A 137,057-nucleotide genomic window follows, 5' to 3' on the forward strand; every position below is an offset into this window, starting at 1 on the left:
GGACCAGGGTGTCCCTGGTGCCCACCTCTGTGCCTGCGTTGGCCCTCGGCCAGGCCCTGCCCTCAGCCCCTGGCACCCCATGTCTCCAAGGCCTGGCCTCCTGTCCCCCAGTGTGTTGGCTGAGCACGGCTGGAGCCAGATGAAGACAGGATAGCCCAGCATCAGAGCTCAGAGCTGTGGGACTCTGGGACCTTGGACGTGGCTGAGGTTTGAGTCAATATTAGAACTGCTGACTGGTGTGTGGAGGGTATATAGAGATGCCTGTCATCTTGTTGAATACTCACCACGGTCCTTTCCGGTTGGTACTTCATTATGCCCATTTGACAGATAAGGAAACTGAGGTCGAGGGAAGTTGTTTGTTCAAGATGAAGAGCTGGGAAGCGGCAGCTGGTGGTCCCTGTCATTGACTGCCCCATGGAGAGCAGAGGTCCTGGGCACGTCCTCTTGGGCAGGGGGACATGTAAGCTGAGCCTTGAAGGATGAACAGACATGGGACGATGGAAAGTCCTGGAAAAGGCCTCGGGCCTCGGTTTCCTCATCTGTCAAGTGGACATAATAACAGTACCCTCTCACAGGGCCGTGTGAAGATTAAATGAGTTGATGGAGACATAGGGGACTGTAGTAAGTGTTGAGTGAAAACTAATCCTTACTGGCTCTGAATGGGAACAGCGTGAGCGAGCGGTTGGGTGTGGTCCTGGCTGGAGGTCTGAACAGGTTCTGGAGGCAAACTTCCAGCTCAGCTCCCAGCACTCAGGCCCCGAGGGGAGGGAGCTGGAGAAGCCAGAGGAAGTTAAATTAGTCTGGAGCCCCTGAATTTGGATTTTTAGTCAGGCAGCCTGGTATATTCCTCTTTTAAAGAATTCCACCACCTCTGCCACCCAGTCCCCGGATCTCCCATCCCCGACAACACGGAAGTCCTCCCTGCCATCTAACCTCCTTTCCTCCTGCTGTGCATTTTGTCTTTTGGGACCAAGGGAGAGCTAATGAATCATGGTGGTTGGCGCCGGAGTCTGCTGGAATCAGGGCAGGTGCAGCCCGCGTGTGGCCCACGGATTGTGGCACCCAGAGAGAAGCCGTCCTGGGTGCAGAGGCCCACCTGGCTCAGGGTGGAGGGAGCTCCTCCCAGCCACCACCGAGGAGGAGTTCGGGGTAGGGTCTGTGAGGGCAAAGGGACAGCCCTCTACCAGGCATAATTCCTGAGTGACCCAGGTTCCCCTCCCAGATTCCCGGTCTGGGACCCTCCTGCAGAGTGAAGACTAAGCCAGCAGGTTCTGAGGTCAGGCACGTCTTAGTTTGAGTCCCACCTCTGTCGCTTGTTAGCTGTGTGACGTTGACCAGGACCCTGCACCTCCCTGAGCTTTCCTCATCTGCAAAATGGGGACACCTTCCTCGCCGTACAACCTCCACCAGCCCGTTAGAGAGCTGAGTTTCCGTTCCCTATCTGTGGAATGGGAATGATCCACTAGCCGTTTGATGCCCTCAAGTCCCCTCAGCTGCTCTGTGAGCCTCAGTTTCCTCATCTGTAAAATGGGAACAGGGCTGAGGCCAGACTAAGCGCACTAATGCAGCCACAGCGCCACCTAGGGGTGGACAACAGGTGTTGGCAGTGATGGTTGCTGTCAGCTTCCCCTTTCTGGCTCCCACCCCAAGACACTTGCCTCTGGGCGCCTTCCTCCCTGCTCCCCTTCCTCCCTGCTGTCCCTGATCAACCCTGGACAAACGCTGAGGGCTGGCTGAGGAGGGGGGGCCGCTCCTGGGAGTGGCTACATTTAGGAAGGGGGCGTAGAATGACAGCATGCCAACAAAAGGAAGGAGTCGCTGAGGTTCAGCTTGGCCCAACCTATGTCTGTCAGAGGCCCGCTGGGGTCAGGGGCTGGGCAGGGGACGGGCCACAGCCACCAGGTGCCCAGGCCAGCAGGGAGCCCTCCCCCTCCCACCCTGGAGAGTGCCAGGCACACAGCACAGACTCTCTATTTGTCAAGGGACTGGATGCAGCTCCCCTCACCAGACTGCGTGCCCCAAAGGTCCGGGGCTGGGCTTGCTCATGGCAGACCAGGAGCACCCCTTCCAGAGGAAAGCCCGCCCAGCCTTGAAGGTCCAGACCCAGACGGGCTCCGCAGCATCTGGGCCTCAGGAAAGCAGCACCTTGGGGTGCTTCTGAGCATCCCAGGGCTGCTTCCAGAAGCTCTGCTGTCTGGGTGGGAGGGGGGCTGCGCTGCCCCAGGCCTCAGAGAGGCTCCTCTCTTCCTCCCAGCTGGCCCAGGAGCTTGGTGGGGGTGTGGGAGGAAGAGGCTGCGCTCAGCCCAGGAATCCCCCCCCTTTCTCCATCTGGCCAGCAGCCTCCCCCGCTGCCCCAAGACAAGGGCCCCAGTGTCTGCTCAGCTCCTGGGCAAACAGCAGGCCTTTCTCTCCCTCTCCCCTCCAGAGCGCCTCAGCTGTGACCCCTCCCTGCCCCCTCGGAAGGGCATGCACACCCCTCACTGCACAACCTCTTCCTTCTGAATGATCCAGAAGCAGAGGCTGGCAAACCTGGCAGAGGAGCAGGCCCTGTTTGGCAGGTGGACCCCTATATTTCAGCCATTCCCAGCTTTGGCCGGGCAGCCCAGGCAAGGGCCAGTTCGCGGGGCCTCCGTCCTGCCAAGGTGGGTGTGGGGCGTGGCTGGAGGCCAGGGCCCAGCCCAGGTGGACTTGACGTCATCCTGTTGGTCTCCTGCCAGACAAAGGCTGCTCCTGCCTGGCCCTGGCCCTGGCCCCGGGGAGGTTTTTCCTGCTAGTCCCCTTTCCCAACAGGATCACAGGGCCGATGTCCCCCCTGCTCCTAACCTGCCTCCCTTGTTGGCAGGTGAGGTGTGGAGGTCTGGGCACACTCACAGAGGCCCGTGCGGCCTCCCCTTTCTGAGTGTGGTAGAGACAGGATCCCCAGAGGCCTCCCTTCTTCTTGGTGGCTCCTGCCAAGGTCCTGACCTAGACATCAGGATGGGGTGACCTCACAGGGTGTCCTGGAACTGTAATCAGACAGCCTCCACTGTAACCTCCACTCCCCCAATCTGACTCAGAACTCAGTGTGGGGGGATCACAGCCCAGCCTAGCCCCCTGTACTTCCTCCTCCGGGCCCGTGGGTGTGACAGGCACTCAGTACCTGATGACTGGGGAGGGGATTCCGAAGCCTCATTGGGGGAGATCTCAATAAAATCTGCCTCATCAACGTCCCCTCCTTGGTCATCCTCTAAAACAAAATTCCACCATTAGATTGTCCTTTCTTTAAATCTACAAGCACTTCTCGTTGTTGAGAACTCTGAGGACTATGCAAACAGAGACAATCACAGAGAACATGTGCTGACTGGGCTAAGTGCTTTACAAAGTAGTCACTTATGTTAGACAGTCTCCATTCACCGCCCCCAGATCCGCCGTCCACTCTTCTGTGCTTGCTCTGTGTCCCGGGAGGCCGGCCTCTACGGCCTGGCTGACCCAGGCTGCCTTGCCCTCTGAGCCAATGGCAGGCACGGGTGAGGGACTGCAGGGCAGGAAGGGAGAGAGGTCGGGGTGTTTGTTCCAGCGGCTCCTTTCTGAGGCCTAGGGTGGTAACAGCTCTCTGCAGTGGCTGGCTCCAGGGTGCTGCGCCATCCCTCGTTGGGTCCCTTACGCCTGTCCACCCGTCTGCAAGTCGATCTATTCACTAACCTCCCTTTAATCACCCACTGGGGACGTGTTGCCAGTTTCCTGCCAGGATCTTACTAACACGGCTCTGTATTCTCATTTTACACATGAGAACACTGAGGCCCAGAGAACCTGGGACAGAGAGCTTCTCTGTACAGCTGGTGAGCGGTCAGAGCCAGGCCGCAGGGGTCCTGCTCCCGGATTCTGCTTTTCACTGTCCGTAAAGGTGCCTGGGGAGGGGTCACACCTCACCTGCTGGCCAGCGCTCGGGGGAGAGGAGGAGGAAGGACCTGGAATAATTGGGCCCTTCGGTTTCAGGACCCCACAACCAGGGGGCTGCTCGCTCAAGAGGCCAAAATTAGAAGTGGTGGGGGGGCCCTCAGTCTTTCTACTGTGACCCGGGGGGAATCCTAGCAGCAGACTTTTTTATCTCTTTCTTCATGAAAGCAGGACCACGTGTGGGGTTTGCTGGCCGTGGCTGGGCAGGCTGTTTCCTCTCTGGTCCCTTGCATGTGCTAAGTGGTCAGCAATGTCTGAAATCAATAGATAGGGCACTGGGGCCGGGGGCGGGGGGCGGTGTGGAGCTGGGAAGGCCAACAGAACAAGTTGTGTCTCCTCTCAGGCTTCCGGGAGGGTGAGTGGGTGTGAGTGTGAGGATGAGAGTGTATGAGGGAGAGTGTGTGTGCACGCGAGAGTGTTGTGAGTGTGAGAGTGTTTGTGTGTGACTGTGCATGAGGGCTCCTGGGACGGGCAGCCCTGGCTGTGGCTAAGTGGTTGCTGTGGGCTGGGGTGCCCGCCCAGGGCAGCTTATGGCATGGGGAAGGAATTCTCTGGGAACCCCAGCGGGCCTGGGCTGGCACCCCACCCACGGCGGGTGACCAGGCTGGGTGGCTGCTGCACTGAGTCAGCCCTTCTGGCCCGGCTCTGCCCCGCCCCTCCTGGCCCCGCTGCCTATCAGGAGCGAGGGGCAGAGGAAGCCCTTGGGAACTCCCTGTTATCGGCCCCACACCCTGAGAAGGCACAGAAAGCACGGGCAGGGGATTGCTCCTACCCCTCCCCATCACAGTCGGGGAGGGCCAGAAAGAGCTTGAAGAACAGTCAGAGCCAAGGATGAAGTCTGGCAAGGTGATGTCAACGTTGTTTAGAAGAAGGAAGGTGAGACCCAGAGAGGTCTGTACCCTGTGCCAAGTCACACAGCAGAGCTGGGAGAAAGTCTCCAGAAGGCAGTTGTAGTGGTGCGGAGGGGGGGCATACGGGTGGAGGAGGCTTAGGGTTCAGAGCTGTGGCCCCTCCCTATGCTACAATTCAGTCTTATTCCCTGCCATGCACACACACACACACACACACACACACGCACACACGCATACATGCAGCATTCCCTTCTGTGCCCAGGGGAACGGTCTGAGCATCACCACCCTTCTTTCCTCATCTCCTCAGGCCTGGGTTGGATAGAGAGCGGAGGAGGCGGGTTTCCAGGAGGTCTTCCTGCTGGAGCTTGGAGCTTGGGGGTGAGCCTTGGAACATCTTTTTTTAAATCTATTTTTGGTTATAGGTTATATATCTGGATAGTCCAAAATTCAAAAGTTTTAAAAAGAGGTATGGTGAAAAGTAATTTCCCCCATCCAGCCCCTGCCACTCAGTTCCCCCTCCTAGAGGCCCCTGCAGTCACTGGCTTCCTGTGAACCCAGAGTTTGGGATTTCTGAGCAGAGCTTCCCATTCCGTTTTCCCTCTGGGAAAGGCTCCTTGGGAGGTGGGGCTGGTGGGTGCGGGGAAACACCCAGCCACTGAGGTTGGGGCCTGGACCAGGCAGACCAGTGGCCATGGGGACGGTGGTGGCCTCCTTCCTGGGCCTGAATTTGGCTCCAGCTTAACAGTGTCCCACTCAGGAGGGGTGGGGCCCATCGCTTCTCCTTTCCAACTGCTTAGAGCATCCCCGGAAGCTCCCCACCTCCCACCTGGGGGACCCAGACACCTGGCACCCTGAGCTGGGGCTCCCACAGTCTCCCTTTATCTCCCAGTATAATTTATGTACTTTCCCCACTCTCTTTCTCCTTGACAGTTGAATTCCACGCAGATTTATTAAGCACTTACTATGTGCCTGGCCTGGGCTGGAGACCCAAAGAGAAGTGCACACAGCCTCCTCCGTCCAGGAGCTCACAGTCTGCTGGGGGAGGCCGAAAAGGAGAGAGAGGGTTACAATTCAACATGGCCCACGATATGTTCTCCGGTGGTGGGGGGATCAAGACATTCCATGTGAAAAAGCCTGACAGTGCCCAGCGTTGGTGAGGGCGTGGTTCAGCAGGCACACTCCTCGTGGCTGGCGAGAGGGTGAGTTAGAACAGCCACTTTGGAGAGTAATTTGGCAGTTCTAGGAAGTTGACCAAGCATCTTCCCTATGATGCAGCAATTCCACTTTTTGAGTTCTCGCTCTAGAGTTTTTCAGACTTTTTGACATGTATCCTCAATAAGCATGCTCTGGGATCCAGAATACACACACTCCACACCCATGATGGACAACTTCCACCCTAATAGTCACCCTGATGACTGGTGATGCACGATGATATTTTCTAAGCAATTTTGAGTTTTAAAAATGCTGATCTTCGGGGCTGGCCCCGTTGCCGAGTGGTTAAGTTCGCGTGCTCCACTTCAGTGGCCCAGGGTTTCGCCGGTTTGGATCCTGGGCGTGGACATACCATTCATCAGGCCATGCTGAGGTGGTGTCCCACATGGCACAACCAGAGGCACTCACAGCTGGAATACACAACTATCTACGTATTGGGGGGCTTTGGGGAGGAGGAGGAGCGGACAAGGGAAGAGGAGGAGGAGGAGGAGAAGAAGAAGAAAAAGATTGCCAACAGATTTTAGCTCAGATGCCAATCTTTAAAAAAAAAAATGCTGATTTTCACCCACTAAATTGATTTCCTGACCCATTCATAGGTCTCAATGCATAGTTTGAACAACGCTGCCCTAGAGACACTCATGCATGTGCACAAGGAGACGAGAATGTTTACCTCAATGTTGTTGTAACAGCAAAAACTTAGGGCTTTAATGGTCGTCAGCAAAATGCGTAAACAAATTGTGATGTGGTCAGGAAGTGGACTGTCACCCTGCCGCTCCGTGCATCAAAGAACACACACAGGGCGGCACCATTTCTATAAAATGTAAAACCCTGCAGGATGCGATCATCCATTGTGTGTGGAGACATCTGTCTGTGGGACAAGCATCAAAATGGCGTGCAGTGATTCCCACCCAAATCAGGAGCGTGTTTACCTGTGCGGGGGGCGGGGGGGGGGGAATGGAGGGGAATGGAGGGGGGAAGGAGGGCATAAGGAACTTCAATTGAATTTTTAATTTAAAAAAATACATTGGAACCAAATTTTGCAAAATATTAAGATTTGAGAAAGCTGGAAGAAAGGTAAAGGGCACTCACTATAATTTTAATCTATGTATTTTTATTTAATATTATTATTTCTTAAAGTATTTCATGAAAATACTTCCAAGATTGGTGTTCCAGTACATCAGGGAAGGACACTTTACTCTGCCCAAGGGAAATGGAAAGGGGGCAGTGTGGAGGGCAACCGCATGAGCCCAGGGATAGGGACAGGAGTGGATGAGGTCCTGGGGAAACGAGAATGAAGGCGCCCAGTCCTGCCTCACTGGGGCTGCTGTGCTGATGGCTTTATCCCGCTTCCCACACGTGTTGGTACTATACTCTCCCCATTTAACAGATGAAGAAACAGAGGCCTCCTTATGTAACAGATGGGAACAGAGGCTGAGAGAGCTGCCACTGGACAGTGGCAGGGCTGGGACTGGAACCCAGGCCTGCGAGAGCCAGAGCCCACGCTCTCACGCAGTCCACGGCGTGGCTCCTCCTTGAGGACCAACCTTTGCGCCTGCCCAGGGTGCAGGGGTGGGGAGGGGAGGGACAGAGGGTTCTGGTGCGCCGAGCTAAGGTGTGTAGACTTCATGCTGTGGTGATGAAGAGATACAGGGCAGTTTCAAGAGGGGAGCAGCGGAGCGGACTTGCTGGAGCTGTAGCATCTGTTTCTTAAATTTTTTTAACCAACTGAACCTTTCTTCGAACAAACTCTAACTCAGAACCCATGTGTACAAAAGAGCTTACGGTGGAGTTGATTTAGCAGAAGCAGATGAGGAGGGCCCAGGGCCCAGGAGTGGCTCCTCTGGGAACACAACATGGGCATCAGGTTCCATAAAAATACCTAGAAGCAGTGCGTGTGGCAGGAGGCTGGCCATGGCATCCCTGCCAGGACTTCTCCCGTGGATGGGAGTTGTGCTCCCCACTCTGAATCCTCCCGGTTGGTGGAGGGACAGGGGCTCAGAGCATTCCCAGGCTGGGGGTGGAGGGAGAACCAGCGGCAAATGCTTTGGGTGAGATAGGCCTGCCCCCCACATCCTGGCTGTGAGACCTGGGCTGAGCTATGGAACCATCTATTTGAATCTCAGGCTGAAGGACATGGCCCCTTGGATGTGGCTGGGGCAAGGAAGGCACAAGGCCTGAGTGCCTCCACCGGAGAGCATGTTTCCAGCACATCCCCCTTCCTCCTTGCTTTCTGGGGTAGGGGAAAAGGCAAATGGGCTGAGGCTGGCGGCTTAATCAGAGCCTGGTGCCCAGCCGAGGCCAGGCACGTAGTAGGCTGTCAACTGCTTATGGAACGAATGCATATATTTCCCTTGTACGGGGAAGTCAGCGGAGGCCTGACTTCTGGGAGCAAATGAGCTGTTCCAGGGGCTGGCCCTTCCCAGCGGGGCACCAGGGATGGGCAGCTGCAGCTCCAGCGCAGTATGGGGCAGTGGGGAGAGCACCCAGCTGGGAGTCAAAGGCTGGGCTCCCTGCTGCAGTTGCCATGAACCTGCTGTGTGACCTTGAGGTTTGATGCTCCCTTTCTGGGCTTTGGTCATCTCTTTTTGGCAGAGCGGTCTGGATGAGGTGTTTCAAACTGCACTTTGCAATCCGTCTGGTACATTAAAAAAAAAAAGTAATTTAGTGGGTCACAATCAGTATTAAAAGAACAAAACAAACACTGAAATAGAACAGAAAGCAGAAGAGTGCATCACAGGTCATAAGGGTAAGTATTGTTTTCTGAAACTATTGTTTCCTTAAATATAGATAAGGGGTGGACTGGTCTGATGTGAAATGTATTTGTTATTGTGGGTCTGGTGAAAAAACTGTGAAACCCTGAACTCAGCAATCCTGGAGCTGTGTTCCCTTGCCCCGTTCTGGGGGTCTTGCGGGAAAAACCACACACCCAGGGGCTCTTCTTTCCCTCCGCCGGTGGGTCAGCCGCTGTCTGTTCGTTCTTAGCTGCCTCCCTGGGTCTCTTCCTCCTGCTTCAGACGAGTCCCCTCCTCCCTTTCTCCCAGGGACAAGCCTCCCCAGGAAGTCAGGGCGGGGGTGGGGGTTGGGGGGTTGGGGGGGGGGTTGGGCAGGGAGTAAACGTGAACGAATGGGGTGGCATGGGCACTGGATCTCAGGAGTTCAAATAAAAGCACTAGGAAGAAAACACCCGAGGGCCCGGGGACAGAACAGAAAGTAGGCGAGCTGGGGACGTGAGTCTGAGGGCAGGACTTCGTGAGCAAGAGCTTGGCGGCGACACTGCAGCGGGTCCCTCCCAGAGGGCCGGCACCAGCCTTGTCATTGTTGGCGCTCGGGTGCGCTATTAACTAGAGAAGGTGGCTTTCTCCCCCGCCCCCCTCCTCCCTTTTTAAAAAGAAAGACAGAAGGAGCCAAGAGTTCTGGAGCCAACTCCTGGAGAGGAGCGGCTGAACTGATTCGGAAGTTGGATCTCTTTGTACACAGGAATGCGGAGAGAAAAAAACAAAACCCACCCCATTGCTTCATTTCCCCTCCAAGCCCGAACACTTTCTATTGTGCAATGAAAAGGCTTTTTCACGTAGAGAAAAATGAATCCCGATTTGCGCCGCAGGAATGAGACGGCTCTCAGCTGGGCGCAGAGACGGCGCGGTGGCCGCAGGGCGGCCGCACCAGGGCGCTCCGGGTCCTCCGCGCGCGGCTTCAGGTAGCGCCTGCGGGGGCGCTGGGCTCCCCCTTCCGCGGGCGCCGCCCCGGCTCTCGGCGACCCGGGGGCCTAGGAGCAGACAGTCCGGGGAACCCCGAGGGCTGGGCCTCCCAGAGATGGTGGTTGCACGGTCTGTTTGAGGACTCGCTGGAGCTGGAACTCCTTCCCGGGGAGCCCGCCGGAGCCCCGAGACTCCTTGGAGTCGTGCAGGGCAGGCGGCTCGCTGGGTGTCCGGGAGGCCCGGCCCAGGACGCGCGAGGGGCGCAGGGCGCGGGGGGCGGGCCGGCGCACATGGGTGCCGGCGGGCGGGCCGCGGATGGGGTGCGGGGGACGGGGTGTGGCTTCCCCGCCTCCCGGGCGGGATTTGCATGTGTGTGTGGCGGCCCCAGACTTCCTGCTCCTTCTACGCTGCAGGTACGCGCGGGCCGGGCGGGCGGGCGGGCGGCGGGCGCGCGGAGCCGCGGGCACCTCCTCACTCGGACGCCACCACCGGCTGCCGGGCCACGCCGCGCCGCCTTCCGCTCGGGTGGCCGCTAGCCCGTCCCGGCCGCGCCGAGCGCTCTGCTCGGAGGAGGGGACGCGCCCCTTCCTGCCCCCTGGGTCATCTCCGTTCTCCGCACCGAGCCTGGCCGCGCGCCCCTGGGCGCCCCCACCGCCCCGGCTCCCCGGAGGGCCGTAGCCATGAGCGAGATGTCTAGCTTTCTCCACATCGGGGACATCGTCTCCCTATACGCCGAGGGCTCCGTCAATGGCTTCATCAGCACTTTGGGGTGAGTGAGCCGAGTTCAAGTGGGGCGCAGGCGGGGAGGGGGCGCTGTGGGCCTTGGTGCCACTTGCGTGCGTCCTGCCGTCGCCTCCCTCAACAGAGAACCTGGATGTCCCCAGCCTCAAAGAGCGGGGGAACGGCTAACCTCCTTCTTTTAGAGAAAGGAAGTGAAATGTTTGCCCAGGTAGGAGTCGGGCGCCCTGCCGCAGTTGGCAGGAGGCGCCGGGCTCCGCGTAGCCTCCAGCCTTGCGCGCTCGCCTTTCTTCAGAGGGGGCGGAGAGGCCGAGACTTCCTCCGCAGGTGGTCCCGGGGCGGGGGCAGGTGGGTGGCTGGGGCCTGAGTTGGGGAACGGCATCTGGGTCTGGACGTGACCGGCTCTGGGGGTGGGACGGAGCCGTGGGTGGTGGGTCCTCTAGTTGCGGCTGTCGCACCTTTGAGGGGTCGCACTTTTTCCTCTTAGCTCTCTCTTGTCCTGCCGCCCTCTGGTAGGAGTGTCTTCTCAGCCCTCCCCTTCCAGGGGTCCCAGGTTCTGGTGCGCTGCCTCCCTTCTCCCCGCCTCTCTCTGTCAATTTCCTGCGCAACTCATCTGGCGCCCCTGGGTCCCTGGTCCCAGGATCTCTCGGGCACTTTACAAACATTAATTAATTCTGGCTGCCACCCCCCAGGGTCTGGGCTGGATAAGCAGGGAATCAATTCAAGTCCCTGGGGAGGGCCAGGCCTGAAGCAGGCATAGGGCACGAAAGGAATTAGGCAGAGAGAATAGGTTTGTCTTTAGAGGAGCAGTTGGGTGAGTCTCGAGGCTGGGGAGGTGGGTAAGGGGGAAGGGAGTAGAGTGGTTTCTCCACCTCTGCAGCCTGGCCGGAGGGCATGTCCTGCTACCTTTGTCCCATTTCAGTCTGAGGACCTGTGTTGTCTCATCTTCCCACCACACCCAGCTGCCCTTTAGGAGAAACCCACCCTCCTCTGCTGACCCTGCTCATCTGGACACCAGCCAGCTACAAGGTGCCCCCTCTCTGGGGGCTTCGGAGGACAGCCCTGGCCGCTTCAGCTGGGGTCTGGCTCTGGATTTGCCTGGGAAGTGGGGTCACTTGGCTCCTGGCGTCTCGCTGGGTTGTTGGGAGTTTAGCTGTGGGAAAGGGAATCCAGCAGGGGGTTGGAGGGCGGGTGGGCGGGCCCTGCCAGCAGGGGAGCCTGACGGCAATTCCACATACCCTGCTCTCCTTATCTCAGCGCCCTCCAGGCCGCTCCTTCCCCTCCCCAGACAGACGTGGAACCCCGCGCCTGTCCTCTCCCCCATTAGATTTGACTTTACTTGCTCAGTTCCCCAGAGGATGGGGGTGGAGCCACATCTGGGCCATCTGTGCAGGTCTGCCCCAGAGAGCAGTGACCAGAGCCCTGGCTGTCCCTCTGGCCAGGCTGCTGCTTGAGGCCAGGGCCCGCACATAGTAGGTCCACAGTAAACACCTCTGATAATGCTGAGGGGAGAAGGAGAGAGTGTGGGGGACCTGGGGGCAGTTGGTGGAAGCTCCCTCCTAGTGTCTGAACAGCAAGGGGGCTTTTGGGAAATGACCATCTTCTCTGTTGCTTAGTGCCTGGCTCAGGGCTGAGCACACAGTGGGTGGTTTTGAAGCTCCTGTGAGATCTATCAGAATCAGGGAAACATCTTATTCCGCTCTCCACACAGGCCTCATCCGTCACAGAGAAGGGATTCCCTCTGTTGCTTCGCGATGTAGCTCCCTCCCGCCTTGGCCCTTCCTTCCCCAGGAGGCGGCTTCTTCCAGTCCACTCTGATCCTGGGGCAGGACCTAGTGACCTCTGAGAGCCCTTCCACTCCAGGGCTTTTACTCCCAGGTGCCCGTTCCCCATGCAGACGCCTCCGACAGTTCCCCACTTCCCACCAGTGGACGCCCGCCCTCCCAACCTGGCATTCTAGCACTGGCCTGTGCTGGCCCAAACTTCACTTTCCGGTTTTTTTCACATCCCCCTTCACACCCTCCGAAGCTCCAGGTGCACCACACTCCTCCCAGTTCCTGGAACGTACCTACCCCCACGCCCACCATCTCTTTACCTTTGCCCCTTCAGCCAGTTTCCACCTGGGTAAATCTGACCTGGTGCCAAGTGGCTTCTTTTGAGACCCCCCCCAACCCCGCCCTGCAACCTGGCAAAATTAACCCTTTTTCCTCTGTGGTTTGCACTGCTTTGTACAAACTCCCCTCTGGTGTTAATTGTGTTGTCTTACAATTAGTTGGAGGTTTCTCTGTAGGTCCATCTAACACTGGCACTTTGCCAGGATTAGCTAATTAATTACACCATTCATCTACTCGGCAGGTCCACAGGCACTGTACTGGGCATGGGGCACGAGGTGGTGGATGAGGGAGCTGTGCGTCCTATCTTCTGGGAACTTAGAGTCAATGGAAGAATGATTTCTGGGCACTGTAAGCCTAGATGGCTACTCAGAGTGTGGTCCTCAGTCCGGCAGCACCAGCATCAGCCAGAAGCTTGTTAGAAATATAGAGTCTCAGACCCCTGATGGTCCTACTGAATCAGTCTGCAGGCTGATCCCCAGGGATTTGGTGCCTTAAAGTGTGAGAAGCATTGCTCTAAGTGATTCTTTCTCTGCTCCCTTGTCCCCTCTGGTCCCCTTTTGCCTTCACCCTGGCTTTTGGTGTCCCTGTCTGTGAACTCTGGAGGCCAATTTGACTAAGTTCCCAGGTTAGCCCAATGCTTGGTGACTAAGAGGTGCCCAGTGAGGGCTGGATGAAATGAATTTGGTGAAGACAGGGCAGCCCTGGTGGGCAGAGGGTTGTTCAGCTGGGAGGTGGGAAGGGGGCACTGGGGGAGGAGGGAGTCTGGGGCAGCCTTCAGATTCCGGCCAGGCTCTGCAGGGCAGTGTGGAGGAGGCCAATTAGAGCCGCCTGGATAATTAGAGCTCCTGGTGAAGATTGTACATTAACTCTGGATTGGGAGGGCGGGAGGGGTCTGAGAGGTGGATCCTGGAGGAGGTCGAGACCTCAGCTGGGAAGGGAAAGCAGGCCCACGCCCATTCTTGGCAGGAGAGCATAGTCAGGGCCGCTGCCTCAGCCCTCGCCCTAAGTGGGAGGCTGGAGAGGCCAGGGCTGGAGCGACTGATCAGGGCCAGCGAAAGGTGGAGGATCTAATGTGGCTCCCGGCCAGTGGCTGCGGGGAACTGGCCGTGAACGTGCAGGGTGGACCCCTCAGAGTCTCACATCCAGTCCCTTGGAGATCTCTTGAGTGGCCAGAGGGGTGGCACCAGGCCACAGGGAGTAAGTTGGGGAGTGCAGGTGAATGGGTCTTGAAGCTGAGCTCCTAGCATTTGTCCAAGTGGCTCTGCCCACCCCCATGGCCTCTGGGGGCTCCCATGGCCCCTGGACCTGTATCCCCCAGGGCTGGGTGATCATGGGAAGTAGGGTTCCCTTGGGGTTCCCTGTCCTCCTTCTAGCCTGATCTGCTTTCCTGAGGAGGGTGGGCACTGGAGGTCGGGACCCAGGAAATGTGACAGGGAACATGGAGGAAGCCTGGTCCCCAGCGACCTGGCTCTCCTGCTCTATCACTAACTTGCTGGGTGATTCTGGCGAGGCCTTGCCTTCTCAGAATGTTTATTTCAGCCTGGGTGTCCTCTAAGGTGCTCTCTTTGTACCTGAGGATCCCTCTGGAGTCTTTAAAAAAAAATTCCAGCTCTGGAGTCGCAGGTGAGACCAACCTAGAAATGTCAACATTCTAGGGCTGGGTTTGAGGGCTGGATTTTTTTAAAGCTCCCAGTGATTTTAATGTGTACCTGGGGTGGGGATCCCTGATCTGAGAGCCCTCCCAGGCTGACAGGCTCTGAAGGAGCCTACCTGTTGGGTCTGCCTGCCTCTTGCTCCAGAAAGCTAATCTCTTAGCTTTCATCAGACTTCATTAAGTCATTCAACAAACACTTATTGGGCACTTGCTTTGTGCCAGGACTCTTCTAGTCACTGGGGAATCAGTAGTAACCAAGACAGGGTGCCAGCCTGTTCTAGTCTGTACAGTGGGGAGCTGGGAGGGATGGTCTGTAAGGGCCTTTGAGCCCTGAGTCTCTGAGACACGTGTCATTTCAGGAGCAGGGGGCACAGGCCCTCCATTGCAGACTGCATTCCCGGGTAGACTTCAGACCTGCCCTTGGCTTTCATTTGACTGTGATTTCACTGGAACGAGATGTTGAACTCACCCCTGACCTGTGCCCCAAGGCAGGGTCCTGGCCTCAGGTAGGCTAATCCATGCAACTCCTTTTTTGAAAATACATATTTTTTTTAATTAAAAAATAATATATGCCCCATGGAGAAAACGTGAAAAACTCAAATAAAGAATTATCTGGAATACCACTGTGACTTATATTCATATTCTGGATACGGACCTTCTAGCCTTTTATGTACACAAATAGACATTTACAAGACGATAGCAAACTGCAGAAAGGACTTTGTATCCTGTCCTTTTCGGGAGATACATTAAACTGTATTTTCCATGCCAGCACGCCACTGTGACGGCTGCGTAGCATCCCATGGTGTAATGTTCCGTAATTTATTTAAGCAACTCTAGTATATTTAAGCAACTCTAATATGGGATATTTAGATTGTTTCTAAATTTTTGCTGTTCTAAACAGTCCACTCTGAGCATCCTAGTCCATACATGCCCGAACACTTGTCCGCTTATTCTCTCAGGATAAATTCCCAGAAGTGGAGTTCTGAGATCAAAGGGGAGGCATGGCTATTTTTGTTTTTGGTGAAGACGATTGTCCCCAAGCTAACGTCTGTGCCAGTCTTCCTCTATTTTGTATGTGGGACACTGCCACAGTGTGGCTTACCTCGTGGTGCTAGGTCTGGGCCGGAGCCGAACCTGGGAACCCTGGGCCTCCAACGCGGAGCACACAAACTTAACCCCTCCGCCACCAGGCTGGCCCCACAGCTTTTTAACTCACAGTCTGTACCTCTGCATGTCTCCCTGGGGGTGGAGGCTGCAGAAACGGGGACCCTAGGCCCGGCAGGTCTGGCCCACTTCATGTCATAAGTTTGAGAGTGTCGTCCTAGGAGGTGGGGGGAGTAAGACCAGCCTACACCCCCAAGGTTGGGCATGGTGGCTGTCATCCGAGGGGTGAAGTGGGGAGAGGGGCTGTGTGGGGGTTGCCTGAGGACAGAATCAACCCCAGTGTCCCACCGTGGGACTCCAGGGACCCAGGCTGCCTCCAACTCCTCGGCCTTAAAGAATCTTGCAGTGGCCACTTGCTCACACTCTGCCCTGCCCTACATTCCTGACCCCATGTCCCCTCCCCTCCCCGACTTGGCCCAGTGGGGCTGTGGGGTGGGTGGGGCCATGCCCTGGATTTTAGGGTGGGGCTACACCAGCCTTCTGCTCTCAGCTCAGGGGGAGGTTTCTGGGTTTCGATTACCCTGGGAGCCTCTGGAATCCCTGTGGTGCACCCCCAGGCCTGCTCTCCAGACTTTACCATGTGGAGCTGGGGGCGCTCTTCCCGCTAGGTGGAGACTGTGAGAGGGGAGGGAAGGAGGCATGGGGGGAGGGGAGGAGAGCCGAGCCCAAATCTCCAGTAAGTTCATCACAGGCCTCTGAATGGGAGCTCTGAGCCCCCTGAGGGTGTCACACTGGTCATCCAGGAGTGGCAGTGGTACCCAGCATTTGCACCTGCAGGCACAGTTTCCTGGAGTGAGGACCCTTGGCTTAGGGAGGCTAACTGACTTGCCTGGTGGTCACATAGGGGGTCCTCAGAGAGGAGGCTGCAGAGTGTTTCACACCAGGGACCGTGGGGGCAGAAATGAGGCTGGGCGTGGACTACACGGTGAGCCCAGGGTGTGGGCTGCAGAGGGGTTTCCACCAGGGGAGACGGGCAGGAGGGACTCATTGCAGGGGACTGAGTGGGTGAGTAAAATGATCATAGTGGTGTGTAAAGCTGGTATGTTTTGGCTGGCAGGTGGGCAGAGCCAGAAGAGGCCGCAAACACAAATCTCAGCCCGGGCAGCTGCAGGTGCTCCGGGCAGACACCTGTGCGTCATTTGGTTCGCAAATCCCTCTCCCATCACTCACTCGGCCCTCCAGCCGTGAGCTGGCCTCTCCAGGGTGAGATCAAGAAATGGGTGATGGGTGATAGAGGTCAGGGGAGGGAGCATGGAGTCGGTGCCCTGGAGCTGCTGTCGCTGCGGGAGGTGGACTCTGCAGAGCTTCCATAGCCTGCTTGGCTGTGGCCTCTACCTCTGCTGTCACTCTGGCCCCTCAGCACCAGCCTGAGGCATAAATATAATGCAGGAAAAGTAGAGAGAACCTTCTAGAACACCCATATACCCACTCCTTAGACTTAATAATTGTTCACATTTTGCCATATTTGTTGCATCTATTTTTTGCTGAAGTATTTTCTGGTAAGTTACATCCATTGCGTGGTTTCACCTCTCAGTACTTCATTGTACGTCTCTGAGAAATAAGGGTACGTTCCTGTGGAACCACAGTACTGTTATCACGCCAATTAGTAATTTCCTGATAGCACCCAGTGCCCCATCCGTAGTCACATGTGCCCCGTAGTCACATGTGCCCCGTTGTCCTCAGTCTGTCTCCAAACACTGGTTACTTTAATTCAGGATCCAGTCAAGGTCCACGTGTTACATTTGATTCTTATGCCTCTTAAGTCGCCTTTGATCTAAAACAGTGCCAACAGTGCCCTGCCCCCACCTCTTTCTTTCCCCTGCCCCGTGATGCTGAGCTCCAGACGAGACGAGACGGGGCTGGTTATGGAGGAGACCGTCTCACTTTCTGGATTCGTCAGGGCTGTTGCTGCCGTTTCCCAGAGAGCTCTGCAGGCCTGGGGCCAGGCGGGCTGGACCTCAGGGCCTGCTGTGCTGACGCTCCGAGAGCCTCAGTTACTACGTCAAGTAGGACAGGCTGGGTCCAGCCGGCAGCTATGGAGAGCTGGAGAGGCCCGGGTCCAGCGAGGCCAAAGTGTGAGGCGGGGGCTGGCTGGGTGGCCCCTGGCTGTACCACTTCTCTGTCTCTTCCCAGCATTCCTTCCTGTCTCTCCTGCTCCCCATCCTTCTTCTCCTTGGCCTAACAGCTCAGTCTTCCCCTGCCCCCAGCAGCACTGTGGAGACCCCAGGACTCACTGGAGCCCCCAATCCTGAGAGCCAGAAACCCAGGCCCATGGTCAGAGGGAGCACCCTGCAGGCTCGTACACTAGCCAGGGACCTTTATTTCTGTTGGTCCAAATTCCATCCTTTTTCTACCTCCATTCATCACTGGAGAGACTCTGGGGTTCTCTGAGTGTGCGGCTTCCTGTCCTTTCTAGATTTAAGCTCCCTGAAGGGCTGAGCCATGCTTGTTTGAAATTCCATACACTGGCCCCTCGGGTGGCACAGGGTGGGTCCACGGTAAAGGGAGAGAAGTAGAGGTAACGTAAGTGGAGGTTTCTACAGGGATGCACAAGTGAATTGCTTTTCTCTGATGAGCCAGGCGACCCTGGGTTCCTCTCCCAGCATTCCTCCCCACTCCCACCTGGTGGGTCTGACTTTGGGTGTCTGGAGGGACTACCGTCCACCTCCAGCCAGTCCCAGCGTCTGACAGAGCCTGCATTGGGAGTGGCCTTCCTTGGGTCTGGCCTGGATCTGTGGGGTGGTGGCCAGTGCCCTGGGCTGGGAGTCAGGAGACCTGGGGTCTGGAACTGGGTGTTCCTTTAACTTGTTGTGTGACCTGAGCTAGTCAGTTTCCCCTCCACACCTCGGGTCCACAGCCGGATGGCGGAGGGGCTGTTAGGGTCCGTGGGGCATCTCCCCAGTGTGTGATTCCTCCTCCCATGGCTGTGAAGCTGGCCAAGCTGGTAGGTGCAGGCTTTGATTCAGGCTCCTCTGATAGTCCCCTGTCCCACTTCTGGCTCCCTTCTTCCTCCTCCTTATCTAATCTTTCCAGACAGCACTGATGCACCCCACTGCCTTTTCCGTGGCTCCCACCTGCATCTCAAAGTCCACCCTAGGCAGGGCCCTGGATGCATCTGCCTTCTCGTCTTCCCTCAGACCAAGGTCCTGGGGTGCAGACCCCAAGGGCATTTCAGGGACAGCGCCCTTCTCCACTCCCTTCTAGAGCAGAGTTGTCAACCAGCTCCTCTCCAGAGTCCAGGGCAGCCCCACCCACAGGGCTCATCCCCTTACCCCCATCCCTGCCCACTCTGCTGATGCCCTCCTGGGCCGGAACAGTGCAGCCTCAAACTGGTCCCGTGCCTCCCAGTGGATGGCAGGCTCACCGCAGGGACTGTCCTCAGCTCTGTGGGGGTAGGGAGGATGGGAGTATCGGGGGATGCAGTGGTAGAGGGCATGGCTTCTGTCCTCAGGGCACTCAGCATGGTGGGCATCAGCTTCCTGAGGGTGGGGACCACACCCAGTGCATTATCGGCTGCATAGTAGACTGGGAGTAAGGTTTCGTTGAACGGCTGGAGGCCTGGGTTGCGTAAGTGGCCCCTTCTGGTCAGTGAACCTCACACTGGACTGTGGTAAGAAAGGAATGAGGTATTGGATGTAAAAACGATTCATAAATTAAAACGTGTTCTGCACATTGGAGGGTCGGTTTTTCTAATGTGATCTTGGCTGGGGTGCAGCCAGCCTTTAGAGGGGCGATGCCCCTGGGGGAATGGGCAGTGAACTCTGCGGGAGCTTAAGCGCGGCCTTGGAGCCGGCGGGACTCTGAGAGGGCTGCTGCGCGTGCAAAGGTGCGGAGGGCGACGGTGAGATCAGCGGCCTGGCGGAGGGTGGGAGCAGGCCCGCCCCCGGACCTCGGGCGGAGATGCAGGAGCTCCGGAGGGGGGTGAAACCACGGGGTCACTTCTCCCTGGAGAGCTCGGCTCTGGTTACAGCGCCAGGTGCGCACTCGAAGCCGGGCACCTGTGCGCGGCGTTTAATAAACACAGATGTTCCCCGCCACGAGGGAGGGTGGGGGGCTGCGGCCCGGGACATGGGTGCAACAGGTGGGGAGGGGTCCTCGGGGCCGCCCTCTGCGGGCAGCCGGGGAGGAGAGGGAAGCGCGGGTGCAGGCGGCCGGACGCCGCCCCGCCCTCCCGCCGCCCCCGGCGCGCCTGGCCAGGGCCCAGCGTCCTGGCAGCGGCGCGCAGTCGGAGGCAGGCAGGGGCGAGGCCTCTGTAGGCGGCGACGGCTGCACGTGGGTCAGCCAGTTTCGCTCGGTGGCGGCGGGGGCGGGGCAGGGGGCGGGGTATAGGGGGCGGGGCCGGGAAGCCGAGCGTGCACTTCAGCCTCCGCGCGGGGCGGGGTCTCGGGGGCGGGGCCGGGACGCTCGGTCAGCCCTGCTCTGCCGCCCCCTCCCCCGTCCTCCTCCGCCCCCTCCCCCGTCCTCCCCCACCCCCTGGTAGGCCCGAAACGGAAGTGCCGGCCTCGACCTGTGACGCTCCCCTCCGTGAAAACTTACCTGTCTAGTGGCCCTGCCTTCGGGCCTCCCTCTGGGCTCAGGTGTCCCCGTAGCCCATCTGATAAGGGCTTTCCTGCTAATCTGTTAATGGCTTCACGCGACACCCCTGCCACGCCCTCCCGCCCGCTGGCACCTTTGTGGGATGCCTCAGTCCTAATGAGTATACACAGGAGGAATGGAGGGGAGGCGTGTGCGGGGGCGTTTGGGGGCATTTGGGACTCTAAACATCCTGCCGAGGGCCGCCCTCTTTGCCTACAGGCGAGGTGGGGAGCTGCCGTAAGCACCAGACGGGAAATACAAAGATGAGGAGGGCAAGGCGCCACCCCTTAGAGGTTCTTGGGGAGGGGTACGGAATGTAGCCCAGTGTTCCCAGGTGACGTTGATTCTGCTAGCTGGGTACCCACACTTGGAGCTCGGAGGGTGTGGAATGCCGGAGCCAGGAGGAACCAGAGAGCCGCATCTACTGACCGTGTGTTCCTGATACCTCCGGGGAGCCCCCCAGCTGTTCCCACCCGCAAAATGCCTTGCTTCTCCGTTCTGGTGCCTCATGCAGACCATTCCTGTCCCCTCTGGGCTGCAAGCCTGGGATGTTTTCTTTCCTCACCTTATTTGAAATTCTCCTCCTGGTGGCCATGCTCCCCTCCTGACCAATCCCTCCCCTTCTCTAAGTGGCTTCGGCTTGCGTTCCCAAAATGTGGCTGCTTTGTAGACCCATGGGCACTGGGGAGGGGCTGAGTTGGAGACATCAGGGCTTCAGAAGCTGTGGCAGAGTGGGTGGGGACAGAGGGACATCCACATCGTGACCAGGCATATTTGTGCCGGGGGGATTAGGAAAAACATGCCAGGCATCTGAATTTGCGTGTCTTTTTCCTGCACATGTGACCCAGACAAGGAGGGTCTTCCCAGGGGAGGTGAGGAGGGGTCAGGGGTGAGGATGGGTTTTCCCTCAGACAGGGAGTCTCTGAGGAGGGGGCTTCCACAAGGCCTTGTGTACTGGTCAAGATGGGGGCTGTGGGGGCCACCCCCGCCTCTCCTCAGCGGCACCGACTTCCGGGATGCCCTATGGCTGCCCAGCACCCCCGGCAGTGCCAGGTCCCAGGCCTGACCCACGCTTTCTCCCTCCTCTCCCAAGACTTACCCGTCCTGTGTCCCCTCCCCTTGAGCTTTGGGAAGAGACAACCAGCTCATCTGATTCACTGGAGTCTTACAGGAAATTCTATGAATTATTCACGACTCTGCAGGGCTCCTGCCTCTTCTTTCACACCTGCCCTGATTGGCCCAGCTCTGACCTCTCCCTACCCTGAATTCGGACAAAATCCGCAGCGGTACCACCAGTTGGCAGCAATGCATATTCCTTATATCATTAACTCCTCTGAGTGTGTGACTTGTCTTCCCAATGAGGTTTTAAACTCCCTGAAGCAGAGACCTTATCTTTTGCTTTTCGTATATTTTTCTCAGCAGCTAGGAAAATGAATTAATTTGCTCAATGTGTATTTCTTCTGTGCCCGCTGTGCACCAGGCAGTGGTCTAGATGCTGGGGATACAGCAGGAAGCAAAACAGATACATCCCTGGCCTCGTGGGTCTTCCATCCCAGGTGGGGGGAGATTAACCAAAATAAGTAAGTAAAACGTCTAGCAGGCCAGGTGGTGATATGTGCTGTGGAGAACAGTGAGGCGGGGGGAGGACAAGGAATGTGGGAAAGAGCAGTTTACTGTTTTAAAAGGGATGGGAAGGAGGGTGTCCAGGGAATGGGTCATATGAGCCAAGATCTGAGGGAGGTGATGGAGGGAGCCGAGAGGGTGTCTGGGGACAGAGGGTTCCAGGCAGAGGGAAGAGCCAGTGCCAAAGGGCCGGGAAGGTTTGAAGAGCCTGGAGGAGGGCTGTGGCTGGAGCAGAGTGGGCAGGAGCCCCTGGAGGAGATGAGGTCAGAGAGGTGAGGGGGCGGATCATGTGGGGTCTTTTAGGCCATTGAGAGTTCCTGGCTTTTACTCTGAGATGGGTGGTTCTGAGCAGAAGATTGCGGTGATTTGCTGCTGTGTGAGGAACAGGCTGTGGGGATGAGGGGGGACATTGGGAGACCAAAGAGGAAGCCGTTCCTCACATCCAGGTGAGTGCTGGAGGGACCTGGACAGGGTCGGGGGGTGGTGTCAGTGATGAGAAGAGGTCACGTTCCACACTTATCTTGAAGGTAGGTCTCACAGATTAGGTGCGAGAGGCGAGTAGAAGAGAAGCCCAGGATTGGTCCAAGGTTTTTGGCCCAGGCACTTGGAAGGATGGAGTTGCCATTGACTGATGCTGGGAGGACCTCAAGAGAAGGCCATTCAGGGGGCTGGCCCTGTGGCGCAGAGGTTAAGTGCGCACGTTCCGCTTCTCGGTGGCCCGGGGTTCGCCGGTTTGGATCCTGGGTGTGGACATGGCACCGCTTGGCAAAAGCCATGCTGTGGTAGGTGTCCCACGTATAAAGTGGAGGAAGATGGGCATGCATGTTAGCTCAGGGCCAGTCTTCCTCAGCAAAAAGAGGAGGATTGGCAGCAGATGTTAGCTCAGGGCTAATCTTCCTCAAGAAAAAAAAAAAAAAGGCCATTCAGGTGGAAGAGCAGGAGCACAGTTTTGAAGATGCTGAGTTGGAGGTGGAGGACATCCGAGTGGAGATGTGGAGTAGGCAGTTCGACGCGCAAGCCTGGAGTCAGGCGAGGAGGAAGGGCAGAGGTGGATGTGGGAGTCATCCTGAGGGTACAAGTGGTGCTTTGAGCCCACGAGTGTGGCCGAGGTGCCCATGGGCCTGAGTGCAGATGGAGAGGGGAAGGGGGCCAAGGACTAGGCCAGTGCTGGAGGTGGGCGAGAGGGGAGACCGAGAGGGTCCCTGCAGGGCAGGCCACCGTCTCCCTGCGCCATCACTGCAGGGTCCCACTCAGCACCCGCTCTGACGCTGCACGGCCTGGCTTCCAAGCCCAACTCTGCTGCCTGCTGGCCGTGTGTGCCTGGCCAGACTCTTTAACCTCTCTGTTCTCGGCTTTCCCTGCCTGCGAAAAGGAAATAATAGCAAAGTAGGTTTAGAGAATTAGGTAACAATATATGAAGACGTTAGAAAAAAAATCCTGCTTGCTATTGTTATTACTATGGACCGCACTGTGCAAAGTGCTGGTGATTCCAAAGGGAGAAGCACTGGGTCCTATCCTCAAGGAACTCACAGTGTAGACACTACGGGTGTTCGAGGTAGAAAGAGGCCTGGCAGCGGGAGAGGCCAGGACCACGTGCTTCGGGGCCATGGGGGAGGGAGGCCGAGAGGGAGGGAGGGCACTGGCCAAGGAAGGCTCCACAGAGTAGGAGAGAGGGGCTGAGAGTGGAATGGAGGTCTACTGGGCCTGGGGCTTGGAGGGGAGCCAGGGTGGGCTGGGCATGAAGGGCCTTGTAGGCTGCCAGCACCACCTCTGTAGAGATGAGAGCTCCGGGGACCTTGGGATCAACTGGAGGTTTAGCGTGGCTAGGGCAAGGAACTTGTGAGGTTAGCGAAGGAGTGGGTGGAGGTCACATCACAAAAGACCTTGTTAGCCAATCCAAGGAGGGGAGGAGCAAAAGAAGGCTTTAGAATCAGCTCTGTAACTTCAGACAAAGTATTTAACCTTCAAACTCAGTTTCTTCCCCTATAAAATGGCGCTGTGACTGGCCCCTTGTGGAGAAGTTGGTGAGAATTCAGAGGCAACAGTTGTGAAGTGCTGAGACAGAGTTGGTGAGAATTCAGAGGCAACAGTTGTGAAGTGCTGAGACAGAGTTGGCCTCTGAAGTGGTGGATCCTCATCATTATTTTTCCTAGAGGCTGGGGTGGTACCGAAGGATTTTAAGTGCAGGAATGAATGGATGGCTGATGGGTGGTGGGAGGATGCGTGCGTGGGTGGATGTCCTCTAGAGATTTGGGGTTAACCCCAGCCATGGCTGTAAGCGGGGGAACTTCAGGCCCAGGATGGGCTGGAGAGGAGGGTGTGCAGTGGGGCCTCACTGAGGCTGGGAAGGCACAGAGTTCATTGTCCTGTCTTTGAGACCCAAAGGCCTGTCCTCCTGGTTTGGTGTCTCACAGCTTCTCTCATCGGTCTGTCTGTGTCCGGCCTCTCTACCTCTGTTTCTTATCCTGTTTATCCCTCTGACTCTGTCCTGCCTCTCGCTGTCTCTCTCGCTCGCTCTAACTTGCTCTCCCTCCCTCTCTGTGTCTCTCTGACTGTGTCTCTGTGTCTCTTGCTCCCTTTCTCTCTCCCTCCTCCATCGCCCACTGTCCTCTCAGGTCTGGGCAGCCAGGTCTCAGGGCCGTGACACGAGTTGCACCCCTGCGTGTGACAGCCCAGACTGGCAGCAGACCCCACAGGACAGCTCCAGCTCTGGCTTGGGGGTTGGGGGGGGGGCTGGGTGTGTCTGTGCTCTTGCTGGGGGCTCCCCTACCCCAACCCCGAGAGACCTTGCCTTGCAGTGGTGCCAGGAAAGGGAAAGCCTTGATGGTGGGGTGTGACGGTGGCGGAGTGCTTTCTCTGGAGGCCTTCCTGGTGTTCTGGAATCCCCTGCCCAGGGGAGGGATGCTGTGGGGAGAGGGGTCTCTGCTCTCCCGCTGACCGGGCTGCCTTGTTCCCAGGCTGGTGGATGACCGCTGTGTGGTGGAGCCTGCGGCTGGGGACCTGGACAACCCCCCTAAGAAGTTCCGAGGTAAGACCTTCCCCCCCCCCCCCCCCGCCCCCGCCAATTCCCCTCCCGGGCTGCTGCATCCTGGGCCTGGGGCTGTTGGACGAGGAGCCCGTGCACGCTCACACTGCTGTCTGCGAACCCCCAGCTGCTGCTATCATGGCACTGATGGCCTCTCCCTGGGTGTTCCAGGGGCCACACCCCACTTCTCAGGGGCACACCCACTTCTGGCGGGGGGCCTGATCTCCCCCGAACTCCCCACCAGCCACAAGACTTTCTTTGTCTGAGTGACTGGGCGTTTTCTGTGGGAACAGGGGTGGAAAGAGAATTTCCCCAGGCGTTAGGAGGCCCAGGATGGGCGCCCTTCTCTGCCTCACATCTCATCGGTGGTGAGGGAATTGGAGCCCCTTCTCCTGAACCAGGCTGTGTCCTCAGCCCCACGTGGTGTGGACGACTCCTGCCCTGGGGGAGCCTGTGTAGCTCAGACCTGGCTCTGCTGTGTGACCCTGGGCAAGTGCCTTCCCTCTCGGGGCCTCTGTGTGCTCCGTGGTCAGTGGGCTTCTCGGCCCAGCCTCACAGCCCTGCAGGCCCTTGTGAGAATTCGATGATACTCTGCTGTCGCTGTGCCCAGCATGGGCATGGTGTTATTATTGTCATCACCTGTGAGGCTGAGGCCGACAGTCAGACAGACGGATCCTGGGTGTGGTGGGCAGGGTGGGAGCAGGCAGGAACACGCCGGCCGCCGCCGCCCCGTCTGCCCACGTGGCTGCTGCTCTCGGGGAGAGTAGCTGGGATTGTTCTGGAGAGGGATGCTGAGAGGGGAGAGGGATTTAAGATAATCTTGCGGCATCCTTGGCTGGCTGGCTGCCGGGACCTTGCCCATCCACTGGAGCGCGGAGGAGACAGAGAGGGGGTCCTCCCAGCCCACAGAGGGGCCCCGCGTCTACTGTTCTGCCCCTGCTTCCATCACGGCCTCTGAGTGGGGCTTTACCTCGGGGTCTTAGGTCAGGACATGCCTGGTTATGTGGGAGCCACCTCAGGCGCTGGACTTTCCTCACTGCCGTGGACCCCTCTGCCCGACACCGTCTGGCCCCGCTGCCTCTCTCTCATTCCTTCCAGCCACGCTGACCTCCCTGTTGTTCCTCCTATTTATCTCCCATGCTCCTGTCTCTGCACCTTTGCACTTGCTGTTCCCTCTGCCTGGAAGGTTCTTGCTCCAGTATCCACGTGGCTCGCGCACTCAGTGGCTTCAGGTCTCGTATCCTCAGTGGGGCGTTTCCTGACCACTCAGTCGAAAATGCGCCCCCACCTCCCCTCCCTGCGTTCTTCTTCTCCGTAGCGTGAATCTGACATACTCCACGTGTTTTAATTATTTGTTTATCATCTGTCTCCCCTGACAGAATGTCAGCTCCCCTGGGACAGGGATTTCTGGCAGTTTTATCTGGCTGTTTTGTCTGTCCCATAGTGGTGCCCATCTGAGGAGTAATGCATGCCTTGGGCCCCCCTCGGGCTTTGTCCTACCCCTGCCCCAGGCCTGGCAGCTCCAGGTCCCATTGACGGTGCCCACCCAGAGTCCCCGGTTAAGCCCAGCCTCGAAGGCACTGGGCCCAGGCGCTGGGGGTTCCAGGGCGCTCATGTGGGCCGCCTGCTTGGAGGCACAGCTCTGACCACGCCTGCCCCTGGGTCCTGAGGTTGGGAGTGGGTAGTGAGCCTGGAGCCGGAAATCAGAGAGCTGCGGGCTGATGGTGGGGGCAGGGTTCCGCTGTAGCTGTGATGATTTAGGTGGATTCTGGGGGAGAACTCAGTAAGGGAGGCAGTGGTGAGGGTCCTGAGGGTAGGCTCTGCCAGGGCAGGGAGGGGACTGGGGCTGAAAGGAGAAGGTGTGTGCGTGTGTCGAGATATATGCAGTCTGCTTTGTGGTGCGACAGCTGGGGGCAGATGGGCGTGGCTGAGGAAGATTTGCCCTAGAGTTCCCGTGGGCAGAGTTTGGGGCCAATTTTTGACAATAAAAAGCCACTTAGCAGAACAAATGCTCCTCTGACTTCTTGCTCTCCTCCTCCATCGCTCCTTCCTACTCCCTCCTTCCTCTTCCTCTCTATTTTCCCCAAGCCCGTGAGCAGGGCCCACCCCAGGATCCGGGGGCTGCCCCGTGGTCCCCATGGCCTCACCGGGCCCAGCCAGCTCAGGGAGACGGAAGAGCAGACTCAGCCTCCAGCCTTCTCCGGCCCGCTCGCCCCAGGTCCTGGCCTGTGGTGTCTTGGTGAGGCAGGTAGAGGCCCCTCCAGACTCCCTCTGGCCCTGTCTGGACCTGAGAATAGCCCATCTTCTGGGGCAGACCCGGGTCTCTGTGTGGCCCATGGCTGGCGGGTACCAGTTAGAGCGCTAGGACTTCAGACAGAGACACAGACTCCACCTCTTCAGTTTTGAGGCTGACGTCCAGAGAAGAGAAAGGCGGAGCTTGGCCTCAAACCCGGGATCCTGGCTCTCATTGTTCCTTGTCTCTCCTGCAAACACCTGGCCCTGGAGGGGGCTCCCAGCAAGCGTGTGGGGGTCATGGCAGGCATTATAGAAGGTGCCTAGAGGTCATCAGAGATGGCCATGTCCTGAGGCCCCCACAAATGCTGCCCCTCCATCCTGTGGGGGCCCCAGCTATTGCTGGGGGCTGTGGTCTCTCCCTGTCTCCCCCCACAGCCCACTACTAGTTCCCTGCTGACAGCCCTTCACCTGCTGACCCTGGAGGCCCCCAGGCTGGGCTGCCCAAGCCCAGTGAAGCCCCCGCCTGCCTTGTCAGCCTCTGACTGGCTCCTTGTTTGTGGTTTCAGCTCCTGCCATCTTCAGAGGCCATCCCAAGCCCTGACATGCTCAGGACATTCTTTCCAGAGTCTGCAGGGCCCTGGAGGCCCAGGCTGCCGGTGCCCCAATGTATAGGGCACCCCATGCCAGCCCAGCCTCCCTCACCTCTGCTTTGCTGTAGGGGTCTTGGGTTATGGCTGCTCTGAGACCTGCTTATTGACTGGCCTGGGGTCTAGGCATGTTCCCTCCCACATGCCCTTTCTCTTTCTCGGCCCCTGTGCTGGGCACAGGGAGACCCCATTCAGGACTCGGGCAGCTCTGGCCTCCCAGTCTCCCTCAGGGAAGCACAGAGCTCACACCCCAACTATGGCGACCCCAGGAAAATGTGTGGGGTCACTTACCCACCTAGACTGGTTGGGGACAGGTGCCGGGGAGGGGGCTGATGATGTGTCCTCCCCGTGCTTGCATGACTTGGTGCCCGCCCCCCTGAGCCTTACGCCTCTGCTCTTCCTGTCCATCTTCCAAGGCCAGTTGATTGTTATTTTTATTATTATTAAGACACACTTCAACTCTACACAAAAGTATAGAGAAAAATAACACACACCCGTGTACTCACTACGGAACTCTGTCAAATCCTTTTTGTTGTGTTTATTTCAGAGCTTTCCGTTTTTAAAGAGATACCATCTTATGCCTGGAGCTGAAGCCCCCTGCATCACCCCCGTCCCCCCATCCCTTTCCCCTCCCTCGGTCTCCAGAGGTAAACACTTATCAGAAATTGGTGTGCATCATTCAGGGGCCCGTTTTTATATTTTTGCTGTTAATACTTAGGGATATATCCATATAGGGTGTTATTTCCCATTTCTACAACCCCGTGTATTATCGATAGCCTTTCATGTAAATCTTTCTGCACTTCTTTTATTCTGCACTGTTTTTGAGATTTATCCATGTGGACACGTGTGGCTCTCGTTCATCTGTTTAATTGCTTGTGATATTCCACTGGGTGAATAAACTGCCATCCATTGTCGCCTCTCCTGGTGAGGGACACGTAGCTCATTTCCAGTTTTTCGCACTTGCCAGCGATGCCACGATGAGCATTCGTGTACACATCTCCTTGGGTGCATGTGCACGGGCTTCTTGGGTGCGTTCCGAGGAGGGGGAGCCCTGGTGGGAGGACGCTAGCTCTTCTGTGCCTGCCTGGAGGGCTGTGTGTGCTCACCCCCGACAGACTGTGGCTGCGCGCCCCCTCGCTCCACTGCTGTCCTTGCCGCCCTTGGTTGTGTCCCACTTAAGTGTCTTCCAGCCCGCTGGGTGTGAAATGGCATCTCACTGTGGTTTTAATTTGCATTCTTCTGGCTCCTAGTGGAGGGGGCGTTTTTCCTATGTTATCGGCCACTTAAAATTTTGTTCTTACTCCTTTTTTTTTTGTTCTTTTTATAAACGTAATACAAGTATGTGCTCCGGGATCAAGATGACAGCAATGGTGCCCCCACCTCATCCTCACTCACCTCCTGTCCCCATCTCCGGGGGCAAGCATATAGAAAATCTGACTAGGAAATTTATTCATACGGTTAAAACATCAAAACATTGTAGAAATAGATACTGAGAGTCTGCTCCCACGAGCTGCCCTATCTGTTATCCATTCAGGTAATCACTTTCTTTAGTTTCTTACGCATCCTCCAAATTCCTTAATGCAAATACAAACATATATTCAGATTTCCCTCTCCTTACACAAAGGTAGCATTCTATATACACCATTCTGTTCTTTGCTGTTTTTACTTTATATATCTTACGATGGCTAGATCCTCTTACTGATCTTTTCACATTAGTATAGAGAACTCTTGGACTCTTTTTCTCTTTTTTTTCATTTAAAAACTCATTTTTGTTCCATATCTTGAACTATGTGAAAATAGTGTTCCTACAAATTACAGTTTTAAGCATTTAAAATATGTTTATTTTTAGGGGCCGGCCTGGTGGCACAGCGGTTAAGCACGCACATTCTGCTTTGACGGCCCAGGGTTCGCCGGTTCAAATCCCGGGTGTGGACATGGCACTGCTTGGCGCAAGCCATGCTGTGGCAGGTGTCCCACATATAAAGTAGAGGAAGATGGGCACAGATGTGAGCTCAGGGCCAGTCTTCCTCAGCAAAAAGAGGAGGATTGGTGGCAGATGTTAGCTCAGGGCTAATCTTCCTCAAAAAAAAAGTTTATTTTTAAATTGTAGTAAATATCCATAACATAGAGTTTACATCTTAACTGTTTTTGTGTGTGTATTTGAGGAAGATTGTTGCTGAGCTAACATCTGTGCCAGTCTTCCTCTATTTTGTATGTGGGATGCTGCCACAGCATGGCTTCATGAGCCGTGCTGGGTCCCTGCCCGGGATCCAAACCTGCAAACCCTGGGCCACCAAAGCGGAGCACGTGAACTTGACCGCTATGCCACCGGACCGGTCCCTCACCTTAACCATTTTCAAGTGTACGGTTCAGTAGCATTAAACACATTCTCTTTGTGCAGCCATCGCCACCATCCACCCACAGAACGTTTTTCTTCTTGTAAAACCGAAACTCTCCACCCGTTACACAGTGACTCCTCATCCCGCCTCCCCGACCCCTGGCAGCCTCCACTCTACTTTCCATTTCTATGAATTTGACTGTTCTTAGCCCCTCATAGGAGTGGAATCATACCGTATTTATTCTTGTATGACTAGCTTAGTTCGCTTCACGTAATGTCCTCAAGGTTGGCCTGCCTAGTAGCGTGTGTCAGAATTGCTGACCCCTCCCTCTCCTACAGCCTCAGAGCATTCCACTGTGTGGCTCTGTTGTAATTATTTATCCTGTCCCCTCGGATGGACACTTGGGCTCTTTCTAGTCTTTATCATTCCTGACATGCTGCAGCGAAGACCCTGTCCCGCTTCATTTTGTACGAATGCGCGTCTGCTTAGAATGAGTGACCAGTGGTGAGATCATGGAGTCCAAGGGCAGAGCATCTGTGATTCTGATCAGGACTGCCAGATGCTCCCCACTGGGGTGGCACCACTTTGCATATCCTCTGGCAGTGTAATAAGAGAAGGCAATCCTAATGCACTCCTTTCATTGTTTCTTCTGCCAGCGACCCCCATGTCTCCATAGGTTTTGCTTATTCCATGAGAATTTAGCTCCCTCGGCCCACTCCTCTGCTTTCTCTCCTCCCACCCTCCTGACAGCATCCTGTCGCTCTTGCAGATGCTCCATTATCCCCTTTAGAAACCCAAGAATCCTAGCTACCCCTTTATTTCTCCTTCCATCAGCCCCTCGGGCCCCTGCCCCCGTCTCCCTTCCACCGCTGCCACGTGCACTCTTAGTTTTACGTCATTGGGACTGAATAAGCCTTACATCCTCTTCTGGAACCACAATGGGGTCTTTGGTGTTTTGTTGGTCTAAATGTTGAAAGAAAGTAAAAACAGATGTTCGCATTATTTATACAGCACTTATGCATTGTTGCAAGGGTATAACTTTATCCGTTGTGTTCTGTTCTCATCTCCAGTCCTCCGCACTGGTGCTTTTCAACCTTGGTTGAGCAACAGAACCATTTAGGGTCTCAGGGTGTATATGTGGGGTGGGGTGGGGGGTGGGGGCCTTTACAAATGCATATTCCCGGGCATCACCCTAGACCTGCCAAGATCTATGGGGGACCTGGGAGATTGTTTTATTTATTTTTTTTTAAGGAAGATTAGCCCTGAGCTAACATCTGCTGCCAATCCTCCTCTTTTTCTGAGGAAGACTGGCCCTGAGCTAACACCCATGCCCATCTTCCTCTACTTTATATGTGGGATGCCAGCCACAGCATGGCTTGATAAGCAGTGGGTAGGTCTGTGCCTGGGATCCGAACTGGTGAACCCCTGGGCTGCCGAAGCGGAGAGTGCGAACTTAACCGCTGTGCCATGAGGCCGGCCCCTGGGAGTTTGTATTTTTTAAAGCTCCCGCCACCCACGATGATTCTGTGCAGTGGCAGTAGCCTTTGGGGTGTTACGCACCTTAGTCAGTTTCAGGGAATGTCACTTGCCTTTATTTAATAAATGAGTGTCTTCTTTCTGCAGCCTCACAAGCCCCATGCCCCCTCACCGACAGGCCCAGACCCCCAGAACACACAGGCCTAACTGTCGGAAACCCCCCGGACTCACAGTTTTCTCTTAGCCTTTGCTGCTGCTGCTGTCACGTGGGCCCAGTCTCCCTTCCTCCTGTCTGCCCTCTGCCCTGCTTGTTTGATGAGAAGGAAGGTTGTGACCCCTTCTGGGGTTCTGCAGGGCTGCCTTTGGGCAAAGAGCACGGCACAGTAACAGCATGGAGATGTGCACAGAGGTGGCCCACAAACATTTAAGAGAGCTCAAATCATTTATTCATTCAACAAGCATTTTCTGACATGTATTGTGGGCAAGGCTCTAAGGGAGGATCTATGTGAGAGAAAAAGGTGAATTTTGACACGTTCCAGGTAGTAAGTTTCCAAGAAAGATATAGAGGAGTCGAGAGCAGGGAGGGATCGCTTCCGGCTTCATCCCTCTCCGGGGACGCCCCAGGGCGGCACGATTCATTCAGACACAGGTTCTCACCCATTAGTGGGTTGTAAAGTCCCTGTAATGGGGCTCAGCCATCCATTAAAAAGTTGAGTAGAGGGGCTGGCCCGGTGGCGCAGCAGTTAAGTTCGTACGTTCCACTTCGGTGTCCTGGGGTTCAGTAGTTCGGATCCCGGGTGTGGACTTCCGCACTGCTTGGCAGGCCATGCTGTGGTAAGCGTCCCACATATAAAGTAGAGGAAGATAGGTACGGATGTTAGCTCAGGGCCAGTCTTCCTCAGCAAAAAAGAGGAGGATTGGCGGCAGATGTTAGCTCAGGGCTAATCTTCCTCCCCCCCAGCCCCCTGCCCCCCAAAAAAGTTGAGTAGACTAGAATTAGAATGCCTCAACCACAGTCAGGTTTGTTACTGTTTTACAAATTCTTTCTTCAGCTCTGTCTGTTCTCTTAAGTATGTTCAGTGAGTTTTAAATTTGGTTATTGAAGCTTTTTGATTTCTAGAAATCCCGCTTGGCTCTTTTTCAGTCTGCGGTGTCAGTTTTTCTGGTTTGCTGTTCTCTGCAGGGGTCCTCGAGCTTTCCTCTTGTGGATGTAAGCAGAGTGGGCGCAGCCGCGTTACAGATGATGTCTGTGTCTGCGGTCTCTTCTCTTCTGCTTCTAGCTTCTGTTTTGTGGTTCGTTCTGTCTCGTGGCGTCGAGCTCCCAAGAGTTCCTGGTTGTCTTTGACTGTATACTGGTTCTTGCATTTGAAAAGTTTGGTGTGCGTGGTCGTGGACTAGGAGCAAGCCACCTTCTTGCCGGGAGGGTGTGCGTATCCTGTCACCAGACTCCTGGGGCCGCCGCCTGGCCACAACCACCTGAAGCTCAAGTTTGGGGTTTCTTGCACCATGCAGGGGATTCCAGGGGGCTCTAGTTCCTGGGAGGAGCTGTTTTACTCTGGGTCAGCCCTCACCTGGGGGTGGTGCTCTTTGGGGTCTCAGCTCATTGAGGGACGTTCTCCTACACCCTTCCTGGGCCTGGGCTCGGATTTCCGCCCCCGTCACCTGGTAAAGCTGTCCGAATAAAAGTTCATGTTTTCTGGAATCAGCAGATACCCTCAGGGCGAAAGTCGCTGGGGTGTTTCTGTATCTCCCAGGTTTTCCTTTTGTTCTTCTGTTCTCGCGGGGTGATTCCTCATTCTCTCGTCCGTTCTTTAAGTCTTAAAATAAGACGCATTTGAAAAATCCGGTTTTCTAGTTGGGTTGGCCCAGAATGGATTACAACCGTGGTTCTCAGCCCTGTCAGAGGCACAGCCTGCCCACCCTCCCAGGAACAGGAAGTCCCCGTATTGTTTTCTGGAATGGTGATCCAAAAATGTATTTCCTAGGGCTTGAGAACCTCGGCTCTAGGCGACCTGCGGTAGCATCTCTCTTTCCTCCTGTCCTCGTCTCTGGATCGGGGTGGAGTGGAGGGGTGGGCTGTGGAGAGACCAAGGGGTTCACGATCCATCGCCAAGGCCTATGGGCTCCCGGTCACGCTGCCCTCCCCTGGCTTCAGTCTCACTCAGACTCAGCCCCGACTGTCCCCTCAGCTCCCTCCCGTCTCGGCTCACCAGACCAGCTGGTGGCTCCCTGCCTCCTCCTCCTCTCTCTTCCCTTCCCTCCGCTCGCAATGCCTCATCCCTTTCCTCCCTTCAAGGCTAAATTCAAGCCCCGTGTCCTCACACACGAGGGAGTCGTTTCTAGATTCATGCGTTCGTCTAGCAGACATTGACTGAGCCCCGGGCTGGGGGCTGGGGACACAGTGACGAGCTCTACTCGGCCCTGCCTCCCTGCCCCTCAGAGTCTGGTGAGGGCGGCGAAAAAGGAGCAGATCCACTCTCAGACTCAGAGCCCCCTTTAATATTAGGAAGTGGAATTCAAAAAGGCTATAGTCTTCATGTAACAGGAAAGGGCCCAGGGTCTGAGGAGCCCGGAGACGGGGGGAGGGAGCGAGGCCAGTATAAATGCCCTAAGCGTGACAAAACAGAGAACTAAAAGGAAAGCGTTTATAGTAAAGGAATATATATGGTGGAAGTAAGTGTGGGGCGAATAAAGGAGGCAGTCAGGTTAGCTGCTGAGTCATGAATGCCGCAGCCACAAGTGCAGGCATTCGGCGTGGCTGTGAGCGATGCATTTTCTAAAAGAGCAAAAATCTCGTGGTAGAGTTTGAACAACACAAATTCCCTGAGTTTATGTCAGAGTTGCATTCCTGGGAAATTCAGTGTTTGCTAAAACCATGCAAAAAATGCTTTGTGTGTCTGTGCCCCCTCGGGTCAAGAGCACCGCCTGCAGTGTCCACCTGTCAGCAGGCGTCACATGGGCAGTGTTTATGGTGCTGGCGTCCGGCCTCCCTGTCCTGCCCACTAAATGTCGGCTGTGACCTCAAGCCTCGGGACAATCAAAATTTCACCCCTACTTCCTAAACACCCCCTGGTGTGGCCCCACTTCCCCTGCTCCTGCTGGGAACCAGAGGCCTCTAACAAGGCAGTGAGATCGATGTGGTGACCAGGGGACCTGGGGGAGTCCTGAGAGCTCCAGCCCGGCCTGAAGAAGCAGGAGGACTTCCTGGAGGGGGTGACACCGCAGCTTCTTCTTGAGCGCTGAGCAGAACCCCTTGAAGACATACTCTCTCCAACACACTGAGCGCTTGTTTCCAGAAGTGATGCCCACTTGCGCTGGTGGTGCCAAGGTGGGCTAGGCAGGGCAGCCCTGGGCCGCGGACGTGTGAAAGGGGGCTCCCGGGCTCTGTGACCTGCTCCCCCAGCGGCCCCCCTCCCGGTGCCCCAGCACAGCCATCTTTCTCCTGCGTTCCGTGCTGCTGGAGCACCGTGCAGTCACGGAGGCACAGCCCTGCTGCATTAGAGGGTCTTAGGCGCCATGAGCCCAACCCCTTGCCCAGGGTGGGATTCCCTCCTGTGACGGGGAACTCACTGCCTCACAGCACAGCCCATGCTCTTGTCAGACAGGCCCAGCATTTCCCCGTGACCCGGAATCCTCAGTCCCCTCCTACCACACTTTAGGATTTTTCAACTCGTGCCCCCTTTCGATAAGGAGAAAAATCTGATGCCCTTTCAGGAGTTTGGGCTTATGAAAATCGTAGGTATTTTGTCTGATTTCCAAAATAAAAATTGTAAGAGTGAACCTGTTTATGGAATTTTGGTTGGCTCTGTCTTAGGTCAAGTCCCCTAGAAGCAGAGCCGACAGGGGGAGAATTACTGAGGCGAGCTCTCCGGAGAAGAGGGTGAGGGAGCCTCGCTCACAGAGGGCCAGGGAAGAGCTGAGCAAGGATGTGGTTTCGGGGGAGAGAAGCGTCACCCTGACCCCACAGGGAGCCGGGCCATGCCTGGCACCGCAGACAGTCTCTCCGAGGCTGGGCTGTTACGGGCCTGCGTCAGCTGCTGGATGCGGCTGCCCCTCGGGAGGGGGCGAGGGGGTTGTAACTTCCCAGGCATCTGTGGGCAAGATGGCAGTCGGCCAGCGAAGGATGCAGGTGTGAGCTGTCAGCCGCTAATGTCCGCAGAGGCTGGGCACAGACAGGGTGTAGGGGTGGGGCCAGGAGCCTCTGATAGCTCTCCTGTGGGGGCACGTGTCTGCCTCCCAGGTGCCATCCTGCTCTTAAACCTGCCTCTGGGACTCTCCATCCTACTTAATCCAGGATGCGCCAAGTTCTCCGGGGTTTTTCCAACTGCTGCCTCTCTACCCTCCATGGGGCAGGAGGAGGGGGAGGGATGGGGAGAGTGGAGGTGGGATCTGGGGGCGGGGCTGCTGGCTGGGTTTTCCCACATGAACCCATCTCCCTCTCTTTGCCGCCCTGCTACAGACTGCCTCTTCAAAGTGTGTCCCATGAACCGATACTCGGCCCAGAAGCAGTACTGGAAGGCCAAGCAGACCAAGCAGGACAAGGAGAAGATCGCTGACGTCGTGCTGCTGCAGAAGCTGCAGGTGTGTGCGCACGTGTGCACCTGTGTGTGCGTCAGGAACCTGGGCGCGCATGCAGGGCTGCTGCTAGTCAGGGCCAACAGGGGCCCTGTGGCTGAGCCCAGTGGTTTTTTTTTTTTTTTTTTTTTTTTAAAGATTTTATTTTTTCCTTTTTCTCCCCAAAGCCCCCGGGTACATAGTTGTGTATTCTTCGTTGTGGGTTCCTCTAGTTGTGGCATGTGGGACGCTGCCTCAGCGTGGTCTGACGAGCAGTGCCATGTCCGCGCCCAGGATTCGAACCGACGAAACACTGGGCCGCCTGCAGCGGAGCGCGCGAACTTAACCACTCGGCCACGGGGCCAGCCCCCTGAGCCCAGTGGTTTTTAAGACCCTAGTACGCTAGAGATTGGTGTGTGTTGCTGTGAATGAGGTGAGGTGGGGGAGAATAGTACCCTCCCAGTGACCCACTCGTCTGCATGACCCTTTTGTGCCAGTTAGAAGAAGTTGCCCCTTCCTGCAGGCTGGCATAGCCCTGTACCAGGGCACATGCTCAGTGAGTGGAATGTGGACTGGATTTCAGCTCCCACACAGCCCTTCAGCTGAACACCATGGTGCAGTGAACAACTTGTACAACTGTACATGGAGTTACCAGTGGCTCCCGGAGACAGTGGCTCCAGGGAACCCGATTTGAGAATTAGTCTTAACTTCTCCCCTCATTTTACAGAGCTGGAGTCTGGGGCCCTCAGAGGGCACTGGGCTGTCCCTGGTCATCCTGTGAGTTTGCAGTAGGGCCTAGATGGCCCCCGGATCTCTGACTCACTTTGGGTTCCTTGGACACGTGGTGCTAGGGCCCAGTGGGTGCTCACAGGCCTCAGGGGCCATGGTTCACATCCTGGGCAGTCCTCTCTGGAAAGAGCTCAGGGCCCCAAGCCCAGTCACCATGGAAAAGAGAGTGGGAAGATTCGGCTGTGGTCAGCGGCTTTGCAGCCTGCTTCTGAGACCCTCCCTCGGGCCCGGTGCCCCGTGCCCCGTCATGCAGGCCTTGCTGCCCTGTGTCCCCTTCCCCTGGCTCCCGGCCCTGAGGAGGATGTAAAATTGGGGAAGGGTGGGCCACCCCATGGCTGTGAACCGGGCTGGAAAGAGGGGCTTGGGTGGGCTGCCAGAGCTCTGTTATAAATAATCCCATCTTTCTTCCTGGGCTGGGGGCCGTCACAGGCTTCCTTCCTGTTGCCGGCGAAGGCCGAGGCTGAACTGGGCATTGGGCCTGGGGGTAGGGCGTTCACATGTGCACAGACACATCCTCAGAACCACACGAGGTCACACAGCCAGACACGATAGGTCCGTGGAAATCCACATGGTACGTGGCAACACTCCCCAGCGGCCACCCTCACCCGGGCCTCAGTCCTGGGTCCTGAGACTGAGGAGAAGGAAGGGGCAGAGGGGCCAGTGGTCCCAGGGAGTGCCAGTCTGATGGAGGAGACAGAGCCCCTGCCTGCAGGGACCCCTAATCTGATGGAGGAGATGGAGCCTGTCCTCAGGCAGCTTCCAGTCTAATGGGACAGAAGTACCTTAAAAGGTGCCCTTAATAGGATGCAAATCAAATTTCTGGGGCCACCAGAATTCGATCCATCAGAGTTGGACCTGGCCCGTCAGGGAGGGCTCCCAGGAGGCAGTGGGCTGGGAGCACACACAGTTTTGGGAGGGAGGGTCACAGAGGAGTGGGGGTAGAGGAGGAGGAGGAAATGGCAGCAAGCACACCTGCCAGCGTTTGGGCTGGGGCAGGGCTCCCGTGTTGGGGGCATCAGGGGTCTGATGAGGTGGGGGTAGTGAGGCATAGCTTTAGGTGCCTGGGGTGTCAGGGGGCATAGGGGCCCGGGGGCCTGCGGGCATGCCCCCTCCAGAGGGAGGTGGGGGCAGGGGCTAGGGGTTTGGTTCCCTGGGCTGCATGCTGTACAACGTCGGGCTGCCTCTCCACCCTCGGATCCTCAGTCCCTCATCAATAGTGGGAAGGGACAGGCTAGATGGCCTCTGAGGATCACTGTGGGTGCAGTGCCAGGAGCCGTGTGTGTGTGTGTGTGTACCCACACGTGCATGTTCAGGGGTGGGGCTGCCCCCCTCCAGGAGGAGGCCTCTAACCTGCCCTCACCCCTGTGTGTGTCCGCGTAGCACGCGGCCCAGATGGAGCAGAAGCAGAACGACACGGAGAACAAGAAGGTGCACGGGGACGTGGTCAAGTATGGCAGTGTGATCCAGGTGAGGCCCGCCTCCTCCCCCTGCAGAGGCCAGGCTGGTGTTGGGGGTGAGGGGTGCTCGCTGACATGCCCTCTGGGGTGTGTGTCCCCGGGGGGTGGCTCCAGCACCATCTCTGTGACTGCATATCTGCTTCTGTGTGTGCCACTTGCTGTGTAGCCTGAGCCCAGGGGTGCCCAGGGGTGTACTGCCAGCACGGTGGTCACCAACACAGATTCTGGAGCCACTTGATCTGGGTTCACATCTTGGCTCTGTGACGTGGACAAGTTATTTGACTTCCCTGTGCCTCTGTTTCCCTGTCTGTAAGATCAGGCCGGTGATAATACTTCCGTCTCGGTTATTGTAAGAGTGCATGAGCTAATACACGTAGGTATTTAGAACAGTGCAGGCTTCTTTTTTTTGTGTCACTGGGGTGCCCAACTGGGTGTGGGTGTTTGTGTATGATTGTGTGTGTGACTGCGTGTGTCTGTCTGCGTGTTTGTGTCTGTGTGTCTGACACTGTATGTGAGTCCAGCTGTGACCAGGGGTCCAGTGGGCCCCCCAGTGTCCACCTCCCTGGTGGGCTGGCCTCCTGGGGCCGGGTGACCTGACCTGTGCCCCGCCCGACCCCCAGCTCCTGCACATGAAGAGCAACAAGTACCTGACAGTGAACAAGCGGCTGCCGGCCCTGCTGGAGAAGAACGCCATGCGGGTGACGCTGGATGCCACGGGCAACGAGGGCTCCTGGCTCTTCATCCAGCCCTTCTGGAAGCTGCGAAGCAATGGGGACAATGTGAGGACAGGGCCGGGCTGGAGGGCCCTGGTGGAAGGTGCAGGCCACAGCTCCAGAGGGGCTGCTGTGGGATCTTTGATGTGGGGACTGCATGAGGTCTTGCCCATTTCTTAGAGGGGCAGACTGAGACCAGAGAGAGGGCCTGGAGGCCTGGCCCTCCTCTCCTCACCCTGCTCTGCCTGTCCCCATAGGTGGTTGTGGGGGACAAGGTGATCCTGAATCCCGTCAACGCAGGGCAGCCTCTGCATGCCAGCAATTATGAGCTCAGTGACAACGCCGGCTGCAAGGAGGTGAGTGGGGTGGTGGGGCCAGCCGTGCAGAGGAGGGGCGTCCACACACCCCTGAGAGTAGAGACACCCCCCTCCCCACCAGGGTCTCTTCCTCCGTCCCATGTGGCCCTCTGGACGAGCTGGGCTTCACTGCTCCCCCACTTGTCTCCCACCATCTGCCCCCTTTCTCTACCCGACAGGTTGGCAGCCCGAGGGCAGCTGGGCTGGGGTTGGGGGCCCTGGCTGGGAGAAGTCACCCCTCCTTGTGCTCTAACGTGGCTGGGCTTGCCCTCCCCTCACCCCCTCTCCGGGCCTTCAGCACTGCCCCTCTCCCCAGCGGCCGGGGGCTGCTGGCATCATGGGTCTCTGCCCTTCCCCAGGTCAACTCTGTGAACTGCAACACCAGCTGGAAGATCAACCTGTTTATGCAGTTCCGAGACCACCTGGAGGAAGTGTTGAAAGGGGTAAGAACTGGGAGCTCCCCCCAGCACCCCACTGCCCTCTGCCTGCTGGCTGCCCAGCCCCGCCCCCACAGGTCCCCCTTCCTGCCTTCTCCCACCTACCACGTACCCAGCTCTGCTTCCTGTCTGACCCTCCCCTCCATGCGCCCCTGTCTCTGGCTCTGCACCCCACTCAAGCCTCCCTCCACAAGTACAGGGCCCCACCCACAGGCCCCAACTGGCTGGGGTCTCCATCCCCCCACCTTGAGGTGGGCCCAGATCCCTTGAACACCCCATCCCCTCCCAGATGCCTGCTCCGTGGATCCCGGCCAGGCCCCTACCCTTTGCCCTGTGCCCTTGTAGACAAGGGTGTGAGGTTGCTAGGTCAGGGCCTGTGGCCTGGTCCAGACCTGCTGGCATGGGCACTAGGACATAAAGGATTGGCAGGTGGGGAGGGGACGAGCCTGCCGAGGACAGGACTGCTGGGAAATACCGCAGTAAAGACTTTGGGAGGGACCAGAGCAGAGGGTGGCAGGAGGGCTGGAGAGAGCATTAGAGAAACCCCGAGACGCGGGAGAAGAGAGGAGAGGTCAGAGGTCACTCAAGCGGGGCTGCAGTGGATGGAACCAGCCTGTTGGGGAGCAGGCGGCACGTGGAGGGGCAGACTTGGGGTAGCGAAGAAGGTGGGGGTCCTCAGCTGGGGGACTCGGCAGGTTCACTTGACCATGATACCTGTTAGAGGGACAGGTGACAGGCCCCTGAGCAGCCACCTCAGGAGCACCCTGTGCGCTGCGCCCTCCCCTGCTCAGACACCTGCGGTGGCTCCATTTACCCTCCTCTCCCAGCCGGGCTACTCTCTCAGACTTTCCTGCCCCCTCGGGCTGCCTCAGCCCTTCGCCCCCCGCCTCCCTGCCACCTCCCAGTCTGTTTCCCATCCGCTCATGCTGTGTGCACATGCCTTTCCCTCTCTCCCTTAAGGCTGCATATCATCCACACATGCATCAAGGCCCAGCCCATGTGCCACCTCCCCCCAGAAGCCTCCCCCGATTACACATTACATTCCCAACTCTGTGCAGCACTCAGAAAATGAAGCATCACTGGCCAAACCCCGTGGTGCCGTCCGGAGTGGTTTCGGTGACTCTGTCGTGGCTCTGCGGTTAGACTCCAGGCACCTCAGGAATGAGATTTGAGTGTACACAGCCCCTTTTTCGCTCTCACCCAGCACTGCCTGGCTACAAAAGTCAGTAGGTTCTGCCATCGTCACCGGCCCAGCCTGTGTACATTCATTCGTTCCCTTGGTCACTCTCTCATGCCTTAGTGCACAGATGTCGACTGAGTCCTTTGTGTCCAGCAAGTGTAGGGAAGACAGAAGATGTTATTAGTGATGATGCTGGAAGTGCAGCCTACACTGAGGGCCTGCTGGGTGGCAGGCCCACTGCAGGAGGAAGGGAGGTGGAGAGATGAGGATGTGGGCACTGGAGCTGCGCCTGGATTCTTGTCCCGTTTGTCACTAGGTGCATGACCCTTGGCAGGACACTTACCTTCTCTGTGCCTGAGTTTCTCCACCTGTCAAATGGGGATAATGGTGTCTGTCCCCAGAGGGTTAGTGCGAGGGTTAAGGAGAAAATTCATGTAAGGTGCTCGCACTGTGGCTGGCATGTGAGACGTGTCCAGTGTTAACTTCATTATACAAATTATGATCCTCACAATTTCTGCCAGGAGGTGCTAGTATTTTACAGGGGAGGAAACTGAGGCTCAGAGATGTTAAGGGACTGGCCCACGGTCACACAGCTTGTAAGAGCAGAGCCAGCATTGAAAGTTGATCTGTGTCCAAAGCTATGGAGATCAACAGGCCACAGTCCCGGCACTCCAGCTGCTCCAGGCCGGTAGGGAGCCAAAGAAATGGGTGTGGTCTCCTGGTACTCAGACAGCAAGGGCCTAGGAGAGGTGCAGCCATGGGCCTGGGGAGACCCCAGGAGGAGCGAGCTCTCCTGCCTGCCTGGAGGGGTGACTTCGATTGGCCTTTAGAGGTCAGGTGGGGTTTCTAGAGGTACAGATCAGGGAGGGAGGTGATCAAGGGCAGGTTCAAACAGGAGAAGGCCAGAGAAAGCTCTGGGTAAGAGCACGTCCCATGCCAGCTGTCCGTCCCGAGGTTGTGGCCTTGGGTCTGGGCTGAGGGCTGTGGGTGGTGTGCCCGGTCCTGGCCTCCCTCAGGTGGGGCTCAGTGCGCATCTCACCCTCTGCTTGCCGGCTCTGGAAGAAGCAAGAGGGGCCCAGCCGGCTGTGCCTGCGTCTCAGGCGGGTGAGGTTGGTCCTTGTCCATCCTGAGCACCCACCCGCTGCCTGCAGGGAGACGTGGTGCGGCTGTTCCACGCAGAGCAGGAGAAGTTCCTGACATGTGACGAGTACAAGGGCAAGCTGCAGGTGTTCCTGCGTACCACGCTGCGCCAGTCCGCCACCTCGGCCACCAGCTCCAACGCCCTCTGGGAGGTGGAGGTTAGAGCCCTGCTTCCGCTGCCGAGGACTCGGCCCTTCTCTCTGGCCCTGGGCTCCACCCCTCCCTCTTCCCCGTCATCCCGCAGGGTGGGAGGTCAACCCTGTCTCTCCTCTGAGCCCCTCCACAGTCAAGGGGCCAGGGAGGGTTCAGGCGCTACCCACCCAGAGCTCTCCAGGCCTCCTAGTGCCCTCCCTCCAGGTCTCCCCAGGGTCGGAGCTCCCCCTCCTGGTCAGTCTCTTCTTCCTGCCTCACCCCTGCACCCCCCAGGTGGTGCACCACGACCCCTGCCGTGGAGGAGCTGGCCACTGGAACGGCCTGTACCGCTTCAAGCATCTGGCCACCGGCAACTACCTGGCTGCCGAGGTGAGCGGGAGGCACGGGCATCCTGGGAGCTCAGGCTGCGCGTGCGTGTGCATGTGCACGAGCATGTGGGCCTGGTGCACGTCTGCACACATAGACACGTGTGTGTCTCATGCATTTATTTAACAAATAGTATCCAATAAGTACATGACTGTCAATGAGCCTAATCAATGTTACTGCGCCCCCACCCTGTGCCAGGAGCAATTCTAGGCACTGGGGGTGCAGCAGTGAGCAAAATTCCCAGCCCTTGTGGGACTTACATTTGACCTCCATGTCTGTCCATGCTGCACAGGCTTGTGTGTATTGGGGTATTTGTGTGTGTGTGTGTGTGTTCATCTGTGGGCCTAGGGAGGGGGCCATGAAGGGTAGGGCTGGGGGCTCTCATGGGGTTTTGGGGCTGGGGTGGGCACCTTGGGAGGGTGGGGGCTGCCTGACCTGACCCTGGGCCACGTGTGGACCTTGTTTTGTGGTGGGGCTCATGTGGGCACAGCTTGGTGTCCAGTAGCTCCCCCATCTTGTATTTCTGTCCAGGAGAACCCCAGCTACAAGGGTGACGTGTCTGATCCCAAGGCAGCAGGAACGGTGAGGCCCGAAGCAGGGCTCTGGGGCCGGGAGAGGGGTGACTGTGAGCGACTCTGGGTGTGGGCGGGGCAGGGGGCCCCCGAAACCCTGGGAGGTGGGCTGGAGGGAGACGGCCTCTCAGGTGGGATCCCCGGTGGTTTCAGGGCCTCTGAGGGGAGGGAGGGGCTCCTGCCTGAATTGGGGTCCTCACCCCAGGGTGCCCAGAGCCGCACAGGTCGCCGGAACGCTGGGGAGAAGATCAAGTACCGCCTGGTGGCTGTGCCCCACGGCAACGACATCGCCTCCCTCTTTGAACTGGACCCAACCACGCTGCAGAAAACTGACTCCTTCGTGCCCCGGTGGGTGTGCGCTGCGTGCCTTGGGGCTGGCTGGGGGTGCCCAGGCTGGGCCATCCTGTCCTTGGACTCCCCGCATCCCCAACTCCTCTGTCCTCCTGAGGTCCTTTGGCCTCGGGATCTGCACGACCCGTCCCTCTGGGGCTCCAGCTCTGAGACCTGGAGGGAGCTGACCACCATGGGACGCCCGCCATGGGCCAGGCCCTGGGTTCTGTGCGCGGGGTGCTGCCTTGTGCTGGTTGCTCTGTCAGAGGCCTTCTTGCCAGTGTTCTTTAGCAGCCGCTCGTCCCAGCCGGTCTGGGTGTCCCGGCACAGGCTGCATGACAGTTTGTCCAGGGTACACTGGGCAGGGGAGCTGGGCCCTGACTTTTAAAGCCCCCCAGCCCTGAGATTCTAGGACGAAACATCAAGAAACTTCTGAGTGTCACTCAGGCTTTAGCATTTACTAGGGTGTGACCTCGGGCAGCTTACTTTGCCCTGACTTCCCCCCACCTGTAACATGGGAATAGCAAGTCTGCCCATCAACAGGGCTGATGGGAGAATTAATTGAGTCACTGTAGGTCCGTGACCCCTTACCTGAAATTCTTGGGCCTGATGCATTTGGAGATTCATAGTCTTTTTCATTTCGGAAAGGTAATTCTATTTCATAATCACAGACATGAGTATTTCTGCTGTGAAATGGATGCACGTTGACACTAAATGGGATAAATAGTGTAAATAGCCTCATTTGTCCAAATGAATTTTGGTCCCACGTTTATGAGCAAGCCTTGGCTTAGGAAGCGCTCTGGGTCTGGGGAGTGGGGAAGGCCTGTGGGCCCTGGAAGGGTAGCTGTTAGCACACGGCTGGTGAGTTTCTCTGGCTCAGGCTCCTCACCTGGAGCGGACAGTGCCCCTGCCCCGTGGCTGCTGGTGAGGAGTCAGGTGGAAGGTGAAGCTGTTGGGGGTACGGTGGGTGGACAGCAGGGATGCGCTCCGGGGCGCCGTCTGCAGCCCTGCCCCCACCCTACCTGCAGGAACTCGTACGTCCGGCTGCGGCACCTCTGCACCAACACGTGGATCCAGAGCACCAACGTGCCCATTGACGTGGAGGAGGAGCGGCCCATCCGGCTCATGGTGCGGGCCGCCGGGGCGGGGGCCAGGGCTGGGGCCAGGCTTGTTCCTGGGTGGCCTGCTGACCTCTGTCCTTGCAGCTGGGCACCTGCCCCACCAAGGAGGACAAGGAGGCCTTTGCCATTGTGTCGGTGCCCGTGTCCGAGATCCGAGACCTGGACTTTGCCAACGATGCCAGCTCCATGCTGGCCAGCGCCGTGGAGAAACTTAACGAGGGCTTCATCAGCCAGAACGACCGCAGGTGGGCCGGGGGCAGGGTTACTGAGGTGTCCCGAGAGGCCTTGTCCTCCAGGGGTCTGTAGTTCATGAACAAAGGAGCCACAAAGCCGAGCCGGGCAGGCTGGCTGGGGCGGGAGAGACAGGTGGGGACTGGCCCCTGCCTCACTGCTCACATACTCCCAGAATGAACGGTGTGACGGAGCCATCATTACCCCTGTGTTACTGATGATGGGACTCAGGCTCAGAGAAGTTAAGAGACTTGTCCAGGGTCACACAGCCAGTAAGTGGCAGAGTCAGGATGGAAACACAGAGCCCTTCACACCAAAAATCGCCCCCCCTCCTTGTGCCCTATTCCTTTCCAGATTGGAGTACCCTGAGATTCTTTGTCTTGGGGGCACTTCGGAATGCAGGGTGGGTGGGGGAAGGGGTGTGTTTTGAGAGCAGATCGGGGTGAAGCTGGGAGAGAAGCTGCAGGTGGATGATGGGCTCTGTGCTTTGGACAGCAGGGCCTGAGAGCCATGTTTGGGGAAGGGCTGGTGTCCCACGGCGGGGGCACGTGATGGGGGAGTCCTGGGGGGGTTTCCAGGGTCGGTGCCTCACACTCATCATCCCCGTGTCCCTTTGTGAAGGTTTGTCATCCAGCTGCTGGAGGACCTGGTGTTCTTCGTCAGCGACGTCCCCAATAATGGGCAGAACGTGCTGGACATCACGGTCACCAAGCCCAACCGGGAGCGGCAGAAGCTGATGAGGGAACAGAACATCCTCAAACAGGTGCGTGTGCACGGGTGTGGGGGTGCGGCCGGCGGCATCTGGACCTGCAGCGGCAGGCCTGTGGGAGGGGGAACAGCATGCCTTTTTCACGAGTTCGCCCGCCCGTCTCGGGTTGAGCTGCAGTCTCCCTGCCCTTTCTCATCGCTCCCTTTCAAAAAACCAATATTTATTGAGCACTTACTGTGTGCCAGGCTGTGCTCTCAGTGCCCTCCATGTATTAACTCATCCGATCCCCTCACCCCGTGAGGAAACTGAGGTACACAGAGGTTGGCGCAGCCGGACCGAGAGCACACAGCCAGGAAGCAGCAGGGCTGGGATTTGAACTTAGGATGTGGCGTCCAGAAGTGTGCTCTTTGAAACTTTTTTTTTCCTAAGTTTTTATTATGAAAATGTTCGAATACTTGGAAAGTCTTGAAAGAATAGTGCTGTGAACACTGTGCGTCCCACGCCTGAGTTCAGTTGTTACCATGTGGCCAGTTTGGCTTCATGGACCCACATCTACACACGCATCCTTCCATCCGCGCATCTCACACAGGGTGCGCCTCGCCCTCAAGTGCTCAGTGTGCACCTCCCGAGAATAAGGGCGCTGCCCCATATGACCTCGGCACCTTCATCACACCTCAGAAAATGAGCAGTTACACCCAATCCGTATGACGTTTCTCAACATGTCTTTTTGAAGCTTGTTTTTAGGTTTTCTCCTTCCATTCGATTCTCTTTGGCCTGTTCTAGAACAGTTTTTCACCCCCATCCCACCCCCCGCCTTTCTGAGTTTTGTAATTACATTTTTTGTGATGCGACTGGCCTGGGTCTCGTCTCTTAAGCTCTGGCCACGCCGGCCTGGCCTGCCTTTTCCCTTAGCCTCAGCCCCCTGAGCATTGGTGACCCTCTGCTCTTCCCCCAGAGGCTGAGCCGGGCCCAGGATCTGAGCTGGGATTAGAGTTCATGTCGGGGAGTGAGGGCTGAGGCCGGCCTCGGGATCCCGGCCAGGAGTAGGGCATGAGGGCTGGACCTGGGGCCGATGGGGTGGGCTGGGGTAGCAGTCCAGCTTAGAATCAGCCGGGGGTTAATGTCGGGGTGGCTTTGGGACAGGGCCAGTTGGGGCTTAGGGTTCCTGGGATAATTAGGGGTGTGGGAAGGTGTGGGGGACCCCTCCTCATCCTCCCTTTTCCCCCAGATCTTTGGCATTCTCAAGGCCCCATTCCGCGACAAGGGGGGTGAGGGCCCCCTGGTGCGTCTGGAAGAGCTGTCGGACCAGAAGAATGCCCCCTACCAGCACATGTTCCGCCTCTGCTACCGCGTGCTGCGCCATTCCCAGGAGGACTACCGCAAGAACCAGGTAGGTGCGCTGCCGCCTGTTCCCTGTGACTGCCTGCGCCCTCTGCCCGGGCCGCCCACCTGCTCGCTGCCTGCCTCCCTCGCTCGCTTGCTCATGCTTTCATTTACTCAGGGAATATTTACTGTGTGCAGGCACGGTGTTAGGCCCTGGGGCTAGTAGGGAGGCACACAGTAGGCCAGCTTCAGGGCGTACCACCTGGCTCCCTGCTCAGAAGGGCCGCGCACTGGGTTTAATGCTCTGCTTTTGCCATCTTGAAATCTTAACTATTGACCAAGGCTCCCACTATTTCATTTTGCACTGGGCCCCACAAATTATGTAGCCGGTCCTGCCACACAGACAAGGTCCCCGCCTTGTGGAGGTTTTGCTCTGGTAGGGAGACAGACCGCAAGCTGAACCACCGTATCGTATAAACCCGTTCTTCCACCCAGTGCTGGGTCGGGGGCCCCTGCCAGTGTCAGGGCCCCGTCTTGGGGCCTGGGGGCAGTGTCCAGAGCGGAGCTGGGCCCCCGTGACCCCCAGCCCGTGTGCCCCCAGGAGCACATCGCCAAGCAGTTTGGGATGATGCAGTCCCAGATCGGCTACGACATCCTGGCCGAGGACACCATCACCGCCCTGCTGCATAACAACCGCAAGCTCCTGGAGAAGCACATCACTAAGACCGAGGTGGAGACCTTCGTCAGCCTCGTGCGCAAGAACCGAGAGCCCAGGTGGGCCCACCCGCCTCCCCTCCCGCGCCCCTCCCTCCTCCTTCCCACCCCTGCGCAGGGGAGAAAGTCAGCCGGTGTTGGTTGTTAAAATTCGGAAATACTTCTGCCTCTGTTGGTGAACTGCCGCCTCTCTGAGGCCCTGGCCTCCCCAGCCCCTCCCAGGGCCCCCTCCCACATTGGGCCCAATGTAGCAACAGGAGGGTTGACTCCTGGCCCGGCAGGAGGCTCCAGACCCTTCTCTGGTGACAAAGTCAGTGCCTGTATTGAACCAGTTGTTAAGTATTTTGAATATCACTCTTGTCCTTGTGCCTGACCCCCTGCGTCCCTGTCTACCTCCTCCCTGCCCCAGGTGTCCATGGGTTGTCCCTCCCTGGGCAGCTGGGAGTCCGTCACACCTGTCTCCAAGCTTTGGAGAGGGAGTAGGGGCAGTAACTGGTCCAGGGAGCCCGCCGGGGAAGGAGGAGGGTGGGCTTCATCCCCACCGGGCCAGCCTCTGAGCCCCCTCCCCCACTGCTGTCACCATCCCAGATTCCTGGACTACCTCTCCGACCTGTGTGTGTCCAACCACATCGCCATCCCCGTCACTCAGGAGCTCATCTGCAAGTGTGTGCTGGACCCCAAGAACAGCGACATCCTCATCCAGACCGAGTGAGCCGGCTGCCCCGTCTCCCACCCACAGCCAGGGCTCCACCCTGGCCGGCTTGCCGGCCTCCTTAGAGCTTGGGCCCCGTCTGAGTTCGGGGTAGAACTGGCACCACGCTCTCTGCAGATATGTGCCCAGTGCCTGCCATGTGCCCAGCTCTGTGTGGCACTGTGTGGGGGAGAGGGGAGCACAGAGGAGAGAGAGTGAGCCACGGCCCCTGCCCTGAGAGGCTCATGGTCTGTTTGGGGTCCCAAGCTGGGAGGCAGCATGGGAGCCTGAGCTGGCACTCAGCCCAGCTCAGGGAGGGCTCTGGGAATGGGAGGAGTCCTGCCCCGGCCCCCCACTCCCTGTGATGGGTGGCGTTGGTCTGCAGGCTCCGGCCGGTGAAGGAGATGGCCCAGTCGCACGAGTACCTGAGCATCGAGTACTCAGAGGAGGAGGTGTGGCTCACTTGGACCGACAGGAACAACGAGCACCATGAGAAGAGCGTGAGGCAGCTGGCCCAGGAGGCGCGGGCTGGCAATGCCCACGATGAGAACGTGCTCAGCTACTACAGGTGCCCCAGCCCCCGCTCCGTCCCCTCCTCAGAGCTTCCCGTGCCCTTGGCCTTCTCAGAGGCCTCGGCCAGTCCTGCCATGGCCGAGCTCCAACAGCTTCAGATGGGGCTCCTGCCTCCACTCGCCTGCCACGTGGCCTCCACCAGGGAGACCAAGGGAAGGCCGCCAGTGGAGCCCAAGGAGCACAGGGTGGCCCTGAGGCCGGGTTCAGCACAGTGCCCAGGCCTGAAGGAAACCCAAACCTGGCTCCAGACATATATTTTAAAAGCAAGAATACTAGCTAACAGTTATCAGATGCTCCTATATGCCAGGCCCTGTTCAAAGCACTTCACCTGATCACTCATTTAAGCCCCACAACAACCCCGGGAGGTAGGGACTGTCATTACCCTGATTGTAAAGTGGGGGAGACAAGCACCGAGAGGTTCAGGAACTTGCCTGAGGTTACCCAGCCGTAACTGGTGAGCCACGGTTCAAACCCAGGCCTCCTGGCTCTGGAGCCCGTGGTCGGTAATGCGGGGCTCTGAGGAGGAAGCAGAGGGCACGACATCACCCAGGCCCCACAAAGCTTCCTCCCGTCCTCCTTTCTGTCACTCCTCCATCGTGGTCTCGCCCCTTCCACCAGCAGCTCACTTCCCCTCTCTCTCCCGGCCTTGCCCGCACCGTTCCTGCCTGGGGCTGGTTCCTTCACTGCCCTCTTCTCCCCGCCTCTCCCGGCCTTTCTCTGTGCTGTCCCTCTTCCCAAGAAGACCTGTGCTGGCTGAGCCGGAAAGCGTTTTCCTCTGTAGCCAGGAGGGGGAGATTTACAAATACTCCTAATTCCTCTCTTCCTCGGAACTGGGTCCTTTCTGTCATAGTGGCTGGTGCATGGTTTAACCTGAGTCCCTTTGCCACTTTCTCGAGTCCTCAAAAGCCCAGGCCCAAGAGCTAGCAGCCCTTGCCAGCCCCCACCTGCCGTGTCCTCACCTTCTCCCTGTCCACAGGTACCAGCTGAAGCTCTTTGCCCGCATGTGCCTGGACCGGCAGTACCTGGCCATCGACGAGATCTCCCAGCAGCTGGGCGTTGACCTGATCTTCCTGTGCATGGCCGACGAGATGCTGCCCTTTGACCTGCGTGCCTCCTTCTGCCACCTGATGCTGCATGTGCATGTGGACCGCGACCCCCAGGAGCTGGTCACGCCCGTCAAGTTTGCCCGTCTCTGGACTGAGATCCCCACAGCCATCACCATCAAGGAGTGAGATGGGTGGGGGCAGGGGGGCCAGGCAAGGCTGGGGTGGGATGGTCTCAGGGACCCTAACCCTCACCACCTCCACCCCCAGCTACGATTCCAACCTCAACGCCTCCCGAGACGACAAGAAGAACAAGTTCGCCAGCACCATGGAGTTTGTGGAGGACTACCTCAACAACGTGGTCAGCGAGGCCGTGCCCTTCGCCAACGAGGAGAAGAACAAGCTCACCTTCGAGGTGGGCTGGGGCTCAGCCGGGATCTGGCTTGTCCGCTCCCTGGGCCTCTGTCGCCTGCAGGGGTGGGCTGTGGGGTCCACCACCTCCCTTCCCTCAGTGCCCTCAGCCAGTGCAGGGGGACTGCATAGACCGCTGGGACTCTGGTGCTGGGGGAGCGCTGCCTGCCCTAGTCCACTCATCCCATCAGCCTGGGGCTGTCACAGGCTCCTGGCGGGACCCCCCCACCCCCACCTTCCTGCATTTCTGCCCTGTCCCCCTCATGGTGGCCTCCTTTGCAAGCCTGTCTTTCTCAGTAACCTCCTGGGTGGGGCCGGCCTTGTCTGAGACCCGTGGTTCCATGTCCACGCAGGCCACCCTCCCAGAGGTCACGCCTCTCCCCGGCTTAGCCCAGGTTCCCGTCTTGGCCCCGCCCATCACGCTTTGGCCCCGCCCACGCTCACCTCGGCCCCGCCCCTCCGCAGGTGGTCAGCCTGGCGCACAATCTCATCTACTTCGGCTTCTACAGCTTCAGCGAGCTGCTGCGGCTCACGCGCACGCTGCTCGGCATCATCGACTGCGTGCAGGGCCCCCCGGCCATGCTGCAGGCCTACGAGGACCCCGGCGGTGAGGCCCGGCCTGGCCCCTCCGCTACCCGCCCCAGGGGGCGCCTCAGTCCCCTCCCAGCCCTGGAAGCCCTCTCTGGTCAACCCCCCTGTGCAGCCTGCCTCCTGGCTCTGCTGCAAAGGGGCGTGTTTGTGCTCGATCCCCTCCAACCTCGGCTGGCAGAGCCGGGCCCCCTGCCCAGGTGCTGTGGAGACCCCGGGTCTGGGCGAGCTACCTTCCAACACAGCTTGATCTTGAGGGACATGGTGGGGGAGGAGGGGAGACACAGGCCCTGCCTGGGGAGCTCCCAGTCAGATGGGGGACACAGCCCAGCTACTGGGGAGTGTGAGGAGGAAGAGGGCAGTCTGAGGGGTGAGCCACAGTTCTTGCCCTCGGGGACAGCTCCAGGTCGCATAAGGTCATCTAAACAAAAAGTGCATAGAGACTGACACCTGGATTTTGGTGCTCCCCACACTGTCCCCTCAGTCCCCATGCTCTGTAGCAGCTCCCATGATTTTCCACCTGAGAATCCTCACTGATCTCCCCACACAGTTTGCCTTTGCCCTGGTTCTCTGTTTTTCCCCCAGATTTGGCTTAAAGCTCACCTCCCCCAGGAAGCCTTCCTGGGTTAGCCTTGTCCCTTCCTTAGCATGGCTTTGCCCTGAAGCTGGCGGAGACAGAGTCAGACTGGGGGCCCCTGCTGTGTACCCTCTGTGACCCACTCCTGTTCTCCACTCTGCAGGCAAGAACGTGCGGCGGTCCATCCAGGGCGTGGGCCACATGATGTCCACCATGGTGCTGAGCCGCAAGCAGTCTGTCTTTGGTGCCCCCACCCTGTCTGCTGGGGCCGGTGCCGCTGAGCCCCTGGACAGAAGCAAGTTTGAGGAGAATGAAGACATCGTGGTGATGGAGACCAAGCTGAAGATCCTGGAAATCCTGCAGGTGGCTAGGCCAGCACCGTGGTGGGAGGTGTCAGGAATAGGAAAGGAGAGTGGAGGCAGGGACGGGGAGGTTGGGCCGGGTGAACCCCCCTCAGATCACAGTATCTAGTCCTGGAAGGCTCCACGGTGATCGGCTGTCTAGCCCCATGGTTCTCTAAGTGTGGTCCTTGGACCAGCAGCATCAGCCTCACCTGGGAACTTAGAAATGCACGTTCTCGGGCCCCACCCAAGTCCTACAGATCAGAGACACTGGAGGCCGGGCGCGCAGTCTGTGCTGTGACAACCCCTCCCGGTGATGTGGCATGCACTAAAGTCCAGCTCTGACCTCCCATTGTACGAATGAGGAAAGTAAAAGCAGGGAGGGGACATGGCCGCGGTCACACAGAGATTTTGAAGCAGAGCCCGTTTCCCGGCAGGGCAGACCCAGTCATCCCTATTCTGATCTCGTCTGAGACTCCCCAGAACACTTGGGGAAGGGGCTGGTAGCATCCTGAGGAGGGATGGGGACCCTTGCTTTTGCCTCGCTGCCGCCAGAGGACGGGAGGGGTAATGCAGTGACCTCCTTGGGGACCCAGGCTGGGCAGGGCCTGTTCAGGAGAGTCAGAGGAGGGGGCTTCTGACTCATTCTGGGGCCTTCCAGATCTGAGTCCTGGCTGTGTCCAGAGGCTCTGCGCCCCATGAGGACAGAGGCCAGTGGGAGTGTCTGCAGATGCAGTGTCCTCACCCCAGACCCCACAGGGGCCTCTCCTGCTCCCTCACAGTCTTGGGTTCCCTGCCCCCCCCCCCACCAGGAGCCCCAGGGTACAATGGGGAGAACAGGAAAGGAAGATAAGGGTTGGCCTTTGGATGTAGGGAGCTTCATTCCCTTTCCTGTCAGCGTCCAGCCTGGGAAAGAGGGACTGAGTGGGCCGGGAGGGGAGTCTCTGCCTCATTCTGAGAGGAGGTGCTATCCCCTATCACTGGGGTGGGAGCTGGGGAGAGGGCACCCTGGAACCTCCCTGGGGAGAGCGGTCTTGATTTTTATGGTTGGGATGTCCGGGGGCATCGCTGAACATGTGTTCTGAAACCCCCGAGTGCTAGAGCTCGTTCAGGGTACCCCTCTCCCCTCCTGGAGCAGGATAGGCCTCCCGACCCTGGGCTGGTCCTCACCCCATCCTCTGCCCACTTCTCCAGTTCATCCTCAACGTGCGCCTGGATTACCGCATCTCCTACCTGCTGTCCGTCTTCAAGAAGGAGTTTGTGGAGGTTTTTCCCATGCAGGACAGCGGGGCCGATGGCACAGCCCCCGCCTTCGACTCCACCAGTGAGCCCCCACCCCTGCCCTCAGGCCCAGGGATACCCAGCAGTGGGGTGGAGCCTGCTCCCCAGCCCTGGCCCTGCAAAGGCCTTTCCTCTCCATTGTCTCATTTAATTGCCACAGTGAGGCGGAAGGGCAGGGATCGTTCGCTCCATTTCCTAAATGGGGAAACTGGGGCCCATAGAGGAGTAGGGACTTGCCCAAGGTCACAGCCAGTCAGAGGCTGAGCCAGACCAGGGCCCAGGCCTCCTGACCCCCAGCCCAGAACTCTGCCCCAACACTGGCCTGCAGGGCAGTGGGGCTGCTCTGGGCCTTGCCCTGGTTGGTTCCCTCTCCACTCCAGGAAGCAGTGGGCAGAGGGGCTGCCACCCAACCAGTGGGGAAGGGGTGGTTTGGGCATGTCCCTGTTCCCGCACCCCTGTGCTCCCCATCTTTCCAGCACATGGACCTGCCCCCTCCATCTGTCCCCTCTTGCTCCCCACAGCTGCCAACATGAACCTGGATCGCATCGGGGAACAGGCAGAGGCCATGTTTGGAGTGGGGTGAGGCCAGGGTCGTGTGGGGGATTTTGGGGGGGGGGGTTGGGTGGTGAGGCTGGCACAGGCTGGCAACCCCCTCTTGGGGTGGTCTGTTTCCCAAGCCCGGGGCTGGCCTCTCCCTCTCTCACTCCCCCTGTAGCCCCTTCCCAGGCTCTGGGGCAGGGGTCCCCGGCTTTGTGCTCTGACCCTCCCTTACCTGCCCCACCCCACTGTCATTCCGGTCATTCCCCTGCCTTCACTCGGGGCAGTTGGGCCTCTGTTGGTGCATCAGGACTTGGCTGGGGCCTGGGAAGGACACCCCCCGTCCCAGAGCAGAGAGGGGGTGGGGGGTATGCAGCCTGCTCTACAGAGGGCTGGAGTTGGGGGTCTCCCAGGAGGTAGGGGCCCTTTACTGTTTCTGGATGCCCTTGGCGTCCAGTGAAGCCTTTGGACCCCTTCTCAGAATGGCGTTTTTAAATTCATAAAGCAAATAAAATTAGAAAGAAAACCAATGACATTGAGATACACTTACCACAACACTGAAGAAACCAAATTTGAAGTGGCAGTTGTGTGTGTGTCTCTTTATTAACTCATTAAACAATGAGCTGTGCCCGACGTGTCATTAGTGCCTTTACTTCCGAGCAGTGATGAGTGTAAACGATGTTTCGAGATTTCTGTCACTGCTCTGAGGTGATGTGAAAACATCAGTGATTTTTAGTGGTGACAAAGTCACAGGTAACTGCTCCTTTTTTCTCATTGAAGGAAATGGTAGCTTTTGGTTAGAGGTTGGTAAAATAAAGATGCAGTCTTTTCCCCATCTCTGCTCACGGCCCCAACTTCTATCCAGGAAACCCCTTTGGGGGGCTGCGGATCCCATATTAATAGTCTTTGCTTCAGTTGCTTAATCCGGGGGAGTCCTGCGGGACCTCAGGGGACGTGGGGATCCCGTGGGGAGCTCAGGGCAGTGGGTGTTTACAGACTGGTGAGAAATGGTTGATACTTTTAGCAAATAGTACCCTGGGCGCTGCAAGTGCTAGCAGGTGGCAGGGAGTGCGCTTGTCCCCTTGGACAGCGGGGAGCGCGCCAACCGTGCCCGCCTGGTGCTGCAGGAAGACCAGCAGCATGCTGGAGGTGGACGACGAGGGCGGCCGCATGTTCCTGCGCGTGCTCATCCACCTCACCATGCACAACTACGCGCCGCTCGTCTCGGGTGCCCTGCAGCTGCTCTTCAAGCACTTCAGCCAACGCCAGGAGGCCATGCACACCTTCAAGCAGGTGCCGCCCCCTCCTGAGCGCCCGGCCCTCGGGGGGTCCGGGAAAGAAGGCCTGAGGGGGCTTCCTGGGGCTGCCCCGGCCACGCATTGGCCTGCGCTGGGCACTGGGGGTAAACAGTGATGGAGAGCTCACAGCGCAGGGGGGAGCTTAGATGCACATTCGGGGTTCTTGGCTTTGCTGAGCTCCTTAAAGGTGTGAGGGCCAAGTCCTGGCCGCCCTCATCTCCTCTCGGCCTGGCTGAAGGCCTGTCATTTCGTACGACGTGGACGGCACTGATGGTTTGCAGACTCTGTCACGTGCACCTTTGCTGACTGCTTTAGGTCACGCCTGGCACGCCCTCAGCCCCCACTAAGGCGGCTGCTTTTGTATCGTGATGTCACCTGGGCTCGACAGCTCCCTGTGCACTTCGCGAGGGCTTGCTGTGTCCCAGGCACTGAGCGTTGCAATTCTCGCAGCAGCCCTGACAACGTGGTCACTACTCTCCTTCCTCTTTTACAGAGAGGGAAATCGAGGCCCAGGGAGCTTTCCTCCCTTACCCACTGACCCACAGCGGGTAAGGGGGGAGTCAGGGTTCAGGTCCCTCTTCAGCCAGCATTCAGGGGTGTCACTGCGCTTTGCCCTGTCCTGTTCAGGGTCCAAGTGAGCAAGTGACAGCCCATAGCAGCATGTGACACGAGTCTGAGCAACTGAAGCTAGGCGACGAGGCTGCTCATGACAGAGAGCACAAGGAGGCCTGTGACCATGAGGGAAGGCTTCCTGGAGGCGGTGGGCTTAGGCAGGGCCATAAACATTGAGTAGGATTTGGCCCAGTGAGGAGAAATGGTGGTGGCGTGGAGATGCCAGGAGAAGAGGCCTGGAGCAGGGAGGGCGGCGGGAGTCTACGAGGCAGTGGCCCCGGCGGTGCCGCTCTTACCAGGCAGCCCTGTCCTCGGCCTTCAGGTGCAGCTGCTGATCTCCGCCCAGGACGTGGAGAACTACAAGGTGATCAGGTCAGAGCTGGACCGGCTGCGGACCATGGTGGAGAAGTCAGAGCTGTGGGTGGACAAAAAGGGCAGCAGCAAGGGCGAGGAGGCAGAGGTGGGCGCCGCCAAGGACAAGAAGGAGGTGAGCGGGCTTGCAGGGAGCTGGGCCGGGGCCCCTACGAAGGCGGGGCCCGGCTGACCCCAACCCCTGTGCCCCCAGCGGCCCACGGACGAGGAAGGCTTCCTGCCCCCACCCGGGGAGAAGAGCAGTGAGAACTACCAGATCGTCAAGGGCGTGAGTGGCGGGTCCTGGGGATGGCTCTGCAGCCCGCCTGTCCTAGGGGCCCTGGGGCCCGGCCTCTGCTGACTCCCCGCTCTGCCGGCCACTGGTCCTCAAAATAGACATCTTCTGGCTTTTCCTGCACGTTAAAAACAACACTGCTAAGGTCCAGATGGAATGATTTTAAAGCTGAAGGAATTTAATGAAATTCCATTTCAAAGTCATCTTGTTCTACTTACTTTTATGGGTGGAATTGGGTTTTTACTGCTTCCCTGCCTCGTTGCAGTGATACGATTCACTGGCCATGGCCTCCTTCCTGCTTCCTGGCCCTGGCGTGTGCTGGGCCTTGGAGCAGCCTGAGGGGTGGGCCAGGCGGGGGGAAGCTGAGGAGGGGGGAGGGCCCTGGGCTCAGCCTCCCTGCCCCCAGATCCTGGAGCGGCTGAACAAGATGTGCGGCGTCGGGGAGCAGATGAGGAAGAAGCAGCAGCGGCTGCTCAAGAACATGGACGCCCACAAGGTCATGCTGGACCTGCTGCAGATCCCCTACGACAAGGTGACCCCTGACTTCTGACCTCTGACTCCCTAGTGCAGCTTCACCTTGAACCCTGACCCAACCCAAGCCGCACACTAACCCCCGATGCTGATCTAACCCAGTCTCACCCTGACCTTTTCCCCTGATCTGTCTTTAGACACACCTTGACCCCTGAATCCAATCTTAGTATCATCTCAACCTTTGACCCTCTGCCCCTCACCCTCATCCACTTGGACCTTCATTTGATCCCAGCCTCACCCTGAATCTTGACCCTGACCCCAGCTTCTGTCTCCCTCTCTGGCCTAATTCTGATAATCTCAGCTTCATCTTAACCTTTCACCCTCAGCCTCCTTTCTTTTGACCCATGTTGACCCTAATCTGACCCTAGCGTTTCCTTGACCCATGATAGCAACTCTGGCCTCATTCTGACCCCTGACTTTGATTCCTCGCCTAGCCTCACCCTGACCTGTTCCCAGGCCCATCCTGGCCTCTGACTCCAAACTTACCTCATCTCAACCTTTGACCCTCCACCCCTCACATTGACTGACCTTGATCTTCTTATGTCCCAAGCCTCACCCTGACTGCTGACCCTGACATCACCCCAACGTTCACCCGACCCTCACCCTAGCCTTGCTCCCCGACTCCAGCCTCATCTCAACCTCTGACCCTCAGCCCTCACACGTTTCCATATCCTGACCTAGAGGCCCGGCTTTCACTTTGAACCTGGCCTCCTTCTGGTCCCAGTCCCAGGCCCTGACCCACCCCGACCCCTGTCTAGACTCAGGCCCTAGACCTGGCCTCACCTCCCTGCTGTGGTGGGGCCCAGCACCCTGTCCCCTCTCTGTGCCCAGGGCGATGCCAAGATGATGGAGATCCTGCGCTACACGCACCAGTTCCTGCAGAAGTTCTGCGCCGGGAACCCGGGCAACCAGGCCCTGCTGCACAAGCACTTGCACCTCTTCCTCACGCCGGGGGTGAGGGCGCGGGGCTGGGGCGCCGGGGCGGGGCGGGGCCTGGACGCCCTCTCTGACGGATGCCCCCCCACAGCTCTTGGAGGCAGAGACCATGCAGCACATCTTCCTGAACAACTACCAGCTGTGCTCTGAGATCAGCGAGCCCGTGCTGCAGCACTTCGTGCACCTGCTGGCCACCCACGGGCGCCACGTGCAGTACCTGGACTTCCTGCACACCGTCATCAAGGCCGAGGGCAAGTACGTCAAGAAGTGCCAGGACATGATCATGACTGAGGTGAGGCGGGGCCCGGGGGCACGGGAACTCGGGCGGTGGGTTAGAGCAGTCAGACAGTGGGTCACAAAGGAACACTGAGGTGCTGGACTGTGGACGGGGCTCAGAGGGAGGTCTGAGGTCACAGAGGCGGGTCTAGTAGAACTCAGGCTGCGGGAGTAACAGCACTCAAGCAGGGCCCAGTAGAACTTAGGCACCTAGTAGAACCTGGATAACAGGCCTGAAAGAACTCAGACACTCATTCCTGCATTTACCATTTATTTAAAAATCATGAAGCACCTACTGTGGGCCAGGGACCGTGTATGCCTGGGGAGCTCAGTCGTGTGTAAGCTTGGGGGGCAGGGTCGGGGCCCACTGCTAGGACCCCAGTGTCTGGCACATAGTAGGTACTCAGTAAACACCTGTTAAGTGAAGGCATGAAGGATGAAGGGCTGAGTCTAAATCTGGAACAGACATGGTCTCTGCCCTCGAGCATCCTACAGGGTGGGGGTCGGGGGAGAAAGGAGCGAACCCCAAAGAGAGGTTAGGGCCCTGTAAGTGAGCCCCTGTGAGCGGGAAGTGCTGAGCCATGTGAATTCCTAATTGCTGTTATTATATATTACTGTGAATAACATAATCACTGACACCAGAGAGAGGCAGTGTGTGCTTTGGGAGGGTTTAAATTACATGCGGGAGCACAGGGGAGGGACGGGTGAGCCAGGTGGGCGTGGGATTAGAAAGGGCTTCCTGGAGGAGGCGCCTCTGAGACAAGCCCAAGAGGGACTTCTTTCCTTTGGGGAGGAGGGGGTACTTTTTGGGTTCAAGGTCTCTGATGGCAGAGGGCCTGAGACATCAGCCTAGGGTCCGGAGGTCCAGGGAACCCCAAAACTCAGGCAGGGTGGGTTTTCCTGAGCGTCGGGTGATCTTCCCTGGTAAGCGCAGGAGAGGGGTGGGCCCAGGGCCTGCTGGGCTGAGGGGCTCTGACATGTGCCCCCCTCCTGCCCCGCAGCTGACCAATGCCGGTGACGACGTGGTCGTGTTCTACAATGACAAGGCCTCGCTGGCCCACCTGCTGGACATGATGAAGGCTGCGCGGGAGGGCGTGGAGGACCACAGCCCCCTCATGTACCACATCTCCCTGGTGGACCTGCTGGCTGCCTGCGCCGAGGGCAAGAACGTCTACACGGAGATCAAGTGCACCTCCCTGCTGCCCCTGGAGGACGTGGTGTCCGTGGTGACACACGAGGACTGCATCACCGAGGTGTGGCCTGGGTGTCGGTGCACAGACACTGGGGACTGGTGGTGGGATGGACAGGCATCGGGAGGCGTGGGGAGGGCGGTGGCGACATGGGCAGAGGAGCCGGGGCAGGTCGGGAGGGTCAGGTGAGGTGCAGAGACGGAGAGCCCGGGCGGGCGGCCCTGCCAGCGCCCTGACCTCCCGGCCGCTGCCCAGGTGAAGGTGGCCTACGTGAACTTTGTGAACCACTGTTACGTGGACACGGAGGTGGAGATGAAGGAGATCTACACCAGCAGCCACATCTGGACGCTCTTCGAGAACTTCACCCTGGACATGGCTCGGGTCTGTCCCCGTGGGGGCGTGGCCCGCGGCCGGCCCGTGGTGGGGCAGGGTCGTGCTCGGGGGCCAGGCAGCCTTCCAGGGCTTGGGAGTCGGGGCGCCCCACGTGTTGGCCACCCCCAGGCAGCTCTCTCTCCCGCCCCAGGTCTGCAGTAAGCGTGAGAAGCGCCTGGCGGACCCCACCCTGGAGAAGTATGTGCTGACCGTGGTGCTGGACACCATCAACGCCTTCTTCAGCTCCCCGTTCTCTGAGAACAGCACCTCCCTGCAGGTGAGCGCCTGCCCCGGCAGCCTTGGGGTAGGGAATGGGGGATATCAGAATGTATACTCATATCTGCTTGTAGTGGGTAAAGATACAGCAGAGGATGTACAAGCGTATGAGTTACCTATGCTGTGTAACAAATTACCCCCCAATTTAGCAGTTTATAACAGCAAACATTTATTACCTCTCAGTTTTTGTGGGTCAGGAATTAGAGTGAGAACTGTACCGTAGAACAGGAATTCCTGAATTCACTCGGTCTGGTGGACCCTGAGGGGCAGGGGCTGCCTCGCAGCACTCACTCAGCCGGACAAGGTGGGCGTGCTTACCGCAGCGGACAGCAGAGCCGAGGCGGTTGTCAGGAGGGGCTGACGCTCTGAGGTCTCTGGCGTTGGCCGGTTGACCATGTGCCCCTAGAGCTGAAATGGGGAGACAGCCTTGTAACGCCCTACTTACCTGTCTGAGCAGAAGAGCTCGAGGCTGGTGAACAGGACTTCAGCTTGAGTCACTGGGAGAGTCATAGCCCCTCAGTCAGTCCCACATGCCCAGACTCGAGCCAGTTCACGGCCCCCAAGCCCTCTGCATGAAAGAGCGCCAGGTCCCTTGAGGAAGGAGCTGCTCTACCTCCTAAATCATAAAGAAACACTGGAAGGATCCGCAAGAAACCCACAAAAGGGGCTACCTGTAGGTAGAGGGATTGGGAGCAGAGTGGGGATGGGGCTTCTGAGAGTGGTACAAAATGTTGGGTCCCACTCTCCCAGCAAGGGAGGGCGTTTGGCCCTGGGACTCCTTTGGGCCTATGGAACTCTGGTAATTTATGTCAGCTTTCCCACATCAGCAGCCCCCGGGCAGAGTGTGGGAGAACAGGGGTGATGGGGCCAAGGGTGGGGATGAGAATTCTCAAAGTATGCCTTTTGATGACCTTTTGGTTTTTGGATCATATAACTATATTACATTTTCACAACACCAATTTATTTAGAAAATGTTTTAGGGGAAGAAAAGGGTCAGCAATAGGGCTGTAAGCCCCAGGCCTGGATCTTGGGGAGTTCTCCCAGGGCTGCCATGTACAGTTAGGCAGGTTGTGCACTGCTGAAGGGAAAGGGGGTGGCTTTTTCCAACTGGGACAAAGGCACCTGGTAGCTACGGGAGGCCCTGTCCCTCCACCTGTCGCCATTTTCAGTGGGCCCTGGTCCCTGGGCCTGGGCCTGCCCAGTGTGGAAGGTGGGCCAGGCTGCAGCAGTAGGCGTGTGGACTCTTGCAGACGCACCAGACGATCGTGGTGCAGCTGCTGCAGTCCACCACGCGGCTGCTCGAGTGCCCGTGGCTGCAGCAGCAGCACAAGGGCTCCGTGGAGGCCTGCATCCGGACCCTCGCCATGGTGGGTGAGTGTGCCAGGGCCCTGGCTAGCTCCAACCCCCCACCCCTCGCTGCAGGACGTCTGCCCTCACAATACACATGTTATCCCTAAGCTCGCCCATCATCTGCTCCCAGGTGGTTCTCAGTAAGTCCTTCTTGTTGTCTAACTGGTATCTTGGCAGTTGAGAGAAGCTGTTTGCTCCTCCGAGTCAGTTCCCCAGAGGACAATGCTGGTGACATTCCCCAACCAAAGTGCCTGCAAATGTTCTCAGGCAGGAGGGAGGCCTGTAGATTTTTGGGGGCCTTGAGAAGGGGACAGGGAAGTTGGGAGAGAGGAGGAGAGGGGTCAGGGTGAAGCCAGGGGGGAATCAAAGAGACAGAAATTCAATCTTTTTACCCAAAAAGTGGAAGAGGGCACCTCAGTCCCTCAAGGGTGGGCCAGGGTGGGGGTCCCTGCACCCCAGACCCTCAGTCGGGTTCACCCCGTCCGCTGGTGCAGTCGCCCTGAGCCCGGCCCCTCTGGCTGGCTGAGCCCCAACCCCCACCAGCCCTCCATCACCCCATGCCCTCTCCCCGCAGCCAAAGGCCGGGCCATCTCGCTGCCCATGGACCTGGACGCCCACATCAGCTCGCTACTCAGCAGTGGTGCCAGCTGCGCAGCTGCCGCCCAGCGCAACGCTTCCAGCTACAAGTCGACCACGCGGGCCTTCCCCCGTGTCACCCCCACCGCCAACCAGTGGGACTACAAGAACATCATCGAGAAGCTGCAGGTGGGTGTGGGGCTGCCTGGTGTCCACCACGGGAGCCGCTTTGGGGGGGCATGTTCTCAGGCATGTCCCTTCCTGTGCTGCCCACACTCCCCGGGAAGGGGCTGGTCAGCTCGTCCGCCGCTTAGGGGCTGCTCAGGGAAGGTGCTGGGCAGGGAACTGAGGGGCATCATTCCAGGGTTGGCGCTCATGTAGGGGGTCGGGACACCCCTCACTCCTGACAGCAGCTTCCCGTTTATGCAACAGACTTCTGTGCACTGTCTCATTGGCCTCTAGAGGCCCAGAGAGGGCAAGGGGTTTGCCTAGGGTCACACAGAGCTAGAGGAGGGTCTGGGAGAAAAGCCAGGGCTCGCGGCTCCCAGCCAGAGGCTCCAAGCAGACGGACGCCATGCTTTGTTCAGGGCCACTCTGCGGGCCCAGGCTGCAGGGCAATCCATGGCGCCGTTTGGTGTTGGGGTCAGAGGAATGGTAGTCAAGCCTTGGTCATCTCTTGAGCCTGGGTGGCCTGTATCTGGCCCGGCGGTGACCCTGCCCTGCCCACCCCAGGACATCATCACAGCCCTGGAGGAGCGGCTGAAGCCCCTGGTGCAGGCCGAGCTGTCCGTGCTGGTGGACGTCCTGCACTGGCCCGAGCTGCTCTTCCTGGAGGGCAGTGAGGCCTACCAGCGCTGCGAGAGCGGGGGCTTCCTGTCCAAGTGAGTGGGGTGCTGGGCCGGGGCAGAGGGGCTGCAGGGCGCAGTGGCCTGGGACAGGAAAGGGACAGGGAAGGGCCCCGTAGGGATTAAATGGCCCACAGAGTCAGAGGGCCAGGGGCTGTTCCTGCCCAGGACAGCATGGGGGAAGTGGCTGGAGGGAGGCAGCGGGGGCTGCCTGAGTGTGTGCCCCCTCCCCGCCGGCCAGGCTGATCCAGCACACCAAGGACCTCATGGAGTCGGAGGAGAAGCTGTGCGTCAAGGTGCTGCGGACCCTGCAGCAAATGCTGCTCAAGAAGACCAAGTATGGGGACCGGGTGAGTGCCCAGTGGGCTGGACGCCAGGCGGGCCCGGCCAGGAGGTCTGGGGTCTGAGGACCAGGACTGTCGGGCCTCTGGTTAAATGGTGACATGCGCCACTGTGGGCTCACTCCCTCCCTCAGGGCAACCAGCTGCGCAAGATGCTGTTACAAAACTACCTCCAGAACCGCAAGTCCAGCTCGCGGGGGGACCTTCCGGACCCCATGGGCACCGGTCAGTGTCACTTCCCCGCTACCGTCCCTCCGGGTGGCCCCTTAGCCCAGGCCCGGGTCCTCCCTTCTGCTCCCTGGCCTTACCAGCTCCCCCTCAAACACGTTCTCCCACTCCAGGCCTGGACCAAGACTGGTCAGCAATCGCGGCGACCCAGTGCCGGCTGGACAAAGAGGGGGCCACCAAGCTGGTGTGCGACCTCATCACCAGCACCAAGAACGAGAAGATCTTCCAGGAGAGCATCGGCCTGGCCATCCGCCTGCTGGACGGCGGCAACACCGAGATCCAGGTGTGGAGTGGGTGGGGGTGCTGGGGGCTTACCTCCTTTGGGCGGTCCCTTCTACTCAGGAGGGGGGACAGTGTGACAAGTCACTGAGATCGAGGGGGCTATGCTGTAGGGGTGGGTGCTTGCGGCCAGGGTGAGTCTGGCTGCCCATGGGCGGCTCCACCTTCCTATCTGCTCCACGTCACGTGGCCCCTTCTCTATCCACGCACAGCCCCCTGCTCCACCCAGGCCTCAGCCTGTCTCCCCACCATTCTGTCCGCCGTGTCATCCATCATTCTCGCCTCTTGGTCTCTGCTCAGGCCTCCTTCCTCCTTTTTCACATCCCCCTCAACCTTTGGTCTACCTCTTCCAAAAAACCCCTTCTGATTGCTTTATCCCTGTTCATTCATACATTCATTCATAAGTGTGCATTGAGTGTCTTCTGTGTGCCTGGCAGTGTTCTAGGCACGAAGGATTCAGTGGTGAACAAGAGACAAAATTGGTATTTAGGTTTCAGTGGGGACAACAGTCAGTAATGGTAACCCCCGTGTAATGTGGAGAGCATGCTGGACAGTGATCATTCAGGCGAGGGGCTTAGGGAGTGCTGGGGCCAGGCTCTGTGAGATGAGGTGATGGAGAAAGGTCCCTCGGAGGAACTTTGAACGCGGACCCAGCAGTGAGCATGTGGACAGGTAGGGCGGGCGCACGGGGAGAAGCAGGCAGCTGGGCAGAGGCCGTGCAGGGGAAGTGGCTGATTGGCTGGAGGGGGTGGAGGAGGCGTGAGTGGCAGGACCTGGGGTCAGAGAGGTGATGGGCCATCATGTGGCCTCGTGGGCACTGTGAGGCCCGGCTTTTCCTCTGGGCCACATGGGGCCACTGCAGGGCTTTGAGCAGAGGAGGGATGTGCCCTAGACTCCAAAGGGATGCCTGTGCCGCTGTGTGGGGAGCAGACGTGGGGCCACGGGCAGACGCAGGAGGCGGTCAGGACACTGGTGCAGGCCTCCAGCATCGCAGTCACAGGCCTGGCCCCTCCATTCTGACAGTCCTGACTGCCCCCACCCAGCCTAGCGACAGGGCACAGGGGTGTCTCTGTCTCCCCCAGCCTCAGTCTGGTTTGGGCATGTCTGGTGGCCCATCTGGGCCCCATCCTTGTCCCTGCAGCACAGGACAGAGTTCCTCCAGGGCCTTACCAAGGGCTGCTTTGAGCCAGGCCCTGTGCTGAGGCTGTGCCCCATCTCTCTGTCCACCCCAGAAATCCTTTTACAACCTGATGATAAGTGACAAGAAGTCAGAGCGCTTCTTCAAGGTGCTACATGACCGCATGAAGCGGGCCCAGCAGGAGACCAAGTCCACAGTGGCTGTCAACATGAGCGACCTGGGCAGCCAGCCGCGGGAGGACCGGGAGCCAGCAGACCCCACCATCAAAGGTCAGGGGTGGGGCCGGGGGCCCAAGGGACAGGATGGGGGTGCTGGGCAGGGTCAGAGGGTACAGGATGGTGGAGTCGGGCAGGGATAAGGGCTTGGGGTGCAAGGCACAATGTGCAGTCAGGGGGCTCATGTGGGAACATAGGGTGAGGGCGAGAGTCTGGCCGCTGCTAGCAGCCCCAGCCTCACGAGGCCTCCCCCCGCAGGCCGTGTGGCCTCCTTCTCGATGCCTGGCTCCCCATCCCGCTATTCGCTGGGCCCCAGCCTGCGCCGGGGGCACGAGGTGGGTGAGCGCGTGCAGAGCAACGAGATGGGCACGTCCGTGCTCATCATGCAGCCCATCCTGCGCTTTCTGCAGCTGCTGTGCGAGAACCACAACCGGGACCTGCAGGTGAGGCCACCCAGCACGCCTGCCCTTCCCCGGCTATCCAGCTAGCATGGGGACCCCACTCCTGCCATCCGGCCACGCACCCCTGCTGTCTGCCTGTCATGTGGCCTGGACACCACTGCCATGTGGCTGGCAACTCCCCCACCCCTGCATGTGCAGGATCGTGGTCCCAGGCCGGCCTCTCCCCGCTGGAGGTGCGCCACGCCCACCCCTTCTGTGCTCTGCAGAACTTCCTGCGCTGTCAGAACAACAAAACCAACTACAACCTGGTGTGCGAGACGCTGCAGTTCCTGGACATCATGTGCGGCAGCACCACGGGTGGCCTGGGGCTGCTAGGGCTCTACATCAACGAGGACAACGTGGGGCTGGTCACCCAGACCCTGGAGACCCTCACCGAGTACTGCCAGGGCCCCTGCCACGAGAACCAGGTGAGCGTTGGGGTGGTGGAGCAGCCGCTGAGGGGGCAGCGTGGATGTGTGGGTGGACGGGGCAGGCTGGGCTGGGGAGAGACTGAGGCCGCTGCGGCTACCACGGTTCTGAGGGGCCTGGGCCCCGTGTCCGCCACTGCCTCCTGCCAGACCTGCATTGTGACGCACGAGTCCAACGGCATAGACATCATCACGGCACTGATCCTCAACGACATCGGGCCCCTGTGCAAGTACCGTATGGACCTGGTGCTGCAACTCAAGGTGGGGCCGTGGCCGCCCGCGTGAGCGTGCATGGGTGTGCCTGTGAGCGTGTCACATATGCATGTGACATGTTGAGTGTGCGTACTGGTGTGTGTGATGTGGGCACCACATGTGCAAGTATGTGGTGATGTGTGTGGGTTGCATGTGTGTAATATGTGCATCTTATAAGTACACATGAGTGTACACATGAGTGAATGTGTGAGCAAACACACTCAGTCTGGAAGCACACGGGGTCTGGGTTTATCCAAGGGCCCCCGTGTACATGTCTGCTGTCTGGGAGTGGAGCGTGCTGCTGCAGGGTGGGGTGAAGGTGGCCTGTCAGGGGGGCTGGATATGCAGGAGTGGGGAAGGCCATGGACATCTTGTGGGCGGGGAGAGACTATTACAGAGTAGTCAGTGGAGGGGGTTGTGGCTGTGTGATGGGGGCCCTTAGACTGGCCTGTCTCCCACTCCCCCAGGACAATGCCTCCAAGCTGCTCCTGGCTCTGATGGAGAGCCGGCATGACAGTGAAAACGCTGAGCGCATCCTCATCAGCCTGCGGCCCCAGGAGCTGGTGAGGCTGGGCTGGCGGGCGGGTGGGAGGGTGTGGCAGGGTGGGGTGTGTGGGGATGGGGGTTAGGATCCAGCCCGCCCCACGCCCCGGGAAGAGGCATTCGAGCAGGCACTGCCCCGCCAGGTGGACGTCATCAAGAAGGCCTACCTGCAGGAGGAGGAGCGGGAGAACTCGGAGGTGAGCCCACGCGAGGTGGGCCACAACATCTACATCCTGGCGCTGCAGGTACCAGCCCGACCCCACGGCCCCACCCCCCACGGCCATGCCCCCCAGCCCCCACCCCGGCGACCACGCCCCGTGACCCTGCGCTGCCCTCTCGCTCAGCTCTCCAGGCACAACAAACAGCTGCAGCACCTGCTGAAGCCCGTGAAGCGCATCCAAGAGGAGGAGGCTGAGGGCATCTCTTCCATGGTGGGCCCGGGGACCAGGCTGGGAGTGGGGCGGGACTTAGACAGGGGCGTGGCTGGGCTGGAGATGGGATGGGCTAGTATCTGGGGGGCAGGCTGGGAATTGAGGGCGGGGCTATGGCCCGAGGGCTGGGGATGAGGGCAGAGCTGAGGCCTGAGAGCTGCTTGGAATCCAGCATGAGCCAAGGGGCGGGGCCGGGGGCTCAGGGCGGAGCTTCGGCCCGAGGGCCCGCCTGAACCTGAGAGCTACGATCGGAGAGCAGGGCTAGAATTGGGAGGCGGGGCTCGGGGCGGGACTCAGGACTATCGGGCGGAGCCCGACTGGTGGCTAGGGGTGAAACCAGGGCTTAGAAGGGGCAGCAAGGCTGGGGTGGGTCTGGAAGCCTGAAGGAGGACGTAGGGTGCATCTGAACAGAACTGCGGAGGGTGCTGACTGTCCTATAGGATTGTCCGGACATGGCTCTCCAGCTACCCCCCTCCCACTTTGGGGCTGGGTCCTGGCTGGGCTGGGCTGGGCTGGGCAGGGTCTGGTCTGGTTGGGGAGTCACTGGCTGGGGCATAGTTCAGAGCTGGGCTCATGCCCGGCAGGTGGGGCTTGGGTGCAGGCCTAGCGGTGGGGGGCTGCTGGGCTGACCTCAGCGCCGTCCCCACCCCCAGCTCAGCCTCAACAACAAGCAGCTGTCGCAGATGCTCAAGTCCTCAGCGCCCGCACAGGAGGAGGAGGAGGACCCGCTAGCCTACTACGAGAACCACACGTCCCAGATTGAGGTGGGGCCTGAGGGTCAGGGGCCAGTGAACCAGGGCTGTGAGCTTGGCCCTTGGTGGCCACGGCCCAGGTGTGACCATGTGCCTGTGTGCCCCCAGATCGTGCGGCAGGACCGCAGCATGGAGCAGATCGTGTTCCCGGTGCCTGGCATCTGCCAGTTCCTGACAGAGGAGACCAAGCACCGGCTCTTCACCACCACCGAGCAGGACGAGCAGGGCAGCAAAGTGAGCGACTTCTTTGACCAGTCGTCCTTCCTGCACAACGAGATGGAGTGGCAGCGCAAGCTCCGCAGTGAGGACCGCGGGGCGGGAGGGTGGGCTGGGGCTTGGAGCTGCTCACCGCTGCCCCCTGATGCCTCCTCGCCTGCTGGTGGGCGCCCCACCCCCACCTCCGCCTCAAGTAGTTTTCCTCCTGAAGGGGGTCTGGAGCTTGTGCGGGCGGGGGGGCAGAGGTGTTAATCGGGGGCTCCCTGACACTGGCCCCCACCACCCTCCCCCCAGGCATGCCGCTGATCTACTGGTTCTCCCGCCGCATGACCCTGTGGGGCAGCATCTCCTTCAACCTGGCGGTTTTTATCAACATCATCATCGCCTTCTTCTACCCATACGTGGAGGGCGCGTCCACAGGTCAGGACACAGGGCTGGTGGGCAGGCGCCTTGGGGCCCCCCATGCCCCCTCCTCAGGCTTGGGCAGAGCCTTGGGGCCAGTCAGGCTCTCAGGGACCAGACAGATGCAGAGTGGGGAGAAGCAGTCCTGTGCTGCCCTCTGGGCTCTGCACCCCATCATGGGGAGACAGGTGTGGTCCAGCGGGACAGACGGGGTCCTTGACCTCGGGAGACTGTGTGTGTGTGCACGAGCCAGAGGCTGGATGTAACAGCAGCAACTGGATAGGGGCTCCTGCCACAGGCCTAGAGATGCAGGTGTGGTTGGGGGGCCCTAACACCAGGTGACCAGGAACTTAATAGGGAAGGCTTCCAGGAAGGGGTGGCTTCTTGGGGTCTGTTGGGGCTGTGGTGAGCTTGAGCAAGCCACACTCCTCCCTGCTCCCCTGCCCCAGGTGTGCTCGGCTCCCCGCTCATCTCGCTGCTCTTCTGGATCCTCATCTGCTTCTCCATCGCGGCCCTGTTCACCAAGCGCTACAGCATCCGCCCCCTCATCGTGGCGCTCATCCTGCGCTCCATCTATTACCTGGGCATTGGGCCCACGCTCAACATCCTGGGCGCCCTCAACGTGAGTGCCAGAGGGAGCCCCCACCCCAAACCACCCCCATGCTCATCACACAGTTGGACTTGAAGCTGGCCTGCTGCCTCCCAGCAGCCACTGCTCTGCTCCATCCCCCTCAACCTGGGTTGGGATCCTCAGCTCATTCTAGACCTGCAGTTGGAACCACTCTGTGCCGCCTCCATCTCCCTGGACAACTGGGGTCAGCAGGCACTCAGAGCCAGCCAGCCAGCTGGGAGTCACCTTGGAGCACCAGCTTCAGGGCTGCTGTGCACACGGTGTAGTTGTGCACTGATCAAAGGCACTGTTCGCATTGTAGACATCAAAGATTTGTCTATTGTGATGATTTCCTGACAGATGGAAAAAGTGCCTTGAGCAAGGGGGCGTCTTTTCATAAGTCACCCCATCCCCATAAAGGCCAAGGGCGCTCTTCTCTGACCATCCTCCTCTGTGTCTCACTGTCTTCCTGAAGCAGAGGGACCCATGGGGCTTCTCCTCTGTTCTAGGCCCGGGGGCCTGATGCAATTCTGGAAGCACTTTCATTAATGCTGTGCCTGCCGGGCTGACATTCCATTGAGGGCTGGGCCTCTGGGCTGGGCACTGGGTGGGCCTGGCGACAGGGAGTGGAGATTCATGGTGGGCGGTGGGTTACTGACCCCCGGGCTCTGTACTTTGCCCCCAGCTGACCAACAAGATAGTGTTCGTGGTGAGCTTCGTGGGCAACCGTGGCACCTTCATCCGGGGCTACAAGGCCATGGTCATGGACATGGAGTTCCTCTACCACGTGGGCTACATCCTGACTAGTGTCCTGGGCCTCTTTGTGCACGAGCTCTTCTACAGCATCCTGGTGAGGCCCGCTGTGGCTGAGGCAGGGCGGAGGTGCAGGGCAGCTGGGGCTTCCTGCGAGTTGCCAGCAGTTCCCTAGCGCTGGTCTCTCTGTCCAGTCCTCTTGCTGCTGGGCCGGGAGGAGTGGATTTCCAGAGTTGTCCTCCGCCTGACTCCAGCCTGGCCTTCAAGTCCCTGATGGCCACTTCTGGCCCCTGTCTGACCCATCTCCCTCGTACAGTGGTGGTTCAAGCCTAGACTCTGGAGCCAGACCACCTGGGTTTGCATCCCAGTGTGGCCCCTATTAGCTGTGTAACTTTGGGCTTGTTTCTTAACTGTCCTGTGCCTCAGTTTCCCCACTGTAAAACGGAGATAATTAATAGCACTTACCTTCTAGAATAACTGTGAGGATGAAATGAGCTAATGCACAGACATCACATAGAGTGTGTCCTGGCATGAAGCAAGCGCACTGTAAGAGTTGGCCATCCTTCTCGCTCGTGTGTGGTGCTCGCCTGCCCATCCGACCCCTCACGCCATCCCCTAGGCCCCTCCCTTTCCTTGGCCTTAGAACCCAGGTTCCTCCGAGAAGCCGCCTCGCCTGACAGGCCTACCGGCCTGGTTACACCTGCCTAAGCACAGACCCTGCTGGAGGAGGCTGTGGGAAACCACTGGGACCACGGCCCTTTGGTCCAGCAGTGTCCCCAGCCCCTCAAGGCCCCGTCCCTGCCCTGCAGCTCTTCGACCTCATCTACCGTGAGGAGACTCTGTTCAACGTCATCAAGAGTGTGACCCGCAATGGCCGCTCCATCCTGCTGACTGCCCTGCTGGCCCTCATCCTGGTCTACCTCTTCTCCATCGTCGGCTTCCTCTTCCTCAAGGATGACTTCATCCTTGAGGTCGACCGGCTGCCCAGCAACCACTCCAGAGGTCCGGGCTCCTCTCCTGGCGGGTGTGGGGATGCGAGGGCCTGTGCACGTGACTGGCGTCAGGACCAGGACCTGGAAGTGCTTATCCCTGGCTCCCTGCCTCAGTTTCTCCTCTTGGGTTCTGGGGAGGTCTAGCTCACACCAGTCTGCCCCCTCCTTCCTGGGACAGACTGAGGGAGTGGGAGAGCCTTGGGTCTCTGGCTCCCTGAGGAGCCACTTGCTTGCAGACCCTGTCATTCATGTTTAACTCAGTATTTGCGGGGGCTACCTGTGTGCTGGGGTTGAGGACGCAGACCCCCTTCCCTGCCCTAGGGCACAGCCCAGCGTGGGTAGGGGCGTGAAGACCCTTCCTTTGTAGCCAGAAGGAGTGAGGGGATGTTAGGAGACACAACCATGGGGATGATAAGGCCAGACATTTAGAGCTCCTGGTGACTTTGTCAGTGTTGCCTCCAGCCAACCCCCTGGGGATGCCACATGGAGCTGCCACATTTGTGGGCACGTGCAGTGGGGACAAGATGGAATGCGCCTCGGGGGTCTCGGTGCCTGAGGTCCTGGAAGGTGAGGGCTATGTGTCTCGGGAGTCCAGGTGGGGTGGGGGCGGAGACAAGTGGCCTGGCCTGGGTATGAGCAAATGCTCTGCTTGCAGAGGACGAGGAGCTGGACAGCACGGAGCGGGCCTGTGACACTCTGCTGATGTGCATCGTCACTGTCATGAACCACGGGCTGCGCAATGGTGGTGGTGTGGGCGACATTCTCCGCAAGCCTTCCAAAGATGTGAGTACCCCCTGCCCCACCCCCAAATCCGCATGGCCCAAGCCCTGGCCAGGTCAGCGACGGTGAGGGTCCTGTCCTCAGATCATGACCAGGCAGAGTCGCTTGGCCTCCCTCCATCTTCGGTGTTCCAACCCTGCCTCCCCACTTGTATCCCCCTTTTCCGGCTTTCCTACCGAGTCAGTGCGCAGTCACATTGTTGTTGAGCTGTCCCCAGCCCGGCTGTCCCCACCAGCTCACTGATGCTCTAAGGAAAGACCCTGGCAACCAAGCTTTGCCCCGACTAGGGAAGGCATGAGTCAGACAGCAGGCCATCCCAGGGCCACACTGGCTTCATCTGTTCGGCAGAGCTCAGCCCACAGTGGGGGAGGGCAGAGTGGGGAAGCTGAGTTGGACTCATAAGGAGGCCTCAGGATTTGGCTCAGGCAGCCCAGCATTCCCAGAATGTTGGTCTGTCCCTAGTCCCATGGGGGTGAGTCGCCTCCCTGGCCAGACAGAGGGTTTCTAGAACATGTGAGGCCAGGCGTCCTGAGGGCGGGGCAGGGAAGTTCACAGCTGGCTCTTGCCCTAACCAAAAGCTAGGGGCAGACACAGCCTAGACCCACGGCCTTAGCTCCCCACACCAGTCTCCTTCTACAAAGCTTCATCCCTGCTGGTCTCCTTTCTGAGTCCGCTCTTTGCTAATCCACACCCGGGGCTTGTGGTTGCAGTTCTCGCTGCATAGAGTGAGGTTGGGTCTGCCCTACCATCCTCAGGGGCCTGAGAGCCAGAGGCCCTTGTTTCCTTCTGCTGGGGGCTGGGCCCCCTCCACCACAGTCCCAACGCCCCCTGCCCAAGTCCTGCCTGCTGGTGAACTAGGGGACTCCTGGGCCCAGCCTCCCTGTCCCACACCTGTAGGAGTCTCTCTTCCCGGCCCGTGTGGTCTACGACCTCCTGTTCTTCTTCATTGTCATCATCATCGTGCTGAACCTCATCTTTGGGGTGATCATCGACACCTTTGCCGACCTGCGTAGCGAGAAGCAGAAGAAGGAGGAGATTCTCAAGACCACGTGCTTTATCTGTGGTGAGGCCTGGTCCCTGTCCTGCGGAGGCTGCCGCAGGGCTGGGGCTGCCTGTGGACTGGGACATTGTCTGGGCTGTGGCAGCCTCAGTTTGGCCCTGCCCAGGTTCCTGTGGCCACTGCGGAACACTGCCCTGGGTTGGTTGATGGCTGTTTGCTCACCCAGAACTGGGAGAACAGGACCCTGCCTGAACCTGGAGTAGCAGGAGGGAGCGGGAAAGGCGTCAGAGCCCGTTCCTTTAAACCCTATCGGTTTACACATGAGGACACTGAAGCCCAGTTGGTGGCTCAAGCCTCTAGTTCCAGCCCAGGGCTTTTCCCACCCCTGGTGTGAAGGGCTATCCTCTCTCCAGCCACTGCAGGCTAAGGAGCCGGTGTCACCTGGAGGGAGATCCCTTCTCCAGCTCTCCCTGCTCCCCCGGGTTCTGGGAATTCTGGCATTTGCTCCTGTGGCCCTTAGCGGCCATTGGGGCGGGCCGCAGTGTGACAGGGCGGCATCTCCACGGCTAAGTGGCTGGTGCTTTAAATAGAAGTGACCTAAATAGCTCAGAGTGGCTGTCACGCACGTTCATCAGACCTTTCAGCCTGAGAACAGATGACATGTCCCCGCTGCATCGAGAGGCGGTGTCTGCCCCCTTGGGGGACCCCACAGTGGCTCTTGGCTGCTGACGGCTTCCTCCTTGCCCTCTGCATCCTCAGGTCTGGAGAGGGATAAGTTTGATAACAAGACCGTGTCCTTCGAGGAGCACATCAAGTTCGAGCACAACATGTGGAACTACCTGTACTTCATCGTGCTGGTCCGCGTGAAGAACAAGACGGACTACACGGGGCCTGAGAGCTACGTGGCCCAGATGATCAAGGTGCGGCCCTGGGAGGAGCGGCCGCGTCGGCCTGCACTGGCCCGGGTGGACACTTGCTGACAGGCCAGCAGGGGAGTGGAGGAGCGCTGGAGCCAGCCCTCAGCTACGCCGGAGCCCTACCAGCTGCCTGTGCCGCAGAGGGTACCCCACGCTCCACACTCTTCTGCACAAGCTCTGTTGTCAAGAAAAAGCCTACGGCAAACCCATCAGCCCCAAAGGACATCCCTGGTGTCCCTGGGCCCGTGGGTACATGATGCCGAGGAGGCGTGGGAACAGGGCAGGCCCTGCCGGTGGCCGCTGCTCTGTGGACCATTCTGAGGGAGACTTTTCTGACCTGGGCACAGGAAGGGCAGCTTCCCGAAGCCTGGATGGTCCCAGGCTTGGAGGGAGCCCGGAAAAACTTTAGGCTCTCAGACTTACGAGGAATCAAATTTATTCTCTGTCCAATTTCTATAGTAATGAAGGGAGTGAAGGCAGTGATTAATAAAAAAGGGTCTTACAGCATTTGGGGGACAGGAAGCCCATCAGTTCCGTCAAATACAGCGCATCTTCACATTACTGCACAATGATAAATTGCAGGCTAAAAGGAAAGACTGTTTAGTGAAAAAAAAAGGGAGTTCTATTTGTTTTTTAAGTCTGTAATTTGAACTGATCTTTGAGTACAGATTTATCTGTTGGTCTGAGAATTCACAGCTTGTGACAAGGAAACAGAAAACTGCTTGGTGGCCCCCCTCCCCACTCCTCTGTCCCAGGAAACATGGCTTTGCCTCTCAGATGTGTCAGACGCCGGCATCCTCAGCAGAGCCTCCGGCTCCCTCAGTGTGCCATCTGTCTGACTCGCATCTTCCTGGGGCATGGGGCGTGCATGGCGGGGCGGGGAGGAAGGAAGGAAGGAGATTCAGGGTCTGGGCGCAGAGGCCTCCCCTCCACCCCTTGCAGGGTGTTATGAGAGTAAACAGATGGTGCCGATACCAGTGAGGCCGCCTAACGGAAGTCAGCCCGTCACAGTGCTGTGGCCTTAACGCCCACAGAGGGTTCACTGCCAGCTTGCTCTGGCCCGGCGAGGACCCCGGTCAATTCAGATTTTCCCATGACGCATCCCGGGGGAGTAATTCTGTCAAGGGTGTGGCAGGAGGCTCCCCCCACATTACTGCTTTTCCAAACGGGGCCTTCCGAGGCTGGGCCCAAGCTTGCTCATCCTGCTGATCTTTTTCAGAACAAGAACCTGGACTGGTTCCCCCGGATGAGGGCCATGTCCCTAGTGAGCAACGAGGGGGAGGGGGAGCAGAACGAGATCCGGATTCTTCAGGACAAGCTCAACTCCACCATGAAGCTGGTGTCCCACCTCACTACCCAGCTTAACGAGCTCAAGGAGCAGGTGTGCACCCTAGCCCTGTCCTGGCCCTGCCCTTAGGGTCCCACACTGGGCACCCTCAGTCCCGGGGGTGGAGGGAGAGGATACTGGGGCCTTCATGCCCCGCCCCTTTCCTGCTGGCCCTCCTTCTTGGGTCTGGGGTGGAAGACACATTCCAAACACACTTTCCTCTCCGCGGAAAGCTACACCCAGGGTTGGCAGCCCCTATCCCTGCGCCCCTGAGACACACGGCCCAGGGGGACCTTGGTTTAGGTGTGTGGGGCCCTCCCCTTACTCTGGCAGCTGCTAGGAGTCCCTCGGAGGGGTTCACTGGCGACAGGGCAGGTCAGGCATCCTCCCGCTTCTCAAGATCCCCTCTTGCCCAGAGCATCCTCCTCTCCATCTGGCAGTGACTAAATGAGGTTCGGCAGCCCCTCTTTTAGGTGGAGTGAGTTTCCAGCTGCACCAAATCAGGGGTTTGTGACACACTAATTGAGGAAGAGGGTTTTAGCCTGACATCCTTGCTGCACCCTGAGGAGCCTTGGCCTGCTGCCAGTGCGGAATGGCAGCTGAGTCCGTGGGGGAGGGTGGGTGCCAGCCCTCGGCAGTGCCCATGGAGAGGGGGTGCTGGGCGGCCTGACCTGACCTGCTGGCATCTGTCTAATCCTAGATGACGGAGCAGCGGAAGCGCAGGCAGCGCCTGGGCTTTGTTGACGTCCAGAACTGCATGAGCCGCTGAGGAGAGCCATCGAGGGCCCTGACAGGATGCCCGTCGCTGGAGAGCTGTGATTGGGAACACTGTCCCTTCCCTTGGGTGGCCCAGCCAGCCCGCCAGCCTCTCGAGGCCAGGTGCTCACCCAGCCTCTAGCTCCCACTGTGCCAGACAGCCTGGTGCCAACCCAGGTGCTGACCAGCATGGAAAGGGGAGCCAGAGCTGACAGTGCTGCCCAGAGCCCTGAAAATGACGCAGAAACGCACCGGGACTCAGCTTATTACCTTCACACTTTAGAGGAAGATAAGTTCTTCTGAAGGACTGTTGCTTTGTCCCTTAAAGCAGTAACTGACATTCCTTCGTATTCCTTCCTGTGGGTGATTAAGATGGGGTCACCTCTTTACTCAAGCACTACAGTCGGGACACTGCCCGCCTCGGGAGGGGTGCGGCAATGCAGTTGCCAGTCATTTTAAGGCTTCCTTACGTAACTTATTCACGGGTGCTATGCTCAGCCCTGCCGTGGCCGCAGAGCTCCCTCCGTGCTCAGATCTGCTGTAGACAGTGTAGACCTCACCGTCCGTGTCAGGGCCACCCTCTCTGGCATGGCCCCAGCCAGACTGTAACCCGAGGATGGAGAGCCTTGCTCCAGGGATCTGCCTCTTCCTGGGCCTCCTGGGGAGGAGTCACACGCCCAGGTGATAGAACTGGGCTGTGTTTGAGTGGCTGGTTTTTGACTGTTTGTTTTTTCTCCTTTTGGTGTAAAGTTTTACACATCCTTTGGCCTTAGAACTAATATGTTAACTGCCTTAAATAAATTAATAGAAACCTAGTCCATTAGAGGGGGATGCTGTTTCCTGTACCCCCCAAGGGCTGTGAGGTAACGTGGCATGCTGGTAGAGCATGGAATACAAGCCCTTGGCCACTGGTCCAGGCTCTGCCTCTCTGGAGATGCTGAGTGACATCCTGTCTCAAAGTGATTCTTGACCAGGGGTCCCTGTTCAGATTTGTATTCAGTATAACTGGCTTTTGTCTAATCCTGTGTATTTCATCATGTGCATTTCAAAACATCATGAGGAGTCTAGGTACAAACGAGGTTAAGAACCCACTTCCACTTCTTCCCAGGGAGGGGTGCTCTTGGCCCTGCCCCACTCCTCCTCTCAGCTCTCTTCTTGACAGAAGAAAGCTCAAGTAGGGAATGTAATGTCTACTAGTTAAGAGCTAAGGTTCCATGGAGTAATAAGGTAACCCTGTGTGTGTCCCTGCCAGGGGGCCTCTGTCCTGTGGCCTCCCACAGAACCTGCCCATAGGTCTGAAGCCAACCACAACCTGAGGCCCCACCTGGCCAAGGCCTGTCTGTGGCTCCACTCTGTCCCTTAAGTCAACTTGGAACGTGGGTTTTCTGCAAGGTCAGGGGCAGAGGACCAAGCTCCATCCTTCTGAGTCAGTAGGAATGAGGGCCAAGCAGGCTTTTTCTCATCTGCCATACCACCTCCTGCTGCTTTCTGTTTGCAACAGGATGCCTTCTTCGGTATTTACTGCTATTTTTGGCTATCTTCCAGGAGCTCCTACAACAAAAGGGAGCCTGAGAGTCTTGCCACGAGCCGCCAGACCCCTGTTGGCAAGGTGGGGCTCCTGTGGCCGTGCAGGAAGCACCTTGCCCAGAGGCCCCGTCACATTCCCTTCTCAGGCCCAGACGAGACCCACGCTTCCTCTCCCTGGGAGGCCTCCCTCCCCTGGCTGATGGGCAGGGCAGATGCTCAACTGGCATCTCTGCTCAGGCTGCAGCTTTCTTTAGAGCAACAAGGACTTCCTTTCTGTGGAGGCTAGATGAGATTCCCAAACTGCAAGGACAGGGGAAATCAGGGCGGTTTTATTTATGATGGCAACATACAGGACTCCACGCTTAGGTACGTGGGCGAGATAAGGCCCGAGCCCAGGCCTTAGGCTTCTCCTCGGGACTCCTGGGGGCAAACTTCTCCTGCAGTTTCTTCCACATGCCTTTATTCATTTCTTTAAACTCTTCCAGGGTGTCTGCAAAAGGGGAAGGCAAAAAAGAAAGAGACTGATCTGAAATTTGATTATGTAGCTTGGCCCCAAGGAGCTTTGGCCATACAAGCTTGCCTCGCTTTTCAGTGTGTTCCTGAAAAGGGGAAGTGGAGACCCAACTTCTGATAAGCAAGACAGATAGGGTCAGAGAAAAATAACTGCTGGTGTGGACTGAGCACTGGTTGACTAGGACTGTGCCTCACAGTGGCCTCTGCTCACATCGAAGCATCAGTCAGCATCTAAGCAGGGCCCTCACTGCCCTGCTACACCCGAGTGGGTGAAGAAATGGCACTGCAGTGTCAGCCACACAACCCACAGGCCCAGATGCTTTCTCTCAAAACTTGGCCTGCACTGCACAGACCTTACTCTCTCCATTTCTCAGATGTGGAAACTGAGGCAGAGGGAGTTTAAGCAACCTGCTGTGGAGTTGAGCAGGCCCCAGGGAGTGAGATGGACCTGGGCCCGAATCCCTGCCCAAGATTTCCCCAGTGGGTCCCGGTCCCCTTAAGCAAATGTCTTCACCTTCTGGGCCTCGGGTTCCTCCTCTGTCAAGTGGAGATAAAAACGCCTGTCTCGGAAGTTGTGGGAATGAAAGGAACTAGTGGCACTCACCTGCTTGGCACCTGGACCACACTCAAGAAAATGTGGCCATCGTCACCGCCATGAAGGCAGCAGGGAGCTGGAGGGAGCCAGTGGGGCCCTTGTCTGAGAACGAACACGCACACGCACACAGTCCAAAGGAGCCAAAGCAGGGCTTCTCAGTCTTGCCATTACTGACCTCTTGAGCCAGACACTTCTTTGTTGTGGGGCTGCCCTGTGCACTGTAGGATGTTCAGCCTCCACAGCCTAGATGCCAGTAGTGCCACCCCTGCCCTTAGCTCTGACAACTCAAAGTGTCTCTGGCCACTGCACATGTCCCCTGGGAGCAAAATCACCCCCAGTTGAAAACTACCGGTCTAAAGTCTCTCTAGCGTTCAAGTTCTCTGATACCTACTTTTACTTGTGTTTTAAATTTAGATTTTCACGTAATATTTCAGTTTCATAGCTTGGATTTTCATCTATTAACAAAATTTCTGGAGAAAAAGAGTAACTTTTCTGAACAAAAAGGTAACTTACATTATTGTCAGTGGGCTCTTGACTGAATTAGGACATGTACTGTGCCTCAGCCACAAGCCATAAGCCCAGCATCCCACCCGGGGACTTTTCCAGAAGTCCAGGTTCTCTGGTGGGGCACAAACTCAGACGCGGAGGGTTCCCTGTCCACTTGTAAGCCATGAGGCCTCCTTTAGAGTCTCCCGTGGCCGCAAGCCCGGGATGGACACACTCGGGACCCAGACTGCGGCCACACTGCAGACTCGCCAGGGCCTCAAATCCTCTCACTACAAACACGGCAAGGTGTTTTCTTGCCCCGTCAGAGGAAATGTTCGGTAAGCTTATTCCACACAGTCGCAACAAAAACAGGAGGCTTGCTCTGAGAACAAATTATCAGCAGATTTCCTGGGGCTGAACTCCCAGCCAGAACAACCTGCAGCCCAGGCCCGTGGCTGGGAGCCTTCCAGCTCCCCTCGTCCGCTGCGGCCTCTTCCCCCCGACTCACAGAGGGTTAACCAAGGGGCCAGAGCCTCGGGCCTCTGCAACTTAGCTTCATTCTAATTTCTCACTTGGAATTTCAAGTTCAAACTTGGCTCAAACTCTCCAAGGCCCTCACAATGACACTGTGCATTAATGCTGGTAACTACATGGGCCCACAGACATGGGAATAAATTGATATATATATATTTTTAATTGCCAATAAAGTGATTCTGCCTGGCCAAAATATCTCTACCCCAGTTTTCCAGAGAGTTCTGTAATAAAAATAGGAACAGACTTGAGACACAATAGCAGGTGACACTACCACGTTTTAATCTGCTCAGAACATGAGAGCTTTCTAGAAGGCCAAATCCCCAACACTTAGTTCCTGAAAGCTGCCACAAGAATAGGAAAGAGAAATTTCTAGAGTACCAGAAGGTGAATGTTTCAGGATGATGCCTTCCCAGAAAAGGTTAGCCTATTTTTGTATACAGTATCCTTGGCATTAAAAATAGTAATTTTCCAGAACTTGCCGACTTCAACCCAGGCTCCCCCTTCGGTGACAATGGAGATGGGGAAGCAAGGAGGGAGTGGCCTAGGCAGGGTATTTCCTTCCTGGTTAATTGGAGTAACCAATGACTCCAACCTACCTAGTTAAGCCTGTATGTAACCCACAGACCACATCCCCTGGGTTGGAGAACTCTTAGGCGGATATTCCCATACACGTTTACTGAATGGCTTTTTGTTTCAATTAAAACCCTCATTGTTTATAAAGCCCCCTTAGGACCATAAAAATAAAATTATTTTCCTTCCATCCTGATTTCAACTACTTCCATTTGGCAAACACGTATTCCCTCGGTTCCCTGCTGCCCAGCCTTGAACTTAAAAGCTCTAAAGATGGATTTTCTTTTTTTATATAATGCCTCTGACCTTCTCCATAGTCTTTGGCCAAAAGGCATGAGCCCTGTAGCTTCAGAATTTCCTCTGGGCTATTCCACAAGACTTTCCATCAAGCAATGCTGTCTTATTCGACAATTCCCCTTGGCCACTCAAACCCAAAGAATCATTTGCAAACCAACCAGGAAAGGCAACTGTGCTTTCAATACCTGTGGACAGGATCAGCTTGTACTCTTCCACCGACAGGCCACTGAAGCTCGTGTCTCTGGGGCGAGGGTACTGGACACACGGGCCAGGGAGGAAGAAAGAAGGGAGGGGAGAGGTTAGTTCTGCAGCACAACCTGAGACCTGACGATCCTGGAGGGAAGCCTTGCTCTCTAACCGCAGTCCCTGGCCTTCTCTGGGCAGTGGGTGGCCTGAAGCCAGCGGCCGGGCAAGGAGAGCAGCGCCACCTGGAGGTCAAAGATTTGGCCTCGCAAGCACTGGTATCTCAACCAGGCGGCTCCAACTTCAATGCACATGAACCCTCTCTGAAAACGCAGGCTGGGATTCAGAAGGGCTGAGTGGGGCCCACGATGCTGCATTTCTAACCAGCACCCAGGTGATGCCCGTGCTGCTGCTCACAAGCCACACTTTGAGTTTCGAGGATTTAGAAGAAATTCCTTTTCCCTGTAAGCTAGGCACTTGGCCATGTATATCTGGGGAGTTACTGGACATTTTCCAAGCCTGGGAAAAGCCACGCTAAATGGAATTTGACAGTCATCATGTCAGGGCCAAGGAAAAGCCAAGCCCTGTCTGACGGGACTTTCCCAATCACCCTGTCTTTAGCACCAGAGTGAGTGTGGGGAAGTACCAGTTCCACCAGAGTGGATGGGAAAATACGTCTAAGATCCGGCAGTTGTCAGGCACACCCAGAAGACATACTGGCATATCAAATAATGGTTTTTACTCAAAATTATAAGTAGCTCTTATTTAGGGGACCTCAAAACCTCTACCAGGCACCTTTGTTAGCTTGGTTGAAATTACTGGTTGCGTTTGAAAGTAGCAAAACCACAATTCTGTATAAAACATTGCATAATCAGATTTTCACTCATTCTCATTGATCGTCTGCAGTCAGAGAGCTGGGGCTATAAAGACTGCGGCTCACTCACCTTGTGTTTGTAATAGTTTGAATGGAGTCGTGCTAAACTCTCGTACATCTGATCACAGGCCTCAGGCTCGGCAATCTGGAAAAGAGAGAAGCCCCGAGGGAGTGAGCATACAGCCCCGCCTCCCACCTTGTCTGCAGCTGAGGGAGGACCCCACTGACAGAGGCCCTCAGAGGAAGCAGGCCTGCAGCCCAGCCCTCCCTCCTGGGAAGCAAACTCAGCCTGCAGCTCCTGCTACCAGAAACCACCTTTGTCAGCTCCCCAACCTGCAGAAAAGCCCGCTCAATCAACCGGCAACACATGATTACTGAGCACCTGTGACCTGTGCACCACAATGAAAACGTAACACTGGCAGGGCCCATCTCGGAGAGGGAGCGCTGGGGCAGTGTGGGTAACAAGAGTCAGAGGGGGCTCCCCGCGGGCTCAAGCGGTCAGTGCGGGGCGGATGCGAGACTAAGCTGGGTCTCAAGGATGACAGGAGTTGGGGAGCAGAAGGAAGAAAGGGGAACATTCCTGGCGGAGGGGACAGCATGGCAAGGCAGAGGCGGCTGGAATGCCACCTGTGCTTCTGACCAGCCAGCCTGGCCGAGGCCTGAACATGCAGGTCAAAGAGCCTGGCAGGAGAAAAAGAAAGAGCTTTTTGAGTTAAACCTTTAATATGAAATGTATTAAATAAAAATTCTTTCATGAAAGGTAAAAAATCATCTGAGCTTTCATCTGTGCTAAGTGGACAGCAGCTGAAATTTTACAAGGAAACACGAAGAGAGCAGTATTTTAGGATGAGAGAGGTGCACTGAGGAGAACCAGGAGGGAGAGTCCAGTTAGGTACTGCTGGAAAGGACAAGGCCCCAACGCCGCGGCCTTGCGAACAGAAAGGGGAAAATTACTCGGGGTGCCTGAGACAGCGGTGCCCCTGCTGGGGGTCCCAGGGAAGCTAGCAACACGCTCCCTCACACCTCTTCTCAGTTTCCCCTCCTAGGATATATCTATAGTTCCTTACAGTATTCTGCCAAGAATTCTGAAAGCTCCCCAGAACAAAACTTTCTCTTTTATGTTTTCTCCCAGAATTCAAATGATGGATTTTTTCCAATTTAAATCCTTTCTCGAAGAAGGCAGAGCATAAATAAATCAGTGGTTAAGCGTTTTAATAAGGCAGCTCCACTTCTGCCTCCATATGTGTCAAACGAGGTCCCCACTTTACAGCAAACAAAAAAGACGACCGCGTCCTTTCATTCTACTTGATCCATCTCTGGATTCACGTCACTAGTCATGAAAATGCCCAGCCAGCCATATCAGGAAAGAAAGGACAATGGACTGAGGAGGGAGCCAGTGTTTGTTGAATAATAATCAAAGGCATTATTTGGATTGGGGCTAAGGGTGAAAGAAACAATGGATGGAAAACTCCAGGCTGGTGACTGAGTTCTGACTCCCTGCTGAGCAGCGTTTCCAGGGAAAGTCCAGTTGGAACAGAATTCTGCAGCACGCTCTTGGGAGGAAAGCATTTTGAAGATTACGTCTTCAGCAGGGCATGCAAGACCAGGAGCTCACACAGAAGACAGAGGGTACAAGACACGAGGAGAAGAATAACCCCCTCACGAAGTTCTGAAGAACATCAGAAAACTGTGCATTGCATCTTTTGCTTGCTCTTTTCATGCCTGTGCACACGTGCTCACTCATAAATTTAAAAGACATGCACTGAGAACCTACAGCACGCTGGGCCCTGTGTACTGGGCCTCCACAGCTGTGACAGCAGTGCAGTCAACGGCCTGAGTTGACACCATCACTTATCAGCTATGGGATGCTGGGCAAAAAACTCAATCTCCCCTGAGACTTTTAGAAAAGTTGCCACATTTGCTTGATCGCTCTGTCTCTGTCTGTCTGTATCTGTCTTCTGCTCCAGCTGAGAGCGAGTTGGGGCATCCATCCCTTCACTCCGTAATATTTCAGTATGTATTTCCTAAGAACAAGGACACGCTCTTACATAACCACAGTTCAATGATCACATTCAGGACATTTAACACTGATACAACACTTTCATCTAGTCCATCATCCACAGTGCAATTCTGCCAGCTGTCTCAGTAACAATCTTTAAAGAAAAAAATTCTTTTGGCCCAGGATCACCTCCTGCCTTTATCAGTCATGTAGCTGCTTCTTTCAGTTGGGGCAGCGCCTCGGCCTCTCTGTCTTTCAAGTCTTGACATTTTTGAAGCATACTGGCCAACTTAACCTTTAAGAGAAAAGATAACAATAGTCCCTATTTCTGAGGGTGGTGCGAGGATAAACGAGGTAGTGCCTGGACTGCTCTGAATCCGGGGCCTGGAACACAGGGGAATGTGGTGATTAGTTTTTCTTACTATTACTAGCAGTAAACAGCTGCAGCAGTAAACACAGGCCTCTCCCTCACAAACTCCAAGGGGGACAGAGGACAGCTTAGGACAGTCCCGGTAACGGTGGAATGAAGGGTGCTGGGGGCTCCCCTCCAGCTGCCAGGGGAGCCAGGGAAGGCCAGCCAGAGGGTCGGGGCCAAGGAAGAGCGGGAGTGACGAGCAGGAAGTCGAGGCTCACCAGGCACAGGACCAGCATAAGTGGCTGCCCAGGGATGGCGGGTAGGACATTTTCAGAATGGGAGTTGCGGTGTGACTGCCGGGTACGGCCAGAGACGGAAGCAATGAAGGGACCAGAAATTGCTGAAGCTCCCCTCTGATCTCAGCCTGATGGCTCCCGGCACTCACGTCACTCCACGGTGGGCTCAGCGGGTCTCAGACACCGACCCTTGGTCTCTGCCGAGTGAGCAGCCGTTTGCTGCCCCCGTTCTTTACTTAATGACCACTCATCTGGACCTTCCCTTCCTACCACCATCCAGCTACCTTCCCAACAAGCTCCTAGGAGAGGCCCTGCCTTCCTCCTAGCGCCTCTCTCCTGGGCTCCCACTGCTGCCGCGGGACCAAGACACCACTTCCTGATCAAACCTGCATTCCCGCCAGATCCCCACCCTCAGAAACCTTGCAACGCAAGGTCCCCTCCTGCTTCTCCTCCAAATTCTCCAGCGGTGAGAATTCGCCAGAGGGCCACTCAGCCACCTCCTACTGTACCCTCCAGGGGGTGAGCAGGGGGTCCTCTTCCTTCCATCTTTTCCCATCTCTGACAGGGCAGCAGGGCACAGAGAAGGGGCAAAGAGGGACGTCAGGGTCACCACTGCAGAGCGTTGCTCCTGCGAGAGCAAACAACAGAGGGTCTGAGTGGGAAAAACAAAGTGGCCCTCTGGGCTCCCTCAACCTCTTAAATTCCCTCAGGGTTAAAGAGACAGTCTCCTAGAAATTTTACATAATGCCTGGAGCTCCCTTAATAATCTGAGAGGGAACCAAACCCCTAAAAACAACCAAGCACCCAAAAATGAAATTGTCACCCAACTTCCCATATGAAGTGAGGTGGTGACTACATAAGGCTGCAAAAGCAGCTCAGGGGACACGGGAGTGAGGTACGCCAGGCTCTAGCTGAGTTATTACGGCCTAAAAGAGACAGGGCCACGGCCAATCCTGGGTTCCTAGTCGCACCCGACCCAAGCTCGGCAACTAGGAAACTGTCTTGCTTACTACTTAAAAGAACCTCAGTAGAAATACTTGTCTAATTCCAGAAGCCTCACCACATTCCTAGATCCTACACTTTATTCAGACTCGACCAAAAACATTCCTGAATTTTGAAATATAGTTTTCCTGATGGAATGTACTGTGCACTTCTAGAAATATTCTTATATACAAGCTTTAAATTACCTGATTTTGCATTCACACCTAATGAGATTATGGACATTTTGGGACTAACAGAGGCACTGGGTTTGAAAAAGGTAGCAGTGGGACATTATGAAAAATTCAGCTCTGCTCCCTAAATGTGAATAAAATAGATGTTCAACTGACAAAGTGTCCTTTATGGCTCTATTTTTGCTCCTTTTGCATTTCCCCTGCTCAGTCGTCAGTAAATTTCTCTTTACCATATTAAACTTTTATACATACAAATCTACATCACTGCCGCAGGCACTGTTTTCGATTTTCAAAATTGAATTTTGGGTGGTGACAGCAATTGGTACAGCAGCCCCTATTCTAGTCACACAAAGGGACGCATAAGCACTTTTGGGAAAGGGTGTCGCAAATTGCTTTGCTAATTAAGGTAGAGCTGGATTCAGTCCAGGAGGATCTATGAAAAAAGGCTTTCATGACTTGGTAATGAACTTCTGGAATGAGTTCCTTCCGTTATGGGAGCCTATTCCCTTCAATTCAATTGCAAATCTATTTCTTGAGCACCTACTATGGAGAGTGCTCTGCCAGGGGGCTGTGGAGGGACAGACGGGAGACCCAACCCTGGCCCTGGAGAAGCTGTCAATCAAGCTGAGGAGACAAGACATGCATGCACTAAAAATCAAACACGGCCCGGGGCAGTGCATAACCGAGTGCCAGGGTCACAGGAGACCAGAGGTGGGAGCAGGTCAGCAGGCCTGCGGGCAGGGCAGGTGTGGTGAAGGTCTTGAGTTTCACTGCGGTGACAGTTCAGAGTGAGGGGAGCCAGAGGCCCTCACTCTGAGGAGTGTAGACTTCCGAACTGGACCTGGGCCTGGGCGGATGGGAGTCAGAGGAGCGCCTGAGAGGAGGCTCGAGAAGGCAGGGGGACAAGGATGTTTCAGGCAGAGTCTGAAGCCGAGCCAAGGAGTACTTCAAGGGCTGGGACACCAGCAAATTCTTGGCAAGCTGTGTGTCTGGGCTTTCTGGGGAGCGAGAGGGTGTCCACAGTGCACTAGATTCTCAAAGGTTAAGAACCACTTATAATATGGCCAATTTGGGAGGCATGAGAAGATACGCTCACTGAGGCAGAAGCATGTGCCAGGATGTGGTGAGAAGCAAAAGAGAGGTTGGGGCCAAGGACCAGAGGACAACGAAGGCCTCACAAAGCTGTCCGCCACTTGTCCAGGAGGCAACAGGCAGACTCGAACATCTCTGAGTGAAGTGGAGATCCAATGACAGCGGTCCGTAATTTACCCTCTGGGAGGAGCACCACATCTTTACACATGCAGGAAAACCACATCCCCTCGTCTAAACACTGCCTGAACTCACTTTAGCTCCATCCAGAAGCAGCAGAGAAAAGAGATGGAGATGTTTGTACTCCCTCTGAGATGGTTCTGCTCACAACTCCTGTTTCACAGCAGGGGTTCAAGATTATTACAAAATGGCGTAATCCGTTCTGAGGCCATCCCTCAAAAACTTGACTTCAGGGGGCCCACATGAGGCAGGTGCGCAATGTTGAGATGGCGTCACCGCCGTCAGCGCGGGCCACGCAGAGTGGAGCTAGCTGTCCGCCACCCTGAGGAATGCCAAAGACTGGGCCTCAATTGGATGGCAGAGAAAACAGCACCATATAAAACCTCTGTTCTCTGAGGAGCTAGAAATATCATTTACATTACTGCAAACCTCAAAGTCCAACTCCTTTCAAACAGGGCCAACATTACTGAAACCTGGATACAATACAATTACAAGAACTCTCTGGGGGGTGAGCCCTTCCTGGGTGGCAGCACTTCCAGGCTGTTCCTCAGAGCTGCCCCCATGCTGGCTAAGTGGGTGCTAGTGTACAGGCAGGGGTCTTTTAGGGAGCTGCCTGTGCCCCTAATGAGCTCATTAGAAGGCTCGGCTCCTTTCTCTGCACTGAAGTCAACAATTACAGCTGTTCTGCACCTTGCTCCACGCCACGATTCTTTTATTAAGCTCCCGGGCTGCAGGTAACACGTGTTCTCTTCAGGAAACTGTATTCGAAGGGAGTAAAATCCATAAGCATTAACTTGAAAAAAATTGCACAACAGGATGGAGGGTGTAAGAGGTGTTGTGTGTTCCTGCTTCCCACCATCACTCCCTCTCAGTGGGTTTAGGGTGGACGGGGAGACTCCCCAAACGGCACTTTCAGGTGGAACGAACATGGCAGTGATTTTGTACTCCGCTTTTGAGTCTGAATGATCAATGTGCTTTCTCGTGAATCTGGCTTTTCTGCACTGCTGTCCCACCTGAGGACCATGTTTCTTCCCGTGCACCCTGGGGAGGTAGAGCCCGGGGCAGAGAAGCAGGTGGGTGAACACAGGGAGCTGTTTAGTTCTTCATCCAAACTGTCCATGGTCCAAAAGCGTTTAAGCAGGGAAAGAGGGGAAGGGAGTGGCTTGATAGTGAGGCCTTTCTAACAAGAAATAACTCGGGAGGAGCGGCCACTGAGGAAGGACAGGCAGCCAGGGGGCAACTCCAGATGCGGGCCGGGAGAGCTGGGCCTGATTCTCCTTGTCTTGTCCTGCCACTGAACTCCAAGGGCCCCCGAGTTTGTTGTTGTACTTTTTGGATTTTGTTTCTTCACCTGTAAAATGGGAATAGTCAGGGCTACCTGACTCGGCTGCACTGAGGATTAAATTAAATGAGATCATGCATGCAAAAGAGTGCCCTGCATTTGTTCAGCGTTACTGTCAAGATGCAGGAAGCTGAGAGGCCAAGACGACTGCTGCCTCTCTCCTCTACAGGAACAAAAGGCTGCGGAACAGAGCTGCACCCCCGCCAGTCCTGTCTTTTTGGCAACTGGCATAACCAAGGGGGAGATCCACAGCAATCAGCCAACCGGGTCTAACACCCGCCGGCTGCCAGCTCAAGGAGGAGTCTATCAGAACTACCTTTCTTTCTCCAGGTCTTTGTAAATGGTCCGGGGGTGTCAGTGGGAGTGACTCACGTTGCTGTTCTCAATTCCAGCAAGGTGCTGCTGCCTCCCAAAATTATCACAAAGATTTACTAAGCCCAGGCACTCAGTTCTTAGGTGTCATGAGGATGAGGGAGCATGACAGTGGTCCTGAGTGATGCGCCTGCTGCCATCATGACGCACTGGCTCACTCTGCCAGGGACACATTCATCAGCCACTCTGCAACCATCAACCGAGCCATGACTTGCCTCTGCAGCCATGACTCAAATCTGTGTGGGCCTCCGACGGATCAGAACTATCTCCCTAGGTGATGACAGAGGATGACAACTCCCAAAGACAAAGCTCTGCCTTCCTTTTCTGGCTCCTCTTACGCTAACAGTCAAGTAGGTGACCGTCGCTCTCTCACCTCCTTGATGAGCGAGCCTCTGCTGGCCTCTCTGCTGGCCGGTCTCACCGCCTGAATTTCCTCAGAGTGGCTCACGGATCTGCCTGACTGTAAGCTCCCTCGTGGGCAGGACCAGGTGAGGTCCCTCTTCTGCAGTTCCTGCAGTTCCCGCGCAAAGTAACCTCTCAAACTCAGGACACAGAAATATCCCCTTCTCACTCTTCACTACTTCTCTCCATCTAGTTCTGCTGCGTCTGCAACTATATTCAAATGATTTCTGCCTTATGAGCCATAACCAATCATTTATTTATCTATTCCTTCAGACGTTTACTGAGTGTCTTTTATGTGCCAAGAACTAGACTAAAAACTGGGGGAGAAAGACAACAGCACCATCCCTATTCTCAGGAAGCTCACACTAAAACAAGCAGGGAGCAGGGCCCTAGAAAGTCTCTGGGACTTGCAGAGTTGGGACTAGGCATGATTCTTGCCTTCAAGATCCTTACGCTTCGGGCAAGTGCAGAGCACTGTAAAAGGTGTGAGGTGCACTACCCTCAGTGTAGTGCAAGCCCCCCAGCCTCCCCACAGAAGCCTGGGCCGGACACTCCATCCATGCCCACCATCCATGCCCTCCACCCAATCAGCGATCTGGTTACAATGCCGCCACTGGGCATGTTCTTGCTCCAGTAGGCGAGCTGGCTTGCTTCTGTGTTGGGCTCACTTGTAAGAAAATATGTTCCTGCTTTGATAGGTCATGGCCAAGTTTTGCAAGTCATTTCTTCACGCTATGTGTCTATGTATCTCATTTCATATCTCTGAGCTCTTGCCTGAACCCCAGGCAAATATCCCAAGGCCTCCTTGACATTTCCACTTGGAAGTCAGGCCACTTGGCATCTCAAGTTTAACACGTCTAACTCCAAACTCGAGACGTTCTTCCCACAGCCCACCTGTTGCTCTTCTAGTCTTTCCCATCTCAGTAAATGACACCATCTTCCACCCAGCTGCTCAGGCCAAAATAATCTAGGTGTTGTCCTAGGTTCCTCTCTTTTCCCTTACCCCACATCCAATAGATCAGCAAGTCCTGTTGACGAAACCTTCACACTGCAACCCGAATCCAGCCACTTCCATCTGCTGTGCTGCCACCCTCAGCCAAGCCACCATTTCTTCCCTGGGCTACCAGAGCAGGCTTCTTGTCTCCGTTCTTGCCGCCTATAACCCATTCACCATATACAGCTGGAGTGATCTTTTTAAAAAAGTAAGTTAGGTCACTTCAGTCCCCTGACTAAACCTCCCCAATGGCTTCTCCCTGGCCTTATAATAAAACCCAACTCCCAACCAGAGCCTGTACGGCCCTCCTGTGCCTGGCTCCTGTTCTCCTTTGACCTCAGCTCTTAGCAAACTCCCTCTTCCTCACTACCCTCCAGTCACTCTGGCTTCCTTTCTGTTCTCTAACATACCATTCTCATCTATATGTCACCTCCTCAATAAGGCCTTATCTGATTAACGTTACTAATATTACCCTTTTATTATGCTACTCTGTTTTGTATCCATCATGGTACTTATCTAAACTGTCTTGCATACGTCTACTTGCTTACTATGTCCTAAATTAGAATGTAAACTCAAACTTCACGCCGACAGGACCTCATGTCCAACTCGATGCTGTCTCTCCAGCATCTAGCGCAGGTCCTGGCACATGGTGCGCGCTCAGTAGAAATGTGCTATGTGAATGCATGAATCCCAGAGCCGCTGCAGCACCAACCTGGAGCAGAGCAAGAACGTAGGTCTCCCACTCACACACACACAGGGGTGGAGGCTGAGAACCCAAACCTGCTGCCGGGGCGTACAGGGGCCCCGGAAGCACACGAAGGCTTGGCGGGGGCCCTGCAGAGCTCCTTGGGGATCAGCTCGGTCAGTGCAGAACACTGCGAGGCAAGGGCACCGTGCCAGGGGAGTAAGCCTGCGACTGTCACCCGCTACACTTGGTGCTGTGCGTCTCGCCCCCGCCCTCACGCGGAATCATCTCGAGAGCTTTGAGAAAACACTGAGGCCAAGATGCCACCCCGGAGATTCTGGTTCAGTAAGGTTGAAGGGTCCCAGGCACCTAGGCTTCTAAAACGCGTGTCCAGTAATTCCATGGTGCAGCCAGGGGAGAGCACCGAGGAGACGGCGGAGTCCTCGCTCCCGACGATTCCCGGGGGACCAGGGGCCAGCGCGCACGTGCGGCCAGGAGGCAAGGCGCGCGCATGCGCAGGTCCGACGCTGGCCCGCTCGAGGGTCCCGCCCCTGCCTCGTCCTTTCCTCCCCTCGCCCCAACCGCCTCCCCGCCGCAGGCGGACCCCACAGTCCGGTCACCTGGGTGTTCTCTCCCTCCCGAAAGGCCTGTGCTACCCGCTGCCGCAGGTAAGCGCCCAGGTCCCGGCCCCGTTTGGTCTCGTCCACTGGCCATTCCTCACAGAGTTTAAGAAAACGCCGGTAGCGGCTGGCCGCCATTTTGGGCCCCGCTTTTCCCCGCCCCTGAGGGAGGAGTCAGCGCGGACAGATGGCGCCTGCGCACTGAGGCTCGCAGCCCTCCTAGTCGGGGCGGGAAGGAGTGAGCATGCGCGACGTCGCGGGCGCCCCGCTGCTCTCCGGGAGGGGGCGCTGCTCGCCTGTCTCTGCGAGACGAGCTCGTTCAGTCTCCGTCCTCCTGGAACCAGCCCAGATCCCGGGGGCGAGTCAGATGTGGGGACCCCAGGGACAGCTTTGCTTCTCCTTTTCAATGACTGCACAAGCTCCAGACTGAAAAAGCCTCCTCCGAGACCTCTGCTGATTTGCATAAGCGAATATATTTGCATGTAAATACCTGTTATTCGATGAAGATGTGTTTGAACTTAATCGCGTAGCACGCACACGTGGTTCGCACCCCCACCCTTCTCTCTCCTCACAGCACCTGTACGTGTCACCACCACTTGGTACTCTGCCACAGTTCCTGCTTTAGTGCTCCTCAGCTCTTCTCCCGCTCCCCGGCGCCTATTAGTACCCTTTCTGAGCGCCCCCTCCCCAGGCCGGGCGCTACCCCGCCCTCCCGGAAGCACGCGTTTCCTAGCTTAAGCAAGTCCGCTGGGAAAAACTTGATTCAGCCTGGAAAAACTTTTTTGTTTTACCAAGCCCTCTCTTATCCATCTCCAGCTGCATCCTCATGTGGAATGTCCTGATTTTTCTTTTGAAAAGATACCCCCACCTTCCAGATTTTCTTTGAGAAAGCCTCCGCCCCTCTCTGCGTCTTCACTGTCCTGCGTTTAGCCAGGCATCCCATGCATGCAGCTCTTGGCTTCCCCCAAAACCTCTCCCTTCATGCCCCACCTACTTTGTAAAGGTGAGTCCAGGAGACGCCTGCCTTGAGTAGGGAAGTGAACACACAACCAGAACACAGATTTAGAGTGACAAGGGCTTCAGCTGAAGTGTTAGAGAACGCTTGGGGGTTTGGGGAAAGCAGTCTTGCTTCCAGCTGTTCAGGGAAGTAGGGGGGAAGATCAGGGATGGCTTCTGAAGGCCGTGGCATTTGGGCCAGGCCTGGAAGGATGGTTAGGATTTGGATAAGTGGGAATGGAGGGACCTTGAGGGGCAAGAGCCAGGCCCAGGGCAGGAATGAGAGAGAGTGGAAGAAGGGGCGGTTTAATCTGAGGAAAGATCACTGGGTGGTTTTAACAGGGAACGGCTTTGAACTGTTCTGAAGTCTCAGAGTAAAGACCTCTTGAAGAGAACCTCCGGGGACCCAGGGTATGCGGTGCCTGCTTGAGGTACATGAGGTCAGGGGGTGAGAGCTCAGGGGGAGGGGAAAATGAGGCACTCAAGGGTGCCTCCACCCCGTTGCCAGCCCAGCAATACCTCTCTGATCCATCCTCACCATCAACTGTATTTCTAGCCACAGAGTTTTGGTGGCTGCCCTGAGGCCCAAAGGACAAGGATTCTGTCTATTTGCTCTCAAGCTCCAGGCAGCTGGGGCTGTGCTGCGTGGTTCTCCTGAGGCCCCACCACAGCTGTGGCTTTGAAGAGCACCTGGCTGGCCCACAGCTGTCCTGGGAGGCAGGGACTGAGGTCCCTCTGTCTTCAGCAAGAGGAGGAGTGACATTAGGGGGCCGTGGATGGTTTTCACCCTATTTGAGACCAAGTGCAGTGAGAGATTGAGAACAGCTGGACACCAGGGGACACCCAAGCCAGCGCCTCCTTCTGAGGCCCCCCCCTTCCCCAGCAGGGCATCTTCCTCTGGGTCAGGCTGTGGTGGTCCCGGGTCAGGCTGCCCTCCCCACCTCCCTTCCCTCCAGAGGCTTGTGTGGCTTGTGGTTCAGCAATGAGGCTTTGGAGTCTGACAGACCTGGCTTGGAATGTGGGCTTGCTCATTCATTCATTCATTCATTCGTTTGTTCATTCATTCATCTAGGACCATCTATATAATTTGTGGGGGCCCCAGTGCAAAATGAAAATGTGAAGCTCCTTGTTAAAAAATTGTTAAGAATTTCAAGACTGTAACATCAGAGCATTAAACCAAGTATGGGGCTCTTCAGGGGGCAGGGCCCTGTTGTGACTCCACGGGTCACACGCCCATGAATCCAGCCTTGAGCTCCTTCCACGTGTGGACAAGACAGGTGAGGGCCTGACCCTGGGGTTTCACCTTTCTGTCAGGGAGGCGGACAACGACCAAGCAAATGCACAGCAACAGCAGTGGTAATGCTTATGTGTATTACTTCACTTAGTAAGTGAACAAGGTAATCAGACGTGATGATGTCAGGGAGAGATGAGGCCACAGTGACTGGGGCAGGAGTGGGGTCTGGGTGGTCTGGAGGGGCTTGGGTTTGAGAGTGATCTGAGTAACCCGAGGGGCAAGAGAGGCTTCCAGGAGGGCGGTGGCAAAGGCCTTGGGTGCAGCCAGCCCGGGTGGGTTATTAATTGCTCTGAGTTGCAGTTCTTTACCTTAGGATGGGAGTTCTAATGATAATCAGCACTTACTGAGTATTCGCTCTGTGCCAGGCACTGTTCTAAACGCCTTACACAGATTGACTCGTTTATGCCCCACGGGGGCTCTCAGAGAGTGCCACTGTTATCCCCATTTTACAGAGGTGGAAACCGAGGCACACAGAGGATAAGGACTTGCCAGGGTCTCTAGCTAGTAAGCAGCAGAGCCGGGCCATGAACCCCATGTTCTCAGCCATTCCATCGAGATGCCTCGTGAGGCCTCCCTGCCGTGTCGTTGCCGTGGACCACGTGCTTGGTGTGTTTCTGTGTGTGTTAGTTTCCCCAGGAGCTCTCGGGTCCTCTGGCCTTGTGTTACCTGCTCCCTACATGCCTGCGCGTGGCTGGAGCCAGAGTCTGGGCTCATGGCTTGTCAGTCACGCAGTGCGGTTCTGGGCACATTAATAGGCACTGCCTGGAATGTGGCTCTGCGGTGCCAGCCACTCGGCGTTGATGACCATTTTAACACCCACCTGCCGACTGTCACTCATTCCCCACCGAATGCAGCCTCCCCTGGCTCATTGAAGCCCCCCGCCAGGGCTGCACCTCTTGCGCCATTTGGAACTGGGTACTGGGGCTTTGTGGAGCCCTGATCGCTCTTTGTAGAAGCAGGCACCATCGGGGGAGGAGAGAAGGGGGAGGGAGCGCTGCTTTAGTTTTTCAAAATATAATGATCCCAGTAATTGAGACGCCGAATTGCACATTTAAATTGCTTGAAAGTAAAAATATCGTTTTGTAATGCTGGTGTTAATAATGTAAACATTAAAAAGGAATTAAATACTTAGCTGTATTGTGGGGCACGATTGCCTGATTTTTCTTCTTTCAGCTCGTTCAACCGGAGGAAATGATTGGCTGCAATACCAGATATGTTACCATAAAAAGTGGGTCTGGACTTGCATTGCTGCAGTTTGTCATTTAATGTCCCCATGTAAAGGCAGCCAGAAGGGTCACACGGGCAGTAGATTGCTGCCTTATTCTGGAGATGAGCTTTTTTCAAGATGTGCAGGCCTGCCTCCCTTCACTCTGCTCTCTGGTCGCTGTCACCTTAGCGGGGCCTTCCCAACCTCAGACCCCCCCCCCCCCCCCCCCGCTAAAGTAGCAGCCCCATCACTTTTGGTCCCCTTTTGCCTTAAAGCACTATCACTGTTTGACAGTAGGGCCTGGCGCACAGTAGTCCCTCACTCAGTGAATCTGAACAAACCAGACGACATTAGAACACAAGCCCAGGTCTCCTCCCCTACCTGTTCCCACCCCCATCCCTGCCCATGTAAGATGCCCACCCTTAGGGGGTTGAGGGAGAAGGGTGAAGGGCGAATCAGGAGCAGGTAGGTTTCTGGATTTTGCTCTTGGATTCGCTCTCACACTCCCTGTCCCATTTCAGGGCAGCTTAGTCACAGAAGGGAGAAGTTGGGAACAATGCATAATGAAAAGCACCCAACCTGGCTGCAAGTCAGCCTGCCTGGCTGCTGCTCAACTTGGTATTGTCCCAGAGTTGCTTTTTTTCCCTCCCTCCCTCCCCTCTAATTCTTGGCACCCACACCTCCATTTTCATTCTTTCCCTCATCTTCTGTTTTATGTTTTTGGCCACAGAGGATGCAGATTTAAATCAAAAGTCAGAAGTTTAGATCATTTTGAAGAGCTGCTGATGAGTGATCTCGCCTTGCCATTTGTTTTATTATGCCGCTTCCTGCCCTTTCCAGCGTGGTCTGAAAGGCTCCACGCGGCTGGGAAGAGTGATGGGGCTGCCAGGGTGCTGCCCAGAGGCCCAGGCCTTCCTGATGACATTGCATTATGAAAAAGCTATAATGATATTCTGCTCTTTAGCTTCCTCTTCAATCACACAGGGGACACCAGGGGACAGAGGTGGGGCTGAGTCACTGTCCCCCAGGCTGCCCTTGTCCCCCCTGCCACTGGGGTGGAGGTCAGGAGCAGGTTGCTCTTCCATATCACCTGTCTTGAGGACCAAGTTAGAGTTCCTGTGGGCCAAATGAGCAAACTGGGGCAGGCAACATGCTAAGCAAATCTACCAGCACTCTGGGCACACTCAGTGTATGAGGACGTGGCTAGGGGAAGGAGCTAGATGAGAACCTACAGTTCTGGCACTGCTAGGCCCCTGCTGTCCCCTCGCGCCCCCACTTGTTCTTTATGTCTCTATTTCTACCTCCTTAAGCCAGGTATCAATTTGACATGAGGATTATGGAGAAAGAGGTTATAGTAGAGACCGGCTAGGTTCTCATCAAACCCATTTCCTCTTCCTAGGCACACAATTAAACCTTTTCTCAGTGCCCTGGCATCCGGGTATGGCCACATGGCTAGTTCTTGCCCATGGAATGTGGGTGTGCCTTCTCCATGCTGTCTGACTTTGAGGCCTTGTGGTTGAAGATGGTGGTGTCACGAGGTGGAAGGAGCCTGGTTCCTGGATGAGTGTGTGGAGCAGAGGCTCTCTGCTGACCACATTAGATTGTAATGTTAAGTGACGGATATTAGGGGATTGTTTGTTACATCAGTTGGCCTACCCTGACTAATACCTGTGTGTTTCTAAGTTCAAAAGAAGAAGAGAGCTCCCCAGTCTAGGATGGGAGGCAAGCCAGGAGGCTCTGACAGTGTTCCAGGCAGCAGGGAGCAGTGGAGTGGAAGGTTCAGGGGTCCTTTCTGGTTCTCATGTCCTGAGGTTTCTCCATTTCTATCTTACTCTCTCTCGCTGTCCCTTGTACAACCTGTACAAGGTTGATTCCCCCTGTGGCCATCACAAGCCACTGCTGTTCCCTGAGCAGAATGCTTGATTCCCCATTCCTGTGCACGTTGATCATTTTCGTGGAATCCCTGCCCATCTTTATCACCTTTCAGACTTGTCTCCCTTTCAGGGCACAGCTCAAACACCCCCTCTGTGATCACTCCACGTGGCAGTGAGTCCTCACTGCCTCTGCTCTGCTGGGTAGCAGTCTGTCTGCATAGCTGAGCCGATGGCCCCCATGCCTTGTTGAAGCACCCATGATATTTTCATGTGAAGGTCTTTACTCTCTCATTAGATCATGAGGTTCTTAAGGATAACGCCATGATCCTCACGTTTCCTTGTTTCCTACACAGGCCCAGGCACTGGGAAAATATTTGTTGGATGGATGAATGGAAGGAAGGAAAGAAGGAAGGAGAGGAGGGAGGGAACCACGGAGAAAGGAAGGAAGGACAGATTAATGAAATCACAAGCAAATGAATGAGCTATTCAGCAGATTGTCAAGTGTCTGCGCCATCTGGCTCACTCCGTTTCCCTGTTCTTCATTTCTACTACTCCCAACGACAAAAACCCTCTTCTGAATGGGTTGGTCTGTCCATAGACTCCTGAGCATGCTGGACTTTTCCCTCCTTCCACTTCCCAACCGCTTACCATCTCCCGGCCCCTTCCCCAATCCTGTCACCCTTCAGGGCCCAGATGAAGTCTCACCTCCTCCAACAGTTTCCGTGATGACTCTGCTCTCAGTGAAGCTCTTCAGCCTTAAATTATAGGCCTGATCGTCCGCACTATACAGATTAACCCTCTGTATCATTGGTAACTGACTTGTGTGGTTTGTTGTCAGTTCATGTGTGTTCCTGCTTCCTCCACTAGAATCTAAGCTCCCAAGAGCTGGGTCTTCCACAGCACTTAGCAAAGAGATCAGCACAGAATAGCTGCTCAGGACAAGTACACACTTGCTGGTTGCTGGCTGTCTAGGGTTCCCTCACCCCTGTGGCCGTTTTTAAGTAAACTCAGATTGGATATCAAATACATACATACATACTCATCATCTTCTCTTCTTTCTATGTCTCTCTGTTCTCTTCCCTCTTCCCAAATTCCCTCTAATTGGGTGGGCTCATTCGGCCAAGTTTCTGAATCTGCAAAGCCTTGTACAAGTTCCAGAGCACGGTGACCCCTTGGAGCCCAGTAGTTTTATATGAACAGTCTAAAACCAGTAGTCAACCTTGTCCCTTACAACAAACTGTACTTTTGTCAGGCATGTCTTCAAGAGGAGATGGGAATTCCAGCTGGGCCTTAAATGATTTCTAGAGGAGGAAGAAGGCCTCATTTGTGAAGCGCACCGTCGGGTAAAGGAGTGCCGAGAGAGGGGCCTCACATGGGCAGGAATAAGGATCCAGCCCACGGAGAGTGGCTGTGGCACAGTTAGTGACATGGGTGGCCAGCCCTAAAAGCTGAGGATTCCCACCCCATCCTCAGACGGGTCCCACAACACCCAGGGCTGAGAGGGGGGGAGGAATCAGAAGCTAAGCCAGGGAGCTTTGGACTTGGTTGATGTGGTACCAGATTCTCAAGGAAGTGGCCTAGAAAAAGCAGTATTTAGGGCTCCCTTCTGCCATCAGCAAATACTTAGTTTTCAGCTGACTCCCTTTTGCCACTCAACATGCTTTGACTCAACTCTCCCACCATGGACACAGAGCATGCAAATTAATCACGTCATTTCCTCGGCCAAACATAATTAGAGAGGTTAACGTGCTTTGAAATCCATATAATGTATCCCAAAACTAAACAAAAGTTTTTTATTATCCAGGCCACTCTTTCCTTCTGTTAGTGCAGATCTTGGAAAGTTGATGGTAATTAGCTATGAGAATCCAGAAAATATTTAATTTTGCATTGTATAAGCTTCCAGCGAAGGGAGCCTTTCTTCTCAGGGCTGGGGCCTGCCTTGCCAATACATGCATATATTTTGTTAGCCACCACTTCCCTCCCAGGCTCCCTGAAGGATTGCAGGAAATTGGTGAACTGTTCTTGCTGTGTACTCTAGTCACTCATAAATTTAAACTACTGTACAGTGTGATGATCAGAATGAATAAACAGGAAGGGTAATAAGGCACACCAAAGAATCACTGGTGACCTCAGCAATTTTATTAACAAATTTATTTCCCTAATTGGGTAACGTATCTCTGTGCTTGACTCAAGGGCATCGTAATAGGTTTCCACACCGCAGAAGACGGAATTAATTAGAACTTTGCTCTTTGTTCCGTATTTACACTTGTCCACCAGTCTTGTAAACATCACGCCTGGTTTCCTCCAGGCTCCTCACTTCTGACCCCCCTCCCAACCCCCAAAATAAATAAATAGTAAGCCTAAGCTGAGAGTGTAGTGTAACTTCAGTGGCTTCTCCTTATGCGCAGTCCACCGCCACTGGAAGCTGCATTTCATGGTCAGAGCCATTTTGTGGTCAGAATCTGGCAGAATCATCACTTCCAGCAGGTACCTGGAAGTCTGTAAAGGGGCAAGACCCTTCTCTCCACAGGCAAAAGTGGAGAACCCGTGCTCTCGGCCTGCCAGCGCCGTGTGTGGGGTGGTCCTTGTCCATTCAGAACCTGGGTACACAGCTGATGAGATGGGCAGATCTGCCCACTGCGTGCTGCCCCGCCTCCAGGGCCTCTCAGGAAGGGAAGAGATTCATTAGCTCCGTGTGCCCTTGGATGGGCAGCCCATGCAGGCAGACAACCATGAACTCGTGAACTCATTCTTCAAGGCTTCTTCAAGTAAGGTTTCTCACAGCTTGTGAGAACTGCCGCATGACAAGAAAGCATTTTTAAATGCAAATACCTCAGAATCTCGCTGTAATGCTGGCCTCCAACTCACATTGCACCCTCCACTGTCCTCCAAGATGGTCCCATTTTGTACTGACTGTCCAGCCTGCGATGACCAGCATTAGCCAAGATGCCAGGGTACGTGGAATTACCTCTAGAGCTGGTTTCTTTAGCAGCTGTTAACATAGCCTGCCATGTAAAGAGATGGCTTCTGAATGTAGATATAGTTATTACAAAGACATCTAAGGGTTGTCTAGACTATCTTAGCTACCAATAGGTCCCTTTTAAGATCTATACTCCAGAAAAATCTGGCTGGGCTCACCAAGTCTTATTCTCCCTCCTGGATATCCTGCAGGATCTGGATGAGGTTTTCCAGACCAAAAATATAGCCTGGATCTGGTCCCTCGTAGGTGGTGTGCTCGTTCTGGGAGCCCTTGTATGTCGTGTGAGCAAAGTCAATCATCCGGATGTCAACCTTGGCGACACAGCAGGAAGAGCTGCCATGGGCTGTCTCCAGAACCTTCTGAGGGTGCAGGCCGTCCGGGGCTCTTTCCGCGGGCTCCTGCGCATCGTAGATGATGAGGAGAGAGCTGGAGTAGAACCGGTATGAACTCTGGCTCCTAATGACCGAGAGAAGGGCCTGGAGCTGGCGCCGGATGGGCTCCAGGAGCTCTGTCCGGAGGCGCGTGCCGTCGTGCAGGAACTGACAGAGCCCTTGTCTGAAGCCCTCGACTGAGAGTTTTCGTCCATAGTACTTGTCTTTGCAGAGAAAGTGCCTCTTATCAACTTGATAAACCTTACATTACCAAGAAAAAGGAGGAAATGTGAAGAACTGCACACTTTAAGAAAAATTGCCTTTGCTACCGTTACAGCGTCGCAAGCTAACATAATATATAAACAGAATTCTAGGAGACACAGAGCACGAATGGCTGAAATGAACAGAAAGACCATCTTTCTTCCAGCACCAGCATAGCTTTTACATTTTAAAATGCTCTCTGTGCGAGCCTTTAATAGAAACCCGAGCTCTGAAGATCCTTCGCCCTACAGAGGTGACCCTCCACCCACGAGGAAAAGGTTTGGATGGCCTTTCTTGTGAATTTCCAATGTCCACCTCCAAATCATGATTTAAACCCTGGCTTCTGGCCCTCTTCAGTTCAAATATTAGCAAACCCAAGCTACAAAGCTTTAGTAGGAATCTGAAATCACAGCCAATGGCCTTGGAAAGCCAACTCGATTAAATTTTCCCCAACAAAGTTTGTAAAGTCCTTTCTCTGCAGATTCTAAGGATATAGTAATGGCTCTTGGGGTGGAGTGGGGTGAATAGTTTGAAAATAAAACACAGGCTAGGTCAGGTGTGGACAGTTTTCAGGCAGCCAGTGCAGCTGAGGGGAGCCTGGATGGAGCAAGGCGGTCCACGCAGCTCTGTGGGGCTGGTGGCTCCTCTCCTTGGCACCGGCTCCTCTCCCCTCTCCTGTCATGTCTTGGCCACCAGAAGGGAGCAGATGGAGAAGAGATGCTGATGGGGGAGATAGTGGCAGCCACCCCCATTTCATTCAGATGGCACAGGCAAGAGCAGAGGCTGATATGAGGCCAGCGGTTGGCATGGCCAAAGGGTGACTTGGCAAGCCTCTGCCTGGCACACCTGGGAAGGGCTGCCCTAAGCCAAGACAGTTTCTCAGGTGTTTCCTGCCTTCAGATTACATGATATGTTTACAGAAAACCAGTGTTGGAAAAAATCAGAAATATATGATAGACTTGCTGTTGCCTTTGGAGGGCCTGAGATCGGCTGCTAAATTAGCCATCATAAATGCATGATAGGCATCACTTTCTAAATAAATCAGATCAATTTCACAAGGTTTGAGGTCCAGAGAAAGATTCCATTTACACCACGAATCATCACACTCCCTTCTCTCGAGAACTGCATTCCAAGCCTTCCAAGGGACATCTGTGCAACAAATTTATAGACTCAACTTCCAGCTTCAAGGGGTGGCAGTTTCAATTAAGGAAAGCTATAACATTTACCGTCAAATCGGTGTCTGGTTTTGCTTTGAGTAGATAGACGGTGAGAGCGAGCGCGTGGAGAAAGTTTATTTCTTCCTGTTCTCCTGCAGTCCCTGCCATAAGCTGCATCAGAGCAGCAAAAATGAAGAGTGGAGTCTGGGCAATGAAAAATTAACCATTCCTTTGCTGAGCTCAGCGGGTTACAACCTCCCCACTTTGTTAACCGGAGCAGGTAGCAAGAAGCAGCAGAAAAGGTGGAGTAAGAAGAGGGAAAGACTAATAAGAATTCAAAGAGCAGACTGCCTCACAGCATCTGAGAAGGAGAGTTCAGCTTTATCGTTCAAGGGACTGAGGAATCCACAGTGTGCGTGGAGAAGTTCCTTCCCTTAGTTCTTTCCCCAGCGCCTGCTCACACACTGTCATCAAAGGTCTGCTCCCAACATGGGCAGGACCCACGTGGCCACTGTGGAAAGTTGCAGCTGCCAAAGACCCTGAGACCAAGTTAAAAAATGGTGGGTTTCTGACACCGCTACCCTGAAAGGTGCTCTTCAAAAAACCTAGCGTGTCGTAGACCAGGATATGCATGTCCCTGCTGGAAGGCTGTGCCTGGCCTCCTCCTCTGTTGCTCCCCCAAAGCGAAGGGCTCTCTGGGGGCAGTGATGTCTGGATGGGAGACATCCTTGCCCCACAGCGGACATGCCAGGATGCCCAGCCCTGCAGTGGGCCCCTGCCACCTACCTGCATGCCACAGATGCGCACGCCCAGGCAGGCCGACGTGCTCTGCGCACACTTCCTCATGTGGCGGGCCTTCTTTTCCTCGGACACGTCATCCCCATGCTGCCGGGTCCCCATTTTTAGGTCCAGGATACAGGGATGCTTGTACTGTGACACGACGTTTTCCAGCAGCAAGAACCCTAGTCACACCAAGTTAAGGAAGGCTCCGAGGACATCAAGGCCGCTGCCCCCGAGATGCAGTTGGCAGCCTCCAAAGCTGGCTGGGGATCCCTACTCTGAGCTCCCTTCCTTCTCTCCTGTTTCTTTCATTGCAGACAAGCCGGTCACTATTAAGAATTCAAGGTATTAGCTTTGCAGGCTGCTTTAATATTTCCATTTATTTAGGAGGAGTTGAGTATGTGAGCTTCTTTTCCTTTTTGCTCTGAGGTTGAAATTTAAATGCAGGCGTGAAATCCCTGTCAGGCCATGCCCAATTTACATTTTATGGCAGAAAATCATAAGGCTAAAATCTCAAGTCATTGAATGGGCCAATACCTTTTGGGAGAAGTGGGTTGATGTTAGCTTCGGAGATGAGTTGCAGGAATATTAATTTCAGCGGAGTAATTATCCTGCAAAAGCTTCTTAGGGATTAGGCTTGCAGATGCGTCTCAGTAAATACTGTGAAACCAGCCGCCCGTTTGCAGGAAGGAGCCCAGCGGTGACAAAGGGGCATTTCAAGCCTAAATGTGCTCATTGAGAATGTGGCAGCCTGGAGGGGAAAGGGGGGTGCTTCCCCTGAGAGCCCACCCCACGGCACTTCCTTCAGGGAGGAGCCACTCCCCCTCCCCCATCAGCTCCATGGGAAGAGTCTGAGGGGAGAATTTGGAGGGACAGAAAGGAGGTTGGGGGTGTGGGGACCCACCTAGCCCTCAGAGGCTGCTGCTGCCCCACCCAGCGTGGCAGTCCTCATTCCTCTCTGCCCATGGAGACCCCCAGCCCAGCCCATCCGTACTGTCCAGGTGGCAGAGACACAGCTAGTGGCCCGGCTAGGGTTCAGCTTGATTCCCAATCTGACTTGCCCATACTCTCTGAGTTTTCTTCTAGAGAGATCTGATTTCCTCTAGGTCCCAGGTTTGAGGGCTTGTGCCCTGCACGGTGGGGAGGGCTGGCAAGGATACGGTGCCGCTTGTTCTCTGGGTACTCGGTGCACAGGCGGGTCAGGTGGGCCTGGTGGCAGTAGAGGCCCCACGGGTTAAAGCTCCTCCTCTCAGCCTGGTTCCTGTTGGCATCTTCCACCAGCGAGGAGACCTGGGCGTTGAGGTGGAACTCGGACCTCAGGAGCGCTGTGGCTGGGCTGCAGGTGAGGGAAGCAGATGACAGGGCAGCCGTGGGCAGAGGTCTGGAGAAAGGTGCCCGTCCCTGTGACTGACTGGGGTCTCCTGGGTTGGACTCTGACATGGACTGTCCCTGACTACACTTGAGGATGCCTGCAGGGGACCCACTCAGGCCCCGGGCCCTAGATCAGGCCATAGGGCAGCCCTGGTGGGGAGTTTCTCTAACCCAGAGCAGCTCATCAGAGCGCTCACCTCCTCAAGGGCTGAGGGGTTAAATTCACTGGTAAGTGATCTGATTATCATGTCATCTCACTACAGGTGTGGGAGGCAACACCGTGTGGGGGCAGCGACCCCCCCTGGAATCAGAAGCCCGGGGCTTTAGGCTGTTACTGCAGCTTGTGGTTATCTCCTCAAGGCCTCGAAATGCCACGGGGCGTAGGCATCACGGGTCCTCGGTCCACCCCCTCTCCTGCCTCTGTGTCTCAGCTTTCCCGTCTGTGAAATGGAGGTAATGTTCACCCGCTGCCTGACACCGAGCCAAGAGACTTAATTAGATCCACTGTGCTCCTTGGGGAAGGGAGGTGCGTTCATTGTATTAGCTCCCTTTTGTTTCCCATAAATGTTTTAAAAGTCCGCAGGGATCCTTTTCATCTGAGAAAGGTCAGCTAACAATATCAGAGGTTTTGGAGACCTTTCGGAGGGCCCCGGGTACCCTGAGCCACCTGAGTCTCCAAAGCCCCCCCGAGGGCTGTATTGACCTCTCTCCTCGTCCCATCCCAACCGCTAAGGAAAGATGATTTCTGAGAGACATTAGCCATTTTCCTCTATGTCAACTACTCTGGGGTTTTTGCTCTGCACATTTTTCCCCCAGAGGCACTTTATGGTCTCAGTGAAACTGGTATTTAATTAAACAAATATGTACCGAATGCCTGCTCTGTATAGGATTCTGCGTGTGCATCAACTTCCCAGATGCAATGCCTCGAATCCTCCCTCTAGAAGTGGCGTGAAGGAAAATTCATTCCTTTCTTTGGTCACATTGGTTATTCTAGACAGAGCCTTCATCTGAATTTCTCATTTTCTCAGCTCCGGCCCTAAAGGGGAGCAGTCAGCCTTGGCACAGGTGGGAGCCGTGCTGGTCCCTGCTAGGGACGAGCCGCTCGGTTTCTGTCATCCTGCCAAGTGGCCCTCACCTCTCCTTGAGCGAATGTGCCAGCTGGGCATGCTGCCACTCGGCAAGGGGGCGGGCGCCGCCACTGCCACCGGTGGTCTGCTGGAGCGTCTGCCATATCGCCACTGCCGCTGACTCCGTGGAGACCTTGAAGGGCCCCCGGTTCTCCTTCAGTGGGTTGGCAACCAGCCTGAGGTGGCCGAGGCTGTCTTTCCGGAGGTGCACGGTGATGGTGCCTGCAGAGCACACGAGGGGGAGGGAGAAACCAGATGGAATTTACCTGAGTGGACACATGGGAGTGGGTGACGTCCCTTTGAATTGTAGTTTGATGGCGCTGGTCAGCCTCCCCCCTTCCCCAGCTCTTCTTTCAAGGAAGAGCTCTGGGGACTGGCCCGGTTTAGCCTGAACCTGATCCTGTTCCAGAATGATCCTACAGCGGGGAGCCTGCAGAAAGTAGCCTTGGGCCGATCTTGGCACAGCCTCTGCCTCGTGGCACTTCTCTGCCCCTTCCTACTTTACACAAAGCCAGGCCTGTGCATTTTGTTCTCCATTCCGGCTCCTGTGTACAGTCACCCCTTCCCAGTCACACACAGCCGCCCCAACTGGGCCTCCCCTGGGGGCAGCAGAGCTGGTCCTCTGCAAGGGGGACCCCCTCCTCAGCGTGGCAGTGAGGGAAGTTGGGGCCCACCCCATTCCTTCCCCTGCTCCTTCGCCTCCTTCGCCATCCTTTCTCTCCTCCCCATTTATCTGTATCTGACCCGCTTCTTCCAGGAAGCCCTCCTCAGACAGCCTTCTGGGCTCAGGACTCTCCGTCGCCCCTGCATTCACCCTCCCCGTCTCTGGCTTTAATACTGGTGCTCGCCATTTCCTTTGGTTAGACGCACAGCACGTGAAGATTATTGGAGGAACATGGTTCTTTATTATAAAACAGACGACTGGTGAGATTTCTCCAGCTAACAGTGCCTCCTCACCAACGGTGTCTGTAATCGAGGCACCACGACATCCTGCTCCAATTGTGCAAGTGAAGAGTGAGAGGAAACCCAACGAGCAAGTGTGCTAATGGGGCTTCTCCTGCGGGACGTGGGCCAGGTTGGTAATGAGCTCTGGCACGTGCACTAACGGCTCTTCAGTCACCCCCTTTGGATCTCTCACTTGGGTGGAGAGTCCAGGCCTTCCGCTGTGGGGCTTGGCATCCAGTGGGTGCCCAGCCTCGCCAGAGCTCTGGTGAAGAGGGACCGATACTCTTGTTGGTGGCACCAGAGACAGCTGCACAGATGCTTTTTCAAGAACTGGATCTCTAGGTGTCCGGTTCCCTGTTCTTTCTGCAGCTCAATGCCGTTGTGGTTCTCTGTTGCTCTGTCCCCACTAACCTGCCCTCGCCGTCTCCAGCCTGCCTTGTGCCTGAGAGGCTGGCTCTACCGTCACCAAGGCTTCCTTGGCCCTGGTTTCCAGTGGATTTGGCCACTGAGGACCACTGGCAGGAGATGGTGGGGAGAGGGAAAAGGTGAGGTATTTATCCCACTGGTTCCTTCCCTGCTGTAGCGTGGCTCTGCCATGGCCATGTTCCCCTGTGGCCTCCCTCTTGCTGGGTCAGTTACACCATCCCCTCGCTGTGGCCCCTCAGGCCCTGGGGGGCTTACAGCCCTCCAGTGGTGCTGGTGCCTGCGTACCTCACCATCCCCGGTGGTTGTATTAATCCTGCATGCACTTCTGCAAATAGTCCCTCTAAACCTCTTCATTGAAACCCCTCTGAATGTCCCACTCATTTTCTCTGGGACCTAACAGAGAGGGTAGGTTGCATGTGATCATGTTCCCCAAGGTATTTATTTCCTCCCCCGCCGCTTGGTCGCCTTCTCAGCGTAAGTGGTCATTTCTGCTGAGGCAGCAGTCCGGGTAGCTGACCTGCCGCGTGCGTCCTGCCGGGCCCTCCTGGGCTGGGCAGTACAGACACTCATTTTCAGAGCTGCTCTATAATTCAGCAAGTCGCTCTTCGGGGCCGTCTGTGCCTAGCTCAGCGGTCTCCTCAGGCTAGTCCTGTCATCTCAGATTCCAAGTGCCCCAATTTTGCAGCCCGAGAGTGACATTTAGTTCTCTCCAGCTCCGGAAAAAACTCCGCTTTTCCTCAGCTCATCCCAGGCCCCTGTGTCCGGTGAAGCAGTAATGACACTAACCGTGCTGCTGCCCCTGAGCCTGGCATTTGTAGCGTACCTGAGCCCCGGCATGCACTGCTACACCCAGCCCCCAGCCGTCCTGCTCATGAGAGGGGGCGCAGGCGGCAGTCGGGGAAGTAACCACACAGTGATCCTCACTGCCATGTCCTTTAGACCTACTGTGTGCCCGCACTGTCTGCTTTCCATTTGTCATCACTCAGTTATAGCAAATCTGTGAGGCCGCTGAGTTTGGTCACGGGGGCTCAGAGGGACTGAATGACTTGTCTGAGGTCACACAGGTGGTCAGGGGCGGAGCCCTGAGAAGGCCACACCAGACGTCGATGTGGAAGAAGGAACAGCTGTCACCCGAGGCCAAGGACTTTATTGGGAGACTCTGGTGTCGTCACACCGTGTTTACCGAGGTGTGGATGAGGAACACTCCTGCTGTGTCCCCAGCCACATTTGTTCCGGTCATTCTGTTCCGTGGGTGGAACAGAAGCCGTGATCCCACCACCTCGTGAGAGAGCATCAGTGAAGAGGGCTGGGAGCTCCTAGAAACCCAAGGACGTGGCATTTACATTTCCAGCCCTGTGTCCTCAGGCAGGGGCGTCGCTGTGCTTGTTCCAGTGAGGAGGGCTGACCTGGAAACCACCTGGGGAGCTCAGAGCACAACCCCCACACCCCTCCCCACAGACACTGGGAAGGTGCCAGCCAAGGGCAAGGCCTTTCGGATCTTGTAAAGTTCAGGTTACCATGCGGCGGCCCCCCGGCCTTTCCCGTTTGTGAGGCTATGGTGACAGGCCTCCCAGAAACCACAGTCTTGGGGAGCCCCAGGCCCAGGAGGCCTCCCTGGAGGGACAGGAACTGTGACCTTCACCTGCTGCTCCAGGCTCCAGCTCTTGTCTGATCTCATCAGTTCTGAGTGTCTGAATAAATGGAGTGAGCAGAGGTGCAAATAACCCCAAACCAATAAAATCCAGAGTCATTTCTATTTCTCATATTGTCTCAGCTAGGCAGCCAGACTCCGTGTCGCTGCCTTCTTGCTCCGTCTTCCTGCGTGCCTCTGACTGGCTCTGCGTCTCCATCTATCTGTCTTCCCTCCCTCTCCCACAGCCCTCTACGGCTCAGCCCAGCCTTCCCCTGAAGCCTGGGACCCATGGCAGAGAGCTGCCCTGCGAGCAATCCCCTGTCTCCTGTCCTTGCCAGGAACAGCTTGTCAGTGGAATCCAGACTCCTTGGCTTGGATCATTCTTTTCATCAAGAGCCACGTCGGCCCCGGCCTGGCCTTCTGCCTGCCCTGTGTGTCCGTGGGGACTAGGCCTCGGAGGCCCATGGGCTCCCAGCACTCTGCCGCCCCTGCCTGGCCAGGAGAGCGGGGGCGCAGCCAGAGCCCCTGTCTGCCTGCTCACCAGCCCTCCCCGAGCACCGTGACCTTCCACCATGCCGGCTGGGCAGATAGTAGTGCTGGCTGCCATGATTGACATGCCCAGAGCATCTCAGCAATTTCAATTTGGCCCAGCAACTTCCCCAGCCTCCGTGAATATTCTGTCATGTATTTATTTTTAAGCTCATGAGAGCATTTATTTGCCACCGTCTGTAATATGAATCTGGCTCCTCCGTTAACCAGCTGGACCTAGGAGCATGTCCTTGCTCACCCAAGGCCGACAGGAGAACTGGGAGGCAGAGGGACGCATCCCCAAGACCCTGTCGTGCCCGAGGAGCCCAGCAAAAGGTCCAGGGCAAGCTCCCAGCATAGGGAGGCTGTCCTTGGGAGCGATGTCCCTGCCCAGCACTCCCTGACAGCATCGTGATGTGGGCAGCAAGAGGGGAGAGGGTGTGCTCCGTGGCTTGTGGTGGCCACTTCAGAAACGGCCCCTCTCTTTGGGGCTGTTCCCATCGGGGAGAAAAAGGGAGACCCCTGTGGTGGCCTTATGGGCATTCAAGTCCCACTGACCTGAAGTCACTAGCCTAGTGACCCCAGGCAAGTCACATCGCTTTCCTTGTTGGGTTAGACAAACCCTGGGCACTGGCATCGAAAGAGTCCGCCTCTTCAGTAATGGGAGCCGGTGGAGGGGGCCTTCGTGGGCAGCGTCCACACTGGGAGCCAGACCTCGGGGCTTTGAGTCCTGGCTCTGCCTCTCACTGGCTATGTGGCCTGAAGCAAGTCGGGTAAGCTTTCTGTGCCTCCTCACCTGTGAGATGGGGATGATGGCACCCACTGCAGAGGGCTGTGGAGATTTGGTGAGTTAGTGCAGGAAACTGCTGACAGCGTGTCCGCACTGAGTGAGCACTGAGGGTTGCTCATGTTACTTTTCTTATCTGGGAAACAAGAAGCCTGAGAGCCTGAGGGCCCTTTTAGGAACTCTTTCCCACCTGAAACCTGACCGCAGCTACTGCCCCAGGCGTCTGAAAGCTGAGGGTCTCAGTTCTGGGCCTCTTCTAGTGTCTCTGGAAATGGGCACGTCCTCCGGTGGTGCCTGGCCTGCGGCATTGCGTGGGTCGTGTTCTGGCTGGCGAGCAAGTCAGCGGTTCTGCGTCACTGACACCTCGTGTGGGGCTCACCCCAGCCCGTGCGCTCTGCCGCCCCCTCAGCAGGGCTGCGTGGCCTCACCTGAGGGCTGCCATGCGGTTCCCTGACCCAGCCCCTCCTCAGCCTCTCCTGAGTGGAGTCCCAAGGCAGAGGCTGGAGCGCCCTGTCTCTGTTGATGCATGTAGCTAGGACTCCCTGGCTCAATTCATCTGTCACGTTAGCAGAGCCCCAGGGCTGGTGGAACCGGGGGTGGGCCCAACCGAAGAGGGAAGCAGGGTGGTATAGGGGTCTGGACAGTAGACCAGGGCCCAAGGGCGCCAAGATTGGTGCCACCCTACCCCACAGAGGAGTGGGCACGTGCAGATGGAGCAGGAGGACCCCAGGATGGGGTCCTGGAGACCCATTACCGCTTTCGCTTTCCTGCTTTGCCTGTACTGCCCTGGCAGCCTGTCTCAGCTCCAGAGCCGTGTCAAACAAGCGTGAAACGCTGAGGGCAGGAGGCCACCCCACGCAAGGTCCCACCACCACCTTGCTGGGTCGAGTTCAGTTATGAAAGGACAGACGTTAATTCCACTGGTGCTCAGACAAGATGGGCAGTGACCCACAGACTATGGGCAGCCCAAGCCTGCGGCCCCAGAAGGCCCCACGGGAGGCCTGCACAGTGTGAGCAGGTGTGTGATGCTCATCAGTCTTGTCGCAGACTCTCAGGAGGTCCTGGTAGGACGGGAATGCCCAGGGCTCAAGGCCTTGGCCCCTACCAGGGGATCACAGTCTGGAGCACAGTGAATTCTGAATCTGCCGGAGATTCTGCTTCAGGTCTGGGACGGGGCCTGGGAACCTGCATTTTAACACATGTGCGCACATGCACACGACACGCACTCACACACACTCCAGCGATTCTGCTACAGTTGGTGGATCTGAGATCACGCTTTGAGAAACATCGATGTAGAATCCTTCCCAGTTATCTCGATCACTGAAATGCAAGTGAGTTTTTGGCTGGCTTATTTGGATATTGTCATTGCCTTCACTACAGATGCGTGGACAGTGAGGGCGGAAGCTTGCAGTCGGGGAGTCTAAAATCCTTAAAGGAGGTCTCTTCTTTGAGCATTCCTCCTATTGCAGGGCCTGTGGCTGGCAGTCATGCCCCGAGCCCTGTGAACTGTATTTACCAAAGGCTGGGTGTGGAGAAAACAGCCTGCCCCGTGGATCCCGGCCAGCTGCCCAGTGTGGCCCTGACCTGAGGCCCCCAAATGGCAGCACTCCCCGCCGCCTTCTCTCCCCAGAATTCACCTTGTGCTCAGATCCAGAACACACACTGCTCCATACACAGTTTCCCCAGCTACACCCAGAAGGCAGCCCGTGCCCCTGGGTTTACCCCTTTTTGGGTGAGGGTGGGAATTCTGGTTTCCTAAACACGCTGCCATGTTGCAGGCCTGAGGCTCCCGCCACCCGCCTGGGTCTCCAGAGGGAGGTGAAGGGAAGGAGGCCTCAACCTGTCCTGTGTTTACCAGCCACGGTCACAGGACCCAGGCATGGCAGGCCCAGAGCGCAGACCAGAATGCCCCCTCAGGGCGTGGGGGGCCAGGGTATCATTTTGTCCCATTCTCAATTCCTCGAAGCCTGGTGGCTTCAGCTAATTTGTAGGGATGCCAAATGGCATTACACTCCAGATCTGGAGGCTTGAAGAGTTCAGAGAAACTAGGACAGTGAGGGCCAGCCAGGCTGCGAGAGAGGGGCACGTCTCCATGGCAACCATTCCACACAGCGCGGTGCACGAGGAAGCAGAGGGCGCTGCAGGCCAGCCTGGCCCAGGGTGGCGGGCGCTGCCCGCGGCCAGCTGCCTGGACACTCACCTTTGTACTGCGGGGTGAAGCGCTTCATGGCCAGCGGCAGGGTCTCATAGAACCTCTGCTCCTGGGAGATGAGGGGCTTGCACACAGTGTGCTCATCGTACTTCATCACGCTCAGGTGCCCCCCGACCTGGTGCAGGAAGGGCTCCAGCTGCACGCCCATCCTGGTGTCCCCAGCATCCGAGCTGTCCTGGACCACCATGCTGTGCTCGGAGAGTGGGCGCCCCGCGAGTCCCCAGGAGGAAGGCCCGAGGTGGAAGTTGCAGCTGTGGACAGGATGTGGGGCTGTCAGCAGGCCTCAGCTTTCTCCTCCTTGGCCTCTGTCACTGTCATAGCACAGTCGTCCTCCCATCTGGGGCTCTCAGCGGGGGTCCCTGGAAAGCGGAACAGGGAAGTGGAAATGACATGAGGGAGATGGCGAGCCAGGGCCGCATCCAGAAGCACCCACAGTCCCCAGCCACGATGCACCGGTGTTTAAACAAGACTGTAAATAGGATCGATTACTTCTGGAATAATCTGTTGCCCAAAACTGGGGGCGGTGGTTGCCTGGGAGCAGGGCTAAGAGGGCGACTTCTCACTAAATACTCTTTTGTACCTTTTGGATTTAAATATTAAAACATTTAAAAAAATCAAATGATGCACACAACTGTAAGCTCTCAGAGTGCAGAACCTGTGTCTTAACTTCTCATGTCGTGTTACTTGCATTCCTCTGGAGACACTGATCCAGGCTCAAGGAGAGGGCAGAGTCCCTGCTGCTGGGACACTCAGCATCTTGCAGGGGCTCAGGGGGAACAAGAATGCTTCATTTTTGTGCAGCATAGCTGTGCACCGTCGAACTGCATCATGGCTCCACAACAAAATCGCTGTGTGACCTTGGGAAGTTACTAAACCTCTCTGGACCTCAGTTTCCTCATCTGTAGAATGGGATAATAATGATACCTCCCTCATGCAGTTAGGGACAGAATTGAGATAAAGGTCATGAAAAGGTTACCCCAGGCCCAGAGCTAAGTGCTCAACAAATGTGATTTATCGTTATTTCCAGGATTATTGCCATGGAGTGGTAGTTGCCCCACAGCTCTGGGTTATCGGGAAGGCAGGCCTTTTCACGGTGACTTTGCAGATGAGGAGAGTGGGCCTGAACTGCCTTCCTGAGGCCCTTGGGGGCTGCTTGTCTCTCCTTCGTCCTGCACCCTCCCTGAGGGTGGGCTTGCTGGACCGCAGGCTGAGGCTGGGGCGCTGGGCTGGAGCACAGCCCCTAAAGAAGTCCTGACTTTGTCTCAGGAGAGTGCCAAGGAGACCCTGCAAGAGGAGGCCCTGCTGGCTGTGTTCATCCTGTCCCAGAGGACATTCCCGCAGCGACACCCGTCACCACCACGTTATTAATACTCTCCTCTGCTGGACTCCCAGCCGAGGATGTGACCAGGCTGGGCAGTGCGGGGAGCGAGGAACCCTCTAAACGACCTTCAGTGCAGACCATGGGCATGGCTGGCTGCACGCACAGCAGTGCCTGTCCCTGTGTTCAGGACCCCGGCTCAGAGAGCTCCTGCTGCACACCCCTCAACCCCATCCCGGGCCTCCAGTGCCTGGTGGCATTGAAGGCGGCAGCCCAGCCCATTCGTTCCCCCACAGGGCCTCTCCCACCTTGGCCCCTGTTCCGCAGGCCTCAGGGTGCCCCTTTGGGAAGGGGAGGGTGCTGCCCTGCATGTGTGTTTGCTTTGCCCCGCACAGGGTGGGCCTTCTGAGGGCTGCCTGCAGTGCTGGAGCGCACCTGGGAGGTTGGAGCTGCTGGGTGAGGTGTCGGTGGCGAGGGGTCTGTGCCTGAGACAGCAGCCTAGCCTTTCCCGGCTCCGCTCTACGACCGCACAGAGGTGAGCCCTGCTCGGGAGTCTGTCCCAGGAGCTGAGAAGGGGAGTTGGTGGGAGGCACACAGATACCAAGGTAAACCAGAAATGAGTCCAGGGACGAGCGAATATCTTCAGTCCGTTAACCCTTTGGTTAGAGAGGAAAACCAAGGCCGACCAACCCCTCTCCTCTCGCTGGGCTTGCGTGTACGTTGGCCTTTGCCAGCTGACCTGTCCCCAGGGGAGGAAGGCAGATGCGCTTCTGGTAGCCAGAGGGACAGCCAGGTTATAAATTCATTTATAGCCACTCCTGGAAGGAGCTCAAGCCTGTCCCTCACACTTGTCTCCCCAGGGCCCAGCCCAGCACCAACCAGGCCTGACCTTGCCGAGTGAGCCCAGCTCTGCCGACACGTCCAGGAGGTGTCCCAGGCAAGCCATCACGCTGCCGCGCTGGGCAGTCCACTGCCCTTCTTCCCCCAAACCCGTCTCCCCGTGGAGCTTCTGAGGACATGGATGGCACCTCACAGTGGAGCATGGGAGGAAATAACGACACTAAGTGGTAACACATTGTGCTCGCTCTGCTCTGGGCAGGGTGCTGTGTGCCGTGTCTAGATCAGCCCATCAGAGCCTCACAGCTTCCCCTGAGGCAGTGGCATCAGCCCTTTTTACAGATAGGGAAAATGAGGCATGGAGACATTAAGTTACTTGCCTATGTGAACCCAGCCAGTATGGGGAGAACAGGGATTTGAACGCAGGCACGCTAGCCACAGAGCGCGCTTACCCGCCATGCTGCAGGCTCTGTTTATCTGCTTTTGAAAGTCAGGAAAATGAGCCACAAGGAAGCTGGGACTTGGCCAAAGTCACCTGCAAGTCACTGGCTGTGCTGGGACAGGACCCAGGGTTTCTTGTCCCCCAGGCCTGGTCTCTCCTACCCTGGGCTGCCCTCCCCCAAACCGATGACAGTAAGTGCATGTCCTACTGGCGGGTGGGCTCCCCACCTCTGCAGAAACCATCACGAGGGGTCTGGGAGGCCCACCTAGAGCTGGGGCTTTCTGGCTGGGGATGTCAGCCAGGCCCAGGAGGCACTGTCATTTCCAGTTGTCCTCAGCACAGAGCGAGCCAGGAAGACCTGGGCCTCCAAGACAGCCCCCAGCGCAGCAACGCAAACTCTGCTGCCCCTGCACTTAGGGTGGGTCGGTAGCGATGGGGTGTCTGCTGGGTAGTCAGCCTACACTTGTCAAAAAGCTGGACTTGACGGCTGGAGAAACTGAGGCCCATCTCCTCAGGGGTCATCTTAGGGTGTAGATTAGGTGACGTCTGAGGGTGCTGCTCCTGAGCCGAATGGTCTGTGGTTCTGACACGGGTTGATGGGAAGGGGCGCAGGGAGGATAGGTGGGCAGCCCTTCAGCACCTGGAGCTCCTGCCTGAGGTGGGCAGGCGGGCCTTGCTGCTGCTCAGGGAGGCACCTTGTGGTGCCCTCCTTGGATCCTGTCTGCGCTGTCTTCTTGCGCAGCCTCCACTCTGTGGGACTGAGTGAGGGAAGGCCTCCCTTCTTCCTGTTCCTCCCTCGGAAGTCCCAAATAAATTCTTCAAGTTGACAGACCTTTCTCAGCCCAGACCTTCCTTTTGCCAAATGTAGGCACTTCTGTCACTAGCTGGGCCGTGGCCTTTGATCAATGCCTCTGGGCCCTGTTCTGTTTCCTAAGAGCACTGGGCAAGGAGTCAGGAGCCCAGGTCTGTTCCAGGCGTTCCCACCAGCTTGCTGAAGCCCCAGGATGAACTGGGTAACTGCTCTGAGTCTTGGTTCCCCGCCCACTGCCACAGGCCTGTCATGATGCTCAGATGACAAAATGCACAGCCCTCCTTTGTGGCGTCCTCTTGCCCAGCATCTGACCACTCGAGGTCCGTCACCACGTGGGCTGTTCTCAGGACTGACTCAGCGTGGGCGCTGGGAAGGCAGGTGGTGCGCTCGCTGGAGACAGGCCCTCACGCCCTCTGACACACTTGCTGAACACTCTGGGCTCCCTTTAGTGCTTCCAAGGGGGACAAATGTCCCTCTCTCCATCACACGCCTCCTCCCACAGCCCCACAGCCCAGACCCCTCACTCAGCCTCCTTCCCCACTGTTCCTCGAGGAGGGGCAGAAGGGAGTAAGGATGGGGGGGGTGGGGACGGGAAGAGGGCGAGATGCCCCCAGCCAGAAGAGCTCAGCCTAAAGCTCCCCCTCCCCCAGGAACGGTGGACAAATGGCCTCAGGTCCCTGTGTCCTCCTGCCCTGTCATTGGGGCATGTTCTGAATGAAATAACTCTGGGCCTCACTCCAGGAGACTCAGGGCTAACTTCTCTAATGCAGCTCAGCCATTGGCCATCAAGCTGGTTGTTAAAGGAGGCCCTGGGTTGCCCGTGTCAGTGTAAACCCTGCTCCACAGCCCTGTGGGGCCTGAGTGACAGCCAGGCTGCCGCTGGGTTGCAAGACATTCCCCAGTCTGAAAGGAGGGTTACAGACAGCAGGGCCTGCGGTTGCATTGGCTTCCAGAGTGGGGACAGATGACAATACCAGTGATGCCAGCTACAATGACAGATGCCACCCATCGAGCCGAGGTGGATGAGGGCATTGTGGCTCGTCACTGCCAGTCAGCACATTTTATTTCCTGAGAGTCTGTGGGTATGTTACCGCTACCCACGTGCTAAACCCGAGCTCATGAGCAAGTACAGAAGCTGGGCCTCTGAGAAGCCGCCACTCCCATCTCAGGGAAGGTGGCCGGTGAAGCCACCAGTCAGACTTGGACTAGATGAGTCACGGACTATATCTTATCAAAGGCTGCCAGCTCCTTAGATGTGGAAATGGGGTGGCTGGCTGTGGTCATGGTCAGGGCTGTTCCCTGATATTCTGGTTCTCCCTGCGGGAACACTGTACAGCTGCACTTCCCCTGCCCTCTGAAGCAAGTGTGGCCACGTGCTGTGCTTTGGCCACCATGATGTGGCTGGGAGTGACATGTCACCTCCGGGTGGGAGCTGTAAGGGCGGGCCCTCCCCACGTTCTCCTTCCCTGGCCATGGTGGTCTTGGACACACAGTGGCTCCCTGAGTGACTGTGCATGTTGGATATGCAGCGTGACAGAGAAGTAAATCTCTGCTATGTCAGGCCACCAAGCTTGGGGTGGTTTGTTACGCAGCACAGCCCAGTCCATCCTGACTCATTCACCAGCTCGCAGCCAAGTGCCAGGGTGGAGCCTTTAAGTTGAAAGCGACCTCACTTGACTCGGGCGCTCAGATATTTCATTGCACAGATATAGCTACACAGTAATAGCCACTCCTGTGAAGCATCTATGTGGACCACTGACTTGATAATCACCATCTCTGTTTCTCAAGGGAATAATTTTCAGGTGGAGAAAAGTTGAAGTGCTTTCTCAGGGTCCAGAGCGAGTGAGCACTAGAGCTGGGGGTCGGCTGCCGTGAGCCTGTCTCATTCTAAGGCCCATGCCTGTTCCGGCCCCTGGCAGTCTCCCTCTGGGAGTCCTGAGGTCTCCCTCTCCTGAACCAAGGCAGGCTCTCAGGGCCAGTTCCTGTCCAACGCACTCTCCACGCTGTGCGCCTCAACGACTGACATCAGAAACAGGAGCCTTCCAGGAGGTTGCACCCGGCAGGGCAGTGAGGACGCCACAGCTGGGGGCAGCGTGCTGCCAGTGGACAGCCTTCGCCAAGGCGTCTAGCGGTGCCGTGGGTGCGGGCCCCCACCCGTGGGCTGCTCGTGACCTTACCCAGAGCCACACCACCACAAGCATTATCTGCAGGCTAGACAAGTGACGCCCATAGAGCCCGATAATTTCTCAAATGTGTATGAACACTTTGGTGATTACCAAAATACAAATTCATTTAAAGGCATTATTAAGTTCCTGGTAGTTTTTATCATCATCTATTTTCTCAATCAACAGATACTAAAAGTATAATGAGTACCACAGGGGAGCTCCTAGGGAAAAAAATTATGCTGAAAAATGAGTCCTAGCTGAAAAGGTTGGGAGTGAGACTGGTGTTGGCTGAGATGGGAGTGTAAGGGGTCCAGGAAGGAGTTTGGCAGGGGAAAGGAGCCTGCTCAGCCTGGGGGGGCGGGCCTGTTTCGGGGAGTGTGTGCAGGGAGCAATAGGAAAGTACAAGGACGGGCTGGAGATGAAGATGGGGACCAGAGGGGAGGCTGTGTGGGGAGGAAGAGGCGGGATGCTGCGGTGGGCCTGGCCCAGTTTCATGCCCTCCAGCCTGTGCCATGGGCATCTGCAATGGAGGGGTGGAGACAGGGCAGGCCACGTGGACTGGAGGTGCCCGTCTGGTCCCTGCTGGAGGGGGTCACCCGAGATCACCCAGGTGTGGAAGCCCTTGGGACCACATCCCAGTAAATCTGAGAAAGGGGCATTCTGGGGAGGAGATCATTAAGAAGCAGCTTGTAGTGAAGAAGACTGCCATATAAAGTGTGTCTGGCTGCAGATTCAAAGCAGCATGGTTTATGGCCTGCCCTCTTACCCCGGAAGCTCGAACGTACATTCCGCAGGCTCTCGGAGCCAGAGGTTTGGTACAAGTACCATTCAATGTCTTTGTGATGCCCAAGGGAGCATTTTTTAATCTATTAGAGATGAGAGGACCCGAAAACCATTTAAAACCGCTTAGGTCGTAATGGGCAGGAGAATTTTGGAGTTTCTCACTTGGTGAAGGGTTGTGTATCATCTGGGTCCATCCAGGCTGGGAAAGCACAAGCTATTTTTCTGGGGAGAGGAAATCGCATTTTAAAATCCATTCTAGAAATGATTCAAGGGCCATAGGACCGTGTGCCCTCCATCTGCTTGGTCCCCAGCCTGGTGGGATCAATACTGAACACTGGGCGACTTGGTACATCACCTTCCCAGCCGTGCCTGAAATATGTGGCTTTCGAGAGCATCCATTTCCCAGGAAGGCTTGATTTCCAGAATCTCAGGGCAATACTTCATATTCCCTGGTTGCAGAAACTTATTTTGGGGACTGATTTTATCCTTTGAGAGAAGATTTTTTTTCTTTCAACATTTAAAACCTCCCAACGTTCCTCCAGTTTGAGGACCAAATGCGATTTTAATACAGCGATTATTAGTTTAGAAGCCCTTCAGCCACTGACAAATGTCCTTAGCAGCACCAGCAATGTTCCGAGCTGGCCGTCAGGGTGGGAGACGCATGGGGCAAAGATGACTCCAGAAGCCGAGTGCCACTGGAAAGGCCGCTCTGGGGGAGGCGGAGGCTGGCAGGCTTCTCCTCCCCACCCCTAACGTGTCCTGACCTCAAGACAGCACCACGGGTCCTTGGGGACCCTGGCCTGGGTAGGACCCGCTCCATCAGCCCCTCCCAGGCACGCCCCCTTGAAGCTGCACCCAGGGTCTGCACATTTTCCAACCTCTGACACTCTCCCCTACACCTCCCTGCCTTTCTCTAGGTAATATGACCAGCCACCTGCCTTACGTAAGAGCCCTGTGAGCCGGAGAAGATGTTTCCGGTGGTTAGCATAGCAATTTCATGGCTGCAAGAAGCAGCGGCTTTTTAAGGTTAAAATACAATAACAGGTGGAGCGTGCATATGTGTGTGTGTGCGCGTAGATGAGGGTGTGAGCGTGTGGGGGTGTGTGTGTGTGAGTGTGGCCGTGGTCTTCAGGCCTCTGAGCTGACCCGGCCAACTCTCAACGTGCGAGCCTGTCCCCAGCAGAGGGCAGCAGCGGACGAGCCAGAATCGCCTAGAGCCGGAGCCACCCCGGCCAAACTCTGCAGCCAGCAAGCACCTTGGCCCAGCAACCAGGGGACACATTCCTGAACTGCCGTGGGCTTGCCAGGCCTGTCCTGTCCTCAGAGAGCCCAGACGGCGGCTGGAAGGCCCCTGCCTTTCCTTCCCAGGGGCTGTTTTTAGAGAGCTCAGAAGTTGTCATGGGGTGGATGTCCCCCATGCTCCCTTCTCCCCTGTCACCTCTGCTTTTTCTAAAGCTTGTCTGGAGGGGAGCTTCCTGCCCTGGATGAGGCATGTTCTGAGGAGCCGGGTGCCTGCTCCATTCACAGGGGAAGGGACCCCACACCCGGGGGCAAGGATGCCCTGTAGGAGGTAGGGCGAGGGCGCTGGAGAGCACGTCTGAGGTGAGGGAGCGGGGTCTTCCACTTCTCCACTCCAGGGGTGCCTCCTTCCCCAGGGCAGTGGACCCCACACCCCTTCAGCTGCCGGCCGGGCCAGCCCACTGATGAGGAGAAGTAGCCGGCATGAGGTGAGGGGCTGCCAAAGTGGCACAGCGTGCCTGATCCTCTCACCTCTCACCTCCCAGCCAGTTCTCTGAACAACCAGGTGATCAGTGCTCATCAATTTGGTTGCCGTTCCTCGCAGGCACTGGTGACCAGGATAACAACCACACAGAAAGGATTTATTCCGGTGCCCCGATCAGAGCAGGAGAATGCAGGGGCACGCTGCTGGCCTCGGGGTGGGCTCACCTGACCTACCGTCCCCGGATGCCCCAGGCAGAGCACAGGGAGGGTCCCAGAGGCCACAGGCCCTTTGCAGAGGAGGAGTTTCTTAGATCACTATAAAGAGCTGGCTCTGGGGGGGAACACGGCACAGGGGGGACCAGGAGACCTGGTTCTGCCTCAGACTCCTTGTCCCTTCCTCTCCAGGCCTCAGTTTCCCTGTCTGTACTGAGAGCTGTCTGACCCAGCCATGTTCCTACCCTCCTATGCGACAACTGGCCCTTTGATTCAGCAAGTTGATGTGGTCGGGGTTGGGGGGGAGGGGGATTTCGGGGTGGGGGCGCGGGCAGAGATGCATCCAGATTGAAAGGCCCTTAGAAGACATACTGACCCGAAGCAACTTGACTGGATCCTGGTCTAAACAAAGCATCAAAAACACTGAGGGGGCAGTTGGGGAAATGTGACCATGGACTGGATGTGGATGTTCTTGGGGAGTCGTCAATTTTGTCGGTGGGACAATGGCTTTGGGGCTACGTCAGAACCTGTACTGAGGTACTATGGGGAGAATGCTGTGATGTCCACAAATTACTTCAAAATACTTCAGCCTTAGAGGACTCGATGAAGTAAACACGGCAAAACTCAATCAACTGTAAATCCAGGTGCCGTCAGGACATGCAGCTGTTTGTGATCTCGTTCCCTGTTTTTTCCTGTAGGCTTAACGTTTTTTCATGGTAAAAAGTAAACGTAGCTTTTAAAAACTCTAGAAGCTTGGGTCCTGCCCTGTGGGGTCTGAGTGTCTGGGCATGGGGCCTGGCCTAGATGTTTCTAAGGCCCCGGCGATGCTGAGGACCACGGCGGGCTCAGGTTCGGGTCTCGGGTTCACTGGAGGGCCCCCAAAGACTGCCACTGCTCAGGGCAGGGGGCCCCTGGCGGTGACATGCCTCCAATGCCCATGGTCCACTATCGCCCACTCCATGGGGGTGCCCTGCGCTCGGGCCTGGGCCTCTGCCCACAGGCGCTGATGTCATCCCAGCCCCGTGGCCTCACGGGGGCAGGAGGGTGGGGCTGCTGGGACAGGACACGCCGTTCCTGGGGCCCAGGGGGTGCTGCTCACTTCCCCTGAGAGGCTGCTGTGTTAACGGTTAAACCCAGCATGGAGTGGGGACCATTGGCACCAACCCCTGCACCTGCCCACAGTGTCCTCTGCACCCCAGCTCAGCCCAGGCCTCTGCCTTCACGCAGGGCCACAGTTAGAGACCCCAGAACAGCTTAGGAAGGGGAGGGCTGGGGTTACTCAGGGGAAGAGGGAGAGAGGTGGGAGAGGAGCAAACGCCAGAATTTCTACACTGCTGAATTGTCCCAACACCCCGCCCCCCCCCCAGCCATACACACAGACATGCACAGACACTGGCACCTCCACAGGGTGGACCCCTGGTCAGCAGGTCCTGGATGGAGACGAGGCCCACCCCTCAGTCCCCTGTGGCATGAACAGGCCCTGTGGCCATGAGACCCTCTCTGCCCTCCCTCAGGCGCCATCCAGGGCTCTGCAAGGCCCTCCTGCCCACCCCCATCCCCCAAGGCAGCACTCACCAGGGCCTCTTACTGGAGGGGTCGTGGGAAGCGTGTGGGAGGGAGGGCTCCAGCAGAAAGTGATCTTCTCTGTCAGTGCCCACCGACCGCGGGCATGGGGCAAAGGCCCTTCCCAGTGTCCAGCGTAGAGAAGTCCCTGTCCACTGTCACACTGGTGGAGCCGTCTGCCCAGACCCAGGTCTGCCCGGAGGGCTCAGCTGCCAGTGGCCTGGGGAGGGGAGGTCACCTGACCCTCGGGAACGGCTGGCGTGTCCAGCTGTCAGTGGTGTTGGGCTGCAATGGGGCAGGGCCAGAGGGCTGGGGGTGGGGAGCAGGAGAGGAAGAGGAGGAGTGGTCTGCTTCAGCTCAGCAGCTGGAGGGATGGCAGACCCAGCGCACCAAGGGCCAATCGCCCAAGGCCCCTGGTCATTTTTTGATTCCTTGTTCACAGGGTAATGCTAGGGTGGGGGGTCATGTTCTCTCTTCCCCTGGTCCCCCTGCCCCCACCCCATTCCCCAGAAGCTCATTGCTGGTCTGCTCCAAGCTGTGGCTGCCTGACAGAAGGAAAATCATTCAGCAAGACCTTCAGTCAGTCAATAGTTAATCAGCTTGAGGACTGTCAGTCAATCAACAGTCAATCAGCTTGAGGACAGTCAGTCAATCAAGAATTTTTTGAGGCCCTTGTGTGTGCTGAGCTCTCTGCTAGGCTGACCCAGGAACCTGCCAGACCAGTGCCTGTTGTCAGGGGATTACAGTGGGGGTGGGGGTTGGGTTCAGCAAGTCAAAGGGCAGTTCCAGTGTAAGGGTTTGGTGGGAAAACATGGGGCTTAGGGGGGCCCTTCACCCAGCCTGGGGCGGGGAGCAGGGAAGGCATCCTAGAGGAAGTGATCAATGGAGACCTGAAGGAGGAATAGGGTCATTCAGCCTGGGTTGGGGGGAGGGTGGTAAGAAGAATGGTCTGTCTAAGGGAAAAGCACATGCAAAGGCCCAGAGACAGCAGGGAGGAGGGGTGGTCAGGGAGGCAGAGGTGCTCAGAGTGGTGGCGCATGCAGGGAGTGGGGAGTGATGATGGATGAGGCTGGGGGAAGGCGGGCCTCACAAGCCTCTATCCTTAGCTTCTCTGAAGGAACTAAAGGGCTTTATGCGAGGAAGGGCCAGGCTCAGGCTTGTGTTTAGAGTGCTTGCTCTGCTTTGAGAAGAGCCTACTGGAGAGGAGTGGATCAAAGGCTGGAAGGTGGGCTATGAGGACCCCAAGTGCTGTCCCCTAGGTGAGTCCTAGCCCAGGGGGAGAGGGGCAGTGGGGGAAGGGAGCAGACAAGTTCATGAGATGTTGAGGGGGCTGGCTTGACAAGGTCTGGTAATGCGTGGATGGGGAGAGATGGGGTGGGGGCAAAGGTCGGGGGTTCATCAAGGGACAGGCTTCAGGTCTGAGCGACCCTGGGGCAAGTACAAGGAAGGTCTGAAGTCTGCCCCTCAGGTGACTCAAGCTACCCTGGACTTGTGGCCGCAGTTCCCCTGGGCACTGGGCACCCCACCTGCCCTGGGCCCCAGCCTTTCCCTCCCTGGGCTTCTCCACGCAGGGGCGAGCGGCCCCCAGAGCCTCAGCAGCCTTGGGGCTCAGCCTCCTCCTGGGCCTGAGGCCGGGCAGACAACCCCCCACCCAACCTGGTCCAGCCTCTCTCTGGCTCTGGGCCACATCCCCATGTCCCTGCTTCCCCCAGGTTCCCCCAGACCATTGCTGCAGCCCTGAGCCATGACGGTGTTTCCGTCCGCCGCTCTGTGCCTTTCTGTGTGTCCCTGGAGAACTCATTCCGTGCAGATGGCCTCTCTTCCCTCCCTACCATCACGGAGCAGATGAGCCCTGGTTTTGACAGGCGATATGGGAATGGGCCAGGACTAGAACCCAGGTCTCCCGGCCCCCGTCCCACAGGTCCCCTCAGCCATTGTGCGCTCTCCCTCGGCACCCACTCTGGGGCCTGGCATAGCACAAGCTGCTCAACAGTGTGTCAGCAGCAAAAGAAGAAGGCGTCACAGGAAGGTCACATCAGGTCTGGGGACAGCCTGCCCAGCTGCCCTTCCTGTGGCCGGCCTCCCCACCCCACCCCACCCCAGAGTCCTCCCCACATGCAGACAGGAATTCCCTGAGGCCGGGTCTAAAGTGGATTCCATGCATGACCTGCTTGCTTGCTCCCTGGCCCGAGGCCTCTGATCGCATTTCAGCAGGGAAAGGAGATGGTCCAGCCGCCCCACCTGCACCCCTCGTGCTCCCTCCCTCTCATGGCTCAGTTCTGTGTCGGCTCCGGTTACCTGGTCCCGGAAAAGAGAATGTGATCTCCTTTCCCCCAGCCCTCCCCTACCTCTCATTCCCGCCTGGACTCAGATCCCTGTTCTGGGAACCCTGGAGCCCCCACAGGGCTGAGCCCGGAGGCCCTCAGGGGTGCAGAGGGAAGGGATCTCCCACCTGAGCTGTTGGCAGTGGCTGAGGCTGGGCGAGCCCCCGGCCTAGGTGGGGGAGGGGGGGTCAGTCCACATTTCAGTACCTGGTTTCTGTTTTTGTTTTGTTCTTATAAAGAGCAAAGTTCCATCCCAAATTCTTCATCATCCATTTATTTAACATTGTTGAGCCCCTAATATGTGATCCAAGACACATGGCTGGGAGCCAAACCCACAGGGCCTGCCGCCATGGAGCCAGGGATCTGGTGCTTTCTGTTACGCAATCAAACAGGCCACTTTATTCCTGTTTCACGGCCCTGGCCAAGTTCTCTCCATGGTCATTTTTCTGAAGCTCAGCTTCGCTTGCAAGACGCCTGCTGCTCAGACTTTTTCTACAGCTGCGGCTGTGACCCTCCCCTGCCCCACAACAGCTCCCCACGCCCCTCTGGCCCTGGGTCAGCCTCTCCTCCTGGGAATCAGCCCCCACCAGCTTGGCTTTTCTTCGGACAGAGCGTTCCAGGCCAGCTCTCAGATGCCACCACTTGGAAGCACACGCCTGGGTCTCAGAAGCACACACTGACTATCTGGGGACGGTCCCCTCAAGGCAAAGGGGTGGGCGAGTCCTTCCCTGCCCTCACCCCTCGCCTCTCCCCCCACCCTCCCTGGACCATTTGGAACTGTCCCCTTCACTGCTGCCTTCCATGGAAGTCCATCCATCATCACATTCTGTGGATTTCACATCCCAGACTGGTCCCCCTTTCTCCACCTCCATGGCCACCACCCTGGCCCACCGCCCTGCCATCTTCCCACGGATGACTCCAGTGCCTCCTGATGGTGCCCTCCCTTTTCCTCACGTCCCACTCCTGCCATCCATTCGCCCAGAGCAGTGTTTCGAAACAATTCGGGTCATGTCACTTACCTGCTTAATACTCTTCAGGGGCTCCCTGTCTTTGGAATGAAGTCCAAAGTCTCCCCAGGGGCCAGCCCCTGCCCCCCTCCCCAGCCCCATCTCACGGGGCATCCCCCTTGTCTTCTGTGGTCTAGCCACACCTTGTACGGGGCCTTTGCACCTGCTATCCCTTCTACCTGGGATGCCCTTCCCTCACCTCTTCACCTGGCTAACTCCTCTTCACCCTTCAGATGCCAGCTCAAGTGTCACCCCCTCCGAGAAGCCCTCCCTGACCACTCTGACACGGGCCTTCCTTTAGAAGCATTGATCCCAGACATAGTTGCCCTTTTACCTGTATGGTTATTTGCTCCCTGCATGTTTCCCTTCCTTGAGGACGGTGACTTGGCTCATTTTACTCAACACTGTGTCACAGCATGTAGTACAGCGCCAGCCTCCCAGGAGACATTTGGTGCATGAGTGAATGAATGAATGAATGAACTCATTCTGAATCTCTGGCTTCCCCTCCCAGCCTCTCGATGCTCTGGCTTTCACAGCTGCGGGTGTGTGGAGTCAGGAGCCGCCCACAGCTGGTGTCTGGGAGTTTCCTGGCCTCGGGTGTGGAGGCCTCGGCCTTGTCACCTTGGCCCTGTGACATCCTCCCCTGCCCCCACTGTAGAGACATCCACCCTTTGTGGTCCAGGACATGTCATCGCCCCCTTACCATGGCATAAACGACATGGCTGCTGTGGTGCTGCCCACCTGTCCCCCGGTTCCAGCAAACCCCTCTGCCCAGCGCTGGGCCCCCTCTTGTGCACCCCAGCTTGGCACACTTCTCGCCCCTTCCTAACTCTTCCCCTCCCCGCGCCACGTGGGGCCTCCAAGACAAGTGTGCAGACTACCCCTGTCTCCCCAACCCCTCCGTGCCAAGAGCCCCTTTCACAGGCCGGGTCGCCGAGGCTCAGAGGGGAAGTGGCCTCAGTCCTGTGATTCCCTCCACATTGCTTTCTGTCTCCCTCCTTTTCCTGCTTGTCAGCTATTTCCTGTGTTGTCCTGGCTCTTTCTGTCTCTGGTTTTCCATTTCTTTTTCTCTTTTTTTTTTTTTTTTTGAGGCAGATTAGCCCAGAGCTAACTATTGCCAATCTTCCTCTTTTTGCTGAGGAAGACTGGCCCTGAGCTAACATCCATGCCCATCTTCCTCTACTCCGTATGTGGGACGCCTACCACACCATGGCGTGCCAAGCGGTGCCATGTCCACACCCGGGATCCGAACCTACGAATCCCAGGCCACAGAGAAGCGGAACGTTTGAACTCACCTGCTGCGCCACCGGGCCGGCCTCTCTGGTTTTTCTTTCTTTCTCTCACATTCTCTTGTTAACTTTTCTGTTTCTGCCAATATTTCCCGTTCTCATTCTGCTGCATTCAGGCTGTGTGAGTGTGGCGTGAATGTGCATGCGTGTGTGTGCATGCATGTGGGTGCAGGTCAGCATCCAGGTGTGGGTGTGTGAGCGCCCCCAGGTTGGGGAGCACGTCGGGCTGAACAGGGATGTCCTAATTAGTGGGCCTTTGGGAATGGGTGCCCTGGGGAGAACGGGTGTGGGATTCTGCCCAGAGACTTGGGGACTGAGGGACGTGGCACAGGCCCTGGATGCCCCAAAGGGAATCCCGGAGCAAGGTCCCAGGGACGGAGCCCTGCACCTCCTTCGTGATTGACATGTTGATCTCACTCACCTGCCTCCCCAGTTACCCTGAGTTGTCTGGAGCCTCCCTGGGTTGTGGTGCTCTGGGCCCTCCAGGGGTTGGCCACCTCCCTCGTCAGCTGCCACCCTCTCGCTAGAAAGCCCAGGATGGAGCACGTGCTGACAGAGGTCGCCCAGCCCTTCCCAGTCAGAGGGCAGCTGGAGGCCGGTTGTCCGGTGGCTCCCCCAGAATTGCATCCGTGCCGGCCTGACCAGCCCACGACCCACCTGGGAACTGCTGGCCTGGATCCCGTCCAGGTGTCTGCACCAGAGCCTAGCTGGCTGCTGTGGGGTCCCAAACGGCTGGTGAGCTAAGACCCCTGGGGGAGGAGGGGCCCAAGGCCAGAGGAGACACTCGCCCCTCCTGGCCTCCCTCCGCCCCAGGGAACCCGGAATCTGAGGACACCGTGCACAGAGGGGGCAGGTGGTAAACCCTCTGTGAGTCACCTGGACTCCCTTGACCAGGGAGCTGCAGGGATGTCATCAACCTGTTCTGGAAGCAGGCAGGAGCCGGCCAGGTGCAGTGTGTGTGGGGGGGCCACGATGGCCACTATCATTCAGCAGGGGCGGACATTCCCATCCTCACAACAGCCCCTCGGAGGCCACCGTCACAGTCTTTTCATTTTCGAGGGGAGGAGAGACAAAGCGAGGCTGCCAAGAGAGGGAAGGACCTGCCCAGAGTCACAAGCAGCCAGTGCAGGAGCCGGACTTGAACCCAAGTCCTGTGACTGCCAGTTCGTGCTGCTCGGGGTGGAGGCTGGCGAAGAGCAGGGCTGTGGGTGTGACAGGCCCGCGCTGGAGTCCCAGCCCTGCCCTCTCCTGCAGATGTGACCTTGGACATGCATCTTAACCTCGCTGAGCCTCAGTTGCCTCACCTGTAAAGCGGGAATAATTTTCTTAGGGTTCTTGCGACCTTTCAATGGCATAATGCGAGTAAAAACCGTTTGCACAGGGTCTGACGCGAGGCCTCCACGATATTGGCTGTTATTATTGTAGTCATAAATGGCTGGCAAGGCCGCGTGCAGAAGGGCCTCCGTCAGAGAGGGGAGCCACAGCGGCTCCACCTCCCAATCCTGAATTCAGATTCACATCTGACATGGTTATGGAGACAGTGGCCCAGAATATTTGAAGCTGGGACTGTCCCCCAGTGCAGGATCAGTGGGTACCACAGAGGCACCTCTCAGGTGCTGTGGGAGCAATAGGAGGGGAGGAAAGGGAGGGGTTAATCTACTTGCCACACAGGGTGGGCTTCTGGCCTCCCAGGGGAGGTGGCACCCAAGCTGGGCCTTGAAGGGTGCATAGGAGTCCCCGGCAGAGCAGTGAATGAAGGGGACAGCAAGGGGAATAGCACCCACAAAGGCATGGAAGCGCACAAGGGCATGGCACTTCCGGAAACCTTCAGGTGGCTGGAGTGGCAGTGGGGGTGGTGGGGGCAGGTGGAGAGAGGACACCTCGTCTCACCTCCCTTCCTGGGTGCCCACATTTTGACTGTGCAGCCAGGACCACAGCCTCTTGCAAGGGCAGCACTTTGCAGCTCACGCAGACTTTTTCTGTCATTTCACAGATGAGGAACCAGAGGCCCACAGCTGGGCGGGCAGAACTGGGTGGGGACCCAGATGTGCTGACTCTCAGGCCAGGGACTGACTCTCAGATGGCCGGGTGTGGGCGCTGGGAGGATTTCCTCGGGGAGCTGGGATGCACAAGACGATGGTCAGGGGCCTGCAGGAAGGGCCGGGCCAGGCCCGTGGGAGCGATGGGCAGGGATGACAGCCCGGGGGGCGGCTGACGCGTGTTATTTATGGCTGTTTCTCTCTGAGTCCTTCAGGGCCACGAAGGTAATTGAATGAGTGAGTGCGAGCAGACGCGGGCGATCATTTAATTGTGGCAGAAAATGAAGCTGGTTGCAACTGGGGGCCGCCAGCCCATTACTGCTGACCCTGGTTTCTGCTGAGTTGGGCAAGTGGGGCCAGAGTGGTCATCCATCCTTGGCCTGCCCCCACCTCGTCCCCTGGCAGCTGTCCCCATGCCCGCAGGGCCTGGGCAGGTTGGTGGTCAGGGAATTTGTTCTCCGGGCAGCCCGTACCCACGCCCCATGCCCCCAGGCTGCCACGGACAGTGAGGGCACTGGGAGGACCCAGAGGCCAGCGGGATTCTGGTGCCCGGCAGCAAGACAGGGGTTCAGATTGTGACGTGTGGAACAGCACCGTCAGCAGACACACAGGAAGCCCTGTGTGTGCCAGGCACTGGTCTAGCAGCTAATTGCATGAACTCGGTTAATCACTCTGAAAGAAGTGCAAATACTCTCCCAGATTTCACAGATGAGGAAACGGAGGCCTGGATGCTGACTCCTTGCACAGGATGGAGAAGCCCTTGGGAGGTGCTGAGATTCTGGGGGGCCCGATGTGGGTGAAGCAGTGAGCCCCCTGAGGTGCCGAGAGGACCTGGCCATGCACGTCCCCCAGGGCCCTGCCAGCTTTCTCTCTCACCTCTCATCCTGTTTCAACCTGCTGGCCACCCCCTGCCTGCCCTTCGGGAAGACCAGGGCAGAAGCCTGGCCCCCAAGTCCCAAGGCAGGAGGACACCCTGGCAGGCCTGGGCTAGCTCAGTTCCCAGAGCTCTGCCCGCTGGCCTTCGCTCCTCTGGCGCCCTTTCCAGCCCTCTGAGGAAGCAGACACAGTTAGGCCTCGAAGGTGAGGAGCCGGTCACCTTCCCAGGCTGGGGCAGCCACAGTGGCCCCGGCTGTGGCGGGCAGGGCAGCCGCCACTGACTGGAGCGGCTGGAGCAGGGGTGGGGTTGGTGGAGCTCAAACTGCAGATGACCTCAGGCAAGTCTCTGGGCTTCCTGCATTTTCTCTGACTACCCTCCCCACCTGCAGCTGTGGCCTCGCCTCTCTCACCTGTCCTGCAGGACGTCAGTGCTCCCCACCACACTCACCGGGTAGCCCCACCGTGAGGAACTGGAGAGACCTCAAGAGGGGCTCCTCTTGCTTTCATTCATTCATTCGTTTATGTGGCTGTGTACCTGCCACAGAACACTGTTTGATTGTAAAAATTATGTCCATGTCTTACTTTTATAAAAATTAAACTTACTTAAAAAGAAGGGGAAGGGTATTTTACCACAATTAAAAAAGGAAGAAGGAAAGGAATTGAAGAGGCCCCAGGTGTATTGGTCCAGTGCACCACAGTGGCCCCCCGTGCCCTGCCGAAGCCACAGAGAATACCTGCAGTGCAGGTGGATCCGCAGGTGGGGCGGCAGAGGCCGCAGAGGGCCGAGCCTGCGGGAGGTCCAGCAGATGTTCACGTGAGCACTAATCCTGCTAACGGGTTAATCGGGTTAATCGCTGCGCCTCTCAGATGTCACAGGGGCGCTTTAGCAGCTTCCCACTGACTCCATAAATATTCACTGGCTGCAAGCTTTGACCCTAAATCGGAAGCGGCTCCCGGGGGACGCAGCTCAGGGCAACCACCTCAACCACCGAGAGGGGCTGGGAAGGGTCAGTGGGGACTGCTCCCCCTGCCTCCCCCATGTCAGCTGGGCCCAGAATCTTCCATTTCCCTGGTTCCATGTCACGCGCAGGACCTGGAGGGTGAGAGTGGGGGTGGGGGGGCGTGTTTGCCTGTGTAGCTTGTCATATGAACATGTACACAGGTGTGCACGTGTTTACACGCTTGTGGGGGCATGTGCATGTGTGAGTGGTGTCTGGGTGAGGGGGTGTGAGTCTCACTCCTGGAACACAGGCCCAGCACGGCCTCCCTCCCCTCGCAGGTGTCGTTGGCTGAAGCTGTGTGGCCAGCACAGTACCTCCCGGGAGACCGGCGCCCTGCTCTCTCCCTTGGCCCTCCCTCACGGTTTTCTTCCCCAGGGTGCTGTACATTCTCTCTCTTCTTTCCTTTGACAAACTGACTCGTAGGTGAGGCTTCGGTAGGTTTGCATTTTTAAAAAGGACAAAGTGTTAAGCTAAAGGAATGAATCTTTAATGGTGGAATTTCAGGCCTCTTCCTCTCAGGAGAAGTTTTATTTGTTTTGGCTTCGGTTTGATTTTGTCAGGGAAGCTTCCCTGTGTCGCTGGAGCCACCTGGAAGCCCCAGGCCCCCTCCTGGACACTGCAGGCCAGGTCACTTTCCCGGTCAGTTGCCAGAGCATTGCCTGGGGTGGGGGGCCGGCAGCTTCCTCTGGGTCCCAGCCAGGGAGGGTCCGCTCTCTGCTCTCTGCTCCCGCCTTCAGCCTGTCCCTTCCCCTCCCGCCCTGCCCTGCACATCCTCCCCAGAGGGAGATGGGGTGCACTCTGGGCCATGAGTGCCCTGCGTCCCCTCCTGCAGGGCCGGGGCTGGGCAGGGGGCACTCCAGCCACACCTGAGTCCGATCCGACAGCTGTGAGCATTGTTGGCTCTTACCTGGACGGCCCTCCCTGCCTCGCCTATAGCTGCAGCCGCTCTCTCTCAGTGGAGGCCTCAGCAGGGCCAGTGAAGGGGTGAACCCCTCACCCAGCCTCAGCCCCAGGTGGGCGTCCCTGCCAGCCAATCAGGGGCCTGTGCACCAGGCAGGCTGCAGGGCGGCATCGGGCTCTCCCCTCCTCAGCCTGCTGCCCGCTTCTCTCCCAGAGCAGCCCTACCACAGGCCCCTCGCTCTTCAGTCCCGGAGGATGCAGAGGGAGCAGTACAATCTTTGGGGTTCTCTGTTTGGCTGTGCTGGCTGGGACGAGAGTCAGGGGACATGGCTGAGTCCCTGGCACTCCTGGGACCCGGTCTCCTTGTCCTCAGTCCCCTGGCCCCGGGAGGCCCCCCATGGAACTGAGGGAGGGCTGGGCACTGGGGTGGGGTGCTACGGACACTGCCACCCCCTGCTGTGGAGATCAGAAGGGGAAGAGGCCTCACCCCTCAGCCAGGGGGCTGGGGAGGCTCAGCACAGATGGCTGGGTCAGCAGGGCCCATCTCTGGCCACCCAAGTGACCCTTCTGGGGTCTGTACCTAGAGCTTCATCTCCTGGGGTGCCAGCACCCCGCTCTGGCCTCCCCAGTCTGCCCAGAGCCCCCCTCGCGTCCACCGTGTGTTCATCCTCAGGGCTCCTCATTGGAGACCTCGGAGTCCTCCTGTTCCCGTCACCTCGGCCGAGCCGCTGACCCTGCAGGACAGCCTCAGGCTGGACCAGAAGCAAGGCAGCCTGACCTCACTACTGCACCCATAGTGGCTGGGGAGGTGTGCAGCCCTCCACAGGGCCCTGGTGCTTGGATGCTTCTGGAGACAGGGGGCTCACCACTTCATGCAGCAGCCTGCTCCAGGCAGAGATGCTTCTACTTCTTAGACAAGTTCTTTGTAATTAGCTGAAGTCTGAATACTGGTTACTTCCTCTGTTTATTCGCAGTCACACCCTCTGGAGTCACACATTGTCATCATAATCATCATCATCATCATCATCATCATCATCATCATCATCAGTGCTTTCTATGTACCAGGCACAGAGCATTATGTCATTTAGTCCTTTCAACACCTGTGAAGTTGGTTGGTACCTGTGTCATCCCCATTCTATAGATGGGAAACCTGAAGTCCAGAGGAAATGTGTCATCTAAGTGTGTCACATAGCCAGGAAGTCACAGAACCTAGGAGTCAAATCCAGGCCCATGCCTTTGCCAGCTAGGGATGTGCCCATCCCACCCCCACCACCCTCTTGGCTCCTTCTCCAGCTTGTTCTTATTTCTCCGCCAGGCTCTGCTGCCCCACATAAACTCATACTTTCTCCCCGAGACCCTGCTGCTGGATTAACTCCTCTTCCAGGAAGCCCTCCTGGGACAGCCAAGGGGTAGGGAAGGAGCCTTCCTTCTCAGGTACCTTGTAACAGTGAGAGGAGGGGAGGGGAGGGGATAACGGGGCCATGTCTGTGATGTGGGTGAGTCTGCGGTGACACACTGGGGCGAGTCTCTTCCTTCTGCTCCTCCTCCCTCCAGGCCAGGCTTGGGTCAAGGACCTGATGTCCCACTTGGTGCCTGGCAGGGCCCTGGGAGTCAGCATTAGGGAAGGCAGCCCAGGCCTGGTCTCATACTGACCCTTGGCAGGATGGCAGGGCCTGTGGCAGTGGGGGTGACGTCTTCCTGCAGGCCTGTGGTCCGGCCGAGCGTGCACCTGACTCTGCTGGGGTCTCAGCAGTACAGAGAGGGCAGGGTTGGGGGTGCAGACTTCACTGCCACTCAGAGGACAAGGAGCAGGGAAGGGGCATGGAGGGGCTTCCTGGACTCCGGCCATCCCCTGGAGTGCCAGGCCACCTGCAGGGTGAGAAGCTGAGTGAGTGTGCGAGCGATGGGAGGCAGGACAGTTCTGGTGACCAGGGGTCTGGAATGTCCCGCGTCCTTTGATGACCCCTGGCCAGCCACAGTCCACGGCCACAGTGCCCTTGGTCATGTTCAGGTAGCTCACCCCTGCCTGCCACCTGAAGCTCCTTCTATTTCTCAGTCTAACTACTGAAACCCCAGGGAGAGGTGCCATATTCAGGAAGATTCCCATGGGTGAAAAATTCCGTCAAGCTTTAACCAAAAGCTTGCCTAGTGTTGTACCATCTCTGTGTAGGGCAAGACTTTCAAATTCGTCTAGTTCTATCCATCCATTCCATGTTAGCCTCTTGGCTAAGTGCCCATGCAGCCTCTGCTTACACACCTCCAGTGATGGGAAGCTCATTACCTCTCAAGGCAGCCAAGGCTCAAAATAGTGAGAGTCTTCCCTCTGCTACAGAGCTGAGGTTTGTCTCCCTGAGGCTTCTGCTCACAAGGTCCAGCCCTGCCCCCTCAGGAATCCTGAGAACCAGCCTAACACTTCCCCTTATGATGTTGGGAACAAGTGACCATCTTCCTGTTAATCTTCTCCCGAGCCAAAGCCAGTAAGAGACCCCTTGGAGAAACTGGGCGGTGCCTGCCAGAGGGGAGAGAGCATCTCACGCTCAACCTGCAGCTGAGCTGGTGAACTCTGAGCCCAGCCCTCAGCTTTGGGTAGAGACTGGAGAGAGTTCTTGGCAGAATCCACTTGTTTCTCCCCTACTCACTTTGGGGGGTCTCGGAGGCCCAAGCCTGACTCTTGCTGGGACGTGTTTAAAGGGAGAGGCTGCCTGTGGGTGCCCTAGCTGTAGGGAAGGAGAGACGGGCATAGGGGCCTGATTCCCAGGTTGACGGCATGGCGGGGGGCCGGGCTTGAGCTGCCCAAAGGTCCCTGCCCAACAGGACAGCCTGACTGTATGGGGCTCTGTGCACTTAGGTCTGGGGCCGTGGGCGTTTCACTTCCTTCCTCCTGGGAGCCGCTGTCCCTCCTCCGTTCCTCCTCTCATGGAGGCAGGGCACAAATAAATAAATAAAACGAAATAAACACGTTTGTCCCTGTTAAGTTTCATCTCGTTGGAGCTACCCCATCGCTCCGGCCTGTCAACTTCTCTTTAGATCCCAGCTCTGTTATCTGGCGTATTTGCCATCGTCCCCGCAGCTGTGTGGTATCTGCAAATTTGATGAAGTACCTGGAGCGTGTTTGTCTCAGAGGAAGCCCCCACCCCCTGCTGAGTGGCTGGAGCACACGCGTGCACACACATGCACACTTACAGGGTGTTCACGTGCACACACTTCCCTCTCTCTGGCCGAGGCTTGTTAGCCCTGTCCAGTCACCTTCAAGGTCCTGGTGGGGATCCTGGGCACCTGTGCCATACACAGGGCCTGGCACTCAGCAGCCACCTGCTGTGCACATGTCCCTATGGGGGATGGGTGCTCTGGGGACGTCGCACCTCCTTACCTCCACTGGCTGCCATTTAAACAGCCTCTGACCTGGCCGTGCCTTGCCAGGCTCTTCTACCAAGCTTGGGGCCAGGCTGGCCGGCCAGCATGGGCCTCGGCTCTCCTGGACAGCCACGTGACCCTCCCTCCACTGCTAAACACGCAAGAGGCGGTGCCTGAATGCAGAGCACATCCTCCTCCTGGCTGCGGCTGTGGCTGCCGGTGGTGGAGCCTGCATGACCACATGGCGCAAGGACCCCTTCTTCTGCCCGTGCACCTGCTGCACACTGCTTCTCTGATCCTTGTCTCCAGGGGACCCCAGACCTTGTCTTTGCGGTAATTGCATAGCGGGGGTAGCCAGCTCAGAAAGATCCAGATCTTCACTACAGAGCCTGCCAGACACTGCCTTAGCAGCACGAGAAAATCCCAGGGCCTGGACAGACTTTCCAGAGTCTTCTAGTCCATTCCCCAGCCTGCCGGCACTGGATGTGGGGGTGTAGAGGACCCAGGCATGTTCCTACACAGCCACAACTGCAATGCGAGCTGTTTGTTCTTCCCTCAGGGAAGGCGCCAAAAGCTAGTTACCTGTATCAGTCAGCTGAGGCTGGCGACAAACAGCCCCAGCTTCCTGGTGGCTTATACCAACAAACAATGATTTCTGGCTCACACTGCTACATTGTGGGTCAGCTGGGGATTCTGATCCAAGCCACCATCTCTGTGGGATCCAGGCTGAGGTGCGGTCCTGGCTGCAGCGTCACACCACGCCAGAGGAAAAGAGGAGGCAGGTCATGTACTAGCTCCCAGTGTTTCTATATCCAAGTGCCATTTGTCACTTCCATTCACATTTCATTGGCTGGATCAAGTCAGCGGGCCAGGCCTAACTGCAAAGGCAGTGGGGAGTTTTCTTGTGCCAGGAGTTTTGGCAAATGGCCTCAGTGACTACTGTGTGTAGTGGCTGTTCCCATCCCTCAGGGCCAACGCGAGTTCCCACCAAGCCACTTGGATGCTGGTTCTCTGAATCCAGCATCCACTTCCCACCCTGGGGTCCCTGTGCCCAGGTTTTGCCCTCGTCTCTCACTGTGTTTGCTCTGCAGGGTGTGTCTTTCCTTCTTCCTGTCTCAGCACTCAGGGGTTCAGTTCTGACCAATCTGCTCTCTCCCCAGGGGTTGCCCTGCCCCTCACCCCCAACTCATGCCAGGCCATCGGAGTCCTTCCCTTCTCTCCCTTCCCTCACATGTCCTCAGAGGGTGGCGGCTGGGTGGAGGAGCCCTCGTAGGACAGGTGGCCCAGATGCTCCCCCTGCCTGGATGGGGCTGCTCTGGGGCCCGCCCACCCCCACATCTCAGTGGATTTGTTCATCTGAGCTGTGTGTCCACCTGTGCTGAAGTCTGTCTGAGCTGCGTTTCTGTCACTTTCAAGTGAAGAATGCTGGGTAAGACACATTCCCAGGGGGCTCATCCAGACGGTATCAGTTGTTTGTTCCAAGTAACAGACCACCCTGAAAACTAGTGGCTCCATGTGATAAAATTTCGTAGATCTACACACACACCACGAAGTGCGTGTAAAACTGATAAAACCTAAAGAAGGTCTGTGCCGGAGTTAACAGTATTGTATCAAGTCAAGGTCCTGGTTTTGGCAATATGCCCTGGGTATGTGCGATATTGTCACTGGGGGGAGCAGGGTGAAGGGTACACGAGAAATCTCCGTACTATGTTTGCATCTTCTGTGAGTCTCAAACTATTTCAAATTACAAAGTTGTAATAACACGGACTCAGTGGTTTAAGACAGCAGCCATGTGCTTCCTCATGATTCTGCCATTTGGGCAGGGCTGGGTGGGGACAGCTAATCTCTGTTCACACGGGGCTGGCACAAGTGGCTTCACTCACACATCTGCCGTGCCAGCTGGGATGCTGGAACAGCTGTGGTGCCAGTGGGCATCTGTCTGCCCACGAGGCCCCTCCAGCAGGCCAGCTGGTTCGTCTTTACATCGTGGCTCTGGGCCCAAGAGGGTGAAAGTGGTTCCCCTTGGTGGGAACTGACTGGCGGCCCTCTGGCCACATTCCATTGGTCAAAGCAGGCCCTGGGCTGGCCCAGGTTCAAGGGAGGGGAAAAAGATTCCACCTCTTGCTGAAGAGGAGTGGCAGAGAATGTGTGGCATCTTTCACTCATCGCTGTCCCCAAACGCATCAGAGCTTCTGAATTTGCCCCCCGGGGTCTAGTCCAACTTCCTCACTTGGGATGCGGGATGGAGGCTGGAGAGGGCAAGAGGGTCAGCCACACAGGGAGGGTCATGGATTTAGGGGCAGAACTGGACTCCCAACCCAGGGCTCTTCCAACCTCACCCCACGGGAGCCCCGACTCCAGGGCAGGGCCCGCCTCACCCGCCCGGCATCGCTGCCTGGGGTTCTGTTTTGCACACGCTGGTGTTTGCAATCAGAAAGTTCAGTGGCCCTTCCAGTGTGCTTAAATTAGTCCCCACGAAAACCGAATCATTTCATTTGCAGAGAAGGGCTTAATTGCAAGGGGAACGAGGCAAAGGGAATTCTGTTGCCTGTTTTCATTGAAGAAAATTACTGTACTTTCCCCTGTCTCCTTCCTAAACAGAAGCAGCTTAGCAATTGGCCTGTAATCTCCAGTGACACCTCTTCTGTTCTTTCTTCTCAGACCTTGTTCAGCTCTTCCCCGCTCCCGAGACCCTGCTCCGGCAGGTTCTTGCTCCCCCACCTGGCCCCCCACCGGCCCGGGCAGCCCAGCCTGGCCCCCGGTGGCGGACAGCACTGCCCTGGTTTGCCTGGAGTCTCCCCACACCCTGCGATGTTGAGAGGATTGCCCGTGACTTCACAGGGGCCTCAGCCACGGACTGGCCCACACTCTGACGGGAAGAAACGTCCCATCGCTTTCTTTAGAAATCACGTGGAATCCGCTCCAAGCCCTCACTCACCAGGGCTGCAGAGCGGTCACGTTTCTGACCAAGGGCCTCCCCAACCAGCGTCTTACACGAATCCTGGTGCTTCCCTGGATTGGTGCCTGGCAGAGGGGAGGGGGCCTGGCCCCTAGATTGTCTTCACCACGGATCCTTCTGTCATACGATTCCGTGGCTGGCAGGTCCTCGAGTGTCCATGTGAGGAAACCCAGCAGACATACCCACACTCTCACCCGGGGAGCTGGTTCCTCCCTGTCTGTCTGCCTGAGAGCCGCTCCCCTCAGACAAGCCAGACTGGTTCCCTCTGTGGCCACTGTTTCCCTGGGGAGGGGGATAGGGACCTTTCAGGGAGACAGGTGACAGGCTGGCAACCTGCAAGGGGAGGTGTGCCAGGAAGTAAAATATGTTGCACGTCTGGTGTTAGGAGAGAAATAAAGGAGGGCTGGGCCCCAGAGGGTGTATGGGTAGGGTTGGGCTATAGCCCCAAAGGGGGACGGTGGTTTGAAGGAGAGGAGGAGCTGAGACACATGGAGATCCGGGGGGAACAGCAGAGTGGGTGGAACAGCAAGTACAGAGGCTCAGAGGCAGGAGCAGGCCAGGTGAAGGTGAGGGCAGCAAGGCGTGGCCTGATTAGAATGGAGGGAGAGCAGGAGGGCAGGTCAGAGGAGCCTCCCAGAGCCTCTCTGGGTTCTTCGTCTGGAACAAGGTGGTGTTATTTTGTTCTGGCAAATCCACAGCAGCACAACAAATATGAGAGTGGCTTCCCCTTCCTTTCTTTGGAGAAGGGAAGAGAGCAGGGCTGAGAACACAGACTCTGGAGCCGGGCTGTCTGGGTTCAGAGCCTGGCTCCACTACCTGCCTGACCTCTCTGTGCCTCAGTTTCCCCTCACGTGCAGGGAATAAGAACAGCACCTACCGCGTGGGGTTGTTGTGCGGATTCAGTGGGCTACAGCTCACCAGGAGTGTGTCAGGATGCTGTCAAGCGTTGGCTAATTTTATCATCTTTCTCGATAACTTCCCCTGCTACAGAGATAAAGCCATTCGCCCAAGGTCCTGGCTGATAAAAGGCAGAGCTGGTCCTGATGATGCTGAGTCCCCGCCTCCACCCTGCCCACTGCCTGGGTGCAGAGTCGCCCCCAGAAACACGGCAGCAGCAGGTGGCATGGTGAGCCCCACTCATCCCCTGGGCCTCTCTTTCCCCTGGGGCATCCTGGGACCTTCTGTCCAGATTCTCTCCTTCCCTCCAGAACTTTCTCTGGGGCAGGGGTGGAGAGGCT

The 137,057-nt window shown here is 57.0% G+C and overlaps 3 protein-coding genes and 1 long non-coding RNA gene across 11 annotated transcripts; 2 read left to right on the top strand and 2 right to left on the bottom strand.

Annotated features, from left to right (window-relative positions):
• The first annotated feature begins 4,613 nt into the window (after positions 1-4,613).
• On the top strand, positions 4,614-6,845 carry LOC139077172 (uncharacterized). Its single transcript, XR_011529500.1, has 3 exons — positions 4,614-4,812; positions 5,095-5,165; positions 5,718-6,845. It is a non-coding gene; the product is annotated as an uncharacterized lncRNA (long non-coding RNA).
• Positions 6,846-9,551: 2,706 nt separating this feature from the next.
• On the top strand, positions 9,552-75,997 carry ITPR3 (inositol 1,4,5-trisphosphate receptor type 3). Of its 7 annotated transcripts, XM_070584429.1 has the most exons (59): positions 9,552-9,696; positions 10,111-10,466; positions 24,523-24,593; positions 35,747-35,868; positions 38,011-38,097; positions 38,708-38,866; positions 39,058-39,156; positions 39,516-39,599; positions 41,925-42,071; positions 42,340-42,435; positions 42,964-43,014; positions 43,210-43,352; positions 44,363-44,462; positions 44,540-44,700; positions 45,308-45,449; positions 46,624-46,785; positions 47,320-47,492; positions 48,021-48,140; positions 48,509-48,691; positions 49,673-49,924; positions 50,010-50,154; positions 50,616-50,757; positions 51,479-51,678; positions 52,851-52,980; positions 53,459-53,516; positions 54,602-54,767; positions 55,707-55,871; positions 55,950-56,024; positions 56,437-56,562; positions 57,393-57,515; positions 57,589-57,789; positions 58,775-59,026; positions 59,219-59,344; positions 59,487-59,612; positions 60,862-60,982; positions 61,536-61,726; positions 62,270-62,418; positions 62,624-62,732; positions 62,858-62,948; positions 63,065-63,234; positions 64,463-64,637; positions 64,842-65,026; positions 65,251-65,451; positions 65,602-65,712; positions 66,171-66,266; positions 66,390-66,491; positions 66,591-66,677; positions 67,331-67,441; positions 67,538-67,730; positions 67,940-68,065; positions 68,497-68,669; positions 69,343-69,507; positions 70,220-70,412; positions 70,853-70,969; positions 71,058-71,185; positions 72,080-72,245; positions 72,942-73,102; positions 74,319-74,480; positions 75,127-75,997. In XM_070584429.1, the coding sequence occupies exons 2-59, from the start codon at positions 10,378-10,380 to the stop codon at positions 75,193-75,195; spliced, it is 8,028 nt and encodes a 2,675-aa protein (XP_070440530.1). In that variant the 5' UTR covers positions 9,552-9,696; positions 10,111-10,377; the 3' UTR covers positions 75,196-75,997. The 7 variants fall into 7 exon arrangements, with proteins under 7 accessions (XP_070440530.1, XP_070440528.1, XP_070440529.1 ...); XM_070584427.1 differs by lacking the exon at positions 10,111-10,466 and having other exon boundaries at positions 9,560-9,696; XM_070584428.1 differs by lacking the exon at positions 10,111-10,466 and having other exon boundaries at positions 9,560-9,696; positions 70,865-70,969.
• Positions 75,998-77,016: 1,019 nt separating this feature from the next.
• On the bottom strand, positions 77,017-90,679 carry UQCC2 (ubiquinol-cytochrome c reductase complex assembly factor 2). Of its 2 annotated transcripts, none has more exons than XM_008540618.2 (4): positions 90,268-90,679; positions 80,832-80,906; positions 79,890-79,959; positions 77,017-77,199 (listed from the first exon to the last, which is right to left on the bottom strand). In XM_008540618.2, exons 1-4 carry the CDS (start codon positions 90,403-90,405, stop codon positions 77,072-77,074), a joined length of 411 nt encoding a protein of 136 aa, XP_008538840.1. In that variant the 5' UTR covers positions 90,406-90,679; the 3' UTR covers positions 77,017-77,071. The 2 variants fall into 2 exon arrangements, with proteins under 2 accessions (XP_008538840.1, XP_070440536.1); XM_070584435.1 differs by having other exon boundaries at positions 77,017-77,230; positions 90,268-90,452.
• Positions 90,680-97,755: 7,076 nt separating this feature from the next.
• IP6K3 (inositol hexakisphosphate kinase 3) lies at positions 97,756-120,317 on the bottom strand. Its single transcript, XM_008540616.2, has 6 exons — positions 120,083-120,317; positions 110,205-110,575; positions 103,694-103,907; positions 102,348-102,523; positions 101,194-101,369; positions 97,756-99,250 (listed from the first exon to the last, which is right to left on the bottom strand). Exons 2-6 carry the CDS (start codon positions 110,401-110,403, stop codon positions 98,783-98,785), a joined length of 1,233 nt encoding a protein of 410 aa, XP_008538838.1. The 5' UTR covers positions 110,404-110,575; positions 120,083-120,317; the 3' UTR covers positions 97,756-98,782.
• Between the last annotated feature and the right edge of the window lie 16,740 nt (positions 120,318-137,057).

Source organism: Equus przewalskii, chromosome 19 (assembly GCF_037783145.1).
Source record: "Equus przewalskii isolate Varuska chromosome 19, EquPr2, whole genome shotgun sequence".
Lineage (NCBI taxonomy): Eukaryota > Metazoa > Chordata > Mammalia > Perissodactyla > Equidae > Equus > Equus przewalskii.

Coding starts and splice junctions, on each gene's coding strand:
- ITPR3 (XM_070584427.1), top strand. CDS start 9,581: ATGAATCCCGATTTGCGCCGCAGGAATGAGACGGCTCTCAGCTGGGCG. Junction 49,925..50,009: donor ACAGCCATCACCATCAAGGA/GTGAGATGGGTG, acceptor CTCCACCCCCAG/CTACGATTCCAACCTCAACG. Junction 52,981..53,458: donor CCCCGCCTTCGACTCCACCA/GTGAGCCCCCAC, acceptor TGCTCCCCACAG/CTGCCAACATGAACCTGGAT.
- UQCC2 (XM_008540618.2), bottom strand. CDS start 90,405: ATGGCGGCCAGCCGCTACCGGCGTTTTCTTAAACTCTGTGAGGAATGG. Junction 79,960..80,831: donor CAAACTATTACAAACACAAG/GTGAGTGAGCCG, acceptor CCGTGTGTCCAG/TACCCTCGCCCCAGAGACAC. Junction 77,200..79,889: donor CAAGCTGATCCTGTCCACAG/GTATTGAAAGCA, acceptor CCCCTTTTGCAG/ACACCCTGGAAGAGTTTAAA.
- IP6K3 (XM_008540616.2), bottom strand. CDS start 110,403: ATGGTGGTCCAGGACAGCTCGGATGCTGGGGACACCAGGATGGGCGTG. Junction 102,524..103,693: donor GCACATTCGCTCAAGGAGAG/GTGAGGGCCACT, acceptor CCTCACCTGCAG/CCCAGCCACAGCGCTCCTGA. Junction 101,370..102,347: donor CCCAGAGAACAAGCGGCACC/GTATCCTTGCCA, acceptor TGGTGTGACTAG/GGTTCTTGCTGCTGGAAAAC.